At 38.7% G+C, this 140,950-nt stretch overlaps 2 protein-coding genes and 2 pseudogenes across 2 annotated transcripts; 3 read left to right on the forward strand and 1 right to left on the reverse strand.

Annotated features, from left to right (window-relative positions):
- Positions 1–22,037: 22,037 nt before the first annotated feature.
- Positions 22,038–113,090, reverse strand: CDC73 (cell division cycle 73). Its single transcript, XM_019976434.2, has 17 exons — positions 112,928–113,090; positions 110,277–110,382; positions 106,664–106,733; positions 104,623–104,685; positions 104,491–104,543; positions 101,271–101,359; positions 97,294–97,510; positions 93,593–93,691; positions 91,667–91,745; positions 89,762–89,826; positions 49,544–49,601; positions 43,538–43,573; positions 43,152–43,239; positions 34,979–35,140; positions 31,612–31,712; positions 25,594–25,735; positions 22,038–24,684 (listed from the first exon to the last, which is right to left on the reverse strand). Exons 1-17 carry the CDS (start codon positions 113,056–113,058, stop codon positions 24,648–24,650), a joined length of 1,596 nt encoding a protein of 531 aa, XP_019831993.1. The 5' UTR covers positions 113,059–113,090; the 3' UTR covers positions 22,038–24,647.
- LOC139176506 (calponin-2 pseudogene) lies at positions 37,453–38,473 on the forward strand (annotated as a pseudogene).
- LOC109570454 (nucleosome assembly protein 1-like 1) lies at positions 41,392–42,640 on the forward strand (annotated as a pseudogene).
- B3GALT2 (beta-1,3-galactosyltransferase 2) lies at positions 61,100–68,798 on the forward strand. Its single transcript, XM_019976436.2, has 2 exons — positions 61,100–61,709; positions 66,127–68,798. Exon 2 carries the CDS (start codon positions 66,251–66,253, stop codon positions 67,517–67,519), a length of 1,269 nt encoding a protein of 422 aa, XP_019831995.2. The 5' UTR covers positions 61,100–61,709; positions 66,127–66,250; the 3' UTR covers positions 67,520–68,798.
- Positions 113,091–140,950: the final 27,860 nt, after the last annotated feature.

Consider the following 140,950-nt stretch of genomic DNA (forward strand, 5'->3'; position numbering starts at 1 on the left):
TCCACTGTTTCCCCATCTATTTCCCATGAAGTGGCAGGACCAGATGCCATGATCTTCGTTTTCTGGATGTTGAGCTTTAAGCCAACTTTTTCACTCTCCACTTTCACTTTCATCACGAGGCTTTTGAGTTCCTCCTCACTTTCTGCCATAAGGGTGGTGTCATCTGCATATCTGAGGTTATTGATGTTTCTCCTGACAATCTTGATTCCAGCTGTGCTTCTTCCAGTCCAGCGTTTCTCATGTTGTACTCTGCATATAAGTTAAATAAGCAGGGTGACAATATACAGCCTTGACGTACTCCTTTTCCTATTTGGAACCAGTCTGTTGTTCCATGTCCAGTTCTAACTGTTGCTTCCTGACCTGCATACAAGTTTCTCAAGAGACAGGTCAGGTGGTCTGGTATTCCCATCTCTTTCAGAATTTTCCACAGTTTATTGTGATCCACACAGTCAAACGCTTTGGCATAGTCAATAAAGCAGAAATAGATGTTTTTCTGGAACTCTCTTGCTTTTTCCATGATCCAGCGAATGTTGGCAATTTGATCTCTGGTTCCTCTGCCTTTTCTAAAACCAACTTGAACATCTCAAAGTTCACGGTTCACATATTGCTGAAGCCTGGCTTGGAGAATTTTGAGCATTACTTTACTAGCGTGTGAGATGAGTGCAATTGTGTGGTAGTTTGAGCATTCTTTGGCATTGCCTTTCTTCGGGATTGGGATGAAAACTGACCTTTTCCAGTCCTGTGGCCACTGCTGAGTTTTCCAAATTTGCTGGCATACTGAGTGCAGCACTTTCACAGCATCATCTTTCAGGAATTGGAATAGCTCAACTGGAATACCATCACCTCCACTAGCTTTGTTCGTAGTGATGCTTTCTAAGGCCCGCTTGACTTCACATTCCAGAATGTTTGGCTCTAGGTCAGTGATCACACCATCGTGATTATCTGGGTCGTGAAGATCTTTTTTGTACAGTTCTTATGTGTATTCTTGCCACCTCTTCTTAATATCTTCTGCTTCTGTTAGGTCCATACCGTTTCTGTCCTTTATCGAGGCCATCTTTGCATGAAATTTTCCTTTGGTATCCCTGATTTTCTTGAAGAGATCCCTAGTCTTTCCCATTCTGTTGTTTTCCTCTGTTCTTTGCACTGATCGCTGAAGAAGGCTTTCTTATCCCTTCTTGCTATTCTTTGGAATTCTGCATTCAGATGTTTATATCTTTCCTTTTTTCCTTTGCTTTTCGCTTCTCTTCTTTTCACAGCTATTTGTAAGGCCTCCTCTGACAGCCATTTTGCTTTTTTGCATTTCTTTTCCATGGGGATGGTCTTGATCCCTGTCTCCTGTACAAGGTCACGAACCTCATTCCATAGTTCATCAGGCACTCTATCTATCAGATCTAGGCCCTTAAATCTATTTCTCACTTCCACTGTATAATCATAAGGGATTTGATTTAGGTCATACCTGAATGGTCTAGTGTTTTCCCCTACTTTCTTCAATTTAAGTCTGAATTTGGCAATAAGGAGTTAATGTTCTAAGCCACAGTCCACTCCTGGTCTTGTTTTTGCTGACTGTATAGAGCTTCTCCATCTTTGGCTGCAAAGAATATAATCAATCTGATTTCGGTGTTGACCATCTGGTGATGTCCATGTATAGAGTCTTCTCTTGTGTTTTTGGAAGAGGGTGTTTGCTATGACCAGTGCATTTTCTTGGCAAAACGCTATTAGTCTTTGCCCTGCTTCATTCCGTATTCCAAGGCCAAATTTGCCTGTTACTCCAGGTGTTTCTTGACTTCCTACTTTTGTATTCCAGTCCCCTATAATGAAAAGGACATCTTTTTTGGGTGTTAGTTCTAACCTGTCTTGTAGGTTTTCATAGAACTGTTCAACTTCAGCTTCTTCAGCATTACTGGTTGGGGCATAGACTTGGATTACTGTGATATTGAATGGTTTTCCTTGGAAACAAACAGAGATCATTCTGTCGTTTTTGAGATTGCATCCAAGTACTGCATTTTGGACTCTTTTGTTGACCATGATGGCCACTCCATTTCTTCTGAGGGATTCCTGCCCGCAGTAGTAGATATAATGGTCGTCTGAGTTAAATTCACCCATTCCAGTTCATTTCAGTTCGCTGATTCCTAGAATGTCAACATTCACACTTGCCATCTCTTGTTTGACCACTTCCAATTTGCCTTGATTCATGGACCTGACATTCCAGGTTCCTATGCAATATTGCTCTTTACAGCATCGGATCTTGCTTCTATCACCAGTCACATCCACAGCTGGGTATTCTTTTTGCTTTGGCTCCATCCCTTCATTCTTTCTGGAGTTATTTCTCCACTGATCTGATTTTTATTTGCATTTCACTCATTATCAGAGAAATGCAAATCAAAACCACAATGAGGTACCATTTCACGCCAGTCAGAATGGCTGTGATCCAAAAGCCTCCAAGCAATAAATACTGGAGAGGGTGTGGAGAAAAGGGAACCCTCCTACACTGTTGGTGGGAATACAAACTAGTAAGCCACTATGGAGAACAGTGTGTAGATTCCTTAAAAAACTGGAAATGGAACTGCCTTATGACCCAGCAATCCCACTGCTGGGCATACATACAGAGGAAACCAGAATTGAAAGAGACACGTGTACCCCAATGTTCTTCACAGCACTGTTTATAATAGCCAGGACATGGAAGCAATCTAGATGTCCATCAGCAGATGAATGGATAAGAAAGCTGTGGTACATTACACAATGGAGTATTACTCAGCCATTAAAACGAATTCATTTGAATCAGTTCTAATGAGGTGGATGAAACTGGAGCCTATTATACAGAGTGAAGTAAGCCAGAAAGAAAAACACCAATACAGTATACTAACGCATATATATGGAATTTAGAAAGATGGTAATGATAACCATGTATGCGAAACAGCAAAAGAGACACAGATGTATAGAACAGTCTTTTGGACTCTGTGGGAGAGGGCGAGGGTGGGATGTTTTGGGAGAATGGCATTGAAACATTTATAATATTATATATGAAAAGAGTTGCCAGTCCAGGTTCGATGCATGATACTGGATGCTTGGGACTGGTGCACTGGGATGACCCAGAGGGATGGTACGCGGGGGGAGGAGGGAGGGGGGTTCAGGATGGGGAACATGTGTATACCCGTAGCGGTTTCATGTTGATGTATGGCAAAACCAATACAATATTGTAAAGTAATTAACGTCTAATTAAAATAAATAAATTTATATTAAAAAATTAAAAACAAGCAAAAACAGTGTTTATATTATCTTGTTTTCTCTCTCTATGCTCTGGTGCTGACAGCAGCATGTTCTTCAGATCTCAAAATTTTTATTCTTAGGGTATCTCTAGACAACAGAATGGAAAAGACTAGAGATCTCTTCAAGAAAATTAGAGATACCAAGGGAACATTTCATGCAAAGACGGGCTCGATAAAGGAAAGAAATGGTATGGACCTAACAGAAGCAGAAGATATTAAGAAGAGGTGGCAAGAATACACATAAGAACTGTACAAAAAAGATCTTCACGACCCAGATAATCACGATGGTGTGATCACTCACCTAGAGCCAGACATTCTAGAATATGAAGTCAAGTGGGCCTTAGAAAGCATCACTACGAACAAAGCTAGTGGAGGTGATGGAATTCCAGTTGAGCTATTCCAGTTCCTGAAAGATGATGCTGTGAAAGTGCTGCACTCAATATGCCAGCAAATTTGGAAAACTCAGCAGTGGCCCCAGGACTGGAAAAGGTCAGTTTTCATCCCAATCCCAAAGAAAGGCAATGCCAAAGAATGCTCAAACTACTGCACAATTGCACTCATCTCACACACTAGTAAAGTAATGCTCGAAATTCTCCAAGCCAGGCTTCAGCAATACGTAAACCGTAAACTTCCAGATGTTCAAGCTAGTTTTAGAAAAGGCAGAGGAACCAGAGATCAAATTGCCAACATCCGCTGGATCATGGAAAAAGCAAGAGAGTTCCAGAAAAATATCTATTTCTGCTTTATTGACTATGCCAAAGCGTTTGACTGTGTGGGTCACAATAAACTGTGGAAAATTCTGAAAGAGATGGGAATACCAGACCACCTGACCTGTCTCTTGAGAAACTTGTATGCAGGTCAGGAAGCAACAGTTAGAACTGGACATGGAACAACAGACTGGTTTCAAATAGGAAAAGGAGTACGTCAAGGCTGTATATTATCACCCTGCTTATTTAACTTATATGCAGAGTACATCATGAGAAACGCTGGACTGGAAGAAGCACAAGCTGGAATCAAGATTGTCAGGAGAAACATCAATAACCTCAGATATGCAGATGACACCACCCTTATGGCAGAAAGTGAGGAGGAACTCAAAAGCCTCTTGATGAAGGTGAAAGTGGAGAGTGAAAAAGTTGGCTTAAAGCTCAACATCCAGAAAACTAAGATCATGGCATCTGGTCCTGCCACTTCATGGGAAATAGATGGGGAAACAGTGGAAACAGTGTCAGACTTTGTTTTTGGGGGCTCCAAAATCACTGCAGATGGTGACTGCAGCCATGAAATTAAAAGACCCTTACTCCTTGGAAGAAAAGTTATGACCAACCTAGATAGCATATTCAAAAGCAGAGACATTACTTTGCCAACAAATGTCCATCTAGTCAAGGCTATAGTTTTTCCAGTGGTCATGTTTGGATGTGAGAGTTGGACTGTGAAGAAAGCTGAGTGCTGAAGAATTGATGCTTTTGAACTGTGGTGTTGGAGAAGACTCTTGAGAGTCCCTTGGACTGCAAGGAGATCCAACCAGTCCATTCTGAAGGAGAGCAGCCCTGGGATTTCTTTGGAAGGAATGATGCTAAAGCTGAAACTCCAGTACTTTGGCCACCTCATGCGAAGAGTTGACTCACTGGAAAAGACTCTGATGCTGGGAGGGATTCGGGGCAGGAGGAGAAGGGGACGACAGAGGATGAGATGGCTGGATGGCATCACTGACTCGATGGGCGTGAATCTGAGTGAACTCCGGGAGCTGGTGATGGACAGGGAGGCCTGGCATGCTGCGATTCATGGGGTCGCAACGAGTCGGACTCAACTGAGGGACTGAAGTGAACTGAACTGAACTGACTCATCTCTAGACTCTTAAAAATTATTGTAAATGGAGTGTAATTATTTTTTAGACATATTCTTGGACTACAAGAAAATTATTGAGGCTCTGAAAAAGCTTTTCTCTATGAGTATATATATCTAGAGATACTTAGTGTATTCAAACTTAAAACTGAAAAATAATTAATATATGGATGATTTGTTTAGAAATAGCAATCCCCATTACATGTTAACATAAATAATGTCTTAATGAAAAATAATCTTGGGAATTCCCTGGTGGTCCAGCGGTTAAGACTTGTGCTCTTATTGCTGAGTTCCTGTTTTAGTTCCTGGTCGGGGAGCTAAAATCCCACAAGCTGCATGGCACAGCCAAAAAAAAAAAAGTCTTATTTTCTAAAACGTAAAAATTAACTTTAGTGAGAAGAGTAGTATTGTTTTTATTTTTTTGCAAGTGTCTTTAATGTCTGGCTTAATAGAAGACATGTGTATTCTTATATCTGCTTCTGCGTTCAATCTGTTGTGACATCACAGGTCAGGCAGCCTCTGGTGAACTTCACTGTGGGCTCATAGCGGAGTGAGAGTAAGAAGACAAATAATGTTTTCTCATTATTATGAACATAGTTTTGATCTCATGGTCTCCCTGAAAAGGTCTTGAACACCCCCAGGGATTCCCAGACCACGCTCGTGAAACGCTGGGCTAGATTATAAAAATATGGATATCCTTATACATATGTCTTTCTTTTGGAAGAAGGGCATTTATGGGGACGGTTCCTGCATGGCAGTCCTGGGGAGTCCAGGCTAGGGCTTGAAGAGCTGCTCTACCATTCAGGCGCTTTGTTGCCATGGGAGAGTCAGACATCCCAATCTTAGTTCCCTCATGTGAACAATGAACATAGCAATGTTTACTTCACGGGGTTGCTTTTAAGGACTGGCACTCTAAGTGACCTATGATCTCTCTCTTTTGTGCTGTTCCTGAGAAACTGCTGGGTTCATTGATCAAGACCCCTTTCTGGTTCTGCAGTGTGGAGAACCTGGCTCTATACTGGGGTCCATTCAGAGAACAATTGAATGACTGGACCTGTGACCCTGGGGCATCTGTGTACCATCTTGGGGCCCACAGGAGGACAGGCAGGTGTCATGAACCACGGACAGGGCCAGCGGCTGCACAGGTGAGACGGGAATCGGAGCCCACCTCCAGAGTCTGCCTCCCTAGCCTGTTCCTACGCAGCTTCTCTAGGTAGCATGTTGATGTGATACTTCACATCATGGAACTTGAACCTAGAGTTTGTTTCTTGTCATTTTCTGAACACATTTTACATTATGGAAAAGTTATTAAAATTTACATCAGTCCCACCTTTGTGTACTCATGGATACTGCGGTAAGAACTTTTACTATAATTGCCATTCTTTGCATCTGGTTTGATTTTGTCAGAATTTTATGTTACTGATGGTGTAGCTGTCTTCATTGTATAGAAAGTGGTTCTTTCTATACAGTGTCTCAGCCTGATTGTGTAAGGAATAATTTTAAGCATGGTTATTATCCAACCAAGATGTGCTTTTTAAATTTTTTTAAATTATTTTATTTTTTCTTCCATTTTTATTAAGATATAATGACATAGAGCACTGTATCAGTTTAAGATGCAAAGATTTAATGTGTATATATATCACAGAACAGTGACCATTGTTAAAATTTTTTTAAAAAGAGAACTGTATGACTCTTACTTTAAAGATAATTTTTTTTCATGTTTGATTTAATTGAATTCTTTTATTTAAATTAATTTTTATCTATACTGGACTACCCTATGGTGTAAGTGACATTCAGTTACCCCAAAGCAACTGAAATTAGGGTAATAGATTTAATTTGGTTGCCTCCAACACATATTTGGTACAAAAACTGTATTTTTACATATATGTAGCAGTTAGACTTCACTTTCACTTTTCACTTTCATGCATTGGAGAAGGAAATGGCAACCCATTCCAGTATTCTTGCCTGGAGAATCCCAGGGACAGAGGAGCCTAGTGGGCTGCTGTCTATGGGGTCGCACAGAGTCGGACACGACTGAAGTGACTTAGCAGCAGCAGCAGCAGCAGCAGTTAGACAGCTACATCAGATCTCAGTGTTAAGAGAGGGTCAGATTAATCTTTTCTGAGAAGTTTTATTTTATCAGGGAAGACACTTCTGTGTAATCCTGGACTGCTAACAGTCATTGATTTGCTTGGATAAACTACATGGCACAGTTTAGGTGATAGGCACAGTTCAGTTCAGTCGCTGTCATGTCCAACTCTTTGTGACCCCATGGACTGCAGCACGCCAGGCTTCCCTGTCCATCACCAACTCCCAGAGCTTACTCAAACTCACGTCCATTGTGTTGGTGATGCCATCCAACCATCTCATCCTCTGTTGTTCCCTTCTCCTCCAGCCTTCAATCTTTCTCAGCATCAGGATCTTTTCCAATGAGTCAGGTGCTCAAAGTATTGGAGCTTCAGCTTCAGCATCGTTCCTTCCAATGAATATTCAGGACTGATTTCCTTTAGGATGGACTGGTTGGATATCCTTGCAATCCAAGGGACTCTCAAGAGTCTTCTCCAACACCACAGTTCAAAAGTACCAACTCTTCGGTGCTCAGCTTTCTTTATAGTCCAACTTTCACATCCATACATGACTACTGGAAAAACCATAGCCTTGACTAGACAGACCTTTGTGGGTAAAGTAACGTCTCTGCTTTTCAATATGTCTAGGTTGGTCATAGTTTTCTTCCAAGGAGCAAGTGTCTTTTAATTTCATGGCTGCAGTCACCATCTGCAGTGATTTTGGAGCCCAAAAAAATAAAGTCTGTCATCGTTTCCATTGTTTCCCCATCTATTTGCCTTGAAGTGATGGGACCGGATGCCATGATCTTCGTTTTCTGAATGTTGAGCTTTAAGCCAACTTTTTACTCTCTTTTTTCACTTTCATCAAGAGGCTCTTTAGTTCTTCTTCACTTTCTGCCATAAGGGTGGTGTCATCTGAGTGAGGTTATTGATATTTCTCCCAGTAATCTTGATTCCAGCTTGTGTGTCTTCCACTCCAGTGTTTCTCATGATGTACTCTGCATATAAGTAAAATAAGCAGGGTGACAATATACAGCCTTGACGTACTCCTTTCGCTATTTGGAACCAGTCTGTTGTTCCATGTCCAGCTCTAACTGTTGCTTCCTGACCTGCATACAGATTTCTCAGGAGGCAGGTCAGATGGTCTGGTATTCCCATCTCTTAAAGAATTTTCCACAGTTTGTTGTGATCCACACAGTCAAAGACTTTGGCATAGTCAATAAAGCAAAAGTAAATGTTTTTCCAGAACTCTCTTGCTTTTTCAGTGATCCAGCACATGTTGGCAATTTGATCTCTGGTTCCTCTGCCTTTTCGAAATCCATCTTGAACATCAGGGAGTTCACAGTTCATGTACTGTTGAAGGCTGGCTTGAAGAATGTTGAGCATTACTTTGCTAGCATGTGAGATGAATGCAATTGTGCAGTAGTTTGAGTATTCTTTAGCATTGCCTTTCTTTGGGGTTAGAATGAAAAGTGACCTTTTCCAGTCCTATGGCCACTGCTGAGTTTTCCAAATTTGCTGGCATATTGAGTGCAGCACTTTCACAGCATCATCTTTCAGGATTTGAAATAGCTCAACTGGAATTCCATCACCTCCACTAGCTTTGTTCGTAGTGATCCTTCCTAAGGCCCACTTGACTTCACATTCCAGGATGTCTGGCTCTAGATGAGTGATCACACCATCATGGATATCTGGGTCATGAAGATCTTTTTTTGTATAGTTCCTCTGTGTATTCTTGCCACCTCTTCTTAATATCTTCTGCTTCCATTAGGTTCATACCATTTCTGGTTTTTATTGTGACTATCTTTGCATGAAATGTTCCCTTGGTATCTCTAATTTTCTTGAAGAGATCTCTAGTCTTTCCCATTCCATAGTTTTCCTCTCTCTCTTTGTATTGATTGCTAAGGAAGGCTTTCTTATCTCTCCTTGCTATTCTTTGGAACTCTGCATTCAAATGGGTATATCTTTCCTTTTCTCCTTTGCCTTTAGCTTCTCTTCTTTTCTCAGCTATTTGTAAGGCCTTGTCAGACAATCACTTAGCCTTGCTTTTTCTTGGGGACGGTCTTGATCACTGCCTCCTGTACAATTTGTGTTAATAAGGGTCAACATTGCCATCTGGACCCTAAAAGAAGGCCACCTCTTGAGGAAAGAAATGATCTCGTTTCTAAGCTTGTTATAAGAGCTTCCTTTTAACTACATTTATTTAATTATGATATTGAAGGGAAATTGCATCCTTTCAGGGACAGTTTTTTAAATATTTCGTAGTTAAAGCTGGCACAGATGCTGTGAAATAATATGGTATCAGTGGTTTGAACAAAGAGCTGAACAAAGTGTGAGAAATTAGAGATTGATTGTGGTCCTGTGCTCGCTGGCTCCCTTATGTAGAGAATTTCTGGCTCTCTCTGCCACCCCATCTCCTCTAAGCGTTTTGCTTTTAATCTCTTTTTAACCCTGAACTCTAAGTCTTGCCTCTCCAGGGTTTCTCATTGATCAAAGGCATCAACATCTTTCTTGCTCTTCCACTAATTCTCTCTAAAACAGACAGACCCCTACCAGGCTAAGTCTATAAGGTTTCCAGATCATTTTGTTGCACATTTTCATTTCTCAGGTCTGCACCATTTCCTTCCCTACTCCCAGTCCATCTCCATCTATATTTGCTATAAAGAAGGATCCTCTTTGTGTGTTAAAAATAAAACTCCACTTTATAGTTTTTTTCTTAAAAGAAATACAGTTTGATGTTGTTGTTGTTATAAATAGGAATCCTTGTTGTTGTTATAAATAGGAATCCTTCTGGTGGCCCCCCAATTAGGTGCCATAAAATCGTATACATCAGCCTCTGTAACTTGGTAGAATAATTATATATCATTTATATACTTCTGGGGATTAATAAATCAAATGAGATTTTAAACAATTTCAAATATAAGTGATTTTGAATAAGGCAGATCTAAACATTTGGCTTAGAGAAACACTGAAAAATCTCCTTCTGGTTTGGTTTACATTATTGGTGATTGATTTCCATTTTAATGAATTATTTCAACCCCAGACTAGAAAATAAGAAAGAGAACACAGATTTTGGGACACAGGAGACCGTACAGATGAACAGTATTTTTGATGTCCTGAAAGGATTGCTCACTTCATATCTTGGAAAATTATTAAAGATTTTACAGATCTGTTTCCCCAGGAATAGCAACAAGAATTGCTTTTTAAAAAGCTGTGCTGAAGGCAAGGATTCTAAGATTTCTCCATTGAAATCCCATGGGGGAGAAAGGACTCTAAGCATATCTCCTAAAAAGTTTAATGCAGGTTCAAAAATTATGTCTTAGATTAACACAGTCTCCCATGTGTGGGAGTCAATGTCTTTTCTTGTTGCCCAAGTTGCAGCTGACTCTTTTGTGACCCCATGGACTGCAGCATGCCAGGGTCCTCTGTCCTCTACTGTCTCCCAGAGTTTGCTCAAACTCATGTCCATTGAATCAGTCATGCTATCTAACTATCTCATCCTCTGTCGTTTTCTTCGCCTCCTGCCTTCCATCTCTCCTAGCACCAGGGTCTTTCCCAATGAGTCAACTCTTCACATCAGGTGGCCAAAATATTAGAGCTTCAGATTCAGCATCAGTTCTTCCAACAAATATTCAGGGTTAGCTTCCTTTAGGATTGACTGATTTGATCTCCTTGCAGTCCAAGGGACTCTCAAGAATTCTCTCCAGCACCACAGTTTGAAAGCACCAGTTCTTTGGTGCTCAGTCTTCTTTATGGTCCAACTCTCAAGTTGGTATATGATTCTTGGAGAAGCCATAGCTTTAGCTTTAACTATACGGACCTTATGGCTCTGCTTTTTAATATGCTGTCTAAGTTTGTCCATGTCTTTAGTGATTACAATTTGAAACAACTTTTTCTGTCAAATGAGTACATTTGCCAGAGTGAGATGGTACACTGCATTTTTCTTTCCGGTGGCTCCTTAACTTGTCCCGATAGGGCTAAAATAGGAAGCAAATGAGCACTGGCATGTACAGACTGAATGGTTAAGGAAGCAGATGTGATCAGTACATTTCTTCCTAAAATACTTTCAGATTCATAAACTCTTTTGAAGCACAAGAATATTCCAAAGGGTTCTTTCTTCATCTCTAATCCAGATTGGATTGAGAACATCCAAGAAGGAAATATTGATTCTTTTTCTGGGGCAAAAAAGACATCTGCTGTTGATTCATCAGTTAATCTATTCTTTCAGTCAACAGCTATATAGTGAATACTTACTATCGACTGTCTACGAGGTAGAAGGTATTGTAGTGAATAATAGACAAATACTTCTGCCTACTTTGGACTAGTTGAGATGAGTGGCTGCTTGAGGCGAGAAAGAAAATTGGGTTGTTGCCCGTTTCCAATTTTTATAGATTTTGTTGCTATAAATATTCTTGTATGCAGCTTTTGGTGAACATTATACATATATACATATACATCACTTTGGGGGTTCTAATTAGGAGGAAATACTTAGGATTGTGGAGAAGATATATATTTGGCTCCAGTCAAAGGTAAGATGTTCAGAAAGTTCCTCTTCAGTGATGTCACATTAGTAGCTTGAAATTGGCTCTCAGGGGAGCATTTGCGTCATAGGCAGTACTAGAATCCACACCCCCTTTCCCAGTCCCGTCCAGTGTTCTCCTGAAAGTCAGCTGCTCACCATTTTCTGGCATTCCACTAGCTTTAGCAGTTATTTTCTCATAGTTTTCCAAATGTGTATTTACCAGCTTACCAGTTTATACTCCTGTCAACAACATAAAAGAATTCATGTTGTTCTATATTCTCACCACCATTTATTATCTTGATTTTTAATTTTAGCCATCCTGGTGGGTATGTAATAGAATGCCACTTTGAGTTTAATGGCACTGGGGAAAGTTTTAGGTTATTTAAATTAGCCTGCTATGTGGATTTGTGAACATAGACAAGCACTGCACGAATAAAATTACCTAAAATTCATGCTACAGGAGAAATGCTTTTCTTCTACAGAAGACTAGAAATGCCCCCTATGTTAGATAATTTTCATCCTTTTAGAGAGATTTGAAACTTCATTTTAAACTTTCTCACTACTTCTTTCAGATTTTGATATCAAGTGAAATTTACCAATGCCTCTTTAAAAAAAAAAAAAAAAAAAAGACATGTGTGATGTCAATATAAAAGATGAATTTCCTCTTGACTCCTACTTGTGTGGTCCGGTGGGATGACAGATGATCTGAACAACAATGAGATATTGGCTCTAACACCGCATCAACTTCTTCATGGGTGTTTTGGGGGGGGGGTGGCGCTGCCTTTCTGTCTGTGTCACAACTGCGAGCAGCCTTCTCACTGGTGATTTGTGGTGATTGTTCCAGCCTCTTTAGCTTTATCTAAGTTACATGTTCTTCCACACGAAGCGACTGACTGATGGTGGCAGAGTTTAAAATAACTCAGTGCATTTGGATTTGAAAAGTTAAAAACTCTTTTAAACTAAAGCAGTGTTTGCTACCATATTTGAAAATGATCTATCTATCCAGTTGGACAAGCATAGCATATGCTTTTTGGTACATCTATTATTTCTTTCTTAATTTGGTAATGGGAAGTAAATGAGGGGATATAGGAATATATAAATACACACACTTTCAAAGAAGGGACACATTCTACAAAACACTGCAGATATTATATCCGAGAAAGAATTTGAATGCCATGCAGATATGAAAAGTGGAAGTGGCATGGATGGAAATGAGTCTGAAGATGCTGGTGATATAATAAAAAAGATACTGAGGAAGAACGTATGGAAAACTCTATATGGTGATTCTGGATCTTGCCACTTTGGGGGGCCACCTTTAATTTATCCTTTGTCCTAAAATGTTTTGCTTATCACATTATGTTGTATAAACAAAACTGTAGGACAACTGTGTTAACAAAACAAACCAAAAAATCCTGTATTGACTTGGCTGTGCATAGGAAAGTAAACGATTATTTACACGGAATTCTTAGAGATTTTAAAGCAGATGGGATGTGTCAATGGTTTGAAGCCAGAAAGAAATTTGAGAGTCAAAGTGTAAATGAGTGTGATGGTGTAGCTCGGAAATTCTGAGGTAGGGAGGAGGTGAGGGTGACAGGGAACAGTGTTCTTGAAGCTTCTACCAGTAATTCCACACCTTGACTTATGTCCGATTTTTTCCTATCTTTGTCTCTCTTCATATTCTTTCACTTGTCTCTTGGGCCCCATCCTTGCTTCTCAACCATAACTCTCTCTCCCTGGACCATTCACAAGCCTATCAGAACACAAAGATGCTCTGATGTTTCCTGCCTTTGGGACAGAAATCTCAAATATCCCCCTCACCAATATCCCCTTCTTAGCTGAATGTGAGAGAGACAGAGATGTGAGTGTCTGTTTCCCTGCTGGCTTTCTCTCCTACTCATCCTGGCAGGAGTCTTGATGCTGGCTCTCCCATACTATTCCCTGACCCTAGCTACAGTGAGGGACACCGATCACATTGAGGTTGCCAAGACACCAGACATCTTCTGCCCTCATTTTCCTCTTCCCCAGTTCATCCTTCCTTCTCTCCTCTTTGTTTGCCAGGCTCCAGTCACAGTTGTCTTCTCTTAGATCTTTGAACAAGTCTAGCTCTCTTCCTCCTCAGAGTGTATACACTGCTTCCATCTTGGCAGGAGAGGGCTTCTCTCCACTCTCTGCATGATAACTTCTCACTATTAGGTCTGAGCTTTAATGTCATCTTCTCAGAGTTGCCTCCCCTAATAATTTTATTTAAACTCATCCCCTCAGTGCTTCTCTCTCTTAGCTACTTGTTTCTAGTTCGCATTTATGATATACTTTACATATTTGTGTATTTATGGTCAGGGGCTTCTCATTTTCTCCATCTTCCTCATTAGAATATAAACTCCATAAAGACTCCATTATATTCTAGGGACCAGGAACCATATCTGTGCATTATTCACGGTAGTGTCTTTGTTACCTAGAACTGTGCTAGGTATTATCCATGAATGAGTAAAAATGGAACCAGATTACAGTTCATATTATTACTATGTTTTCATTTCAAAAAGTATGTGGTTTTGAATTCAAATAATTAAGTGAAAGAGGATAGTCTCAAGTATTTTGTGTGTGTGTTCAGTCGCTCAGTCGTGTCTGACTCTGCAACCCCATGAACTGTAGCGTGCCAGGTTTCCCTATCCTTCCCTATCTCCTAGAGTTTGCTCAAGTTCATGTCCATTGAGTCGGTGTGTTTTTTAAGTTTCATTTTTCATATATGTGATACTGCTATAAATAACTTTTCAAAGAATTTTCATCCAAAAAATTTAGGTAACATTTTAAAAGCTTTGGATTTCATCATAACACCCCACTTAACCGAATCTGAGTGCATTCAATTTAAGTAAAAGTGTGTGCCTTTGTGCGCTGTGAAAGCCACTAATGTTCCTCATCCTCAAATCCACTCCTCTTCACTGGGTGACTTTGAGTTCTGCCTTCCTTCCGAGCTCTAATGTCATATGATTTGGGTCACTCCCCTTAGTCTTGTTAGCTTCCACTTCCCAGTGTAATTGCAGCCAGAAGTGCAGGGTAATTTGAATGCTTTTGACAGGAATAGCTTTGGATAATCTTTTATTAATGTAATTAGCTTGGCTTAATTAAGGGTCAAACCTGAGGGGCTTCTCCAACCATTGCTATTCTATACCCTGCTTTAAATGCTTTTAGTCTTACCCAGGGAACTTCCATTCCTGGACAGATAAATCCCAGCAGGACGTTCTGACCTGGTTCTGTCCCCAGAACACACAAATAGATAAATTCAACTTCAGCTCCATGGTCCTTGTTTTTGACTTGTTAATCTTTTCCAAGGCTGCATTGCAGAGATACTACTTCTGTCCTGTTTTTATTCTCTAACTCCCAATTCTTTTTCAACACTAAAATCAAAGGATTATCTTCAAAAAGTTATTGATAACTACATATATGTCTGAGAAGAGTGGCAGACCCTGATAGGGACACAAGGGTTTTCCATTATTCCTTTTCTTCAGAAGACAAATTCTTACAAAATAACTTTTTTTTAAGGAAAAAAAAAGGTATTATTGCTTCATACTGCTGTATCAGTTTCTGCTGTACAGCAAAACGGATCATCCACACATATACATATATTCCCTTTTTTGGATTTCCTTCCCAATTAGGTCACCACAGAGTTCCCTGAGCTATAAGTAGGTCTTCATTAGTTATCGATTTTAAACACAGTAGTGTATACATGTCAATCCCAATCTCCCAGTTCATCCCTTTCCCCCTTGGCATCCATATGAATATTCTCTACATCTGTGTCTCTATTTCTGTTTTACAGATGGGCTCACCTGTACCATTTTTCTAGATTCCACATATATGCATTATTTTTTTTTTCTCTTTTGGCTTCCCCCTGTATGACGGTCTCTAGGTCATCCACATCTCTGCAAAGGACACAATTTGTTCTTTTTTATGGCCAAGTAATATTCCATTGTACCACATCTTATCTGCTCATGTTGGTGGGCATATAGATTGCTTCCATGTCCTGGCTATTGCATAGTGCTGCAATGAACATTAGGGAGCACATATCTTTTAGAATTATAGTTTTCTCTGGGAGTGCGGTTCCTTGGTCATATAACTCTATTTTCAATTTTTTAAGGAACCTCAATACTGTTCTCCATAGTGGCTTTATCAATTTACATTCCTACCAACAGTGTAAGAGGGTTCCCTTTTCTCCACATCCTCTCCAGAATTTATTGTTTGTAGATTTTTTGATGATGGCCTTTTAACTGGTGTGAGGTGATACCACATTGTAGTTTTGATTTGCATTTCTCAAATAACCAATGACATTTTTCACAGAATTAGAACAAAAAAATTTTAGTTTGTTATAAAAACACAAAAGACCCCCCTCCCCAAGCAACTTTGAAAATGTTCTATTTCATTCTTTCACATGTAGCTGTCCAGTTTTCCCAGTACTACTTGTTGAAGAGTCTGTGTTTGCTCCATTGCATGTTCTTGCCTTCATCATAGATTAATTGACCATAGGTGTCTGGGTCTATTTATGGGTCTTCTATCCTATTCCATTGATCTACGTCTTTGTTTTTCTGGTAGCCTTGTAGTCTAGTCGGAAGTCAGGGAGTCTGATTCCTCCTGCTTTATTTTTCCTTCTCAAGATTGCTTTGGCTATTTGGAGTCTTTTGTGTTTCCATACAAATTTTAACCTTTCTTGTTCTAGATCTTAAAAAAAAAAATGCCATTGGTATTTTGATAGGGATTACATTGCATAATACATGCACATCAATCAAAAACCTAGAATTACATTTCAAGAATCTTGTCCTAATTTTTATTACTCCTGATTGCCTCTTCTCATAGGAAATTTTTTTTTTCCTTTTTCCATAGGAAATCAAATTCCATTTTGTTCTTTTAGTTGTTTTTAAAAAAATATTACCCTTTTTATCAAACACCCCTAAGTGCAACTTCAGAGCCAGACAACCTGACTTGCCTCCAGAGTTTGACTACTAGCTTCCGTCATCTCTGCAGGAACCAGCTCTGGGGCCCTACGTCACCTCCCTGAGTCGTGTACAAACAGGCTCTCACGCCCAGTCTACCTCCTACACCTCTTACCTCACATGAAGACTTCCCTATTGGCACTGACGTATCAGCTGGCACACTTGGTGACTATGTTTGCTTAACTTAATGTGAAGTGAACCTTTGACCAGTGAGATATGGAAGCTGGTGATTGTCTTCTTCCCTCTGTTATTGTTTAGTTGCTAAGTTGTGTCTGACTCTTCTGCAACCCCATCGACTGTAGCCCACCAGGGTCCTCTGTCCATGGGATTCTCCAGGCAAGAATATTGGAGTACGTTGCCATTTCCTCCTCCAGGGGATCTTCCCGATCCAGGGATTGAACCCAAGTCTCCTGCATTGGCAGGAGGATTCTTTACCACTGAACCTCCAGGGAAACCTTCTTTCCTGGATTCCCACCAGAATGGGCTGTCTCCAGTCATGGCCATTTATATGGCCTCTCACTGATGTTCTCGTGAGAGTGAACCAGTGGTTGTGCTTGACGAGAGAGGCTGATCTGTTTTACACCTTAGCAACCACCTTTCATTAGTGCCCTCATTTCCCCATTTATCCTTCTCTGCCCCTAATAAAGGAGCAGCTTGTCTGCCTTTGCCTCAGGGTCTGCATTCTGAGGAACCCAGGTCAAAACTCTATTTCTAAACAACTTGTTCAAAGTCATAGCTCTTGATTTTTCAATTTAAGACATTATCAATTGACTTTCTTCGTGAAAGATGAGGACTTAGTGGTTTTATATTTTTATTCACCACCCAATACTTTTTTTCTCTCCCTATTCCCTCTAACCCTGGAGAACGAAATGGCAACCCACTCCAGTATTTGTGCCTGGGAAGTCGCATGGACAGAGGAGCCTGGCGGGGTACATTCTGGGGCCAGAGTTGTACACGACTGAGCAACTAAACCTATCCTCTCTATTGGCTTCCTCGGTGGCTCAGGGGTAAAAAAAATTGCCTAATACAGCCAAACACTAAATCTATAAATATCCTGTTTACACACATAATTTTCATAACCACTTTATAATGTTGCTATTACCATCACCATGTAGCAAAGATGTGTTGAGAGGTTGAGTGGCTTGGCAGAGGTTACACAGTGGGGTGATTTCTAATTGGTTGTCTTTCATATTCATGTGAGATTCTCTCACAGTGAATCCAGGGAAGTTTACATAATCTAAATGTCCTTGGTGAGAGCTGAAACACATTTATAATCACACTCTACCAAATGCCTAAGTCTTTTAGAAAGTTGCTTTTGGCTAAATGGTGACAGGATCATAAACCTTACAGTCTTACGAAAGCACTCAGGGGCTACACATTTTTTAAAAATTTCATTTCTTGTGGAAAAAAGAAAATGTTCTTAGTTGTACTCTGTTGCTGAATTTTAACCCGGGAGTGAGAGATGCCTTTCTCTGTGAAACAGAGCAGGACACTTTTCATTTGTTTTTCCCTGAGGGGTTGGCCTTTGGGGCTAATTTTTTGTGGTAAGCTGACTCAGGGTCAGGGAATGTCAGGAGTGCAAAAGCCAACAGAACCCTGGACAGGAAGAAGAAAGGATGGGATCAGGTGAGGACCATACATAGAATACCTGTCCGGGAAGGGTCAGACCCTGGTGACATGGAGATAACCCATCAGTTAGCACTGGATTCAGGTTCTATACACCAGGTTGGGCCAAAATTTGGTTAATGAAGCTTAAGTCCTAACTGGAGAAAAAAAGTTTAAGCTGGGGAAGCTGCAAAAGTCACCTTTTATAAAAGTGAACACATGCTGGGATTCCCTGGTGGCTCGGTGGTAAATTACCCGCCTGCCAATGCAGGAGACATGGGAGATGCAGGTTCGATTCCTGGGTCAGGAAGATCCGCTGGAGAAGGAAATGGCTCTCCACTCCAGTATTCTTGCCTGGAGAATTCCATGGACAGAGGAGCCTGGGGTGCTACAGTCCATGGGGTTGCAGGGTCAGACACGACTGACTGACCACCACCACCTGCAGCTAAATGCTGGGGGCAGGGGGGCAGGATCACACCACAGTTCTGCTTAGTCACTGTATCACCAAAACCCAAGCAGGATATGTTGCTGTCCAAATCCTACTGCACTTCTCCATGGGGTGGAGTTCCCTTATAATTTTTCTCCTCAAATTCCTACATCAACTTGCTTTAAACTACATTAATGCTCCTCAATTTATTTCATCATCAGTAACTCTCTTATACTTCCTTTCTGTGCTCAGCGGTGCATTATGGAATAAAAATGCATAACTAAGAATGCAAACTCTTTAAAATCAAAACCACCATAAACATTACTAATGCCCAGCTGGGCTAAAATAACTAATGAGCCACGAACAAGTTCCTCTGATCTCCCCCAACCATTACAAATACACTGACTTGATCACATTACTCCATTTTAAAGAGAAACATGTTCATGTTATTTAACAAGTTTAAAAAAGAAAAAAAAATCAATGCTATTACCACACTTACATCTTTAACACTGTAAACTCCATGACTGCAGTTCTGTGAATATACATTACCATATTTTTTCACAGTGAATGCTGTATGACCCAATGAACCTCCACTTAAGATTTTTTTGGCAAATGAAGCCCAATAAAATATCCAAATGTGATAAACAGAATCTCTCAGATGTCTTCTTATGGTCTCAGCCCTATTCAAATCAGTTTCATGATATAAATCAACATTCTCTAGATGAGGGTGAATTATAAACTGTAAGTAATTCTATGCCAAAGGATCTACAAATAATTATGAGACAGGCTCAACAGCACAGCCTTCTCCAGGGCTAATTTTTACTGTTTTTCTGTGGTCATTTAAGAAAACTGACAGGGAAAGTCTTCTAACCAACCATAAATGCTGATCATTATACAATTAAATATAAAAGGAAAGTGTTTTAGAAAATGAGAAAAAAAAAAAAGCTTATTTGGCAATGTGCTGTTACTTATATACTAGCACCTCTGAGCCCTAAAACAAATTCAACATTTACAACTCATGCTACATTTATTTTAGTTAGGTGAAAGCTCATCCAAGAGCAGAGGTTAAAGGAACAGGGAGCAGAATAAAATACATATTTAGTGGGCACTTATGAATTGGATGGAAATTAAGTTTGAATACGGCCCATTAAACTCTTCATTAAAGACATTCTGCTGCAGAAGATCCACACATTATTACTGGCCCCACCGATATGATGCTGCTGCTAATGATTTGATTATGTGGGAGTAGAGTTTTTTTGAAACTAAAAGTTGGGATGCTCAAACTGTAAAGATAATGTAATTTTATCAAGATACACTCTTAATTCTATTACAACAAGGATATAGAAAACTTGACCATAACCAAGCTGTAAGTTCAGCCAGGCACATAGTTTATTATCTTTATGAAGAACTATGAGTCGCTGTATTATGTAACTTATTAACAGAAAAGGTGACTATAAATGTACTTAGTTTTCAAAGTGGAAACTTATATTGCATTTATTTCCCAAGCAGAGGAATAGTATGCTTAAAAAAAAGTCTCATGAATCATTTTACATAAAGACTTTCATCATCTATATCCTACCCCAAACTACAGTGTCTTCTTGATTGAATGTAATTTTTCTGTCTTCTTGGTTGGGGTGGGGGGGCGGGGAAAGAAAGAGAGAGAGAGAGAGAGAGAGAGAGAGAGAGTGTGTGTGTGTGCACGTGCGTGCATGCATATTTGCGGGGGGGGGGTAATATTAAAGTACTACAAAATGTTTTATTCACAATTAAACCTGAGACTTAAAATCAAGTGAAATTAAATCAGAATGAGTAGAACACTTTATCAGGTTTCGACTTAAACTCTATTCAAGAACCATTTTGCTTAAGAAATAAAAAAATTGATAAATAATCACTGATACTGCCTATACCATGTACATCAACTGCATTACATATGAAGCACTATAATCAAACATGGAGGTTAAATAGCTTTTAGTAACTTTAAAGTGGATAGAAATGGAATTCAGTGGCAATATTCTGAGAGGTAGGTCATTTACTAAAATTTGACATAGTATCACCCCACTTTTTGAACTTCGGCAATAAAACTAGTTTTATTTCATTAACTTTACTCACTTAAATGGCACACATTTATAACTCCCAAGATATTCTTATAAACACTACCTAAAATAATACATAAAAAAAACAAACAGACCAATAACCTGGAAGTGTTATCACCTATTATCCATTTACTAAATGTAATTCTTTATACATCTATTATACATTGAAATTTCTTCTCTTACTTATTATTCCAACATGTTAATGTAGAAACCATGCTGGGGTCTTCAGTCGGCAATGAGCTGGCAAAGTGGCTTCGAGCTGGCCAGAACACACAGCACGTGGCATTTCAAAATTTCTAATCCAATTCTTAAGTCAAATTCAGTCATTTCTCCCCTTTTTATTTCTAAAGTTAATATACCATGGTTAGAGCAGTCCATTTCACATCAAATCCAACTGAATAATAAAAGCTCAGTCATATAATATTAAGGTTAATGTGATTATTTTTCATGGTTCTTTTAATTTTGACCAGCTTTTGTAAAGAATGCATTTGTAATATTATAAAATATACCACTGGTCTTAAAAAATTTCATAAACTAATTTATAAACTAGTAAGACTCATAGAACAGTTATCTGGAAGAGTGGTAATTTATTCCTGGCCATGTACATATGTATACCCTTATCATTACAGCTTCTATTATTAATACCAATAAAATAGAATTGCTATGTAATAAGAAATACGGCAACTAAATACCCCCCTCCCCACCTCCCAAAAAAAGAACAATGTCATCACTTTAATTTTATTAGGAGTCACAATATTTTTTATTTAGGAAAAATATTTCCTTCAATGTTCATTAGATAATGAATCTTATTTAAATGAATAATTTACTTTTACTTTTCTGTGTAGACCAATTAAAAAGTATGCCTCTTTCCTTTCATAAGCAAACTCTATTTGTCTAATTCTGCATGGCAGATAAGAAATTAATACTTTACTTCCTTCTACCTTAAAAATTATGAAATTTTCCTCTATGAATCAGTTATTTCTTTTGGACTGTTGTCACACTGCTGTTGAAAGAAAAAGTTAGTAAAGGATGGATACATGGGAAACAAATCATAAAGTATAAGACTAGTTTATAAGGAAATATATTAAACATTATTTAAATATTAAACAAAATATTCCTACATTAAATAAATAAGACTTGAATTTGTCATGTGGAACTCATAGGCCAATACCACCAATAATGGGGATGGTCTAGTGCAAAAGGTGGCCACAAAAGAAAAAAACAAAAACAAAAAAAGGAGGAGACGACACAATATTTAATTGTTTTCATATTTAACCAGTGATTTTCAATCCTTTTTGAACATAAAATTACCTGAAGGACTTTTTAAAAATACTGATGAACGGGTCTCATCCCAGACAAATAAAATCAGAAACAGGATTCAGGTAATGGAATGTTTTAAAGGCCCCCAAGTGATTCTAGTATACAGTCAGAGTTGAGAGCTGCTGATGGAAACCCACAAGCTTCTGATTGTTGCCCGACTCAGAAAGGTACCCTATGAATGAAGAAAAGGAGCTTTATTTTACTGGTGGGACAAGACACGGGTGTCTCCAGTTACTTGTGGATAAATCAAGCTTACTAATGTGTATTTCATTTCCATCAAAATATGTGCATAGGAGTCTTCATTCACTGTAATTCTATATTTTTAAGCTCCAAGATCAAGTAAAGTCAATGCTTTGTAATAAACCAGTTATACTGAAACTCCATCACTCATTCATGCACAGAACGTTTCCTGAATGCCTACTATGCGCAAGGCACTGTGACAGGCACTGCTACAGGACCTGGAGTCATGACAGAGGAAGAGTGATTGGCCAGAAGCTTGGTCTTTTTTTTTTTTCCCTTAGAACTAATGGCTATAAAATGAATTCCATGGACCTAGACAAAGGAATGAATTTTTAAAAAAGGAAAAGAAATTAAGTATGTATTAAGGGTCTACCCGAGTTTAAGATACATGAAATAGCATATTTGTACTTTTCCTAATGATTTCCAGAGCCTTTGAATACAAGTAAGGCAATTCAAGATAGAAAAATAAACCCTATTGAAAGTAGATGTTCTGAGTTATAACCACACTCTGTAAAAGTAAATTTCATACATAAGTATAAATACTAAAAATCTTTATAGAAAGGTAGTTCATGTCCACTTGTAGTAGTCTTAACAAGTAATCTTACATTAAAATATTACAGATTCTAGTCCTTGACTATTTCATCATGGAGAAAGTTCATACAATACATAATTTATTTTGAAAACAATTTATATACTGAGAAATTCTAATGTGAACAAATTTGAATTTTCAAGAAGAAAGGATGCAGAGAAGGTAAGAAGTGGGGGGCGGGGCACAATCTGTTCAAATCTTATACATATCCTAAATCCTAATAATTTAAAATGCTGACCGCTTTTTTCCTGAAGAACCTAGTAAATTTCATATGAATAAATACTTTTCCTATTCATTACTGACATGGACTTTTGTGGTTACTTAAAAAATAAATAATAAGTGCTTCTCATTTTTATGACAGCATTAAGTTTCAAAATGAGGCTAGGTAATGTCAGCTTAACCCAGAAAGGAGCTAAATGTCGGGGGAGGGGGAGGACGGGAATGGCATAAGATGAATGATCAGCAACAATTCTAGTGGTAAAAACTCTTTAGGGGAGTAAAGGGTCCAAGTTGCTTTTTAAGGAATAAAAGATGGATCAAGACTCAAGAAAAATGCTCATTCATTGTACCTTGGAGGCAACACTCTGTCTAAAGTACAGAAGTAGTAAAATATTTTACTAAGTTAAAATATAGGTTTTATATTTTATACGATATTGAATACACACATAAAAATACCAGTGTTTTCATCTTGTTTCTGTTCAGACACTTAATTAAGCAAATATGTTCTTTGGTGTCTGGGAGAGTTATCAATATTAAAGATAATGGAAGATAAGAACATGCCTAGAAATAGAAGACGCAAAATCCTATACCATATAAAGGAAGAATTGAAGGTGGACTTAAGAGAAAAGATAAAGTTACACTGCAGAAGGACTTACACATTTCTTTCCCCCGAATCATATTCTGGCTCCCAAAATAAAAAGTATTATAGCCTATTAGGTTTTTAATCTTGTGTTTTGAGATTTTTCAAGTGGAAAGATATCACAGATAGAAATATATCACTCTAAGTTTTAAAATTACCAAAGTCAGTGAGAAGAATGTACATTCATTAAACGTATTCATTATAAGTAAAGAAGTCTTGAAAAACTGAACAGTTCAACCAAAGCTGAAGAACTGTTCTTGATTTTTCATTATTCCTTTTTAAATAAAGAGAAAGTATAGTACACATACAGGCTGACATTTTGATTCATTCAAAAGTCACATCCCTTTGCTTGGTTTTTGAAGTTTCAGAGACTAAAATTTAATACCATTCATAACATAGTATTTTCAATAAAAGGAATTAAAGAGCAATGAAAAATCAGAAGCAAGATGGCTTAGAGAGCCTTATAACCTCTACATATACACACATTTGTAACCTGTATTTATTTTCTAGAGAAACAAATTTTAAGTGATGCTAATGTAACCAATGGAGAAAAAACTTCTATCAAAATATACAATTTCCATTACAGACTAGAAGACTAATATTAAAAAAATAGTTGTAAGCCAAAAAGTTTGCTTATATGGATGACAGGCATCATCCCTTTGAAGCATAAATCATCAAATAAGGTTTTATAAAAGATCGATCCGTGACCTTCTTCATTTTTAAGTTCTTGATAAATTCATAAAGCTTCAGTCCCAGTCTTTTGAGCATGGTGTATCATGGTATATCCGCGGTGTTATCATCTTAATTCAGATTTCCAGAAAAGCAAGAAAACAAGTAACTCAGAATCTCAAGTGGGATTTGTGCTTTACCATGTACCTGAAAAATATTATAATAGGTCATAATGATTATAGGAATTTTAGAACTTTTAGAATACTACATGTAAAAATAAGTATTGGTATTTTTAAAGCTTAAAATCAACAGTGGAACAGGATGTTTTGCTTTCTAAAAAGTAGATACTGTAACCTTTGGGAATATGAAGATTTCTGAAGTAAGCCAGAAAAACCATTCATCTTATTAATTTCTACAATGTAAGGGCTTCTGGCTAGGATAATAAATGATTCTCTTTAATATATTATCAATTACAACCACTGGGTTATCTCAATCATCTCTGACTCTGAGGAAACACATAATATTTGGAGAGAGACCAAGAAAGTTACAGGCTTTAGAAAGTACCTCAAATGAGAACAGGTTCAGTGGTACTGTGATCATATGCTGTCCTTACTTTCCAATTATAAAACTGATATTATTGTAAAGGGCTTTAGAAAAAACCAATTTATACTAGTAATCAGGATAAATTCAAAAACCAAATTCCTTTCACAAGCTACCAGGTACCCATACCTCGAGTCAGAAACCTTTCGAAAGGTCCTGTCAAAAAATGAAGGGACTGCTTAAAGCCAGTTCCTTGGATAGACAGAAAACAAGGTTCAGAAAAGTCACAGGGTTCATTAGAGCCAAATCACAAAAACAAGACCAAATCTGAGTCTTTGAACTCAGCTTTAGTATTCTCTCTACTAAGCTTTAAGCCCTTTCTCCCTTTGTTTCCAAAGTCAATACAACAAAGATACTTTGCTAATTACCTATTTTAGATCAACATCAAATTAAGCAATGTTTGAAAGGGGAGCTGCGGGATATGGTTCACAACTTTAAGGAACCTAAAATACAACTGAGAGACAGGAAAACTACTGCAGTAAAGCAGAAGTAAGTGCATTTTAGGATCATGATTACCTATCCAATGTTTCCCAGAATCGTAAGAAAACTGGTCTGTCCAGATGACGTTTGTGATAGCTGAGTTCTAATACTGTTACGTCCCATTTTTGAACATTTGGGTCCAGACGAACTTCATCATATTTGAGATGGAAGGCTTTAACTAGAAGTAGGAGAAATAATGTTCTTTATTCAAACTGTAATCAACATTATAAAAATATTTTATAAAGGAATAAAAAACCAACCACAGACAGTAACCAAAAAAACTTAGAAAAAAAAAAAAAGTTCAACCTTTCTTCTACTGAAAAAGCTTCATTACAACCTAAGTGATCTCTAAAATAGAGGCTAAGCACTATAGTATCTCCCAAAGCATTTAATTCAACAAAAATTTACTGAGGCTTATACACGTCAGCCACTGGGGACTGCAATGAAGAATGAAATAAAATAAAATGTGTATGATCCAGTGAAGGATAATAAGAAAATGCCTACTCACATAAAGCATGATAAAGGTAGTAGAATATCACAGAAACACCAGAGAGTAGTTTACCCAGATTACGGGATTCAGAAAAGGCTTGGATAGGTAGGGTGGCATAAGAATTAGGCAAACACAGAACAAAAGTGACCCAGTTAACAGAAGAGCACGTTCAAACAGAAACTGGTTTAGTTTAGAAACTAAAGAAATTTAACAAAGTTGTATCATGCAAAGTAACACAGGAAATGGATGAAGACCACAGAGGTTCAGAGCAATGTTCGTCCTAAAGGTCACATTAAGGAGCTTGCATGGTTGCCTAAGAGACATGACGACCCACTCTGCAAAGTGTTTCAGTTCAGTTCAGTCGCTCAGTCATGTCCTACTCTTTGCGACCCCATGAATCGCAGCAGAGACCACTGACACAGTATAAAACCTAGAGAAGAGAGAGCGAGCTCTGCTCTACTGGGGAGAAGAAGATACACATATGACAGGAAAGATTCAAGAGCATGTTCAAAGAGAAACTGGTTTAGTTTAGAAACTAAAGAAATTTAACAAAGTTGCATCATGCAAAGTAACACAGGAAATGGATGAAGACCACAGAGGTTCAGAGCAATGTTGGTCCTAAAAGTCACATTAAGGAGCTTGCATGGTTGCCTAAGACATGACGACCCACTCTGCAAAGTGTTTAGCAGAGACCAATGATACGGTGACTGCAGCCAAGAGATTAAAAGACACTTACTCCTTGGAAGGAAAGTTATGATCAACCTAGATAGCACATTGAGAAACAGAGACATTACTCTGCCAACAAAGGTCCGTCTAGTCAAGGCTATGGTTTTTCCTGTGGTCATGTTGGATGTGAGAGTTGGACTGTGAAGAAGGCTCAGCGCCGAAGAATTGATGCTTTTGAACTGTGGTGTTGGAGAAGACTCTTGAGAGTTCCTTGGACTGCAAGGAGATCCAACCAGTCCATTCTGAAGGAGATCAGCCCTGGGATTTCTTTGGAAGGAATGATGCTAAAGCTGAAACTCCAGTACTTTGGCCACCTCGTGTGAAGAGCTGACTCATTGGAAAAGACTCTAATGCTGGGAGGGATTGGGGGCAGGAGGAAAAGGGGACGACAGAGGATGAGATGGCTGGATGGCATCACTGACTTGATGAACGTGAGTCTGGGTGAACTCCGGGAGTTGGTGATGGACAGGGAGGCCTGACGTGCTGCGATTCATGGGGTCGCAAAGAGTCGGACACAACTCAGCGACTGAACTGAATGATACGGTATAAAACGTAGAGGAGAGAGAGACAGATCTGCTCTACTGGGGAGAAGATACACATATGACAGGAAAGATTCAAGAGGTAATTAGCAAGTGGGACACAGTAAGAAATGATGGGACATGGTAAGAAATGATGAAAAAGAAGAAGAACTGGAAGCTCTCTAGAGAAGGTGACCTAGAAATAGATATTTACTTGATATAAAAAGAGTCTAGCAAAGATCCTGAAAAACAGGATTTCGGGCAGAAGCAAGCTCAGAATGCCCTACCCAAGAACAACTCTCTGTAGGCAATGTCCTACGTGTAGATCCTACTCAGCCCTGGTAAAAAAAAAAAAAAAAAAATTCTGAAATTTATTTCAAATGTGATAATAAACCACTGGGTAGTTTGAACCAAAAAGGTGAAATTATTTTCACTTTCAAAAGCTATCTCTAGGGAGATAAGAGACTCCAGGACAAAACTTCCCAACAAATGTATGCTGCCAAGGTTGACAGGTGACCACAAAACACTGACTCTGAATCTTCCTCTTTGATCATCTATCTGGCTGGACCATCCTCGGCAGTTTATCACTGTATCTGCAATCAGTTTATCATCAGTGGAGTGTTAGTTTTACTTGTGCACATGGAGGACGTTTTGCTTTTCTTTCCATTTTTTGCTTTCTCTTCCAACATTCAAGATATAAACATTACTATCACCATTATGATCTCTAGTATTAGGAGTTTCTAAAGAGAAAAATGATTGACTGTTAATTGTTTTTAATAGCTCTTTATAGACTGCTTGTTCCATATCATTTGCAGGCTTACTGGCTTTTGATGTTAACAAGTAATCAAGGTCTAATTCTTGATTAAAATACAAAATAAACCATTTGTGACCCTCCAGTGGCCCAAAAAACACATAAACATTATTGCTAAAGTATTTGCTTTTATACATAAAGGTCTCCTCACTGAGTATATTATTTATTTTGAATTTAATTCAAATTAATCAAGTTAAACCAATTCATTAAAGGGACTGTATGTTATGGATTCAGAAAAGCCATTTTCAAAATACTTATTATATATGGAAAAAATATTTGTTTCTTTAAATTTTTAAATCAAATGAAGTCACTATTCAGTATTCTCTGCTTATTACACGTTTCTCTTTTCTGATCTTCTCATTATTTGTTTCAAATCATTCTTAAAAATACATGAGTTATAATTTTTTAAATGACTTATTTAAAGTCACAAGGGCCAATAATCCCCTTTACTAATTTCAGTAGATTTAGTTTACATAGCATTTATTTTTTACATTTTGTGTATTATTTACAGAATACACAATTTTTAAATTAAAACTGAATATCAGAGTTCAAAAAGTTTATGTCACAAAATGAGGAAACAGTTTCTTTCATCACACAAAGTATCTTATTAGCATGAAGCAATGGTGGCAAGCAAACTTATCTTTCTTATTCAGAAAAAGACATAGTTTTTAAGCCTCACCCAAAATAGAAGAAATAAGATTCTTTTATATATAGACAGTTATCTGGGAGTACTAAAGCAAAACTTTACAAAATTTGTTGTTGTTCATTTTCTGCAAACTGCATGACTGTTGTCAATACATTTTTTGCAGAAACAAAAAAACAGAAAAGGTGCTCTCATATAGCATTTTGGTAGATGATGGCACGGAAAATGACAAAGGGACAGAATAGAGAAGATTATTAAATCAGAAAATTTTCTCAATGATAACCAAAAAATTTGAAGAAATTGTCACTTAAAAATCTTGGACTTGAAGCCTAAAAAACAGTATTTTTAAAAATCAGTATCAAGCTCAAATTTCTCATAATTTTGAAAAGATTTTATTTGGCAATTTTATAGAGTTTAATATTTAAGATCTTCTCTAAACCTCTGTATTTTATTATGCAGCACAAAGAAAATACATTTTTTCACCAAGTACCCTCAGTTTATCCCTATGCTATACAGATATTATCATTTTCCATGTAGACTGGGGGAAAGGTGAGAAGCTATAACAGTCAAGAGTTAATTTACAGCAAGCAGACCAGCTAAAAGCTGGAGATGACATATTTCTAAATTTCTGGCTTATGCAAATTATTAAAAAAACTGAGGAAAAGAACAGTCTGGGGAGGATGGAGAACGTAAGACAACAGATTCCTCTCGGAAGAGGCAGAGTCCAATGCACCAATGGGACTTCACAGGGAGCCACCTGGTCATCGGTGAGACAGAGAGGCCCATACATCAGCCAGAGACATAACTTAAAACTAAGGACAGAGATGGTGACGGGAAGCCACCAGATCTCCTCGAGTGTCTATAATTAAAGCAGGAGAGAAGCAGGAACACAAAAATGTCACTGATGTCACTGAAAGCCAGAGGAAAAATAGCTAGAGTCTGAATAAATTTAACAAGCCCTCAGAAAAGAACATTTTAAGAAGAGGAAATGGATCAAGAGTAATATTATAAGGAGACCAAAAGTAGCCACTATCTGGATCCCTGTGGGAGCGGTTCAGCAGGTGAGCAGAGTACCACCACAGCTGCTTGTGATCAAACAGAAAGCGAGACAACTGTTTCAAAGGCTTGGCTGTGGAGGGAAAGAGGAAGCCAGAAGAAAAGGTGAGGGAAGAGGAAAGGGTTTTTTCCCATGTGTTTAGATGGAAGGGCAAGAGTACTTTCATTTTAAATGCTGGTTAAGTAAAGAAGGAAGGTTTAAGAGAAAGAGTAATTCATGGAAGAAAATCATAATTGTTAACTTAAAAAAAAATTCTCTAAGTCCTTATCTAAGTTTTTGAAGACTAATGATCTGAACAAAACCACAATTAAAAGTTATGTTCTTAATGAAATTTGGAGAGTATTTTTATCTTCAAGACATTCTAATCACTGTTTATTACAGTACCAGTCAACAAGGCAAGCAAGTAGGTAAAACACAACAAAATTAGTGTTCAGTGACATTTTGCTTTCATTAAAATTCCCACTCTCTCTGTATCTTTGACTTCTATTTATCAAATCTGTGCATTACTCAGGTTTTGGAAATAACAAAAAAAAAAACTATCGTCATATTAGCATTCATTTTAAAAACTGAATGAAGGTAGGAGAATGATGATTAAAAGCTTTCAAGCTTGGGCAGTTTTCGGCCTAAAAGAATGGTGGCACCACTGACAAAAACTAAACTGCTTTATTTAAAACAACAAACAGCTGGATTTCACAGTAGCACAATCTACATTCAAAATAACTAAAGATGTTATTTCTAACAAACAAACTTGTTTCATGAGGACACTTTTTAAAACATGATTTTATTACTGATACTAACTTCACTGGGTACTCAAATTTAATAATAATTTGAATATCCCTACGAATAAAAGGGCTTCCCTGGTGGCTCAAATGGTAAAGAATCTGCCTACAACGCAGGAGACTCAGGTTCAATCCCTGTGTCAGGAAGACCCCCTGGAGAAGAAATTGGCAACCTACTCCAGTACTCTTGCCTCAAGAATTCCATAGACAGACAGAGCAGCCTGACAGGCTACAGTTCATGGAATTGCTATTCAGTCAGACTTTAATTCTTCTACTTTTGGTGTATTAATAATGCCAAAATATGACCCACAAAAGATATGATACATGAAATTTACATATTTAATAATAGGTGTCTACAAAATGCTTCCCAGTGCCATGCTCTTTTCTGTGCTGATGACACGAGACTCAATGAGTCAGACCACGCTGCTCACATCCTGGAACTAGCATTACAGCCACGGAGGACTTACAATACAGATATAAACATGAGGTCAAGTCAAGCAACGAATGTTACCATGAGATCACCAGTAGAAAGTAAAGGCTACTTCCAGGACGGTCAGAGGAGGGGGTTCCCTAAAGGAGAGAGTAATTGGCTGAGATCTGAACAAACAGAAAAGGGCCACTTCTGCTGCAACCATTTCAGACAGCGGGAACAGCAGCCAACAGTCAAGTGGCATTGTTAGTTCAGCAAAAGTCAGCCTATTTAAAGACTGGCTGTATGTACATGCAACAAGATTAATGATTTCTAAGCAACCTACAAAGTAATTATTGATGTTGAAACATAGGCAATACTTCACTTTTAGATATAAATACACAGAAAATATTAATATTTCAAAGAAGACTTTTAAAATATTTCACAGGTGTTTAAAAGTAAAAATATATGGTACTTAATAAGAATCCTTTGATATACACACCACATGTACAGAGCCATAGATGGCTCTTTCTCTTAAATAATAAAGCATTTGTTAAATTTATTTTTAAATAATAAAACATTTCTACATTAGATAGGCAGTAAAAACAAAGAGAATCTTACTTTTAGCAAATATGTCAACTGGTGATCCATCAGGCAAAAGCCACGGCCAACCTTTGAACTGCCAAGCAGGACCCTGCACAAAAACTGCTACGACCCGGTCCCTGTTAGCAGAGAAGAGGAAAGGGAAGAGTGGAAACTGAGTAGCTCAGGCATTCTCAGTTACTACAACCCTTAGGGAAAGAGTCTCACCATCACTCCTGCAGTGGAGTCTCCTGTCCACATGTCTGTGAGGGAAACCACAGTGCTGCATGTCCACCATTCTCTTTATGTTACAGCAGTAGAGAACGTTAACGACTGCTATACTCCCCATGCGTTGTTTTTAACACCTAAGTCATTTAAACATAATTACGTGCACAGTCCTTACATGAGATCCTTTCAGAATTTTATCTCTGCCTGATCTATATTAGTGGGCCTATTTTTCTAAATGTAATAGGGAACAATAGTGTATCTGTTAATTGAAAAAGTTGGTTTTAAAATAAAATCATTTAAAATTCAAACACATCTTAAATGTTTCACTTTAATTAAAAATAGCATAAATTACAATAGTTCAGTATTTTGAATTCACTATTCACTAAAGCTCCAACACCTTATTTTGAGTTCTTCTGATTATCTGGAAAATAATCTGAGTACAGAAATCACCTAAACTTTTAAACTTTTTCGATTGTTTTACAACTATTTCACTCACTCTGAATTCTCTACTTTGTGTGTGTGTCTGTGTGTGCGTGCACACGTGCATGCTAAAGCAACTTGTTTTTCCCAGACATTTAACTTCCTGTTCCTAAAAAAGCACAAATCTCTTTCTGGGCCCTACATTTCATTAGTTTACAAAGTATTAATTAACTTGAGAAATTACAATAAAAACAACTACCATAAACAGTTTAAGCCTACAACTAAAGAAGTGGAAGCAAAATCATAACATTAACAGTAATAACCAACATTGTAAGATTTACTACAAGCATTCACAATGTTCCAGTGCTGGTCTACACAACCTATTCATGTCTATACATTTAAACTTCAAAATAATCCTGTGAGGTAATCTATTACCCCTATTTTACAGAACAGCAGAGTATGCTGGAGAGCAGGAGGCAGGACGTGGGGTGGGAGGAAGAGCGTGGAGAAGAGGAGGGTGTGGAGAGAGAGAGGGAGGAACCAATGACTGACCTTGTGCACCAGTCATGCTACCGTCCTATACGGGGACTGATAAATCATGACAACAGCCAACTCACTGTTATACTGGAAAACAGTTTTGACCTCATGACTCCCTTAAAGGGCCCTGGGAATGCCCAGAGGACCACAGACCATACTGTGATAATCACTGCGTTAGATGGAGACTTTACGCATCCAAGGGAATATTAAGCCAAGGTTACCTTCAAGTTAAAGACCTACAACAACATAGTTACTGTGAAAAACCACAGCTTAAAATTCTTAACAGCTCAAAATTTCTTACGGTTAAAATTAAATCTTAAATTAAAAATTTCATAGGATGTATGCTCCACACTGCCTAAACCATCTTTGGGAATGGAGCACACTATTAAATGGCCTCTCAATTTTATGACGTAACTTGCTGCACACACTAGTTGAAGGACAAAGGTGCCTGCTAAACAAAAGGGAATTTGTCAGACAGAGGTCACCCAGATCCTTCTGTGTCTCACAGGGTCAGCAGGGAAGCAGGATAATAAAAATACTACTCCCAGTGAATTCCCAAAAGGACAATTAACAGAGAAGAGAAGAAGAAAGATAAGGAAAATACTTTCCCTAGGTTATGACACTGATGGCCAGGGCCCAAGCTAATATACAATAGCAGTACAATGCACAATGACGGCATTTGCACACACTGCATGACCGTTTCCTGCAAATATGTGCAAACATACAAATGACATAACTTTCTACTTATTACAAGTTTTAAACACACCTGAAATTCTCATCTTACACTTCATTTGTAACTCAAAGTATCTCTGTTAGGTACTAGGGCAGAATTCTAATATGAGAGCCCTTAATTCTTCACTAAAATCTTTAACATACTAGTATTCTCACTGGCTTGATTTTCTAATATCTGAAGACTAATGAGTATGTCAAAGGTAAATTTCAGCTAATGAGTCAATGTGTTACACTCTTAGTATCAGAGAAATGCACACTCAGACTGTGTATTTTTATTCTGGCTTAGATTAATGAAATAATTTAAGGTAATTCATGTATCTGAATATATAGGCACTTTATATTATAAATAGCTCAATATTTTATTAAAGGATATTTTAATTCAATAAAAGAGCTGAACTGGGATGATGATGCTATTATTTTCATTAAATTATCCCCTCACTATAAAAGTAACAATGCTTTCACTTACCATTTCTTTACCAAGGAAAATTTGAATTCTCCAAATCAAAAAGCTAAAATATAGGCCCTCTAAAACATCAGTCTACTTGTTTTGTTCCAAAAGCTGATCCAGAATAAGTGGACAAGTGGAAAGACTTTTTACTGTTTTCCACAAGTTTATGCTTCTTCTTCAGTTCAGTCACTCAGTCGTGTTTGACTCTTTGCGACCCCATGAATCGCAGCACGCCAGGCCTCCCTGTCCATCACCAACTCCCGGAGTTCACTCAGAGTCACGTCCATTGAGTCAGTGATGCCATCCAGCCATCTCATCCTTTGTCAGTGATGCCATCCAGCCATCTCACCCTCTGTTGTCCCTTCTCCTCCTGCCCCCAATCCCTCTCAGCATCAGAGTCTTTTCCAATGAGTCAACTCTTCGCATGAGGTGGCCAAAGTACTGGAGTTTCAGCTTTAGCACATTCCTTCCAAAGAACACCCATGACCAATCTCCTTTAGAATGGAGTGGTTGGATCTCCTTGCAGTCCAAGGGACTCTCAAGAGTCTTCTCCAACACCACAGTTCAAAAGCATCAATGCTTCTTCTTATAGACATCCAAATTATATTTACTTAATACTAGAATGTTAACCGGAGAAGGCGATGGCACCCCATTCCAGTACTCTTGCCTGGAAAATCCCATGGACGGAGGAGCCTGGTAGGCTGCAGTCCATGGGGTCGCAAAGAGTTGGACACAACTGAGAGACTTCACTTTCACTTTTCACTTTCATGCATTGGAGAAAGAAATGGCAACCCACTCCAGTGTTCTTGCCTGGAGAATCCCAGGGACAGGGGAGCCTGGTGGGCTGCCGTCTATGGGGTCACACGGAGTCGGACATGACTGAAGCGACTTAGCAGCAGAATGTTAACATTATTGATGACTAAATTAGATACTAACACAGGTTTCAAGGATAGAATTCATTATCTCGAATTCATGATAAAATTTGGTATTTGTTAATTACACAAAAAATGAAGGACTACATAAAAGCATCAATTAACTTACCAGTCCTGAGGCATTAGTTTAAGGGGCTGGTCGACTACTCTGTAAGGAACTGTGACACTAATGGCAGTGCCCCCCGGTTGCATCTGGTCTTTTCTTCTCTGAATTAGAGTTTCATTTTCTCGTTGGCAGCCTTGTTTCTTCTTTTCATCTGATGGAACAAATCTTTTAAAAAATAGGGAGACAAAATGATTCTACAACAATCTTAAATGAGAAAGAAACTGTACTGTGAAATTACTTTTAAAATGATAGTTTTAAACCAAAAACATTATTTTAAAAATAAACTCACTCTGCATGTACAGAATATGGGTCTTTCCTTTACACGCCAAACAGAAGTCAAGCTCGCCAAACAGAAGTCAAGCTCACTTACGTGAGAGGTCGGTGTGTGTGAATCTCACATTCAGACGCAATTTGTTTGTGTTGCTGTGACACTTAGCATCCCCATGGTTCCATACACAACCACACTAATCCTTGATTTCTCAAATGCTAATAAAAGGGAAATTTTACTATAAATCAAAGATCACTTGAAATGGAGCTGATGTGGCTAGATAGAGATAGGTGATTCAATCCATCAAGGAGTGTCACCAAATACCCCTTTCCACAAGGTAACCACCATGCCCACCAAGATACAGAACATGTGCAACAGACCAGAGAAATTTCCTCCTGCACACTTCAGTAATCCCTACACTTCTTCCCTGACAGGCAACCACACAACTCTGCTTTCCATCATCACAGGTGACTTCTAGGAATTCTATATATGGAATCACACAAGAATGTACTCTTCCATGCCTGGCTTCTTTCATTCAATTTAACATTTCTGACATTCATCCATGCTGAGGGGCAGACTGGTAGTTCATTCTTTTTTACTGTTGAGCAAAATTCTATTGTATGACTCTGACACAATCTGTTTATACATTCTCCTGTGGTATATTTGGGTGGTTCCAAAATTGGGGTTATTACAAATAAAGCTACTATAAACACTCTGGTATAAGCCTTTTTACAGACATATGTTTTCACTTCATTCTCTTACATAAATACCTATGAGTGGAACTGTTGGATCGCAGGATATGTTTAACTTTAAAAGAAACTGTCAGAAAGTTTTTCAATGTGGAATAAATTATAAAGAACATTCTAAAGGCATCTCTGAGCTCGCTGCTGCTGCTGCTAAGTCGCTTCAGTCGTGTCCGACTCTGTGGGACCCCACAGACAGCAGCCCACCAGGTTCTCCCGTCCCTGGGATTCTCCAGGCAAGAATACTGGAGTGGGTTGCCATTTCCTTCTCTTGCTAGCTAGCAAGAAGTAAAGAATCCTTGGGCCAGAGAACTGAGTAAAGAATGGAACTCAAAAAGGTCAGGATAACACTGCAGACTTCAACCCATGGAAGGCAGTGGCAAACTAATTAAACTTAAGTTTTGTCTCTTATTTCACTAGACTCTTGGAAGAAGAAACAAATCACATATTCTGCTCAAGGTAGAGAATCTAACAGAAATTCCTTCCTTCATAAAGTTAGGACTCTGGGAGTTCAGTATAATGTAAACCAGAAATAAACCTACTGCCCACCCGTTTTCCTAACCTCATCTCAGCCCTAACCAACACCCTGACAACTGAAAGAAAAATCAAATCTCAGAATTGTAAACTGGACCTCATTTGGATTTAAAGCAAAAATTAACAACCCTGACCACAGTGGTTGGTTCAGAAATACACCTGTTACACTGTACAAGCCAGGCAAACAGGATTTAATCCCAGGATTTTTGCTGGAATTACTGGGAAATGAGCACTGTCTCTTTGTGGTGACTGGTAACTTGGAGTTTCTGATACGTCATCTTTGCCCCTGAAGGAGGAGAACCTGCCTAAGAGATAGAGGCACCAACTCCTGCTTATTTCATTTACTGAATTCAACTGTGTCAGAAGCCAGGACTTTTCAGTTATGTTGAGCCAATTATTTTTTACAATAAAGCTACTTTGAGTTGATTTTTAATACTTAACACAAAAAATTATCTAACAAAAACAACCAGAACTGCACAATTGCCTGGATGGATATCTGCAATCTGGAGAAATATTCTGACATCCACCGACTCTACCATTATTTATTTATTCCACTTAACATTCTATGACTATGAAGGAGTATGGATAATATGATTAAAGTCACCAGTGTTTAAACAAGTAACAAATCTCTAAAATAATTTCCTTAGTATAATATAAAATGCAAATGAGATATCATTAGACAAGTTCCAGATTTTAAGTCTATGTATCATTTTGAAAAATGAACAATTTTATCAGTATTTCCCAGATTAAAAATACAGTTTTCCTTTCTTCTAAATAAAAGAAGTTGAAATTTGTGTGGGAAAAAAACAAGCAATAATATCTGGTGTTAAAAAAAACCTCAAACTGAGAATTTAACGTGAAGCTATCGATGTTGGATTGCGTATGCCACCAGGTGCTTATCAAACGCAAAAGCAAATCTTCGCCCGCCAGCCATGAGCTCCACGCACTTCAACAAGGGGCCCTCCCACAGGCTCTCGGCCAAGGTCAAGAACCAGCTCCAGTCCAAAAACGACCCTGGAGGAGGTGGAGCTCTAAAGCCAGATTGAGGACTGACCGGCCTCTCCATCAACCCGGACTTCCAGAAGGGTCTGAAGGACGGGACCATCCTGTGCACATGCATGAATAAACTGCAGCTGGGCTCAACCCCTAAGACCAACCGCTCCATGCAGAAGTGGCACCAGCTAGAAAACCTCTCCAACTTCATCAAGGCCATGGTCAGCTACAGCATGAACCCCGCTGACCTGTTGGAGGCTAACGACTTGTTTGAAAGTGGGAACTTGATGCAGGTGCAGGTGTCTCTTTCTTGCCCTGGCCAGGAAGGCCAAGACAAAGGGGATGCAGAGCGGCGTGGACACTGGCATCAAATACTTGGAGAAGTAGGGGCGAGACTCTGATGATGCCACCGTGAAGATGGGCCAGTGCGTCATTGGGTTCCTGTTGGGCACTAACAAATGTGCCAGCCAGTCGGACATGACCGCTTCTGGCACCAGATGGCATCTGTATGACCCCAAAAACCATATCCTGCCCCCCATGGACCACTTGACCATCAGCCTCCAGTTGGGCACAAATAAGTGTGACAGCCAGGTGGGCACGACGGCTCCAGGGACCCGGTGGCACATTTACAACACAAAGCTGGGGACAGACAAATGTGACAATTCCTCCATGTCCCTACAGATGGGCTACACGCAGGGTGCCAACCAGAGTGGTTAGGTCTTTGGCCTGGGCTGGCAGATATACGACCCCAAGTACTGCCCTCAGGGCCCAGTGGCACCCTCAGAGTGCCCCCTCTACTACAGGAGGAGGAGGGCTCCTGAGACACCCGTGTGGGTTGTCTTCCCACATCATTGCCCTATCTGGGTTTTCCTGTTTTTTGTCTTATTTTATGTCAGAGTGCTACCAGTTAAGAGTCTGGGGGAAAGGGAGAAAGGCCATAGCCAGATGCATGTGGAGTAGGGGTCCCCACCAGGGCAGCTCCAGGCATCAGGTTTCCCAGCAGACTTTGGGCCAAGCTGTTAGGTCAGGGAGAAAAAGAAACCCAGGCAGGGAGGGGAACTGGCCCTGAGTAGCTTCCAGTTATACCTACCCCACTTCTCTTTTTCCTGCCAATCAGTCTGTGGTTTCTGGACCCACATAAGTTTCAGGCAGTTTTAGTCAAACGAAAATACTTTGTTCAGGGGAGTGTGTGTGTGTGTTGGGGTTGGGGAGGAGGGCGGCAGGGGTGGCAGTGATGCTGACAGAAGGTCAGACCATAGTCCCAAAATATTTTAGGTCTCATCGATTTCCCGAGGACCCTCAGACCACCAATCCTGGCCCCTCCCAGGGGCCTAGTGGGGACACTGAGGCCCAGGCAGGACAGTGGAGTTCTGAGTGCTTGAGACAAAGCCAGCCCCCGCTCCCCTCACTGCCCGACAAAGTACTGCACAGGGACCCCCACCCAGAGGCCCCCACAGGGATCAGCCCCTTCCCAGGAGCCCTGGGACCAAGAAATAATGTGAAATACCAACTGTGGACCAAAGGAAATAAAACCTCTTTTGGGGGCGAGGTGGGGAAGCAAATCTTCGTTCTGGAACTCAAAGAATTTCTACAAGAAAAAATTCCAAGGAGAACAAACAGAAATCACAAAATGAAAACAAAGAAAACCACTAAATGAACAGTTAAAAGACAAAAGAAAAACCCCTAAATCACAAGGAAACAAGGTATCATGAATGAAACAACAGATAAAAGAAAGCGATTAGTAAGGACTTCCAATGATGCAGCCATCAAAGACCAAACTTGTGAAACAAGCCTGCAAGTATGTAGAGGGAAAAAGAAATTATTGAAAAAAAGGCAATGGGGAGCGAAGGAGCACCAAAGATTTGAAAAAGAACTAAACAGAACCCCTAAAATAGAAACAATAAGACATCTGAATTTTAAAATGAAATGAACAGACAACATCACACTAGGAGATAGCCAAAGGAACAGACAACTAGAAGTTAAATCTTCAGAAATGATCAAGAATGCAGGTGACAGAGAAACAGAAGGAAAGCAGAGCTGTATAACAGACATATATGATGAAATGAGAAAGTCTATAGTACGTCTCATTTAAGTCCCAGAAAGAAGAGAGAAACAAAAAGGGAAGAAGGGGAAACAAAGAGATAATGTCAAAGTATTAAGAAACAAGACTTTGTGAACGGATGAAAAACAAATCCACAGATTCAATTCTGATGAATCCCAAGGAGGGATATGTAAGAAATCTACACCTAGGTATAGCAGATAAACAAATTTACAATGACCTTTAACAAGATTAAGCAGATATCCTTCCAAGTACTGATTATCACAGCTGACCTCTGATCATAAAAAAAGTAAGCTATTATAAAGATGGTGCAATGACATCTTCAATGTAATAAATCAATTCCTATACAGTTTTCCAAAGTGGTTGAAGCATTCTGCACTGCTGTGGCAGCTGGGTACATGAAGCATTCATGGTCCAGTGTGAGCTTCAGACTGCTCTCCTGCCTGCTCTTTCCCAGGCCTTAAGTAGTCCCCCATATGCATGTGCTGAACAGTGTTCTACTGATGCAAGGGGAACTCTCGGTCTATCTCTGGAGCACGCCCTCTATGTAATCTTTCCCTGCTGGAACTCTACCCTATGCGAGGACCGTCATAGCCAGAATCACAAGCACCATTCAACCAGTTTATTTTAAATAAGCTCACGGGCCCAGTGAAACTTCTCTCAAGATCATGTTTATAAATGTCAAAGCACTTAATACTTCCATAATAGAACCTTGATTTTGTTACTCAGAATGTTAAAGGTGAGGGCAGGATTTATTTTGCCTCATTTCATTTCCTTACTGAAGGGCTAGAAAACTGAAGAATCCTCAGTTTACATGAAACCAAACAGAATCTATGCCAACATGAGCTATGGGATACAGCCAGTACTATAATTGTGTGGAGGAGGTTTCAATTATGCATTAATTACATAGCAAAGCCTCAAGCTGACTCAAGCTGTAGGGGAGATGTCAGTTGCAATGAGGTGTTAAACAATGAAGGGAGTGTTTTAAACTCAGAAGAAAAATTAGGCATGATCTATCCAAAGAAGGTAGTCTGTTAAAATTCTTTGCTTTCTTGGTAGGAAGGCTAAGGAAAAAGATACTAAAATTTACTTTGTGACTTCTATGTACTAATTACTACTTTTATTATAATATTTTAACTATTATCAAATCTATTTCAAGAGATGGGCAAAAACAATTATGTTTCATATTTGCCCAGCTGCAGAGTACTTGAGGAACTGTAGATTATTTAGTAATCCACAGCACTGTCTCAATATTAAACTCCACAAAAAAAAAGCCTAACAAAATATGAGGAAATAAAACCTAAAAATTCCTTCTTTCCATATTGTTACTGGAAAAAAGGTCATTGAAAATTTCACTCGTAAGTATTAAAGAAAAAATACCAAAGATACACTTGCATGTGCCAGTTACATAGGATTTTATACAGCTATTTAAGTCATTGGCACTTAAAATTCAATTGTGCATCTATTAAAACCTAGAGTCAGTAAGTATTACAACTTATTTTGCTACTCATTTTTAAGTTGTAAGTTATCTAGAAGCAGCATGATTTTCTTTTTGAAGGTTGTTTTTGTTTCTTTAAGAACTGTCATCTTTATTTTACTGAGAAAGTTAAGCATCTGGAAATTTTAATACAGGATATAGGTTTCCTCTTTGCTTCTTCAACCAATTTTTACTAATTAACGTCTAGGTTAACAAACTATGGTCCCCTTTCTAGCACCATCTGCTCACGGCACCACCTCTTGCTCCTCCCGCCACCCTGAGTCACTGCCTGCACAGCTCGGGCTGCCTGGCTCCCGGTGCTAGCCACCGATATTTGGCATTTGTACAACACGGCAGATATCAACAACAAAGAACAGTCTGAACTTGATCAAGATTTGGATGATGTTGAAGAAGTAGAAGAAGAAACTGGTGAAGAAAGAAAAATCAAAGCGTGTGAGCTGACTGTTCAGATGATGCAAAATCCTCAGATTCTTGCAGCCCTTCAAGAAAGACTTGATGGTCTGGTAGAAACACCAACAGGATATATTGAAAGCTTGCCGAGGGTAGTTAAAAGACGAGTGAATGCTCTCAAAAAACTTCAAGTTAAATGTGCACAGATAGAAGCCAAATTCTATGAGGAAGTTCATAATCTTGAAAGAAAGTATGCTGTTCTTTATCAGCCTCTGTTTGATAAGCAATTTGAGACCATTAATGCCATTTATGAACCTACAGAAGAAGAATGTGAATGGAAACCAGATGAGGAAGATGAAATTTCAGAGGAGCTAAAAGAAAAGGCCAAGATTGAAGATGAGAAAAAGGATGAAGAAAAAGAAGATCCCAAGGGAATTCCTGTTTTGGTTGACCCTTTTTAAGAATGTTGACTTGCTCAGTGATATGGTTCAGGAACATGAAGAACCTATTCTGAAGCACTTGAAAGACATTAAAGTGAAGTTCTCAGATGCTGGTCAACCTATGAGTTTTGTCTTAGAATTTCACTTTGAACCCAATGAATATTTCACAAATGAAGTGTTGACAAAGACATATAGGATGAGGTCAGAACCAAATGATTCTGATCCCTTTTCTTTTGATGGACCGGAAATTGTGGGTTGTATAAGGTCCCAGATAGATTGGAAAAAAGGGAAGAATGTCACTCTGAAAATGATTAAGAGGAAGCAGAAACACAAGGGACGTGGGACAGTTCATACTGTGACCAAAACAGTTTCTAATGACTCTTTCTTTAGCCCCTCCTGAAGTTCCTGAGAGTGGAGATCTGGATGATGATTCTGAAACTATCCTCGCTGCAGACTTTGAAATTGGTCACTTTTTACGTGAGCATATAATCCCAAAATCAGTGTTATACTTTACTGGAGAAGCTATTGAAAATGATGACGATGATAACAATGAAGAAGGTGAAGAAGCGGATGAGGAAGGGGAAGAAGGAGGAGATGAGGAAAATGATCCAGACTATAACCCAAAAAGGATCAAAATCCAGCAGAGTGCAAGCAGCAGTGAAGCAGGATGTCTGTGGCCTTGAGGATAACCTGTACTGATCGACCTTCTGCTTCCCTGGAAAGGATGAATTTACATCATCTGACAAGCCTATTTCAAGTTTTTGGTTGTTTGTTTGTTTGCTCATTTTTGTTTTTGCAGCCTAAAATAAAAATGTCATATAATTAAAAAAAAAAAAACAAACACCAACTATGGTCCCCCCTCCTCCCTCTAGGGTATATACATCAATTAATCTAAAGTACGTTTTACTTTTCTGGTTCTTTCCTGGAACTTGGAAATGAGGAGAAGACAACCTGAATTTGTTTTACAACCCCTTCAAGCTCTCTAGCCAAAGCAAAACAATTCATGTTAAAAATTAAATGATAACCTTTTCATTAAGACTTTAGTCAGAGTTTCTATAGTTTTCCCTAAAGGATTCAGATATAAAAGAATATATTCTGTTTTTGAAAATTATATTTTAGACTATCTGCAAAGACAATAGCACTGAAATTGAATGTTTGTTTTCTCAAAATAAGAAATACTGAATCAGTAACTAGTAATTCTCAACAAAAGCTCCATGTCCTACAAAAAGAACAGTTTAGCAAATTACTTACTTCAGGTCCTGGAGAAGGTCCTTTGCATTAAGCATGGTTATTAAAGAGGTGGTAGCTGCAGGAATTATGATAATGGGTGTTCGAGATCCTATAAAGACAGAATTTTCAAGGTATCAAATAGGTTATTTAAAGGAATTATAGTTACTTTCATAATTAAAAAGTAAAAGCCTGCAAATTTATATTTTTCACTCTTTTGAGCTAAAAGCTACTTTAAGCAGCAGTGATATTCAGACTAGTTAATGATCAGGACAGCTTGAGCACTAACCACTCAGAATGGACACCAAACACAAACATCTGCTACAACTGCATGAGAAGGCCATCAGCCCTGGTTGTGTAAGCAAGAGCTTACTTTTTAAGCAAGTTTAGAGTCACATGCACAACTTTACCTTTCTTCTGATTTGGGGGAGGTCTGGCTTGAGAAACTGTAAGAAAAAAAAAAAATCCAAATATTTGAGTGTTATAAAAATCACATTCTTCTTTTCAAACTTACAAAACAAATAAGGCCAAAAATATTTGTATTTACACGACTCATTAAAATTTTTTTTAATGTACTGCAAGTTTCTTAAATAATATGAAGCTATTTCTCTGCTTCAGAAAATCACTATAGTGCCTCAGCAGTTCAACAATCAGTAGTTATAAACAAAGTGGATATATAGCATTGCTAGGCACTGAGAATCTACATTCATAGACGTTAGGGTCCAGAAAAGGAGGCAAATAAATAATTTCTGAATTAACTGATTACTCTGTGATAAATATAAAAACACAGAGTACTACAAGAGGATATAAGACTGGGAGAAGGGCTGGGAAAGGGAAATGTAATTAACCTCTGTGGAGGAAAAACAAAGATGCTACCCCAGTAACTAAGACCTAAAATATTTATCTTTATCTCTCTTTTCAAAATTTTTTGTTTTTATTTTATTAGCAATGAGTCATGTGAAGGTCTTTTTTCTGGAACTGCCCATATTATCAATAATTTTGTATATTATAAAAACATGAATATTCATTTCTCTTTATTATTTATATATACAATGGACTTTATAATAAATAAAAACATTTGTTGGCATAATAATGGTAACATCAGTCTAGTTCAAGATGAACATATTTTAGGATAGAAAGTGCTGCATGTTCAATTTTCAGTATTTATTCATACAATAAATTTTTACTGACTGCCTTCTATGTGCCATGTGCTGTGCTAGAATTAATTTTTTAAATCACAAAAAATAAAAAGTCAACAGTTTAAAATTCTAATTCAACATCAGTTCTTCGACATACCACTTTTAGAGCAAAGTACACACATCTTTGGAATATGTTCTATTTCAAAAGCAGTAAAATGCTACATTTTAACTAGTACTTTGTTCTCCTTTGTATAGCTATTTGATTATGATAAAACATTATGGAGTCCAGAAGTATGATCTTGTAGCCACAGAAAGCAAAGAAAGATAAAATACAAACACAAGTTCACATGTATATTTATCAAAGTGTTGTCATCTTTCTTTTTGCTGAGAAACAGATACTAAAACTTTCTTAAATTATTTTTAGAAACAGGACTCATGGATACATCAACATGTAGAGCAAGACATTATCATCTGCAATATAATACAATCTCAATAAACACGTGGAATTTGACAGAGAGATAAAGGAAAGGTGTGATGGACAGACAGATGTACAAACTGGAGACAGGAGTAGCTAGGAGAACGAGTAAGGGGAACAAAGCAATCTTTGACTGAAATATCAGATATACTAAGGAAGCCCATAATGGACTCAGGAATATAAAGAAAGATTCATTAAAATCAAAGCTGAGAAGACAGAGTTAGAAAAAGATGAAATATAAAAGCTCACATGTTAAAAATAAACTTCAGATGTTTAGCAAAAAATAAATAAATAAATAACTACAATTAAGGACCAAGGCAGGGACACAGTGATGAACATGCTAAGGATGAGCTTGATCTAAAGGCAGGAGGAGCAAAGAGTGGAATAATGCTGAGTCCATGAGGAGCATGAAGGAAAAGCAATAGCCTGGAGTCGGAGCTTGATTCTGTCTCCATTCTGCCACTTTCTAGACAATGACCCCCCCAGCACACTGAGATGAATGCCACTCAGCGTCAGCTGTCCTCAGTCATAAAACAGAGACAATAATTTCTACATCTTGATTCTGTTGTAAGACTCATAAGAACAACAAAGCAAGTTAAGTTCTTCTCCAGATCCTGGGCATATTTACTATTTACCGAACCTCACAGCCATGGCCGATGCTAAATGTACTGCAGCAGAACCGCCACAACCAATGCCTTCAGCAAACACCATAACTGACCACTGACAAGCTGAGAACAGGCAATTACTGTTGCTGTACTTGCTTCCAAATAGAATTATATTCTCTCCTTAAGTATTCAGAGCCTACGTACAGGGCACTCTGCTAGGTTTTTATTTTTATAATGATAAATAAAACAAAAATAATCCCTGCCCTCAAAGACCGTTCAAGTAAAGGAGGGGAACCAGACGATAACAAAACAGACAAATAAACACATAAAAACAAATTTGAATACACAATATTAAGGAACAAAATGAATGTACACTGATATTAAAGTGTCCTTTAGACAGAATGCTTAGAAAAAGCCTCTCAAAGGAAATGGCATTTCAGCTGAGATTTGAAGGATAAAAAGGAGCAAACTTGCAAAGAACAAGTGAAAGAACAGTCTAGATAAGAGGTAGGAATGTGGGCCAATGCCAAAGGCAGGAAGAAACTGTCGTGCTTATGGAACTGCAAATGTGTAGACAGGCAAAAGGAAGGGTGCAGGACAGGAGGTTAAAAATATATGTAGGAGCCAATTCATGAAGGGCCTGCTAGGTCATGTTAAGCTTGTATTTAAATTCTGTTAGAAAACCCTGTAACTTTTAAGCCAGAAAGTGACATAATTTGATTTTCATATTACACTTTCTATAAGGGAAAAATAGTAATTTTAGTTAAGAGGTAAAAGGGAGACAACCAAAACAAAAAAAAAGGAGGGCGCGGGGACAACTGTGTAAGCAGCAAGCTCAGGATGATCACCAATATTCTACAGTGGTGCCGCCCAAATTAAATGTGGTTAATTAAGGCAAGGGTTCTCGGTAAACTTTCCAAGGTCGACTGAATAACATGCAATAAAAATGAACAGCTAGAACCCTGGCCATGCACCTGGATGCTGTTAACAGTATTGGACTCTCAACTCCTATCTGTATCTTGTTAACGACCAGAAATAAACAGGTCAGGGACTAATACTTCAAGATGCACTAGTCTAGAGAAATGATGGTAGCTCAGACTTGAATTGTGGCAGTGGAGATAAAGAGAAAATAGATAAATATGGAATACAGAAAAGGTAAATTTAACAAAACTCACTGGCACATTAGATGAGAAGAATAAACAAATATGAGGAATAAAGACTAACTTGTTTTGGACTTAAGAAACAGAGTTGATAGTGGTGTCATTTACTTGTGAAGAAGCAGAAGAATGTGAAGACCTTGTGGGGAAAATATCAAAGAAAAAAGGTTTTAAGCCAGTTTTAAGATACCTATGGCACATCCAAATGTTAAACAGTTAATAAAAGACACCAGAGGTAAGAAGAACTGGAGACACAAATTTGAAAACCATCAGCACATTGATTTAAAACTATGGAATGAGGCAATCCACCTACATTCTGAAGTGGATGACTGAAGAGCATAAGAAATGTGTTTAAAATATACAAAGGGCTAATCCCCTCTCAATCTCACGTGCAGATCTTAAGACAGCAGATAAACTAGAGCTACAGGGTTATGGGTAGTCACCTGCCCACATCAGCATATCTGCAAGACAGAAGTAACGAATGAAAGCCAGAGAAGTGACTTATGTGTTGTCACTTATGCAAGAGGCAGCAAGAGCAGGGATGTGTGCAGGAGATTTAATCTGGCTAAAAAAGGAAATGACATTAAATTCCACTACGGAGCTTATCAAACGCTTGTGCTTCTTAATTCACTGGAAAACATGTGTCTCTTGTTAGTTACATTCCCTAAATGAATGTTTAGAAATTAGGAATGATTGTAAACACTTTAAAATACTACATTTACCCAGGGACTTGCCTGGTAAAACTAGTGCAAAGTATTTGGTGAAAAAATAAAGAAGAAAGAAACAGTGAACAAAAATGGAACATCATCCCTGAGTCCCTTCACTGAAGGCAAAAAGGATAGATGGTTCAGTCCCTATTTCCTAATAATTCAAACTCTACCTAACAAACAACAGTATATAGATCTATGCTGTCTCATGTATAATATGTGACACGACCAGAAATATTGTGGGTTTTTTTTCCATTTTAAAAAGATAATCCAGATGAACCTACCCTATATTACAAAATATCCCTTCAAAACTGGGTAGCACCCAAAAAGCAAATACATTTTTAACAATCTGCAAAACAAAAATACACGAATCAAGACAAAGATGACAAACTGCTAACACCCACTCAAGTCAGTCTTATTGACTAGTGAGTATTAAAACTTATAATCTTTGCTTCTGGAATGATAGGTAGGGACTGTGGATCTATGGGGGTCAATCAGCGAGTGAAATGAGACCTCACATTGATGGACATCAGAATATCTGTTATATTATGAGATATTCTCGAAGATTTATTTCAGTCATTTTAATCACCAGTGCACCTTGGCAGATCTGAGAAAGAACGACAGATTAGGAGGTGAAAGGACCCACAGCTCCCTGCTTCACACGTGACCGTCTCCAAGATCACACACTGGCTGGGAGGACCCAGCCCCCTCCCTGTCCCTCTATTCCATGGCACACGCACACAAGCTGGTTTATGCGGGTGTTAGTGCCACCCCGACCCCTTTCCTTTGTTTGCCATGTGATTTTGAGCAAATGTGAAATGGAGACAATTATTCATACACAGCACAGTACAGAGCTAGAATCCTCGGGTGGTGACTTGTTCCTTTTTATACCATTTCTGAATTTCTCATGTGATCTTCCTTAGACTAACCACCCTTCCCCGTCCAAGGGAAAACGAAGAATTCTACATCAATCATTCCACTGTCTCTATAATATTCCAGGCTGCATTCCTGGGGTCCATGTCAGCCTGCCCATTCCTATTTCCCTGACTTTTTCTTCCTTCCTCTAAGGAGCTCCTTTAGCTCCTTCTTGTTTCTGGCACTGAGCACATGGAAGGCATTCAAATAATATTTAACTGATTTAATTGTTCTTCCTTGTACTCGCATAACAGCTTTTGGCATGGTCTTGTCTACTGAAAAACAGTCCCATAGTTCTGTCATCTGATATAAATTACATCCAGTGTGCTCCAAATTTAACAAAGATTTCAAACCAACCCAATGTCATTAAAAGAAAGAAAAAAAATACTGGTCATGTCAAGATCCAGGTGGATCCAAGACACAGTCAAAGAGCCTACAACACTATCCCAATATAACCCCTCTTAACATCATGCTTTTAATGTGCTTCCAAAAATCTGAACACTTATAATCATATAATTTTAGAATTAGCCTATGTGTGAACATACTATGAATAAAAATATGCAAATCTGTACTACTGACACTAACGAATTGAAAAGGAAGATCAACCAGTTAAATTCCTGACTGGGCCTTTTCAATTAATACCATTTTCTTAATAGCCACTTTTAACAGCACTGATACTAGACTATGCTAAACACTAAAATAAAATGAACAAATGAAAATAAAATGAACAAATGAACAGTAAATCAAACCTAAAACACTGAAAATGAATATAGTGTCTGTATCTATATGCATTTATAAAGATCAATCCTTTTAGGTACCAGGAAAAGGAAAGAAAACATTTTTAAAATAACTTCTGGGAATTCCCTGGTGGTCCAGTGGTTAGGACTCTGTGCTCTTACTGCTAAGGGGCTAGGTTCAATCCCTGGTCAGGGAACTAACATCCCACAGGCTGTGAAGTGTAACCAAAAAAATTTAAGGATTAAATTAAAAAAATAATATTAATATTAGCCTTGTTTATTAATATATATATTTTTTAAGTTATAGAACCTAATATGCTCAATAATACAGATATCTGAAATCCTAAACATCAAACTGCTTATCAATCTATTAAAATTATGGTTCTATGTTTCCATAGGAAAAGACAAAAATCACATCCACCATACTATCACGGAACTCAAACAAAACTGATGAGAGAATGGGTATGTAATAAAAAGCTTTTTAAAACATTTTCCTAAAATGTTAAAAATATTTTCTTAAAAATTTTCTGTAACTCAACTATACCTATTTACTCAAGTAAATATTCTTATGATACTAGTTTTGAAGTATTTTAAGTAAAATTTAATTCTTTTGAAGCAGTACATAGTATCAAAAATTTCAGTTGTGATAATAGAAAAAAACTAAAATTTTTCTATTTTTACCTGGCCTTGGTACAGGTTGTGCTGCAGGAGTCTGCGTCTTCCGGGCTGATGCACCTTCCTTTAAAAGAATAAAAATGGATGTGTTAAAATTCCTTTGCACAATAAACACTTTTGTTTAATTACTGCAAAAAAAAATTAATGTCTGTCTCTCCCTCAGTCATGGAACATGCTATGAGTTAAAACAAACAAGCACCTTACCTTTTATGTTACTGGTTGTGAGTTGGTAAGAGAAATCTTTAGTCGAAAATATACTTAAATTGTTACTATTCATTAGTTACTGTAAGTATGTAAGATTTTTCGAATATTCAATGATTTACTTAATTGCTGACAATTTTAATATTCTCAGAAATGTCATTACCAGTTTTAAAATCAAGTCAATCTTTTTCCCCTTAAAGAATCTCAAAATTAATAAGTGATATATAATCTCACATTAGAAAGATGTAAACAGTGTTACTTTGAGTGAATCTTTAAAAAACACAAATATTTCAAGTTAAACATCTTTAAATATTCAGGGAAAATAATCCATTTACAAACATGAGATTTGTTACATTTAAGAGTGGTTGAAAATTTCTTAAAAGCTGAATAACAAATCTCAAGTAATTACAAAGCACATAATCTATATAAGGAAATATGCTAAGGATTGAAGTACATCAATTATATACTCAAGAACAGACACCTCTGAAGTGCTTAACAGACTTCAAAGTTGTCTAGCTTTACTGCAATAGTTTCAATCATACTCACACTAAATTTTCATTAAAATATTTTTCTTTATAGAAAGCTACAAGTATAAATTTCAAAACAGCTAGTAACTCATGAAGATTTTATTCTAGCTGTACTTAAGTGAAGAAAATTCGATAAGTATCAGGAAAATTACACATATCCATAATAAGAAAAATCACTACTACAACCACAGAAACATTTCTAAAGAAGTCCTGCTAAACAATGTTCACTTTAATCATATTACATTTTCTTCAGAATCTGAGATTTTACGATGGTAAAATGTACAGAGAATGCATTTCACTTGGAATACAATAGGATTCCTGGCATTCAGTTTAAAGGCTTTTTTAAAAAAGGGTTAAAAAAGAGGACTCCCCTGGCAGTCCTGTGGTTAAGACTCTGCTTCCAATGCAAGGCACACAGGTTCCATCCCTGGGCGGTGAACTAAGATACCAAACGCCTCATGCATACCTTCCCCCTCAAAAAACCGAAAAAGCTAAATTAAAAAAAAAAAAGCAGCAGCAGCAGAGGCAACTAGCAAAAACTCTTTGGGGGAAAAAAGCACTTGAGGACAGCAGTACATCCTTTTCCAATATTTTCACTATTATGCATTTAGTTATATACACTGGTGTCGTTGAGACTGAGTCACTTTGGATGCTGGTTCCATGAATGTGTTAACTTTGTAAAAATTTGTCAAGCTTACTAATGATATGGTCATTATACTACAAGCAAATTATATTCAAGTAAAATTTTAAATGTAAAGGAAGTGAGTCACTATTAAGGTGGAGACCATTTTCAACATTTAACTTCCTTTAATGCACTGAAATTGTCTGACCTATATTTTTCTCTAAGTTCATGTTAGAGGACACAACTGCTTTTACTCATCTTTGTAAATCTAGTACCCAGGACACAACAGATGCTCTACAAATGTTGGTCATACTGAACTCAGTTTTAGACTTCTAAAAACCAGAAGCCAAAGGATAATCACTAAATAGAAATTAACCAAAGAGATTTTAGCTTTCTCTCCCATCTTCTTTTATAAGGAGGAATCAACTAGATATTATATAATAACAAGATTAAGTCTTAACCGTATTCCTTTTGAATTCTTACATGTGAATACTGGGACTTCCCTGGTGCTCAGATGGTAAAGAATCTGCCTGGAGTGTGGGAGACCTGGGTTCGATCCCTGGGTTGGGAAGATCCCCTGGAAGAGGGCATGACAACCCACTCTAGTATTCTTGCCTGGAGAACCCCCAGGGACAGAGGAGCCTGGCAGGCTACAGTCCATGGGGTCACAAAGAGTTTGGACACAACTGAGCGACAAAGCACAGCACACACATGTAAAATGGGTCAGTTTAAGTACACAGAAAAGGAAGAAAAATGAAGAAAATGAGACAGGAAGAACAATGAGCACGCACATAGGCAGACCTCCTTCTGTCTACATATGACTAGAAGGCTGGCTAGTCCTGGGCTCAGTCTACAGAGAGTTCTCTGTGTTTAATAAATGGGAGTCAGCTAGTCATAAGCCTATAAGGAGTTAAGTCTAAAATTACAGATAATCGTGTCTCATGACTCATGGAGAAAACCCATCTGCAGAATGATGTAAAGAAGTTACCAGCATGCAAGAAGAGACATGGAATATAATATCCCTCTTAATACCTATCTAGTTCCAGTGGCCTGTAAGACCTCTTCTCCCACTAATCCTTGGAATCTTCTTGATTCCAAGAGTCACCAAAATCCCTCATCTCATTCTATGCAACCCACACACTTTTTTGTCTTACTTACTAGAGCAGAATCTGTTAACTACAACCAGGAGAGTTTTATCTAATTTTGTCTTCTCAAATTCACTGAAAATTTTGAGTTGTCAGTCACTATAGTACAACTTTGCTTAATTTTGGGTAAGTAAACACAAATAAGTTCAAACGCACACACATATATAGCCATGCCACTTCAGTAGGCTGTGAGCTCCTTGAAATGAAAACAGCAAAGACCTCTGCTAATCATATGGTTAGTTCACAGCCATTTCTAGGTCTCCATAACCAATACAAGAGCAGCTAAAAGCTCATATTACTCTGATCTGCATTATTTTGTATAAGTCACTACATAAAGGACCTCAGAAACCATATAACCTAACTCTAGCACCCTTTAAAGATGAAGAAAAGAGAGGTAAAATAGCTTTTCAAAGGCTACACAGAGGTCTATCTGGCATATGTTAAGAAACTGAAATAGAAGGAAAACAAAGAATAAAAGAAACAAAATGAAGAAATAATAATTGGCAGTAATATGGAGCAGACTGACAACTCTGTCTTCTTAAAGATATTTGGACTAGGGGAAAAATGCTCCTCAGCTGAGAGAAGAAAAGTATCAGCACAAAACAACTGCAAGAGCTGACGAGTTGTGCTAACTGGAGAGGAAAACCTGCTTTCTTTTAAAAAGTCAGAATCATTATAATTTCACCAAGACTTTAGGCATTCTGGAAAAGAAGTAACTGGCAAAAAGGGATGGGGGAAAGTGACAGAATCCTTATCTGCAAAACATAACACAACCAAACAAGGTAACTGTTTACAATCCCTCCTTGCTTTCTTTTAGCAAGTGAAGAGAGTCTAGGTATTGGGAGAAAGAACACTGGTATCTGCCACTGTTTAAGTAGAAAATAACACCATAATATAAAATATTGTAAGAAAAGATATTTGTAACAAGTATCAGTGTGAAAAATATACTGTATTTAATTCTGAAAAATGCTGTTTATATAAAAATTAATAAGACACTGAAATTTCTTAATGAAAAAACATATGGACTATATATATGTACACACACACACACAGAGATTCTAGGAGTTGATAATCTACCTCTTTGCTGTATTTATGAGACAAAAAGTAACATTTTTAAAAAGTAAATCAATATTAATTGTACAGCTGCATGTTTTGTTTTTTTAAAAAGTAACTTATTCCCATGAAATCTGTATTTGATATTCAGAACTCACAAATATTAGGATTTTTTTCTTAAGCAGCTGAATTTTTTAAGTTCCAGAATGAGTCTTTAAGAAAATCATTTCAGAAAAACTAGGTACAAAAAGGGAACTGCAACTCTGAGCAAATCACAAAGAAGCTGAAAAGCATTAAAGGTTTCAGGAGCAAAAAACTTGACACAAATTTTAAGTACAACTTATTTTTTGTTTTTTTAGACTAGTCATAACCTGGAGTATACATATACAATGTTTGCTAACACAGAAAACAGTTGACACATTTCTAAAACCCAGTACGGTGTGTCTATATAGGCACACCTCACAGATACTGCCAGTTTGGCTCCATACAACTGCAATAAAGCTAGTATCTCAATCAAGTGCGCCACACAAACTTTTTTGGTTTCCCAGTGCATATAAAAGTTATCTTCATACTATACTGTAGTCTACACAACTATCTCTGCAAAATTGCAGGATACAAAATCAACACACAAACATCCACAGCATCTCTAGATACTACCAATCAGTAATTTAAAAAAGAAATTAAGAAAACAATTCCATTTGGAATAGCATTTAAAAATCAAATACTCAAGAATAAATTTAATCAAGAAATTAAAAAAAAAAACTGTCCACTGAAAACTTCAGACTGATGCTGAAAGAAATTAAAGCCATAAACAAATGGAAAGACATCTATGTTCGTGGACTGCTAAGATTAATAGCATTAAGATTTCAAAATTACCCAATGCAATCTATAGATGCAATGTAATCCCTTTCAAAATCCCAAAGGTGTTTTTGCAGAAAGAAAAACTTATCCTAGAACTGATGTGGAATTTCAAGCAGCCCCAAAGAGCCAAACTAATTCTGAAAAAGAACAAAGTTGGAGGACTAAAACTTTCAGATTTTAAAACTTGTAGATAGAGTAATCAAAATACTGTAGCAGGGAATGAAGGCAGATCCACAGACTAACAGAATAAGATAGCCCAGAAATAAACTTTCACGTACATGGCAAACTGATTTTTGACACAGGAGCTAAGACCATGCAATGGGAAAGGATAGTCTTCAACAAACAGTGCTAGGAAAACTGGATATGCACATGCAAAAGAATGAAGCTGGACCACTACCTTACATCATCTACAAAAATTATTAATAACTCAAAATGGGTCAGAAACCTAAATTTAGGAGATAGAACTTTAAAACAAATTTAAAAACCTACAGATAAAAAATCAGAGTAAAAGCTTCATGACATTAGATTTGACATTAGTTTCACGAATATGTGAATGTGAAAGTAGTACTAAAAGGTACAGGAAAACAAAAGAAAAGCAGATAAACCTGACTTGATCAAAATTAAAAGCTTTCATGCATCAAAGGACACTAACAACAGAGAAGTCAATCCAAAGAATGGGAGAAAAGATTTGATAAGGAATTAATATCCCTGGCATTTGGCTAAAACATTATTCTGGACATGTCTATGAGGATGCGTCCGGGTGAGATGAATGTTTGAATCTGTAGACTGAGTAAGGCAGATTGCCCTCCCACTGCAGACGGGCCTCGTCCAATCCACTGAAGAACTGAAGACAACACAGAGGCAGAACAGAGGAGCGTTCCCCTCTGCCTGGCTGCGTCGAGGGGGCACACCAGGGGTTCTCCTGCCCTGGACGCAGACTGGAGCGCTTACACCATGCATCCTCCAGTTCTCAGTCCTTCAGGCTCAGACAAGAGCTGCACTAGCCCATCAGCTTCCCTGGGTCACCAGCTTGCCGAGAGCAAATCCTGGAACTTTTCAGTCTTCCTAACCACATGTGCCAATTCCTCACAATCAATCTATCTACCCTATTGATTCTTTCTCTGGAGAACCCAAATACAGCAATAAAAATTTTCAAAAGAGAGTGAGATATAATGCAAAACTCTTTTAAAGAGGCATTCTATCATACTGGGAAAACGTCAGGTTTTTAAAAATTATTTATCTGGAGATTAAAAAATTACATCCACATGAATGTAGTTCCTTAATCTACAAATAAATAATTTAGATAAAATGCCAATTAGAGCATCGCAACTGGAAACAAACCAAAGTGTGTGTTCCGATCTTTAACATCGAAGTCCATAATGAACAATTCTTTCTCACTGAGATTTAATAAAAGTTTTCTTTCTCACTTAAAGTCAGCAGAATTGTTTTTATAGTGGAAGAGGGACACAGGTAATGTAGAAGGTCCACAGGATCATTTGTGAATCTCATGGGTCCATGGACTAAAAACAAATACACTAATGTAACTCAAGACAGAGTAAATCAATGCAAAAAAAACACTTGACTTGCAAGTCTCAAGCTCTAGGTTCTACCTTAATGTGGCTTTGCTACATTAAGAGCAAACCTTTGAGAAAAATCTCAACCTCTCAGGGTCTTAGTTACCTTGCCTGTAAAATGAGGAAACTAGATTTTTAGATGACCTCAAAGGTCCAATTCTACTCTGAAATTCCATTATTCTAATGTAAGTAATACTTTTTCACTAGGAACAATGCCATTACAGTACAACCTGAAGGGTCCAATTAAATGATTACATTTGAAGACAATTCAACGTGGGTTTCTTCAAACCTATACAGCTTATAATTTTGCTCTATAGCTTGTAAATTGGCTCTTCTTTTGTTTCATGTGGATAAACAATACTCTGTTGCCCAGCTCTCTCTATCAAAGGTTACATGTTTGGAATTATATTAATTTGATTATTTTGGGAATCAAAGAATTACAGCTACGGGCCAGTAAGATGCCTGAAACAATTTAAAGGTGAGGACCTAGTAGGCTTCGCAACTCTATCAAACTCAACACATCCCCTTTAAGAATATTTTACACTGACCCCTCTAACCATTTAAAATGAAATGCACAGGCAACATGCTGCTGCTGCTAAGTCACATCAGTCGTGTCCAACTGTGTGTGACCCCATACACGGCAGCCCACCAGGCTCCCCTGTCCCTGGGATTCTCCAGGCAAGAACACTGGAGTGGGTTGCCATTTCCTTCTCCAACGCATGAAAGTGAAAAGTGAAAGTGAAGTCACTGAGTCTTGTCTGACTCTTAGCGACCCCATGGACTGTGGCCCACCAGGCTCCTCCATCCATGGGATTTTCCAGGCAAGAGTGCTGGAGTGGGGTGCCACTGCCTTCTCCGAGTGTATTCCAATTATGTTTTAGGTTCGTTTAATAATAAAAATGGTCTAACACAGTGGCCCCAACCTTTTGGCAGCAGGGACTGGTTTCACGGAAGACAATTTTTCCATAGACCCAAGGAGATGGGGTGTGAAGGATGATTCAAGCACATTACCTTTGTTGCGGACTTTCTGTCATTAATTACGTCAGCTCCACCCCCGACCATCAAGCATTAGATCCCAGAGACTGGGGACTGACTCTCTCTCTCTCTCTCTCTCTCTCTCACACACACACACACACACACACACACACGGACATTTGGAAGTCCTGCAGCACACAGGACTAGTCTTTGTTGTTTTCAAAAACTGTCCCAACACACTACATTCCCTGGCCACATATACTAAATGCTCTTCATTTTTTTTGTCAGCCCAGAACACCTTCCCTCGTAAACTTCTAGAACATGTCCTAGGAAAGCAGTATCAAGCTCAATACCAACCTCACTGATAACCCCAGCTCTAACCTCTAAGATTATTCTGTGTGTGCCAAAAAAACAATTGAAAGATTCTAGTTGATTTATGCTGAAAAGAAAGAGCTGTGCTACTGAGAAACCAAAGCATATACAAGCAAAAAGGCATACTTTGTTTAACTGCACTGCATATACTGCACTTTAAAAAAAAAAAAAAAAAAGTTCGAAGGTTTATGGCAACCTTATGTTGTCAGATCACGGTTAGCATTTTTTAATTAAAATATGTACATTGTTTTTTAGACATAATGCTATTATTGCACAAAATGTACTGAGAACATAACTTTTCTATGCACTGGTAAACAAAAAATTCCTGTAACACTTACTACAGTAGCCTGGAATTGAACCCCAAATATCTCTGAGATATGCCTTTATTATTACAGTACTTTCCACATTACTGCTGATTTTAGATGCTTTACTTTTTCTCTTAGGATCATTTAATATTTTGTGTGAATTAAAATAGACAAATGTCAAAGAGACATTTAAATTTAGTTCCGCTTTCAAGTCAAAAGAAATTCTTAAACATTATGAGTAACTGGAGCATAAGCTTATGAAAACTGAAGGCAAAATAGTAAGGCAGGCAAACACTGACACTTGTGGTCATTCTGAGATTGCTAATTTGCAACCAGCTAATTCCTGCTCTGTGAGTTCAAAGAAAAGTAAAACTGCTTTGTAAAACATCAATAAAAGTCAAAGGAAAATACCAAATTCTTAATAAACACAACCATTTTTTTTTCAAAAAGGAAAACTACTACTATTAAATAGTCAAAAATATGCCATCTGTCCAAATCTTTTTATGTAATGAAAAAGATGTCATTTGATTTTAAGTCAAAGCAGTCTCTAGATAAACTCCAAGTAAACACTGCCATGCAAAACTGCTGATTATCTCAATAAAACTGAAGGTGTTACCTAACTAACTGGTTCAAATGGAATTTTTCAGTGTATTACGTTGGAAATTACATCTGCTCCACAACATTAAGATTTTTCTCCAGGAGTGGAAAAAGATAGCTAGTTTTTCAGGTGAAATAAATGGCTTGCATTCAGGGGCCTACTAGCCAGACTAAAGCATAAACAGGAATGGAGACCAATGAAGGGAAAACTGATTCATGTCTCCCAAGGCTGTTTGCTCATCACCCGCCCTGGTTGAAGTGCTATCTCCACATTCCTTTCTCCAGCATTCTTTTTACTAAGTTGAATTTATATAGACACGTAGTATAATTCCATGAAATCACTTACCTTTCCTTTTACATACTGAACCAATCTATACCTGACTGATCATGTGATAATCACTCAAAAACTATTAACAATATGAATAAAAAAATTATTATTATTTCTGTACCGATTTAAGACTTAAAGAGTTAGGAGGCACAGCAAATTCTGTCTTTAAATTCTGGCTCCTTAAGGGATATTCTAGACATGCACGGGGAAACCCTAATATGAACCTGGATAATTCTGGCCATGATGCATATAGTAATATTCACCTATTTTCCCACCAGGGATGTGCTATAAAATTAAAAAGCAGACCTATGCAAGTAAAAATTACAAGACATTTATAACTATAAAACTTAACAAAATAGCTGCCAGTCTGCTGAGTCTGATAAAGAAATCTGTCACATTTAGTGAGAAAGTTTAACCACAGAATTCAGATTTTAAAAGAAACCAGACTGAAGGAAGAGATTCTACAAGCTTGCTTGTCATAAGATTTTTACAGCTTCTCTTGGCTGGAAACATGCAGGTTGCTAGAAAAAGTCACTGAAGGAACTTTTATCTCATGACTGCTGTTTTTCTGTAAAGTTCCTAAGCTAGCTTAACTTAAACATAAGAAACAGAATGCAGTTGTACCTGAAAGTTCAAAGTAAATTCTGATTCGGCACACAGGTATCCTTTCATGAGCTTTCAGGAGTCTCCTTTGCTATATGAACACTTGCTCCTCTGCAAGCACAGTTGAGACAATAGTCTACTGGGAATTCAAGGGCTCCACCTAACACTACAGGGACCACTAAGCAGCAGCTTATCTACGGAGTTCTCTTAATAGTCAAGATCCATAAGAAATTCAGTGGGGCAATCAAAAAAACAGCCAAAAATAACTGCTTTATCCTTCCTGGAGAAAGGGCAAGGATGCATCTAAACCATTTTTGTATCATTTATTAAGGTGTGCCAAATTGCAAACGCTGGCACACAGCAGTTGATCAGATACCTATCTATTGATCAAGTAAATAAAACAAAAATACAAACATCCATTTAAAATCCTATGAATGATCTCTGGGTATGCTGTGCTGGTGTGCTCAGTCACATCTGACTCCTTGAGACCCCATGGACTGTAGTCCATCAGGCTCCTCTGTCCATGGGATTTCCCAGGCAAGAATACTGGAGTGAGTTGCGATTTCCTTCTCCAGGGGATTTTTCCAGCCCAGAGACTGAACCCACACCTCCTGAATTAGTAGGCAGATTATTTACCACTGAGCCACCAGGGAAGCCCCATGCTGTACTAGTAACAGGAAAAAAATTCCCACAGTTCTCCAGCAGGGCCATGCAGCATAATGGTTGAGAACAACTTACTTTTGCTTTAATTCCCAGCTGGACTCTTTCTTATCACGAATCATCTGATATTTGGGATAATTGTTTTATAACTCTAAACACTGGTTCTTCATCTTTAAAATGGGTATTACAATAATAAAACCTTATCGGAAAAAAAGTCATTTATATAACAGCTCAAGCAGGCTTGGCATGCAACATGAATTGAGTCACTGCTGCTACTAGCACAGTCAAATCCTATGTCAGGAATTATTGATCAATAGTGACCTCGTAAGATCTACTTATACTTCTATAAAATAAGTCATTTTAAGCTTATTTAAAGCTTATATTTATATTTATATTTAAGCTTAACCATCACTCTGCCACCTAAGTTTAATTAAAAACAGAGTGGTGAACATGTAATATGTGTGGACTCAGGGACTAAATGCCAAGAAACCTGGGTTTTAGTTCTATCCTTCACACTTTACCAGGAAAAGCCAAAGCTCCAGGCCTTAGGTTTCCCATCTATAAAACTCTTAATGTTCCAACTAACATTTCCAGGAAAATCACATACACCCCTTAAAAAAAGAAGTCTTAGGATTCCTAAAACTACAAAACACAATTCATCATTTGTACTAAAAAATATAACAAAAACAAAAAATTAAAAATATTGGAAGCAACATAAATCTGTATTTGAAACAACATACATTAGTAGGGAAAATAGGTGGGACCAAAAATATATGACCACAAACATATAGCTTAAGTTTCAAAATGGTAAATTTCTATGAGTTAATGTCCCTAAAATCTGAGGAAAACTGATAACTCAAGTTATTTTAATAAAGGACAATGCCCCAGTACTTGTAGAAAAAAAGCAGCAAGGTGCCCAACAGACTAAACATACAAAGAAATATTTCAGAGTGAGTATCTAGTGTTTACGGAAAACTTTGCTTGATGGCAAGTTACTAAACCATCCTGAAATATTAGGACAAATAAATATGATTACTATGATCTCACTACCCAAGAAGATCCTGTTTAACTATGTTTTATCTATTACATTATTTTGTTGAATTCCACCATACAAGTAATTTTAAAGAAAAATAAAAAATAAATGATGACATTAAAAATAAAGTTTTGCTGCCTTCAAGAACACTAGAAACTGCATGTAAAAAAAGAAGTGGCTGTATCAAATCATGTGTCAGTACAATAATTCATGGCAGCTGATTTATATAAACTCCAGAAAATAATGGAGAGGTGTCTAAGTTACTCATTAAAAATGGTCTATGGGTTGTAACTAGATATTAGTAAAACTAAAGTTAGAACAATTTGAGGGGAAAAAAAAATTCAAGGGAAGGAGTGCAATGAAAGGGTTAAATTACACCAAGTTACACACTAACGCTATATAGCTTGTGCCCGGTAAAATCATGCAGGTAACATGAAAACCAACATCTAACACCGAAAACATTTAGAAAATTTGTGCTTGAACGTAAAGTTAAAAAAAAGGGGAGGGGGGATAAGCTGAAAAAAATAAAATAACCATTCATTTCATAATCCTTCCATTGTTGTATTATTCACTTATCACTACACTTACATTGACTACGTATAATTTAACACAAAGAAGCAAAATCTCTAAGCTTCTCCCTACCTTGGGTTTTTAAGCAAAATGAATGCAAACAATCACGTGGGATTCAGCCAAGCAGTGACGTTAAATTCTGCTCTGTCAGAGAGAGCATCTGTCAAGCCCACATTTAAACTGCTGCCTGCCTGTGCAGCAGCTGAGGAACCGTGGATTTCATATTACAGACTAAAACCCCAGTGAAACGGCTCAGTCCTTCCTGCAGCTGCCAGGCAACGACGAGAGAGTTAAATCCTGCTCCTTTCCAATACCATCGAAGCACTCCATTCTAGCTCTGGCTGCTTTACATTGCAGCTCAGGGTTCTTACTAGAAATATGGATACTGAAAAGAGAATAGAGCACTGCATTGTCCGGCCAGGAAGACAGCAGATGTAAAAAGCTTCAATGCATCAACTGTCAGAAGAGTCAACAGTGCTCCAAACAGAACGAAACCACCACAGCTCTTTTGTTAAAGAGAAAATGAAAGGAAAGACCTCAGAAGATTAGCACCCATATGAACAAGGAAGGGTACTCGAAGACAAGCAGACAGATGGACACTTTGGACATGTGATAAGCAATCGCAGGAGGCAGACTGTTGGGGGAGGTGTGTGTGTTCGATAGCGTCTTTTTGCTGGAGCGATGGCGTGCCAAAAGTATCTTCAGTGGGCATAATCCTCGCCACATAAATGGCCTGACCAAGGAAGGTATGTCGATATCTTGTGTGTGATACTCATTTAAATGTCTGTTACCTTTTGATAGCCCAGGAGGCACTAATCTCTAATAAACAAGTTCATACATTTCACTGTCCTTGAAACTGTGAGAGGGTTTCTAAATATATGATTTTAAAATTTGTCACTGTTTAGAAGACAAGCTGTCACTGCTTTATTCAAGTAAATATGTAGCTCGCAGTAATTATGGATTACAGAAAAGGCAAATAGTAACAAGCTGTGCTTAAAGGCTTCTCTGAAAAATGAAACTTAAAAAAAAAAAATCTGAAACCCGCTAAAGAAAACACAGTAATCCTCTATCAAATTAGGTCAAGTTGAATCCTTATCCAGTAAATTAAAGGGCTCTCCTTAAAATGGCTATCAAAGGAGTCAATGCAGTAAAATTACACTAAATGGTATAAAAAAATGATCCTAATATTAAGAGCTTTTTCAGTCCTTTTAAAGCAAAATCTTAATATAGAGCAGGTTTTAGTAACAAAATCTTCCCTCCTACGTCCATCTCCCTAAATAAAAGTAACGAACACAACCTCTGAAGACCATCAACAAATTTTAAGTACCACTGAACTGTAAGATACTAAAAGGAAAGCATTTGTACAGGATCACAGAAGGCAGTGTGTGTTTATGCACAGCACACTACCACAGGAGATTTACATGTCCACGAATACAACTTCAAACAAAGAAATATAAATATTTGCTACTATTACCCCTATTGCTAAAAGCAAGACTTGACTTTAGGCAACAGACTGATTCTAAATGATCAAAATATAAGATTGGTTTGGGTGATCATTTTTAAAGTGAAACTCAAAAACACAATATGAAAATACTCTGATATAAAAATATCCATGTAACAGCAATACAAGGTCAAAAAATTCAACTTAAATGTAGCCACTATGCCAGGCTATATAAATATGTAATAGTGAACTATTGGCACAGTATGTGTGTGCAGGGCAAAAATGAAATCTACTATTTTAGTAACAATCCCAGAATAGCAGCTCATGGCTCAGGAACTCATGTATTTCTAAAATTTTTTACAGGTCCTCTAAGATTCTGATTTTTGCTCAACTTCACAGCACAACTCATTATTTAATAATCACAAAAGGCAAACATTTTAAAGACATATGTAAGCATTCTATTCTAAAATTAAGATTAAACAAGTCTATCAGGCCTATTATTATTACAGTTCAACATCAACTCTCACTCACAGCATTTAGTCCATTAAAGAATGAAATCAGACAGTATTAAATAAACAAAAAAACCTCAAGTCTCTTTTAGAGCCTTTATCTCTCAATGTTAAAGTCACCCATTAAACATTTTTATTAGCTAGCTATTTCAAAATAGGAGTGCAGAGTTTTTATTCAAGCACCCCTAAACTCTAGAACTGTTCCAACAGACTAAAAACATCAACACTTTTAAAAGCCAGATAATAAAATCAGTGCATGCCTGTGTGTGAGAGAGAGAGAGAAAGGGAACAACATTTTACAGTAACATCCTCTCCGTGAGCGTCAACCCATAAGATGTAAATACACATGAACAACTTAACAATATTATCATAAAAACCCATATAATATAAATCAAAGCTACTGCTACTCTGAAAATGTAAAAGTGCAAAGACTATTTAGAATATCAAAATATTTCAACTTTCTAGTTTTATTACCACTTCTTAAGAATTAATGTACAACAGGCAGTAACTGGAAAAGGATTTTATCATTTAATAGCAGGAAGAATCGTTACTTTAATTGTACTTTCTTTTTAACAAAACAATTATGATAAATACCTGAAAAACTTTTAATAAAGAATTTTTAAAGGTTAGACATATGTACTACATTTACCAACGAGAGAGTTTTCAAACGGGTATATATATATATTTCAAGTTTGAGCAGCTTAATATTTACAAACATACAAATATCATGAATTTAAATTAAGATGCATCTCCATCACATATTGCTACAAAATCACACAGGACCATAAACTACGGGTACTATGCCAGATTACAATATATAATAATTGGCTCTTTTCTGTAACACTGAAATACTTTAGAAACATCACTTCAGGCATATTTTCATAAAAATACAATTTACTAATATATTTACCTGCATTCATTTTTCAGTCCTTTATTCATTCAAATATCTGAACTTCTATTTATTGCTTCTTAAACCATCAAATTTACACTCTTGAAAGATCTAAATGATTAGACTTCAACCAGATTTCAAGCATTCTCTATCAACAGAAAGCTGATACATTTAATTTAGTTTTGGAATGTTTAAAATAGATTATCAAATAAACATTAAAAGCAAGTTTTGTTTCTTTTAAATTTACATTCATAACCCTCGAAGCTATTGGCCTCTTTATGGGGTAGAGGAAGAGTTATTATTATTTATCTAATATTTCATTTGAAAATAAAAGCTTAGTTTTCTCATCTCAGCAGAATGGCCAACTATAAGAAAAAAAGTGAGTTTCTAAATTAGAACACTCAGCTCTATTATTTTCACAACAGAGTTCACAACAGAACTGTTTTACTGGTACAGTGAAGTCTTGGTCTTCATCAGAGTAATGTGAAATTAAAATTCAAGTGAATAAATTCTAATAAATAAATAACTAGATTCTATGTTTCTAAAACCTGAAAACTTAAAAAAAAAAAAAAACATTGCTCCTATCTCACAAGATGATTAAATAATTTCTTATTTCTGAGAAAAACGATAACTTGTAAAAGTCCATTTCATATACTAGAAATTATCAAAAGATGGTGCCTATACTATTATACTTCAGAAGTCCGTTCAAATTCCCACCTACTTGCTCCTCCTAGTGGCTGTTACTAGAATAGTAGTACTTTCATTCATACATGTGTCTAATACTTTCAACCAATATTTTCTAAATACTTCATATTATATAAGTGAATATTCTAGTTATTCAATTTTATGAGGACTTCCATGTAAATGTCATTATTTCCCCCAAATAATTAAATTTCATATCAAAGTATATTTGGTATTAACCATAAACTTCTCAGTATCACAAGCTAGATAAACATTTTCACACACATATTTATATAAAATTTCTAATAAACAAATGCTTACAATAAATTTTTAATTGACCAGTTTTCCTTAAATAATTTTCACGATAAAAAGTTGAAAAAGTTAAAATTAAACATCAGTCCCCATTTCAAAAAGTTTTTATTCTCTTGTAATAGAATTCAAGCTATAGCTCACCTATCCTCTACCCCCACACCTTGATCCAGAAAAACTAAGAACTGAAAAAACATGAACAAATTTGTGCTATGCACTGAGAAACTTCGAAGACCGGTTCTTAATATGTAGCATCATGAATCTCCTATATTGACAGCCCATAATTTTTGTCTTCTAAATGTAGGGCTCTAAGTGTCAAGCAAGTCTAAGTGTCATGCAAGTCCTACAAATGTAATAAATTCTCCACATGCAAATTTAGAACACAGCATAACTCAAAAATCTTTTAAAATGCATTCTGTGAAATTTAAAATTTTAAACTGAGGATATAACAGTACCTAATGTCTGTATTTTGAAAAACTCGGAACACTGTTCAAAGCAGTTCTTTGCTAATTCTAATATGGAGATTCAACTGAAGTACATGATAGTACTCTGTGAAGGCCACAGATAATTAGTTGCTGTATTTTAAAAATCAATCTTAAATCTAAGTAAAGACAATGATCTGAATGCCTCACATTTAAAGTGGAAGGTTAAAATAAGAAAAGGGTATTTGCAAATGTTCATCATTTATTACTGTCTTAAAATCTTGCACTGAAGTTACTGAACCCTGAAAATTAATTTTGACAGGTGCATCTTCTCATTGACTTTCTCCACACAGTAGGGGCCAATGGAAACATGCCAGGCAGTGTACTGTGACTAACAGAACTCTGCCATAATCAACCTTGCACCGTCTGTCCCACAACTGACACATGACCATTTTACAAAAAAGGCCGCTGACTGTGCACCATACCACCAATGGTATGTCAAATCAATTTTAATTAATGCCAATACATTTTCCATCTGCTCTTAGGCCTTTTTACACGGCCTCTCTCAGGAATCCAGCAGCGTTTCTCTCTCCTCCATGCACACAACTTTCAGTCTTTAACTTTAGTCAAAAGAATAAATGACCAGAGCTACGGAGATGATGAAATAAGTGGAAGAAAAATCCATCACCTATCTTAAAAGTGCTCACTGCACTCCAAAGGTATATTTTTAAAGAAATTAATCCTGTTCTCAGGACATTAGGTTGCCAAGAGAAGACAAATTATAAACTTTGTTCCTGGGCGATCATATTTTCACAGCTTAAAAATTCCCATCTGCCCTAATTTTATTAGTCTCTTTAAAGCAGTTCTGTGGTATTTAGCATTTTTGTAAACTTTTATGATTCATCTTTATAGAATGACTGCGAGGGAGACGACGTGACCGAATTAGAAAATGACTACCAAAGAACAGTACTGATTCAGGAGAAGGACACGTTCCCCAGCCACCAGGATCTCTCATCCATTACTGGGTATTTACAACATGCTTCAGTGGAGAAGGAGACACTGCTGCTTCGCAAAGATGAGCTGGAATGCCAAGAGGTCTCTGTTTCGGACCCATCTTATTGGTGTACTTTCTCTCGTGTTTCTTTTTGCTATGTTTTTGTTTTTCAATCATCATGACTGGCTGCCAGGCAGAGCTGGATTCAAAGAAAACCCTGTGACATACACTTTCCGTGGATTTCGTTCTACAAAAAGTGAGACAAACCACAGCTCTCTTCGGAACATTTGGAAAGAAACTGTCCCTCAGACCCTGAGGCCTCTAACAGCAACTGACCCCAACAACACGGATCTGTCACTGCAAGGAGTCACAGGGCTGGAGAACACGCTCGGTGCCAACGGAAGCATTTACAACGAGAAAGGTACTGGACACCCAAATGCTTACCATTTCAAATACATTATCAACGAACCCGAAAAGTGCCAGGAGAAAAGCCCCTTTTTAATACTACTAATCGCTGCGGAACCTGGACAAATAGAAGCTAGACGAGCTATTCGGCAAACTTGGGGCAATGAGAGTCTAGCACCTGGTATTCAAATCACACGGATTTTTCTTTTAGGCGTAAGTATTAAGTCAAGTGGCTACCTTCAACGTGCAATATTGGAAGAAAGCAGACAGTACCATGATATTATCCAACAGGAATACTTAGATACATACTATAATCTGACCATTAAAACACTCATGGGCATGAACTGGGTTGCAACATACTGTCCGCGTATTCCTTATGTAATGAAAACTGACAGTGACATGTTTGTCAATACAGAGTATTTAATACATAAGTTATTGAAGCCAGACCTGCCTCCTAGACATAACTATTTTACTGGTTACCTAATGAGGGGATATGCACCCAATCGAAACAAAGACAGCAAGTGGTACATGCCACCAGACCTCTACCCTAGTGAACGCTATCCTGTCTTCTGCTCTGGGACTGGTTATGTTTTTTCTGGAGATCTGGCAGAGAAGATATTTAAAGTTTCTTTAAGTATCCGTCGTTTGCACTTGGAAGATGTATATGTGGGGATCTGTCTTGCCAAGTTGAGAATTGATCCTGTGCCCCCTCCCAATGAGTTTGTGTTCAATCACTGGCGAGTTTCTTACTCAAGCTGTAAATACAGCCACCTAATTACCTCTCATCAGTTCCAGCCTAGTGAACTGATAAAATACTGGAACCATTTACAACAAAATAAGCACAATGCTTGTGCCAATGCAGCAAAAGAAAAGGCAGGCAGATATCGCCACCGTAAACTACATTAGAAAAGACAACATTTTTTTCCCCCCAAAACATGCAACCTGTAAAATATTGCTAAAAGCATGTGTAGTTAAAATGATTATGATTACATCCATAGGACAAGTTTTAGTTAAAACTCATCATATAAAGGAATCCAAAAATATATTTTTTAATTTCTGAAGAAGGTAATTCTTAAAAATACATTATATATAACAAAAAAGTATCCCAAAACAACCTATTAAAAAATCTACCTAAAAAATCCACATGGGGGATTCTGTGTATTAACACGCAATAACAGGCATGCATACATCAGTGGTTCGAATCTTATGTTAGGGGCCAAGAGGATGTATCTGCATGTTTTCCAAGTAAATTTTAATTTAAGAAATGGAGATGGTCAAAAGACTCTTCATTTTAGATTTAGTTTTCCATTTCAATATATGTAAATAAAACATTACTGTCAATTTTAAGTAAACTTTATAATTGTGCAAAGGACAAATTTTCTGACCTATTCTAGGGTTCTAAAAACCATATTCCATGCAATAAGATTTAATTGAGATATTCCATAAACATAAAGTTCAGAGGTTTCAGCAATGAAGCTCTCATCTAAGTATTCACTTTTTAAAAACAACTGAGATGTTAATTTTCTTTTATCAGTACTCACATTTATTGGGGGAAATTATTTTGACATGATGTGATAAAATGTGAAAAATCAATGTGTCTCAGGCTCAAGTTTTTATAAAAAAAAAAAAAATTAAATGTTCAAAACAGAAAATTTGTTTTCTCATTGGTGTTCAGGGCCAAGCTAGTATTTCACTGATGTCCTCAATCAGCTAGTTACTCCACTCTCAAGGAGCATCACCACTTAACTTCAAGCATATCTGAAAAAAATCTATCATTCTCCTCTAACTGAAGCAACTGCTGGTTACTTACAGGCACAAACAGGATGCACTGCTGAAAACAGATAAAGGATAAAGAGTGCAGCAGCAGTTTCATTTAATACATTTTAAGATGCATGTCTGCCAAACCACAACATATAGGAAGTTTATTTCCTGACAGCAAGTGTACACGTGCCGATACTTCATCACTTTATGGCACCTACTTCGTTCTCTGAGTGCCAAGTTTACAAACTGCCTGCAGTTTTTAATTTGGTGGGTGACAAATATCCTGTTCCACCGATTAAACACTTTCGGGGAGGGATGGGGGAAAAACTACAAATGTTTGATGAACACTTGATTCTAGGATGAACAATGTATACAATGCACTTTTACCAAGTTTTTAATAAAAAGGGTAAACAAAAAACCTTCACTGAGTGTTATGGTCCGAATATTTCACAGAAATTTTGTTGGTTCCATTACAAATTTTAAAATCAAGAAATACTAACCCATTAATTTTAAAACAGTGCTTTTATTGCATACCAGTATATAAATCTATCCATCTTGATTCAGTAAGGATGTTACTTATGCTAATTCTAACATCAATCATTTTTATCCTTGATTCTATTCTGAAGAGTTATCCACTGAAACATCTATTAAAGTTCAGAATCACAGAGAATGTTTCAGTACTTAAAATTTAATGTGCTGAATTCTACTGACACTCAGCTTATCTCCCATTTTTAATTCAGTCATCTAAATGTTCTGTTCTACACAGAATAATTCTGAATGCTGAGCTGTATTACCCCACCTCTTGGTAAGGTCTGTTTTTCACTTACTTTATTCTGTTTGGTCATAAAAAGACTAAAATTACTAAGTACCAAAATTACTAGACAAAGTTCACACATAGGAGGATAATACCAAATTAGTGTGATGAAAAGTAAAAGGAACCCTTCCCTCAGTATAGAGAATTCTATTAATTCTTTTTTAAAAGTGTATGTGCACATGTGTGCATGCACAGGTATACACACTCAAACAGAATCCAAACACTATTCATACAAATTATTACTACAGTGCAGTATCTTTAAAAGCTAGTGTTTTCCTTCCAGAAAAATTCAAGTTTAAAAAGATAACTAATGAAAAACAGAATTCTTAACAGATGATAAATTCCTATCTCAGGTGTTAACTTAAAATCATTTCTATATCCCTGATAACACTATCTTGAAAACTTATGGGAATCTGATGACACTCCAAGTTCTCAAAGAGCACTGAATCCAATAATAAGGTGCTTTAGTACTGCTGAAAATCCTTATTTTAAAATAAATATTCTATCATTAATTTATTTTTGATCTTCCATTCTGAATATACAAGCAGATTTCTTCAGCAAGATGACTTTCATGTTCATATTATGATTTTAAAAATACAATACTTATTTAAACATCTCACCAAATATTCATTAGGCCAAGTACCATGTAATTTTTATTATACATGAAAATATAATTTTAATGACTGCACTTATGTCTGGTCAAAGAAAAAATTATAGGAACAACTATGTAATCTTTATGCTCAAAGTGTCAAGAGATATTATGTAAGATAAAAATACCAAAAGTTTCACTATCCACACTAGTTTGATTAAAATTATAGGTGGTGAAATTCTAATTCAACTAAATAATTTAAAGTTCTCACCTCTGAATATACAGTATTATCACATAAAGTCAATTGGAATCTTATTAAAATCTATTCCCAAACCCCTATAAAAATAGTGCCAGCAAAGCAGCAGGAACTATTTCCTGACTGAGCACACACTGTGTGCCTGGTAGTGTGTTAAAGGACTGTACACACACGATTGTATATAATCCTTCAAAGTAACACTAAAGGACAGGAAAGACTGCAAGAGGTTAAATATCTGAGATCACACACACAGTAAAGCAGCAGGGTTCCAGCTCAGATTCTTCACCATTATGCTCTTCTGCTACACTCTGCATGTATGATTCCTGCTAGAGTCTAAGAGCTAAGCAAAACGACCTGTCCTCTCTCGTAGTCTGCGCTCCTCCGTCACCTTCTGTGAGGCGCTCAGGCTGCACAACCATTTTCCCACACTGGCGGGACACCTGATGTCAAGTAAAGCGCAAATACAGAAAGGGGAGTAAAGCACAAATACAGAGACGGGGAAGGAGAGAAAGCTGGTCCCTCAGTCATTTTTTCTTCTTTTCAGTTATTGATGTCTGGGGGTCAGAAACTTAGACAAGCTACAAATTACTGCTTATCTCTTATTCCTTTGGGCACTGAGACCCATCTGTAAACAAACAGGCAGGTGACACAGAAATTATACAAAAGGTGCTTCTTTTGAAGTATAATTTGATTACTGTTGGTAGACAAAAGCAGCACCGTATTTTCTCACTCTACTGGTTAGTCACCTACAGTTTTGTCATGAGCTGGTAACACTCATTTTATCCAACTGATTCAGGTTAGATTCAGTTTTTAATGGTTTGACAACATTTGACTATTAACACAGATTTAAGGAGCCAAAAAGTCTCTACCTTACATACATCCTAACATACCTCACAAAGTATCAGTGTATCACTTAACATGACTCTCATAAGACGGATAATGTATTAATACACCAAATACTAACAAGGGACGTCACAAGTTTTGGCAAGAAACCTGCTGCTGCCTACTCCGTCAGCGCACACACACACACCCTCCCCCAAGTGCAAGGTAACTATAAGCCTTACTACTTTCAAGATCTGATTTGCCAGAGAAGGAAGAAAACCATTTCTGTATTTGCAGGAAGTGTTTCTCCTCCCTCTAACTAGCAAATATCCAAACTGAAGAATGACCAGAGAGAAAGCAACTGCCTCCATCCTGTCACTAATCTAATTTAATTCAACTTCCAAATGAACCCTCCAGACTCTCAACATGAATTTCACCTGAGACAGTGTCCTGAACACTGAAAAAGGAAAACAAACCAGTACACTTCAGTTCAGTCGCTCAGTCGTGTCCGACTCTTTGCGACCCCACGGACCACAGCACACCAGACCTCCCTGTCCATCACCAACTCCCAGAGTTCACCCAAACCCATGTCCATTGAGTTGGTGATGCCATCCAACCATCTCATCCTCTATTGTCCTCTTCTCCTTTTGCCCTCAATCCTTCCCAACATTAGGGTCTTTTCAAATGAGTCAGCTCTTCACATCAGGTGGCAAAGTACTAGAGTCTCAGCTTTAGCATCAGTCCTTCCAATGAACACCCAGGAATGATCTCCTTTAGGAGGTAGCAAAGTACTGGAGTCTCAGATTTAGCATCAGTCCTTCCAATGAACATCCAGGAATGATCTCCTTTAGGATGGACTGGTTGGATCTCCTTGTAGTCCAAGAGACTCTCAAGAGTCTTCTCCAACACCACAGTTCAAAAGCATCAATTCTTCAGTGCTCAGCTTTCATTATAGTCCAACTCTCACATCCATACATGACCACTGGAAAAACCATAGTCTTGACTAGATGGATCTTTATTGGCAAAGTAATGTCTCTGCTTTTCAATATGCTGTCTATGTTGGTTATAACTTTCCTTCCAAGGAGTAAGTGTCTTTTAATTTCATGGCTGTAATCACCATCTACAGTGATTTTGGAGCCCAGAAAAATAAAGTCAGCCACTGTTTCCACTGTTTCCCCATCTATTTGCCATGAAGTGATGGGACCAGATGCCATGATCTTCGTTTTCTAAATGCTGAGCTTTAAGCCAACTTTTTCACTCTCCTCTTTCACTTTCATCAAGAGGCTCTTTAATTCTTCATCACTTTCTGCCATAAGGGTGGTGTCATCTGCATATCTGAGGTTATTGATATTTCTCCTGGCAATCTTGATTCCAGCTTGTGCTTCTTCTAGCCCAGCGTTTCTCATTATGTACTCTGTATATAAGTTAAATAAGCAGGGTGACAATATACAGCCTTGGCGTACTCTTTTTCCTATTTGGAACCAGTCTGTTATTCCATGTCCAGTTCTGACTGTTGCTTCCTGATCTGTATACAGGTTTCTCAAGAGGCAGGTCAGGTGGTCTGGTAGTCCCATCTCTTTCAGAATTTTCCACAGTTTATTGTGATCCACACAGTCAAAGGCTTTGGCATAGTTAATAAAGCAGAGAAGATGTTTTTCTGGAACTCTCTTGCTTTTTCGATGATCCAGCGGATGTTGGCAACTTGATCTCTGGTTCCTCTGCCTTTTCTAAAACCAGCTTGAACATCTCAAAGTTCACGGTTCACATATTGCTGAAGCCTGGCTTGGAGAATTTTGAGCATTATTTTACTAGCATGTGAGATGAGTGCAAGTGTGCAGTAGTATGAGTATTCTTTGGAGTTGTCTTTCTTTGGGATAAGAATGAATACTGACCTTTTCCAGTCCTGTGGCCACTGCTGTTTTCCAGATTTGCTGACATATTGAGTGCAGCACTTTCACAGCATCATCTTTTAGGATTTGAAATAGCTCAACTGGAATTCCATCACCTCCACTAGCTTTGTTCATAGTGATGCTTCCTAAGGCCCACCTGACTTCACATTCCAGGATGTCCAGCTCTAGGCGAGTGTGAGTGATCACACCTTCATGATTATCTGGGTTGTGAAGATCTTTTTGTATAGTTCTGTGTATTCTTGCCACCTCTTCTTAATATCTTCTGCTTCTGTTAGGTCCATACCATTTCTGTCCTTTATTGAGCTCATCTTTGCATGAAATGTTCCCTTGGTATCCCTCATTTTCTTGAAGAGATCTCTAGTCTTTCCCATTCTATTGTTTTCCTCTATTTCTTTGCATTGATCACTGAGGAAGGCTTTCTTCTCTCTCCTTGCTATTCTTTGGAACTCTCCATTCAAATCAGTGTATCTTTCCTTTTCTCCTTTGTTTTTTGCAGACAACTAGCCAATCTGATCACATGGACCACAACCTTGTCTAACTCAATGAAGCTAAGCCATGCCTTGTGGGGCCACCCAAGACGAACGGGTCATTGTAGAGAGGTCTGACAGAATGTGGTCCACTGGAGAAGGGAATGGCAAACCACTTCAGATTCTTGCCTTGAGAACCCCATGAACAGTATGAAAAGGCAGAAAGATAGGATACTGAAAGAGGAACTTCCCAGGTCGGTAGGTGCCCAACATGCTACTGGAGATCAGTGGAGAAGTAACTCCAGAAAAAATGAAGGGATAGAGCCAAAGCAAAAACAACACACAGTTGTGGATGTGACTGGTGATAGAAGCAAGGTTTGACGCTGTAAAGAGCAATATTGCACAGGAACCTGGAATGTTAGGTCAATGAATCAAGGCAAATTGGAAGTGGTCAAACAGGAGATGGCAAGACTGAACATCAAAATTCTAGGAATCAGCCAACTAAGATGGAGTGGAATGGGAGAATTTAAGTCAGATGACTACTATATCTACTATTGTGGGCAGCAATCCCTTAGAAGAAATGGAGTGGCCATCATGGTCAACAAGAGAGTCCAAAATGCAGTACTTGGATGCAATCTCAAAAACAACAGAATGATCTCTGTTCGTTTCCAAGGAAAACCATTCAATATCACAGTAATCCAAGTCTGTGCCCTGACCAGTAACTCTGAAGAAGCTGAAGTTGAACAGTTCTTTGAAGATCTACAAAACCTTCTAGAACTAACACCCAAAAAAGATGTCCTTTTCATTATAGGGGACTGGAATGCAAAAGTAGGAAGTCAAGAAACACCTAGGGTAACAGGCAAATTTGACCTTGGAGTACAGAATGAAGAAGGGCAAAGGCTCACAGAGTTCTGCCAAGAGAATGCACTGGTCATAGCAAATACCCTTCTCCAACAACACAAGAGAAGACTCTATACATGGACATCACCAGATGGCCAACACCGAAATCAGACTGATTATATTCTTTGCAGCCAAAGATGGAGAAGCTCTATATAGTCAGCAAAAACAAGACCAGGAGCAGACTGTGGCTCAGATCATGAGCTCCTTATTGCCAAATTCAGACTTAAATTGAAGAAAGTGGGGAAAACCACTAGACCATTCAGGTATGACCTAAACCAAATCCCTTATGACTACACAGTGGAAGTGAGAAATAGATTTAAGGGACTAGATCTGATAGAGTGCCTGATGAATGATGGACGGAGGTTCATGACATTGTACAGGAGACAGGGAGCAAGACCACCCTCAAGAAAAAGAAATGCAAAAAAGCAAAATGGCTGTCTGCGGAGGCCTTACAAATAGCTGTGAAAATAAGAGAAGCGAAAAACAAAAAAAGCAAAGGAGAAAACAAACCAGAAGCATCATAAAAAATAAATGTTAAACAACAGAAAGCTATAACATTATATGCCAAATCTTAAATTCATATCTGTGTAAGTCTTAATTAAATGTTTAAAAGACACTAATTTACACAATATAATAAAATTAATAAGGGTTGTCTGTATCACTATCATATCTAAAAGGCTACTCAAAACATATCTTTGAATATAACAAGAACCAGAATCAGTATTAGTCTCTACCGGCAACGAGAACTTTTCAAACATACCTGCAGATGTCCTTTGGGAAGCTACTCCGTCCTCCAATAAGAAAGTTCCAGGAAAACTTTCAATCCAGACACCCTGCCTGGCACTGGCTAAGACAACCAGAGACCCTCTCTCACGGCCATGTGAATTCTGAAGGAAATACACACATACACGCATACTGAGGTGCAGCCACATACACAAAACGGCTGGGGCTGGTTCATTTGGGCTCAGTACCTGCAGAGATTACCCACTGATTCTTGCTCTCTACATCCCCAGAGCTGCTATGGTTTCCGTCCCTTCTACCACTTGGTTCTATCATTTTATGAACTCACTCATAGTATTCTGATACTTTTTGTTTTTCTGGCTTCAGTTAGCTAAAGTCGATTTTTGCTCATAACCAAAGAATCCTATGTGAGAGAAAACCCACAGGTAGCAAATGCTGCAGTAATCAAATTGTTCCTCGGTTCTGTGATGACCCTAGAATGCTCCATAAGACCATACCCTCTGTGCGCTTCACCATCTGAACAAGTCAGGAGCGCAAAGGGGTCCAAGAACAACTTCTCTGTTAAAGAAAATAGGGTGAAAATTTTAAGAGTTCTTCAGAGTCCACATTCATGGCCAAGCCCCACAAGAGCAACAAAGTAGTTTTTGTGCATATGACATGAAACTCCCAAGAGCAGGGTGCTGTCGATATCTTATTATTGAAGAGCGATGAGGGAAACTAGCTTGGGAGCTGTGTTTCTAGTCATACCAGTGGGGGGCGAGCCCACTGTCTCCCACGTAACCACCAGCAGGGGAGTGACCACCAGCATAGCTGCCTGAGCCCCCCAGCACTGTAAAATGCTGTGAGCTTAGAAATGAATGCAGGGAGAAGCCTGCAATGCATTTTGCACTTCCTGTTTAAAACTATTCCTTTATCAGAGATCTTCTCATCTCTGGGTAAGGTTTAAAAGAAAAAAGTTACAATGTTCTTCCTGGCAGATTTAGAAAAGAAAAAGCTAATAACTGGGCCAAAAAAGACAACTAAAGTTAATTCTTACAAAAATAAAATGCAATTTCTTAACCAAAGTTCATAAGTATAACTCCAAATTAAAGTATTTGTATGTTTTGGGCATCTTTAAGTACAAACATTTAACAGTAATATTTAAATCCAGTTATCTTCTCTCATCTCCAAATTTAAGAACTTTTAAAATCAAAGATCCTATCGCAATGAATGGTTATATCCAGTCAGTGGTCACATAAAAATATGAAGAGTCACCCTCGCCTCCATAGTCATCTTTGCCACTGCCTCCTCTTATTATCACCCGTATCAATCTATCCCCAAGACCTGGATTCCTGGTGAAATCCACCCACTTCTCTTCACCTCACACCTCCAGTAGTTCAAGTGAGCAATACCTTAACAACTGGTTTCTTCACAGTCACCCAAACTGCTTCTCGTACTGCAGTCAAAACAGTACTTTCAAAACCACAAAGCTATTCATTAAAGCAATGGGGATGCTGTTTATTGCCACAATGAAAAAGTGAAAGTGAAAGTCACTGAGTTGTGTCTGACTCTTTCCAAGCCCATGGACTACACAGTCCATGGAATTCTCTAGGCCAGAATACTAGAGTAGGTAGCCGTTCCCTTCTCCACGGGATCTTCCCAACCCAGGGATCGAACCCAGGGTTCCCGCACTGCTCGCAGATTCTTTACCAACTGAGCCACCAGGGAAGCCCACTGCTGCAATAAACAAACCTAAAAATCCTAGATTATAAACACTGAACTGCAACCTGACTCCATAAAACATCCTCACCTTTTTGGTTTGCAGCATTCTCATCTTACTTGAAAGGAAACTTATTTTTAAGATGTCAAAATCAATTTTTCTCTACAGTGATGAGTCAACCACTGGTTTGGATACGGGCTCATCCACATTGCAAGTAAAGCAACATAAAGATAAATATATGTTGACAAAAAGAAAGCACAAGTATTCTTAAAATAATTACTATAATCATTTCTACAAAAATGAAGGTCCCTCATATCACAGTGCATTTCTAAGCAGCAACCATGATGCTGAAGAAGATCAAGAAGTGTTAACTTTCCTCAACAGAAACTCAATGCCGATGAAACATCATTTCCCAAACAGACCAGTTTACCATGCTAAATTCCAGAACTCTAACACTAGCTCAATAGAAATTTCCTGAGTCAACTCCTCCTTAGTGTTGAAGAAACTTCCAAAGGTCCACTCGATAAATATTTACTGAGAGCCTAGGCATTAATACATGAGCTGTAGATACAATGATAAGCAAAAACAATCATTAAGTTGTTGCAGTAATACTCCTTTGATAGAGAAAGTCATGAATCAGATCTTCACAGAAACAACTGGAAAAGATAACTATGTTATCTGTCACAAAGGTCAGAAACACAGTGCTTTGCAAGCATAACAGAAGGACCCAATCTGTGTTGCCTAGAGTCAGAACAGCCTTCTCTGAGGAAATGTTTATGTTAACATATAAGAGATAACTAATCAGGCAAAGAGCGAACAATTCCAATAAGAGGAATCCGCAGGCTGGAGTAAACCAAGGCACAAAAATAAAGAGGAAGATTGGTATGAGCCGTTGACAAAAAGGTAAAAACAGGTAAAATCACATGAAGACTTGTAGCACAGAGTATTATTATGGCTTTTATCCGTAAGAGAAATGCAAAGCAACTGGAGATACAGCAGTATTTGGAAAACAGAAAAAATTGAGTCTAGCACATGCCTAACAGCTCCTCTCTTAGTGTGAGGCATCCTGAAGAGATGTTTGAGTGACACGAGAAGACCAATTCAGAGACCACTGCACAATCCAGGGAAGAAACAAAAGTAGCTGGACCAGGAAGGACGGTGGTGGTGTGCAAGTAAGAACTGCAGAGATGTTAGCAAGCAAAGTCCACAGACCTTCAAGACATGCGGCTATTGGAGATGAGGGAACGGAAATGAGTGGCAAGGCCTAAGATGCTGGCCAGGGCACTGAGGGCAAGGAGGGAAGACGCTGTATGACAACCTGATTCATCAAGGATAACACAGTGAAAAGCCACTGGAAATTGTACAGAGGACCGTCAAGCGGCCTGATGGCCTATACAGCACAAAATACTGACAATAATGATAATAAATTTAACTACCAGTCTACAGGCATATGAAAGGATGGGAAGTAACTAGAAATATATGGATAATAAGAGCTTAAGATTCATTCATTCAATAAATACTTTTCAAGCAACACCCATGTGACCACTACTCTGTGCTCAGCACTGGGGATGTGGTAGAGAGCAAAAAAGATGTGTTTCCTGACTTCAGACCCTCATAGGCAAAGAAAATCATCCATGTACACAAATACGTAAAATTACTAGCAGAAAAAAACTGGGAGGGTTTCCTGGTAAAGTGACCATTAAACTGAGATCTGAATTCTGAGGAGGCAGTCTTATGAAGAGCAACAGGAAAAATGAGCCAGGCAAACAGAACTAAAAAGACAAAGGCCATGAAGGTTGAGATAAGCCTGTAGAAAAACCAGAAACGAGCCAGTGAGGCAGACCTACAGCCAGGCTCTTTCTTAATATGTTTAGAATAGGGCGTTGTGGATAGAATTCAGAGTCCCTAATTTAGATGGGAAAAAAATCCATAATTTAATTTTCACCAATATCTGACAGAAATTGACACTGCCTTCTCTCATGATGTAGCCAACAAACCACAGTACTATTAACAATGGTTGTGGCTTTGTCACCAACAGAACTGAATATTTTCATATCACAACTGTTACAGATATATTCAAACACTGTATATAGTAGTACTTTAAAATTCTGGCATTTATTAGTTTTGTCCCTACATCTTGTTATATAATGCATTAGTAAAAGCAGCACAAAGTACCATGTGCATAAATTTGTATTTTTTTTAATTTTGATAACTTATTTTAATACAATTGGCTTTCTGTGTTATCTTATGTATTTTATGCATTAAAAACATGATAGAGAGAGGACTCAAAAGATTCATTAGTCTACTAAATGGGTCCACAGCACCAAAAAAAAAAAATCATGAATTTCTAACCCTGAATGAAAGAAATGTAGGATTCCTATCAACTAAATGCAACTCCTGTAACTACCAGTGGTTCTTTGGATCCTACTTCCAATAAACAAACTACAAAAAGATTTTTCAGGAAAATCAAATAAGCTGGAAAATGAACTGGATATTAGAGAATATCAACCATTACTATTTATTTTGTTGTATGTAATAATGCGAGGTTAAAAAAGAGCATTTTTCTAAGAAGTGCAAAGTACATAGGAACAAAATGTCTGTCTGGGTTTTGGGGAAGGCGACGGCACCCCACTCCAGTACTCTTGCTTGGAAAATCCCATGGACGGAGGCGCCTGGTGGGCTGCAGTCCACGGGGTTGCTCAGAGTCGGACACGACTGAGCAACTTCACTTTCACTTTTCACTTTCATGCACTGGAGAAGGAAATGGCACCCCACTCCAGTACTCTTGCCTGGAGAATCCCAGGGACAGGGAAGCCTGGTGGGCTGCCATCTATGGGGTCGCACAGAGTCGGACACAACTGAAGCGACTTAGCAGCAGAAGTTCATGAGAAGGGGGAGAGGTGAACAGTTGAAGTAAAAGTGATTAAAAAACAATCATAGAATCTGTGTGATGGACAGATTAAAAAATCATATATTACTTTCCTTAATTATATGTACATCTGAAATTTTTCATAATGAAGAAAAAAGGAGGTTTGGGGGGGGGGGGTCAGTGGGGAGGGATTCAGTCACTACTAAAGGTCTCCTGGCCTTTGCACTTGGTCTGACTTTACTGGGAAACACAAATACTATTTCTGATTTCCAAGAAGTTTCTCTGAGGGAGAGAAGAACTGAGTGCCTGCTGTCCTTGGCCATTACCTTTCTCACTGGAAACTGATAACTCAGCATTTGAAATGTTAGTTTCACAAGCTTGACAATGAAACATTAACATTACCCAGTTTCTCAGCCTTGCTCTGGGCCACGGCAAACTGCTAAGGAAAGGCCACCTTTTAAGGCAACCTGGGATCCACACGCGTGAACTCTGCCAGGGAGAATAACCTTCTGCACTGCGGCTCATCCCCAGCAGTTATTTATGCTTTGATCTGTTACTACAAAGACAGTGGTGGAAATTCTTCAGGTACTCACAACCAGATTGTATGACCAGGGACTGGTCTTCAGTAATCTACAAAGAGGGTTCCAATGTAAATTTTAAGTGTAACACTACCATGTGTTACATGGGGAAGTTACATGGGGAAGCACATTTTTGTAAAATCTACTATCCTATGACCTTTGTGCTGATGATGAGTGCTTCTAAAAAAAATTATATGAACTTTTCAAAACTACTGAGGACTCAGGAAGTTTAGAAATAAGTCAAATGTGTGCCACAAAGTCACTCAATCGTGTCCAAGTAATTACGACCCTATGGAATGTGGCCCATCAGGCTACACTGTACATGGAATTCTCTAGACAAGAATACTGGAGAGGGTAGCCATTTCCTTCTCCAAAGGATCTTCCCAACCCAGGGATCAAACCTGGGTCTCCCACACTGCAGGCAGACTCTTTACCATCTGAGCCACCAGGGAAGCCCCCAAATGCATGTCATAGATCTCCCCAAAACTGGTATCTATCAATTTATTACAAGGTATTAAATCAATTATATCTATTACATTTAATCCAGATAAAGAAAAAATGTTCCCTAAATCAATGTATTTAAATAGTTAAACTTTTAACATTTACTTTTCCTGTTAAAGGAACTTGGAGAAAGGGGCAGATGTGATAACATAAACTAAAGTTATTGATGAATTATAATGTATCCACAAATTTACCATCAGAATGACTGTTATTAAAATGTAGCTCTCTCTGTTAAAAGCCAACAATTCCTAAGGATACAACGAACCATTCTGTATTGCCTTTTAGGGTAAATTATAATAGTCTAATCATATTAGAAACTGAATTTGCGGCTGTGGGGATTTATAAGGAAAACTAAAATTTTTTTGCATAATTAAAGTTAAAATTCTTCTGAAAAGTCAAAGACTTGCATAATTTAAATTCTCAGTTCAGTTCAGGCGTTCAGTCATGTCCAACTCTTTGCAACCCCATGAATCACAGCATGCCAGGCCTCCTTGTCCATCACAAACTCCCGGAGTTCACTCAGACTCATATCCATCGAGTCAGTGATGCCAACCAGCCATCTCATCCTCTGTCATCTCCTTCTCCTCCTGCCCCCAATCCCTCCCAGCATCAGAGTCTTTTCCAATGAGTCAATTCTTCACATGAGGTGGCCAAAGTACTAGAGTTTCAGCTTCAGCATCATTCCCTTCAAAGAAATCCCAGGGCTGATCTCCTTCAGAATGGACTGGTTGGATCTCCTTGCAGTCTAAGGGACTCTCAAGAGTCTTCTCCAACACCACAGTTCAAAAGCATCAATTCTTCAGTGCTCAGCCTTCTTCACAGTCCAACTCTCACATCCGTACATGATCACAGGAAAAACCATAGCCTTGACTAGACCAATCTTTGTTGGCAAAGTAATGTCTCTGCTTTTGAATATACTATCTAGGTTGGTCATAACTTTCCTTCCAAGGAGTAAGCGTCTTTTAATTTCATGGCTGCAGTCACCATCTGCAGTGATTTTAGAGCCCAGAAAAATAAAGTCTGACACCGTTTCCACTGTTTCCCCATCTATTTCCCATGAAGTGATAGGACCAGATGCCATGATCTTAGTTTTCTAAATGCTGAGCTTTAAGCCAACTTTTTCACTCTCCACTTTCACTTTCATCAAGAGGCTTTTGAGTTCCTCTTCACTTTCTGCCATAAGGGTGGTGTCATCTGCATATCTGAGGCTATTGATACTCTGGGAATACCAGACCACCTGACCTGCCTCTTGAGAAATTTGTATGCAGGTCAGGAAGCAGCAGTTAGAACTGAACATGGGACAACAGACTGGTTCCAAATAGGAAAAGGAGTACGTCAAGGCTGTATATTATCACCCTGCTTATTTAACTTCTATGCAGAGTACATCATGAGAAACGCTGGACTGGAAGAAACAGAAGCTGGAATCAAGATTGCCGGGAGAAATATCAATAGCCTCAGATATGCAGATGACACCACCCTTATGGCAGAAAGTGAAGAGGAACTCAAAAGCCTCTTGATGAAAGTGAAAGTGGAGAGTGAAAAAGTTGGCTTAAAGCTCAACATCCAGAAAACAAAGATCATGGCATCCGGTCCCATCACTTCATGGGGAAACAGTGGAAACAGTGTCAGACTTTATTTTTCTGGGCTCCAAAATCACCACAGATGGTGACTGCAGCCATGAAATTAGAAGACGCTTACTCCTTGGAAGGAAAGTTATGACCAACCTAGATAGTATATTCAAAAGCAGAGACATTACTTTGCTAACAAAGGTTCATCTAGTCAAGGCTATGGTTTTTCCTGTGGTCATGTATGGATGTGAGAGTTGGACTGTGAAGAAGGCTGAGCGCCGAAGAATTGATGCTTTTGAACTGTGGTGTTGGAGAAGACTCTTGAGAGTCCCTTGGATTGCAAGGAAATCAAACCAGTCCATTCTGAAGGAGATCAGCCCTGGGATTTCTTTGGAAGGACTGATGCTAAAGCTGAAGGAATGATGCTAAAGCTCAAACTCCAGTACTTTGGCCACCTCATGCGAAGAGTTGACTCATTGGAAAAGACTCTGATGCTGGGAGGGATTGGGGCAAGAGGAGAAGGGGATGACAGAGGATGAGATGGCTGGATGGCATCCCTGACTCGATGGACGTGAGTCTCAGTGAACTGCGGGAGTTGGTGATGGACAGGGAGGCCTGGCGTGCTGCGATTCATGGGGTCGCAAAGAGTCGGACACGACTGAGTGACTGATCTGATCTGATTTAAAATAAACATGGGAACAGTCACTCACAGAGGAAGATGAGAAGCAGGAAAGACCAGAAGAACAACACTAAAAGAAAAATCCATCAAGAAAATGACCTGGAAACGAAACCAAAACTTAGAATTAAAGACCCAATGAGTTTGTCAGAGTGTGGGACAGAGGGGACAGTGAGGGATGAATTAACAATCCAATGAGTTTTAAGAGAAAACATACTAAGACGCTTGGAAAATAAAACTTGAATGTAAGATTTATATAAAAGATTGGAAATTCACTGAAGATTTAAATCAATTTATGAAGACCTAGAAATTGATACAGCAAACAAAAACTCAGCCAACAACAACCTAACAGAAAAGTACCCATCAAGAGAATATCTAAATGCCCGATTACTAGTTATTAGTGAAAGTGAAAGTGAAGTCACTCAGTCGTGTCTGACTCTTTGCAACCCCATCGACTGTAGCCTACCAGGATTCTCCGTCCATGGGATTCTGCAGGCAAGAATACTGGAGTGGGTTACCATTTCCTTCTCCAGGGGATATTCCCAACCCAGGGATTGAACCGAAGTCTCCTGTATTGGAGGCAGACGCTTTAACCTCTGAGCCACCAGGGAAGCCACTTCCCTGGTGGCTCAGACGGAAAAGTGTCTCCCTACAATGCAGGAGACCCGGGTTCGAATGAAATGAAAAGCTACATTAATGGCATTTAACCATCTCAGCTTACACCAAAAGTACTATCCTCTGTGTAATGGATTTTCAGTAATCTTAACAAGATACATAAACTGAAAGCAACAGTATAGAAGAGCAATATCATGAAAATACCTTTTACTTTATAAGCATTAAAATTCCCTGACACTTATTAACATGATCTGTACTATTATTTGTTTTTTCTAAGTATATCAGCATCAAAATGCTGATTCTGTTAACAAAGTATTAAGGTAAAATGAGATTTTAATACCTATAAGAAGGTATCAGTGTTAGGACATGAATACCCACCCAAAGAAGTGTTCACTCTACATAGTGCCCAACTAATTTAAAAAAGGGAGTTGGTATACCAGGTTCGATGCACGATACTGGATGCTTAGGGCTGGTGCACTGGGACGACCCAGAGGGATGGTACGGGGAGGAAGAAGGGAGGAGGGTTCAGGATGGGGAACACGTGTACGCCCGTGGTGGATTCATGTTGATGTATAGTAAAACCAATACAATATTGTAAAGTTAAAAAATAAAATAAAATAAAACTTAAAAAAAAGGGAGTTGGGGGCACTGCATTATTCAGTGTAGAAAGTTTATAAAATACCTATAATATAAATATTCCTGCAATAACTACAATTAATTCAGTGCTACAAACAGCACTGAAAGAACAATGCTAAACTAGGTACATTTGTGCACATTTAAAACCCTCAAGACCTCAAAGGAGGTTATCATAATCCCATTTTTCAGATGAAAAAATCAATACCTAATCTGTTGCAACAAAGAGGCAAAGAAATCAAAACAAGGTGCTCTCCTCAGTCTCCCTTATATTAACAGTATGTCCCAAATCTACAATAAGCACATTATAAAAGAATTTTTAAAAACCAGTATGGAAAAATCACTTGGGGAAAACTACTATAAGAGGGATACAAGTGAAGCTAAGAGTACAAAGAAAACATTCAACTTAGTGGTGAAATCTTAGAAAAGTCTATGAAAATGCAGGTATAATAAAAAATAAACTATGTACAAAATATTAATATGTTAAAAGTTAAGTATTTACTTCATGTAACAGGTAAATCAAAGATATACAATTGACTTTCAAAAGCTTAAGACATATAACGAGTGACTGACAGAAAACATACAATGCTCTGTTTTGTTTAGGGGTACACCTTTATGTTGCTCAGGCTGACAAAGGAGAGAGTGCCCCTCCCATCTCCCAAAACATCAACAGAGTCAACAAGTTCTGAAAATTATTTCAAGGGTAATGTTCTCAAGCAAAAACATGCCAATCTAAATACAGAATACAGAAAATTATAAAAGTAATATTCTTACTTACAATTATGTGACCATATATTAAAATCTCAACACTTTATATACTTTTTGGATCAAAATAAATAGTTTAAATCTAAGTAAATTAAGCCTCTTTCTATATATGAGCCCTAGCAGGTAAATGGAAAAGCCTAACGAGCTAAGCTGTCACACACTCAATATGATAACATCTTTGTAGTGATTTTATCTCAAAGAATAAAGAGCTCATAAAAACACACGGCTACAGTAAAAAACATTCCAGTTACTGGAGAAGAAAAGGGTTCTCATAATATTTAAATAAACTAGTCTTCATAGCTTTGAATGAAAATTGTATCATTAAACATGTAATATTAAGTTCATCACTGAAAGTAGAGTTGCCTACATTTACACATACAACAAACTGAGATTATACATAAAATTATAAGTTCATAATAAAAGTAGCCATCATTTATCTATTGAGTCCTTTCTGTGCTAGGCACTTTACTCACTCATTAATAATACTATGATGTAAATTCTACTATCCTTATTATAAAAACAAAACCTCTGGCAAAAAGGTTACATAACCTTCTCAACTTAGTGGCGGAATGAATGGACGAGCTGAGAATCAAAGCCAGGACTGACTTCAAAGCTTTAAATTTGTGTTTCCAACTGACTGACTTCTCTTTAGCAAGCCAGTACTGCCTTTATTTAGAGCAGGGATTTCAAACTCAAAGGCCAATAGAACCTAAGTGGTGTACAGAAGTGAAGAAGGTGGCATAAAAGACCAGAGTAGTGAAGCTTGGAGCAACCCGGAGAACACACAGCAGGTAGAGAAAGTAAACTGCTCAGGTGGACATGGGGCTGTCACGGTGGACTGTGGGCCCAGAGGCTTCTCAAGGGGCTGGAAATGCAAACTGTTTATGTGACAGACTCTGATCTTTTAAGTGTTGATGAATAAAAATAAAATTCATGTGGGGCCACAGTGAAGGACCCCAGAAATGCACTAAGAGGCCCTGGCAAGCACAGACAGGCAAGCTGCACCTAGCTCTGGAAAGTTCCTTTCCCAGAGGCACCCTTCAAACCCACACAGTAACCCTTCTTCTTTCCAGTCTTTCAAAGTGACACATCCTTCCCCCCGGGCATTGCTCCTTCCTGCCTTCTGATCCCTCGCTGTAAAAATGTGTTCTTCTGCAATCTTTATGTCAGCTCCTACTCAAACTCTGGACCTTACTTCAAGAGCTACCCACTCAGTGAAGTGTTCTAACTCCCATAGAAATCCTCCAATTTTAGGTTTTATGGCACAATGGGTTTGCACACACCTGGCACAGTCATAACTGCACAAGAGCCATGTGCCTCTCCAACAGTCCATTTAAAAATAGTCCACATGCATGTCTGGTTGTGCTCACCAGTGATGTGCCAGCACCTAGCCTAGCACACAACAGGCACCCAGCAAACATCTGCTGAAGGGAGAGTAGAGGGAGGCGGGTCCCACATGACAAGTCTTGATCAGCTATCCCCATCTCCCACTGGCCTGGGCTCTGAACCCACCTCCACAGCAGTCCTGGTACTAGCACTCCCGTGACAATTCAATCCCAGATGAGCAAGCTAACTGACAGTGTAACTTTGTGAAAACTGAGATTCTGGATCCTTCTGAAAAGTGAAAATTGATGGTGCTAGTATTAAACCTCTCGCACAGATATGGGAAACCCACCCCAGTTTACTATCGGGAAAATGGTTTCCCAAAAAAAGAGATCATAAGAACTATGATGAGTGTTGGAGTGGCTTCAAATAACAACCTGAAATGAAAGCTTTTGATCTGTATGATTTCAGACTGCAAAAGGTTTCCTCAAAAATAAAAACAGCAAAAGGAGTCAATGATATTCAGTAAGAACAGGGGCTAGAACATGTAGCCCTTTCACATAAACAAGCTAGATTGGGAGGTTAAAATAAAGTGGTTCGTGATGAAGGATTTCCACATCTTCTTATTCCCTCTCCAGTGGAACCACAGGTTTGCTACTACCCAACAAAAAAAGGTCTTCATCACCAGCTCTTATTTACTATACAAAGAAAAGCATGTTCTAATGGCATTTTTTCAGTCTAAAAACGCCCCTTTCATTAAAGAAATACATGAAAATATACTCTGATGTCCTCCATAGTGAACTGTTCCTACTCCCAAACCATGACTCCTAAGATCACGTCAATTAAATTGATGCCATGCAACTCTGGTTCTCTGCAGCATTCTCAACAGGAGGGAGAAAGGGGCCAACCTGGGGGGTAAACAGCCCAGGAAAGAGTTCACACTCTGTCTTTCAGTTAAGATATTTATAATTTTAAAATGACAACATTCCTGTACCACAAAATATGTTTAATCCAGTATTTCTTAAACATTAGAGAACCCAAGTGACACATGTGGAAGGAAGTCTCCCAACCAGGAAAGCCCCCAGCTATTCTTCAACATAAAGGTCCTGTGACCCTGCATTTCTTGGCACGATTCAAAATCTAACCAGAGGCCCAGCTACACAAACTTGTGACTTTAGAGATGCCTGGGCTTCTGTTTCTATAATAAACTTCAATAAATCATCATCTTCATGAAACATTACAAAATACACTGCCTAGGCCTTTATTTCTATAGATTTCAATTATGATTCTTACGAAGTATTATCAAAACACATATCCTTGGAAATTCCCCAGTGGTCCAGTGATTAGGGCTCCGTGCTTCTACTTCCGGGGGCATGAATTCAATCCCTAGTCAGGGAATTAAGATCCTTCAAGCACCACAGGGCAGCCAAAAAAGATGCAGAAAAAAAAACCCACATATTCCTTCTGTATAATACATGTAGAGAACTCATTTGTACAAAAATTTTCTAGTCTGCATAAGTCAACTTACTAGTTTAGTCTAAAATCTAAGAGAACTCGAGCGTCTTCAACTTAAAAGATATGCAGATCAATCCTAATGTAGACTGAAACTAACCTTAATAACTATGTATATCAACGAGGCATTTCAAAACCCTGAAGAACAAGGGTAGCAAAAATAAACTGCACATAAATTAGTAAGGAAGTCATATCTGTACAACAAAGCCTTTAACATACTCTTAATAGCTTTGTATGTTTGTGTGGATCTCACAAGAGAAACTTTCTTAATTGGAGAATAAGGCAGAGAAAGCTGGTGAAACTCACAAGCTCACAAACAGGTAATAATTGAAAAAAAAAAAGGGAGAAAAAAATTACATTGAAAGGATGAGTCAGAGGTTCATTTAAAATTTCAAAGCTTTTAGATTCAAAGTTCTCAGTGTATTATTCTCTAACAACGCTAAAATGACTCAGGTCACGAGCAGGACAGAGATTCAAACCGGGCATTAAAACATTAAAAGTACTAACAATTTAACCATGTTTAGTCTTTCTGCTGTATTCCTACACAATGTGTTTCTGTGATTGGTCCTGTAAAATCACACACCACAGAACTGTTTAAATTTGCCTCTTACAAGTATATTTAGGAACAAAGACTCTGATAAGGAAGCACAGCCTCATCATTCTCACCCTGTTTAATTAAGAAGCTGTCCCTGGATTTTAGAAAAACGGTTCTGTAAAAAGCATCTATTAAAAACTATCACACATTTCACTACTCGCATAGAAGTTCAATTATGAAATCTATTTCACAGCATTTCAGATGAGACAAAAGTAAAACCAACAGTGACAAAAATAACCACAAAAACCTTACTTTGATGGCTACATAATAGCATCAGTTCTATAGTTCACTATAGAACTGGCCAATAGGCAAGTTCTGCCCCCAAATAAACATCAATAAATAAATCTTTAAGAATTTAAGTTAAATCTTACAGCTGTGAGTTACCTTTTAAAGTCAGGAAGAACTAAGCAGATCTCATAAAACGGTTTACCTAGTCTTTTATCACATTCCCCTCACCCACTCTACTCCAGTGACCTGGCCCGGACACCGTGGCGTGTGGGGCCTTAGTCCTGACGCCTGCATGTCTTTTACACAACGCTCTTCACCAAGCCTCTCCTCAGCTGTCACCTTCTCAGAGAGGCCTCTCTGACTCCTCTGTCTAAAGAGTCCTATCTGGTTTAGTCACAGCAACAACCCTAGCAACCAGAACAATGTCTGACACAAGTACTCAATAAGCACTTGTTGAATGAATAAGGAGTCCTCATACAGTTTTAATAATATAAAATCAAATCTGATGACAATTTAAAAATCAGTGTATTACCAAAACAGAGATAAAAGACAAATACCATGTGATTTCATTCATATGCAGAAACCGAAAAAAAAAATAAACCCCACAACAAATGGAAACACTCAAGAAAAACTCACTGATACAAAGATTACTGCATTAACCATAAGTAGTGACCAGAAATATAGGTAGTTGGGAGCTAAGAGACATGGGTGAGGGGGTCAGCTGTATGGCAGACTTGTGGTGATCGCTCAGTAGCGTACACAGATGTTAAATTACAACACTGTACAACTGAAACTTATTTTTTCTAAAAAAAAATAGGGCTTGGTCAGATCATCTAGAAATAATCATCTTTAGGAGGTTAAAAAATAAAAAAGACAAATTTGCTAAAAGTGAGCCAAAGGCTTACAATCACAGACATTAAGTATTCGGTTGTGTCAAGTATGCAATTCGTAGCATGACATGAACTACTACAATCTGTCTTTTCAGAACGTAAAACATTACATTTTAAGGACATGAGATACTATGGCAAAGAACTCTCCCAAATGTAACCTCTTATCTCATCACTAACTTTAAAATCTCCAACCAGGTAGCATCCAATCTACTTGCAAGTTAATCAAAACAACTTTCATTTAAACATACTCAGCTTAAAAAAAAAAAAAAAAAGACACCCATGAATCAAATAATACCCCTCAGCTCTGTCAGCACAACTGGCCATTAAAGATAAATGCCTGAAATAGAAACTACTAGAGAACACAGATTTCCTTCAACATCTGCTACTCACATAAAATGACTGGAACATAACAACCTCTGGAGTCAGAGTGACTTACCGTCACAGACTTGAGAGTCATCCCATGGTAGGTGCCCATCGTGTCAATTTTGAAACCTTCCGTTTCTATAAAGAAAGTGAGGTTACCATTAGATTTTATATATTTTATGATAAATAGCAAATCTAAAGTAATAATCTACATTATATCTGATAGCTCACTAGAATAACAAAGCCTTGAATCTACTAGACATACAGTTAACTTACATACTTGTGAAGATGAAAACTTTCAAAGGAATACCAGGCTCAAAGATGCAAACAACACACACCAATGGGCCCAAAGTACAGAAGCTGGTTAGGACTGTCTCTACAACTGTGTTCAAGTCATATAGCTGGTTGGAAATACAAAAAGTGAAACTGAATAAAATATTTTATAATCCCCAAGTTATTTAGTCCTAATATGAACTCTTTAACATAAAAATCTGTGTTCCAAAGTAACAATCACCAGTACCTGCTATGTAATTCGTAGAAAAGCAACACTAAATATCGACAGGCACTCCAGGACAGAGTCTCAGTATACCTTTCTGTAACAGGTCAGAGAGGTAAATATTTTACACACTGCAAACCATACAGTCTCTGTCACAACTCCTGAATTCTGCATTTGGAGTGCAAAGGCAGGATGAACAACATAAGTATTCAAATGAGTATAGCCTGATTCTACCCCAGGAGGTTCAGATTTGGTCTATGGGCTGTAAGCTGCCAACCCCTACTTGACAAAAATCATTCCAAGAGAAAAACTGGATAAAAGGACAAACTACCATCTTTCTCGGAGAAGGCAATGGCACCCCACTCCAGTACTTTTGCCTGGAGAATCCCATGGACGGAGGAGCCTGGTAGGCTGCAGTCCATGGGGTCGCTAGAGTCGGATATGACTGAGCGACTTCACTTCACTTTTCACTTTCATGCATTGGAGAAGGAAATGGCAACCCACTCCAGTGTTCTTGCCTGGAGAATCCCAAGGACGGGGAAGCCTGGTGGGCTGCCCTCTATTGGGCTGCACAGAGTCGGACACAACTGAAGTGACGCAGCAGCAGCAACCGTCTTTCTATGCCATTCAGTACCTACCTTTATCCAGCCAATGGAACAAGCACACAAAATTCACTGCATCAAGGCAACAAGTTCTTTAATAAACTTATGGGGATTTCAGATTATGCAAGAAAGAAATCATAAATGCTACCCTTTTACAGTTGCTTCTGTCTCATTTTTTCATGAATGAGATAAATGAAGAGCCCAAGAAAAGTTACACTGACATTAGTCCCACCCTCACTAAGCACCTTGCTGATGTGGAAACGGCTCACTGCTGAATGAGCCTTGGAGCCATCACAAAGCCAGTCCTCACGTGGCTACTCCAGTCTGTGTGCCCAAGTCCTCAACGCACACATTTATAACTGGGGAAATATGATTTGATATGTAGAGTTTCTACCCTAAAATAAACTTCTGAGAAATAGAATTAAGGCTAACAATAGCAATTATTTATAGGTAGCTTATTATATACACCAGTCACTATTCTGGGGACTTTATTAACTAGTTTAATCCCCACAATAACCCAAAGGGATTACTATTAATACTATTAGTATCGTAATGACACACAGAAGGAAACTGAGACAGACTACTGTTAAAGGAACATCAAAACTTTTCTGTAAAATGCCAGACAGTATTTTTAGACTTTGTAGGCCACATGATCTCTGTCAAAATTCAACACTGCTGTCACAGTGCTAGAGGAGACAGGGGTAATACAAAAATGAATGAGCGCGGCTGTTTTCCAACAAAACATAATTCAGAAAAACATGTGGTGGCACAGACTTGGCCTGCAGAAGTTAGCCAACTCCTGCTCCCACACATGAGGTCGCACTGCCTCTCAGGTTCAGCACAACCACAGCAAGGGGAAGAGAAAGATCAAGTAACTCACCTTCTTTTCCTTTGAATCGTTCCTGGTCATATCTGTTGTAAGCAGCCGGGATAGGCTGTTTGGTACGCAATGTGGGATCCTGCAGAAGAACATCATAAGTTATATGTCAATATTGTCTAAACTGTTACTTAATACTTATAATAAAAACCACAATAAAGCTATTGTTTTCTAAGCTTTCCTCTTAATACCTTGGCCAATAAAACCAAAACAAGGAGTAGACAAAACTGGGGAATCGTCTGAAGCTGATTTTCAAGATACTGTTTACTGCTAGAAAACCATCTCAACTAGGGAGGAGGTAAAGAACACCAAGTAAATGTGCACCGAGGCGAAAAACAAAATTCTCAGAAACTGCAGAAATAAAATGGGTGCACTTAATAATTTCATTACGATTCAATTTCTTTAAAAATAAACTCACTCCAATCATAAACTATTTTTCTTTAACCCAAAAAATAAACTTTTAATTCAAACCTTATATTCAACTGGCATGTTGGAGTCTATTAACTGAATTATTCCCCAAATTATTAATCCTTATATTAAATAAATAAAATAATGACAATAAACCCATTTATCAATGTACAGTGCAAAGCTGAAGTTAACAAAGCTGTCTTTTTAAAACACTCAGAAAAACGTGCCAATCTAACATCTAATTAACTCACAAATACTTTCTATAAAAGTCTGTGATAAACTAAAAAAGTGTATTTAAAGAATATTCCCAAAATTGCTTGGGAAATTCATGGTATTTATAAAGACTGAAATATTTTTCATTTTGTTACAATAGGATGCTACCACAATTATTACTCCAAATAAAACATATTCATTCAAGACTGTCACTAGGTATATACTTCCACAGTCAAATGCCAAACATTAAAATTTTCAAGTAGTTTAATGATTATGAGAATACAGAGAATATTTAGTCACAAAGTTAACAGTTGAACTGTTTTAGGAGTTGATGTAAGTTTCCTACCAGTTGCTATTCAACAAGTCCACCAATTCATAATTATAAACACTCTGTTTTGCAATAACAGCACCTATCCCTGCCTTTTTTATTTATCTGTATGTCCCACTAGACCATAAGTGCAAAGGAAGCTTTTCACTCTTATACGTCTTGTATCTCTGTCGGCACACTGCCTGACAAGTAAGAGGCACTTAAAAATGCGCACCTGTGGTTGACTCATGCCGATATATGGCAAAAACCACAACACTGCAAAGCAATTATCCTCCAATTAAAAAAAAAAAAAAACCTGGCCAGCAAGTCACCTGAAGTGTTTATCTAAATACCAGCAAAAATTCACTACCTTGAAAAGGTTAAACACCAAGAATTTCATGAACAAATAAACCTACTTACTCTTGCAAAGACTGTATTAGTACTCTACCAAATTTTGACATACTTTTAGAAATTATAAAATGAAAAAGGTTTTATTTGCATGTTATTTTTCCTTTGCTGAATCTTATGAAACTGGCTTCATAGATTTCATTTATATGTGGAATCTAAAAAAAGAAAACAAATCAACAAACCAAACAGAACAGAAACACACTCACAGAAAGATGTAGAACAAACGTGTGGTCATTACAGGGGTTGGGAGGAGTTGGAACAAAACAAATAAAAGGGATTAAGAGGTACAAACTTCCAATTATAAAATAATTAAGTCACAAGGATACAAAATACAGCATGGGGAATACAGTCAATAAATAATAATATTGCAATAACTCTGTATGGTAACAGATGGATACTAGACTTCTGGTTCTGATCAATTTGCAATACATATAAATGTCAAATCACTGCGCTGTATACTTGAAAAAATATAATTTTGTATGTCTCAATTCTAAAATAAATAAGCAAATAAATACTTAAAGATGTTTTCAATATGACAACACTGAATAATCACTTTTAATAAAACTACTATAGAAGCAACAAAATGTTCTTACAACAGGCGCTGCATTTGGGGCCGGTCGCTGTTCGGGTGCACGCCCTTCTTCTCTGGCCTTTACTGACTGAAGAATTGCAAAAATATTCTTGGAAAAATTCTGAAACAGAAATGGATTTCGATTATTGAGTCCACTTAAAATTAAATACTCAATAAACAATTTCAGATTCAGTTTTCTCTATTAATTCTTCCCTTACTACATCATAATGAGGCATGATTACTATACGCACAAAAGTAAAAATCAACTACTACTAGGAAATTCATCCAAAGACCACTTATTATAAACCCAATGTTATTCACTTATTTTCATTTTACTTAAAGTACATAACTAGCTATAAATTCATTGATATTCTCCATTTATTCAAAAAATGTAAGCAGAAAACAAGGTAACATTTAAAAACAAAACTATAGCAGATCTACTGTCAAGGGAGCTTCTTAGTTGTAGAAGAAATTATTTCTTCTGAAAGAAATCAACTATTAAAGCTTCTTCTTGATAAACTCCAATGCTAATTTCAGACTACTATACTTTATAGATGTTGAAAGTTTGAGATACTGTTAGGAGTCAACATGCACTTTTCAAAGCTGTGTAAGTTGGAAAGATTTTTAAAAACATAACAACTTTTACATGAACAACCTTAGCAACATTGAACAAAGCTGGCAAATCTGACCACTCCTTCATGAAATACTCTTCTTTCACCTGAGACTCTCCCTCAGTTCCCTTGGGGCTCTTCTAATTCTGCCTGTTCATCACTCATCATTTTAAGCAACATTCTGTCTCCTGTTGAAGAATATAACCTTTGTGAAGGCCAGGACCAAGGCACCCCAAGTCAGTGCCCCCACGTGCCTGCTGGAGGATGTCACATAAATGTCACACAAATAAACATGGATAGGAGAGGAGAGACAGCCTGAAACATAATGTTAACCACTGCCACAGTAACAGCACTTACTAGTTCCTATAATTCTTTAGGACAACAAACACACATCTCACAACCACTTACTCTTAAAAATCATGGCACACCCCAAAGAGACTTGGTTTATACAGGTTATAATATTTATCAAATTAGAGATTTGCGCTATTTTTAAAATATTAATTCCTTCAAAAATGAGGGGAAAAGGTATTCCAAGTAAAAATAACTTGTTTTTATGAAAAACTATTTTCCAAAATGTTAATGACAAGCAAGTGTGACACTATGTTAAATTTAGGAAACTCTATGGTCTCAGTAGCAAAAAGGAACCTCCCAAATTCTAACTTTCTTTTAATTGACCAAAAAATACTGTCAATTTTATTTCTTGAACCCACAGCCTTTCCTCCCTCATTTTCCAAAAAATGCCAAATGCACATGTGCTTTTCATGGAGACAATCATCATATTTTGGTGTTCTGATTTCATCACAGAAAATACTGGTAAGAATATACTTAAAGGTTAAGATTTAATAAAATTAGTGAATTTTTTAATTTCATCAAGGCCATTATTAGTGGACAAAATTGCCACTAGCAAAGATTGGTGCCAATGCTTTAATTCACACCAAGATACTAGCAGTTAACTAACCACTGCTTTTGCACCAGAAGTGCAAATGTCAACACAGTGACAAATGCAAATCAAAGTCTTAATCCTATTAAGAAAATAGCTAAAAACATGAAAAGCAAATTTCACTATTTTAAAAATAAAGCATTTCATGAGAGACTCAAACTCCAGAAAAAACTTAATTAAAATGTTGCTATTTTTATGTGATAAAATTACAAGTGATTATTATACCTTCCTTTTAGTGATCTCTTTTATCAATTTTTCAACAATGACTATATATTAGTGTGTGTAAATTTAAAAGTATATCTTAAACAGTATCATAAAATTAGACTGCTTTTTTGTAAGGTGCTTGCAATGGAATTTTGAAAAAATAGCTTTTGCTCAAGAAACTCAGCCAATAAGAAAACCCTGCTATGTGGTAATAATGAAGATCTGTTTAAAATCGTAGGGCCATTCAGGGCAATAAGCACCTAAAAGTTTTTTGTTTGTTTTTTTTAAGAGTTTGTCAGATGAAAACAGTATACAGAGGGACTACCAGTCAAAATCGTCATTTTGATTTTTAAAATGTTAATACTCACAGAAGCAAACCTAGCTACAAAACAGTTCTTCTAATGCTAACTTATTTTTAAATTACACATTGGTGCCAACAATGCTAAATTCTAGTTGTGAAATGGTGGTACAATCCTGCCACCTAGAGCTCAAAGAAGTTATTCATTTCAAAAATTACAATGAACACTGGAAGAACAATATAAGTAGTAATACTTAACTATTAGCCACCCTAGGCATTAAAAATGAGTATCAACAGATCTACGACAGCTCCCTCATAGCTCAGTTGCTAAAGAATCCGCCTGCAGTGCAGGAGACCATGGGTTTGATTCCTGGGTCAGGAAGATCCGCTGGAGAAGGGAAAAAGCTACCCACTCTAGTATTCTGGCCTGGAGAATTCCACGGACTATTCAGTCCACGGGGTCGAAAAGAGTTGGACACGACTGAGCGACTTTCACTATCTTTCATCAACAGATAAATTAAATACAAACTTAAGGTTTACTCATGTTTTCAGATTTCTTCATAATTCTAAGCTCTGGAGAATGATTCTTAATCTTGACATCAACTACTCTACAAAACAAGTCAAAGTACAAGAGAAAAAACTCTTCCCTTCATATATTATTCCTTGTAGTAGCTATTCTACTAAAATGGCACAGTGAACTTAGGGCCAGAATCCAAAAACAATGTGCAAACAAAATGAGTCTGCCTAGACCAATGATGAAGTTCACTTTCAACAGTAATCTCACCATTTCTAAAAAATCTTCTCACCAAATCATCACTGTGAACTGTGTCTCAGTGAACAATTAACATTTAAGAGAAAATTCAGATGTGTGGGAGGAAAAGAGAGGTGAAAATAGGTAAGTGAAACAGAACTGACTCAACCTTTTTGGAGATATATTAAGACACTAAATATCCAGTATCTTTGAACTTATCTTTCAAAATTTAAAGTACATGTCTCCTTTAACCAGCATTTGGCTTCTAGGCATTAATCCCTCTGCTATGTAGTAATAAATGCATGAAGGTGTATGTACAAGGATGTTTTTTAATGCAGTTATTTATAATCATGAATAGGAAACGAGAGAAGAAGACAGGAGAGAGGAGGCAGGAAAAAGGGGGAAAGGAAATGAAGAAAACCCACCATTCTGCAGCCAAAAACAAAACAACTCCATTAATGAGGAACCAGCAGACACTGCCACAACCACCCAACAGAAGAGAATGTATCAAATAAACAAATAAATGTTTGTTGGGCCATTTTCATTAAGTCCTCTACTTTGTGAAGAAAAAAATTAATATTGGTATTAATGACCAGAGAGCTCACCATCAATATTCCCTGTTCACTGGGTTTAAGCAAAAAATCTCACCAAAATTGTAAATCTCTTTGGATTTATAAATAAGGTGGAAAGAAAGGGACTCGCACTTTGACTCAGACTTTTTCATCAGCTTATCTGATGACCAACCACCAATCATACACTAGCATGGAATGGTAAACAGGTCAGTTAGAAAGCTAAATGATTACTGCTCTCTTAGATACAAAAAATTCCTCCTCACAGGAAATTTTAACCAACTTTAAAATCAACCGTAGTTGAAATACACACAGACACTAACAAACAAGAAGTGGAATATTTTAATTACCTTTCCTGTGCTCTGTAAAATAGTTGTTCGCGTCCGCCACACTCTTTCTCTGCTGACAATATCTCGGGTCACATCTACTTCAGCGTCCACAAAACTCCTCTGTTTTAAGGCAGTTATATCATCATCTAAGTCAGTCTTAATGGTAGATCTTTTCTTAGCCATAATTTTGGCTTTGATTGCGGCAATTTTTTCCACTGACATAGCTTCAGACAAAGACCTGAAAGCAACGTCTTTTTTAATATTCACAGCAAGGATCTCTTGAGCACACTATAAAATATTTTGTTACATTTATAACTTCCTGGTAATAATACTTTAAGTGGCAATTTCCTCCATATACATATACATTAACATTTCCTTCATATACATAAAACTGACACACTTGATAACTTATAACCATCTAAGAGTCCACATAAAAATACTACCCTATAAGCAAATTAGTAATTTTTAGGAGGAACGATGCACAATTATTTTTCACATTTTTAAAAATATCTTCCCCTACCCAAATAATTCATTAATATAGCCTTTTAGATTGATCACCATCAACCAATCAGAGAATTCTGCACAAGCCAATCACATACCCTGGGACACCGCTCCCTCACTGTCTTTAAAAATACTTTGCTGAAACCCATCAGTTTGGGTTTTCTGAGCACAAGCCACCTGTCCTTCTTATGTGGCCCTGTAATAAAACTTTCTCTGCTCTCCCTCCACAAAAAAGCCTTTTATATGAGACTTTTGTTTGCTAACCCTCCCCATCCTGTATGCAAATACACACACATACATACATACACACAAACACACACACACCACCCCCCCCCCCATAAGCATGTGCACACAACACCTTGAAAGGCGGGGTCGGGGGGGGAGGAATTTCATTCTGTAAAGAATCCAAAGTTTTCCTTGAAATTTATTTCAAGGTTTCAAATCTATGTTATAATACACAACATATCAATTTTACAGCTGACAGAGACATTTATGTGCCACATAAACATACACCCCTTTTAAAGTCTGGAACATAAAACGATACTTTGAAGTTCTCATTTTCTTTCTTTTACTTCATTTTCAAAAAGCACTGAAATAGCAAACAGAAACTATGCTTTCAGAAGTAATAAAAAAACAGACTTAACAATGAAAGTATAGATTTCATTAAAATGATAAGCTTAGTGTCATTTCTTACAACATAAAAACAAGAAAAAGAGTTTGGATACCTTAACAGCAGTTGATAAAATTATTACTCTAATCACAAGATGACAATCTTGAAATACGTTTAAACAACATGTGGGGAAAAGACAGGAATTCCTGCAGGTTTAAACATGGTAGTATTATGTAGTATGCTATTTTATTTCCATTAGGTATGAAAGTACTTTATAGCAGATGCTCAATATGTATCAGCATTTGATTCATTTTATATAATACTATGCAACTTTCCCTTAAAATCGAAAGCATACCAGCATACCTTGAGCCAAATTCAAACACTTTTCTAAACTATAATCAAAACGTGCACTGGACAAGCTCTGGAGTTTTACTTCTAGCCAGGATGAAGTAACAGGGATTGGTTAATCATCCTACCTTGAAACAGTCAAAATATATGAAACAACAGTTTACTCAATATCTTCTATCAAGTAATGAAAGACAGTGATCTCTCACACATGAAAACTGAGTAAGTAAGCCCTATGGAGGTTGCAATTTACACCCTTGTAAGTTCCCAACACAGCACAGGGGGGAGAACTCAGGCAAAACTTACCGTATATCCTGATTTGGGAAAATAGAGCTGGGATTCCAGCAAGATCAAAGAGTACACGAACTCACAGGCCAGAGTGCCTGAGAAGAGAGAGTTGCACAGGACCCCTCGAGTACTCTGGCAGATTACTGATTAGTCCATAAGTAGTTGGAAACTAAAGCGAGGAACAGAACCACCTAGAGGGAACGGAGTCCAGCACCCACACAGGAGGAAGAGCAGAACCTAGTCCGACCAGCCAGACTGAAAACCTCATATTTATGGGGCGTTAGATGGCGTAATGGTCAAAATGGTCCTGTCTCAACAATGGTGGGCAGTAACTACACACTGTTCAAACAACAATTCTTACACCCTAACTAAACACTGTTCAAACAACAATTCTTTAAATTAAAAAATCAAGACTCAAAAGGAACAAACTGTTTCAAAGGAGTAACTATGTCCCAAAACAAAACAAAAAAGAAAATTTAGAAAAACACAAAAACATCCAGCACTCAACAATGTAAGATGCACAATGTCTGGTATCCAAACAGTACAGGCATATAAAGGAGCAGGAACATGTGAGCCAGAACGAGGAGAAATCTAAACTGGAAAAAACTGCAGGACTGGCAAAGGCACCAAAATAATATAACTATTCCACACATTCAACAGAGAGACATGGGCTGTATATTTAACTTGTAAAGGTAAAAAATACAATGTTCGAGACTACCAATATAATACGAATATAATTATATAAGAAAAAATGAGAGAACTACATACAAAACTACAGAAACTATCCAAAATGAACAGAAAAAAGAATCAATCCAAAAAAAGAAAAGAACATAAGCGAGCTGTTGAACAATTATGAGTACGAGTAATTAGGTCAGAAAGAGGGGAGAAAGGGGGAAAAAAAAATTGAGGAAGCGGTATAAAAGCTTTTCTAAATTCACTGAAAATTATGAACCCAAAAATCCCCTCAAAAACTCAAGCACAAGAAACATGAACAACACTCTCCAAAGTTATGTGATAATTAAATAGTTCCAAACCTGCAATACAGAAAACTTTTTAAGTAGTCAAAGGAAAAAAGCCACATTAAAAGACACAAAAGAGAATTCCCTGGTGGTTCAGTGGTCAGGACTCCATGCTTTCACTGCCAAGGACCCCAGGTTCAATCTCTGATCAGGGAACAAAGATCCCACAAGCCACAAGCTGCCACCAAAAAAAGAAAAAGGGGTAACAGCAGATTTTTAACCAGAAACAATGCAATCAAGGAGACAGTGGTATATCACACTTTAAAAAGAGGTAGTCTGGAATTCCACATCCAATGAAAATTTTTTAAAAAGCGGGGGGGAGGGGGATTTTTTCCAAAATAAAAACGTTGAAAGAAACACCAGCGTCCTAAACAGAAAGAAATGTTAAAAGAACGTTAAGTTAAAAAAAAAAAAAGTAAGTCAGCCAGGCCAAAGAGGAAAAAAACGGGTACATAAGTCTACAACAGGGAAGAGGAGGCATGGAAATAGTACACACAATTTTCCCTAGATGCTTAAACAAGAGTAAGAACAATGCACTGTGGTGTTTGGAACACGTTTATGAGTAAAACGTATGACAACAGCAGCACAAACGCCAAGAGAGAACAGGAAGCGCCTCGTGCTGAGGTTCCTGCCCTGCACACAAGGTGGCAGACCCTGCAGGCAGACTGTGATGCCACACGCCACACACAACGACCCCCAGCAGCCACTCGGAGAGAACAGCAGCACACACTACTCAGCCAACAGAGGACAGAACAGAATCATAGCATATATTCATTTAATCCAAAATCAAGTTAACTTGCGCTTTAGGGAACAAAATTTTGAAAAGAACAAAGAGACAAACAGAAAACAGCAGCGAATTATTGACCTAGAATTAAGCATGTTAATAATCTCAATAAATGTAAATATTTAACATATGGTACTTTACCAGAAAAGTCTGCTGATCACTGCTATAAACCAATAAGAGATTTCATGACAAATGAGTGGCTTGGATATGGAATAATTTTTTAAAAGAGCAATATGGTATCAGAATCAAGAAACTTCCAGAAAGCCTAAGCAGCACAATGGCTTCCAATCCTCCATCATAAAAAATGCTCGAGCATCTTCTTTCGAACTGAGGGCAGGGAGACACACACTGAAGAATGTCATATATGTAGACAGCATGTTAATACCCCTGTTTCCACATACACTTATATATACTGCCTAAATTGCCTATTTTCTATCAAAGAAATTCTTACCTGATCTGTTCAGTCTGTACAATCCCTTCTTTGTGACCCTCCAAACGAGCAGCCAATCTCTCTTTATCAAGGCGTACACACTCTTCATCCTGAAAATAAGTCAGTAAATATTTTAAAATTTTACTTAACTTTTAAAACAACAAAAAAACCATAAACACTGCACGTAACTTTTGCCAAAGGTCCCACCTATAAAGTCCCAGGCATCACTGGCCTTGGGTCAATTTTATAATACTTTTAGTTACATAAAGAACTGACTCATTGGATAAGACCTTGATATGCGGAAAGATTGAAGGCAGGAGGAGAAGGGGACGACAGAAGATGAGATGGTTGGATGGCATCACCAACTCGATGGACACGAGTCTCAGTAAACTCCGGGAGTTGGTGATGGACAGGGAGGCCTGGCGTGTTGCAATCCAGGGGGTCGCAGTCAGACACGACTTAAGCAACTGAACTGAACTTTACATAAAAACAGTAACAAATGTATGCTGGAGCACCTAAGATTAGAACTGAAAGCTTACAAATAAACTTTAGTAAGTTTTTCCTATGATTAAGGCTTTTTTATAATATAGCATAGCTACTCTTACTCAGAAAGACAATATACAACAAAAAATTCCTTCTCCTCAGAAAAGTAACATTTTATTAGTCCTAAATGTTCACTGGAAGGACTGATGCTGAAGCTGAAACCCCAATACTTTGGCCACCTGATGCGAAGAACTGACTCCTTGGAAAAGACCCTGATGCTGGGAAAGACTGAAGGTAGAAGGAGGGGATGATAGTGGGGATGATAGTGGATGAGATGGTTGGATGGCATCACCCACTCAACGGATATGAGTTTGAGCAAGCTCTGGGAGATGGTGAAGGACAGGGAGGCCTAGTGTGCTGCAGTCCATGGGGTCGCCAAGAGTCAGACACGACTGAGCGACTGAACTGAACTGATGAGGAGCCTTAACCACAGTCAAAACTTTCATCTTGGATCCAGATGGTTTTCGTATATTGCCCCAGGTCCTGAACCTTTTAGCACAGAACAACACCAGAAGTGAAAGCTGAATGTTTTTCAAAGGATCTTCTTCAGAACGCCATGCGCTTCCTACAAAGTGCCCATGAGCCATTTCATACCTGACTTCAACCTTTGCAACTCAGCTTCTACCTTATTTAGGTATTAGAATCTCAGGTAAAAGTTAAGTCTGAAAAGTGGTTACTTAAAAAACAAAACTTAGTAACTCTGATCTAGTTCAATGCCTACATTCAACAAATGAGAAAACTGAGAACCAGAGTCAGTGTCTATGGCTAACAAATATGAAATTGTATAAAATCCATCAGTAGATTCTACAAACCCAGAGAAACGTCGTGCTCTAACTGCGTTCTAACCATGTTAAACTTAAAACTGCCATGTTGCCGGGGTGAATGCAAAGACTAATATCTCAACAAATGTGTTAAATTACATCTAAAATAAAAGTTTAACACATATTACTCAAGTTCCTTAAGAGACTGATTTTAAAGACAACTGCAGCCTAGGTTTCAACCAGATCCCAAGGTTTCTCTCTGCTGGCAAAGTGCCTAGCAGGCCCTCAACAGATATTTGAACTGAAAACTCTCGGTGTGTAATATGGCTATTTATGTAATTCAATTTAACTCTACAAATACTCTGGAAAGAATTTTATTATGCTATTTCTTGTTGATTTTTAAAGTTATCAGAATCCTAGCAAATCTGCAATTCTGAGATATTCAACTCTTTCAAATAATTAAACCATGAATTTCAGTTTTTCCCCAATAAATGAAGAATTTAAATTCACTTATTTTGTACACAATGTGTTACAACCTCCTTTTACACACACAGAGTTGTGGAAAATTTCAGTTTTGCTGCCACAAAATCTGTACCCTGCAGAGGGGAGCAGCCAGGAGCCAGACTGCCTGGGCTCTAATCCTGGTTATGTGCTCCCCAGCAAGTCACTGCTCTCTGAGCCTGTGAGCTCACAGATGACATATGTGGTACTGCCGACTTCAGGAGGTGATGGTGAGGATTACAGGAGTTAACAAAGTACATCAAGTACATAGAGTATCACCTGGCGCAGAATAACAACAATGAGCTAATTATCTCTATCATTATCTGAAAAAACAAGTCTCAGAGTACACTGAAGCAAAATTACATAATCTTGGCATGAAATTTTGTCAGTGATTCTACTGTATGTATTTACCAACCAACCTTGCCCCTAAGAGTTACTTTCCTTATCCTTTTCTAACTGTGGATGCTTTGCTATTCATGAAGCAGGCAAAAGGTACAACTATTGGATTGTTACACAAGTATCAAATGAAAAGACTTACAGTTTCTAGTAATGTTAACCCTACCAGTGATTACAAGTGTTATTCCTATACTGGTCATTTATTTATAGCCGATTTAGTCATTTCTCAGATTTTAAGCAAGCCTCTAATGCATTATCTTCCATTTTCAGAATGTTTATATGTAACTGATCTGAGGCTTGTTATAAACTTAAATAAACAGTACTGTAATTATACAATTTAAATTCCTAACATTTTAAAACTTTGTAAAGTTTTAAGACAACTGACCTAGTTAATAAATCATCTTTTCAACATTAGCTGCATTTCCTAAAGGGTTCTACTCAACATAAACTGTCCTTGTTTACCAACAGTAATATTCCACTTGCTGACTATAAAATACTACCAAATCATCTAACCTGACAAGTTAACATAGGAAAAAGTAACTGTTCACAGCTCTTCAGAGGGGAGCAAACTCCCACACCACCTTATTCCAAGGGAAAGTGAACCACAACACAAAGGCCAAATCTGCCCCATTGCCCGTTTTATGAAGTTTTTTTGGAGTACAGCCTCGCCTCGTCATTCATGCACCGCTCTGCCTACAGTGCAGAGGGGAGGAACTGGATGAAGACAAGGCCCCAAAAGCCTGAAGGAGGGCTTGTCTGGCCCTTTATAGAAAAGGCTCTGACTACTCATCTAGTCCAACACTTCCATCAACAAGGATATAAAGGCAAAGAAAATAAAGTAATTTGTCCATCATGCAGCCAGTATGTGAGAGATCTTATAGAATATAAGAGCTCAAGCTACTTATTAATCAATTGCAAATATAACCACTTTTCAAGAAAAAAAGCTCTTAGGACTACAATGAGCAAAGAATTCTTACTACTACACAATTTCAATCTCCATTTAAAAAAAAAGAATCACTTTAAAAATAAAGTTCCATTACCTCAATTCGTGGTTTTTTTGCTTCTGCCAAAACTTCATCTGCAGCTCGTTTGACTGTAAGAAAAAAAGAAATAAATGTACAGTTTGGGGACAGGTGTTTGAGAGTTCAGTATAAACATGAAACAAGACATACCTTGAGTAGATCTCTGCAGACCTATTTCTAGAGGGGCACTTCTGTCTATACTGGCTGATGTTGCTGAAGATTTAAAAAGATATGTGAAAAGACAAATATTTGAATATGTAAGATCAGAAATTTATGCAAGGGAAATACTCAATATCTGTTACATTTCTTACTTAATATAGGATTACGTCTCTTAAAAAACTAAGTTTTAAAGCAAGTTTGTAAAAGCATTTTATTATAAAAGATTGATCTGTAATAAAAAGTATGTAAGAGGACAAACTATTTTTGACCATTTAACTTACAATGTGACTGAAATCAACTATAAAGAACATATTCCCAACATATTACAAGGTAGGTATGTAGAAGTGTATGACAACATAAATAAAAATATAAACGTACGTATTAATTCACGAGGGATCAACATTAGAGCACAGCTCTGAATCGGGTGGCGAGTAGTGAGCCATGTGACAATGTGAAACAAAATTAACACAGAGGGAATAGCAAGTGCATAGGATCTAAAGTCAGAAAAGCTACAAGAACCAGGGAGACTGAGAGCTGATGAGGTCACAGAGATGAGCAGAGCATGACTGTGCAGGTCAGGGAAGGAGGATGAGCTGTATTCCAAGTGTGATGGGAAGGTACAGGATGGCCTTGAGCAGGTGAGTGACACAATCAAGTTCAGATGCTCTTCAAAAACAGGTCCCTCTAAGTGGTGAGCAGAGACTACACGGTAGGAAACGAACAGCAAGGACCTTCAAGAGGGCTGTGCAATGGTCTAAGGAAGAAGGTGGATCAGGGTGGTTATACAATGCTAAGAAGCCGTCATACTTTCAAAGATAAAGAAAGGATTTGCTGGTGGAAAGGATGTGAGCTATGAGAGAAGAGGAATCAAAGATTTCTCCAGGGTTTGCAGCCTAAGCCACTACATGAATGGGGGACCATTTGCTGAGATGGAAACACTGGGAGACCAGACCTGCTCTTTCATTGTCTGTGGCGAGAAGGGAAAGAGGGAGTCGGCACTCTATTTAGGATATGTTACATTTCAGACACCTGTTCAATACCCAAGAGAAGATGCTGACAGTGAATTTATAAATGTGAAGCTCAGTAAAACGTCAATGTTGGAGATAAGGAATCAAGAAAAAAAGTGAGGTGGACAATGAGTAGAAAGAGAACCTCAAGAGTCTGTGGCCCCAGATGCCAAGTCAAGAAAAGCTTTCCAAAGGGGAGTAAGCAGTCAACAGTATCAAATGCTACTGAGGTCAGGTTAGCTGTGAAAAGCAGAGACCAAAGGATCTGCCAATCATGCGTCAGCATTGACCTTATAAGAGTGATGTGAGTGAGACAGTGAGGAAGAAAGTTAGACTAGAGCAGACTCAAGAGAGAATCAGAGGTAAAGAGGAAGCAGTGATACCACACAACTCTCACTAAGAATTTTGTAATAAAAAGGAGAAGAAAAATGGAGCAGTAGAGAACAGGAAGCATGTGCATTCTAAGTCTGTTAAGTTGTGTCCCACTTTTTGCGACCCCATGGACTGTATTGCCAGGCTCCTCTGTCCATGGGATTCTCCAGGCAAGAATACTGGAGTGGGTTTCCATTTCCTCCTCAAGGGATCTTTCCTACCCAGAGATAGAACCTGCATCTTATGTCTCCTGAATTGGCAGGCAGGTTATTTACCACTAGCGCCACCTGGGAAGCCCAGCAAATAGGAAGGAGGGAGTTTAAAAAAAGTTGTTAATGAGAGATATTACTGTGTACATCCTAAATGGAATGATTCAGAAGAGAACTGATGATGCAAGAGAGAAGCAACCATTTACAAAGGAAAAGTCTCTGAGAGTGCAAAAGGCAATGGACTTCACATGCAGGGAAGGGCTAGCTGGTCCTAGGAGTAAAGTGCATACACGGTAACAGGAAAGAGAAAGCAGCACGTGGACAGAGTTGCAGGTAGGGGAAGTTTATAATGAGAATTCATAATCTCTTCCCACTGATTCTTATTTTACAGGGAGTGGAAACCAACTCCTGTTTAAGAATGAGACCAACTTAAAAATTACTCACATGCTTCACCATTGAGATATCCAAGTAGATCTTTTCGGTCAGGTCTTCTAACCACTGGAATATTTTCGGTCTAGAGCCAAAATTTTAAAATAGATTATCAAATCAATAACAATTATAAGAAGCTTTAGTAAAGTTAAACAACTTTTAACATCTGAATTTTATTCCAACTTATCTTGGCAACATATATTAGAATCATATTTCCAGAAAATAACCAGACTGAACAAATCTAATAAAATCTTGAAAATTTTTAAGCATATTGATTTTTGGTAACTTTATTCTCAGTTCCAGTAACATATACAAAAGATAACCATTAGAAATGAAACAATAATCCTAACCCTCTTCAAAATACCAATTATATTATTATTTTTTCCCTTGGATTATTCTAAGTATTTATTAATTCTACTCATGATGTTTTGGATTTAGTCCCATAGACTGCTCATTTTATTTAGGGTTTCCAAAGTGCTTTTGTTTCTCACACCCTAACCATACCTCCTCAAAATATGGTACCTGAACTCTTTCAAATAAACTAAATTAGCACTTAAACTAAATTTTCATAATTAACAATAAGTACATGTCCCAACAATATACACTAGGGAAAAGACAGGCTTTTCAAGAAATGGTGTTTGGAAAACTGGACTATTACAGGAACAAGAATCAAACTGGGCCACTTTCTTATAACATATACAAAAATAAACTCAAAATGGATTAAATACAACAATAAAACTCCAGGAGAAAAAAACAGGCAGTGTGTTCTTTGATATGAATCTAAGCAGTATTTTTCTGGATCTGCCTCCTCAGGCAAGGGCAACAAAATAAAAAAATAAACAAATGGACTACATCAAACAAAAAAGCTTTTGCATCATGAAGGAAACCATCAACAAAATGAAAAGGCAACCTACTGAATGGGAGAAGATATTTGCAAACAATATATTCAGTAAGGGATTAGCCTCCAAAATAGAATAACTCACACAACTCAACATCAAAAAAACAATCAATCCAATTATGAAGTCAGTCATGGGAATGTAATGTATAGCATGAGGACTATCATCAATAATACTGTAAAGATGTTGTATGATGACAGTCGGTTACTACTTAGACTTAATGTGGTGATCAAGTCACAATGTATATAAATGCAGAGTCACTATGCTGTACACCTGAAACTACTATTGAATGCTGACTATACTTCAATAAAGAAAAAAAGAAAATGACTAAAAAACAGGTATGTGTTGTTTAGGAATGGGAAAAAATTTAGGAGACTATACAGTAAAATGTTAATGACAGCTGTTTACTTTCTACATTACATCTCTCTTTTCTCTACTGTTGAGTGTGCATAAATTTGTAAGCAGGAGACAAAGAGTAAAAAATTAAATTTGGAAAATGTGTCTATTGTGATAAATGAGTAGTTTTCCTTTGTTCTCTTATATTAGCAATTTGTAAAGAGGTGAGCAAAACAAATAAAACTGTATACTTTAGGCACCAAGTCATCCTTGGTGATAAATCCAATGAATTCTGTCATTACCACAGTTTTCTCCACAGTTTTCATAATGTAAGCAAGCAATAGCAGAGTACAGGGAAAAGCTGGTTACAGAATTATACAGTTAGAAACTCTGTTACTTTATTTAGGCAACAATGAGTAAGCACCCTTAATATTTTGGCTAATTACCTTATACTAAATACTGACCATATTTTACTGCACCAAATATTCTGCACATACACCCTAATGACACGAGATAAACAATATTTAATCACTTGAAATTAATTTGTTTTTTAAAAGTTAGGTTAAATTTAAATTTCTGCTTATGAGTATAAACAAGTAAGAGCGCACAGGTTTTTTGGGGCTTGTTTTTAAAAACTAGTCTACATGGACTACCATTAAGTTAAAAGATTTGAATTAATTTTCTTTAAATTACTGTATCTAAGTTTGATAATACACTTGACCATTTAGTCACTAATGGATTATGTATGTTATCACCAACAGAAAACAGGGGCTATGAGTCAGAAAAAGTTGTTTCAGAAGGTCTGCTCAAAGGAAAGAGCAACAAAGGAGTTAAAAATTTTGTAGAACCCTAGACTTTCCAAATTCTACCCTTTCAATCTAGCAAATATTCAAGAGAAATGATAGTTAAACCTTATGGGACCAAAGATCCTAAGGACCACAGTAACAGTTATGGCATCAGTTATGTGCTACAGTCATTCCCCAGAGACATAATGTAAACCTAAACAAAGAGTCTGGACTATCTTTATTACCTCAAAATGAATGGACCTATTCAACAAAACTTTCTAATCAGTGCCTGATTTCATTTTTAAAGACCTGAGTTAACAGAGCTTTATAGAGCAAGACGCTGCTATTTTATACCACAATTTCCCAAGTCACAAATACTTTCACCCCACATAGTGCATTTTTCAATACACACTTGACACTAAACATATATTTCTTGTTCAAAGAAGCTGTGTTCAAGCACTCTGAGGCAGAAAGCAGGCACCTTTCAATCATCTGAAAACAAATAAATTTATCAACAATGAAAAAAGATTGTTGATTAAAAAATTCATTTTAAAAAGCTGTCTACTGGAACTTCCCAGCAGTCCAGTGGTAGAGACTCTACACTTCCACTACAGGGGGTATGGGTCTGATCCCAGGTCAGGGAACTACAATCCCTGAAAAAAGGGGGGAAAAAAAAAAAGGAAAGGGAAAAAAGCTGTCTACTAAACCTGACTCTTTTTGATGCCAAAAAAATCCTTTTTTCTTTGAGATTAAACTAGAGCTCCAAAATCACTGCAGATGGTGACTGCAGCCATGAAATAAAAAGACGCTTGCTCCCTGGAAGAACCTAGACAGCATATTAAAAAGCAGAGACATTACTTTGCCAACAAAGGTCCATCTACTCAAAGCTATGGTTTTTCCAGTAGTCATGTACAGATGTGAGAGTTGGACTATAAAGAAAGCTGAGCGCCAAAGAATTGATGCTTTTGCACTGTGGTGCTGGAGAAGACTCTTGAGAGTCCCTTGGACTATAAGGAAATCCAACCAGTCCACCCTAAAGGAGATCAGTCCTGAATATTCATTGGAAGGACTGATGCTGAAGCTAAAACTTCAGTACTTTGGTCACCTGATGTGAAGAACCGACTCATTGGAAAAGACCCTGATGCTGGGCAAGATTGAAGGTGGGAGGAGAAGGGGATGATGGTTGGATAGCATCACTGATACAATGGACATGAGTTTGAGTAGGCTCCAGGAGTTGGTGATGGACAGGGAAGCCTGGCGTGCTGCAATCCATGGGATCGCAAAGTCAGACAAGACTGAGCAACTGAACTGAACTGAAACTAGAGTTCTGAATATCTGAGTCTTCCCACAGGCTTACACAATTTTTAAAACATCCCTAAAAAACAGCTCTGAAACTCCTACTAATATAAACATTACTCACAACTCACAAATTAAAAAAAAAAAATCACAAATTAAAAAAAATCCACATAAATTGATCTAACTTTGACCCTCCAGGAGACTTTATTACAGATAAACCTTTCATTCTTTTGATCTGAAACTCATGAGGGAAGTTATCGCCAAATAGGATCAACTATCAAATTCAAAACAAGTCTCTAAATGAATTCTACTTACAGCTGCACGTCGGACATAGACAGGATGCGATAGGTGCACATTATTAAGTAGAAATAAGATCGAATCCAATGTGTAGTACTCTCTAGGTTGGCCTTCCTTCCCAGTCCTGAAATGATTAAGACAAGATTGTTACTCACAATTCTAATACAACTCCTTGGGCTTAATCATACAATATTATCTACACACACGGTGCTATCCAAAGAAAAATATTCTTAAGAGTATGAAATCTAATAAGTGAAAATGGCATTTGGGCAAAAGAAATACAAATGCAAACAATGACAAAAAGCAAGAGGTAAGGAAAGTACTATTCAAACTTTATTACTACAGACTTTTTAGAATTTGGTCCAAATTAGCTTCTGGGCTTTGTTAATAGAGAAACCTAATCAGTTAGGAAGGATCCTTAAGAGAAACAAACTGATTAAAAGAAGCACACTAGTCACTTAGGCTAAACTTGCAAGAAACTTACCATGTTTTCTAAGTAAGATTCTGCTGAGAAAACACCCTTACCAACATTCTTTAACACTACAATTAAATTCAGAGATTCTTATGATTCTTATGACTTCTCTCAAATTAAATCAGTGATGTAAAACCAAAACTAATTCTACCTGTGATAAAACAGTCGTCCAGGAGTGCAAGCCCTTTCATGCAAATACATAATACTGCTTGCTCAACAAATGTTACTGTCCAATCCCACTGTCCTATTACATTCTCCCCATCTAGAAATATCAACGTATTGTTTAAATCCATCTGAATATGGCTCAATATAATCAGTCTCAAACTTATTTTTCTAGCCTCTATTTCCACTTTTTCTCCAAATCAATATACTTCAAACCACATATCACTTATCACTGTACTATGAAGTAGATAATACATGATTAACAAGTTGTATCTCTTCATGATACATTAAAAAAAAACAATGCACTGCATTCAGTAAGGGTAAATATTAAGGTCATGCATATGTGTGCATTTCCCTATACACAGAGAATAACACTCAATGAAAATACATGTATTGGTGTGATTCACTGCTGCAAAGGTTTGCAATCTACTGTTCTAAGCACACTTTTCTTACTACTGGCTTCACTCAGCTATCAAAACATTTCCTTTCCAGCTCTCAGGTCTTTAAGCACGCAGTTCCCTCAGCTGCGAAGACCCAGCCCACTACTTCGTCCTCAGAATTCCTATCCATTCCTTAACATTTGTTCATTCATTTATTCAAGAAAAACCTAGCATGTCCATAGGTCAAACACACTTCTATGAAAACTTTCCCAGTTAGAAGTGATTGCTCTCTTTAGGAACTGGAATTCGATTCGTATCAACTTATGTGTCATCTCTTCCACTCTGACTGAGGTAACCTCCTTTGAGGCACCGACCCAGGTTTTCAAAATATTTTCCAGTTCTCGGACTGAACACCCTCACACTGTGAATACTCAACCATTTTTTCAAGAAAAACCAATCAGTCAAAAATCCAATCAGCGCTGAGCTCCTACACAATGTGTGGGGCAGAGAACTCCTAACCTTTTCCAGCTTGTTCCTCCTCAAATCAAATAAACTTTTCTTCACATAAGCTGTTAATTTGTTTTTAAAATGTAAATCTGCCTGTGCAAGTTCCTTTTGAAAGGAAAAAAAAAACAGAAAACTCAGAATGATTTTAGCCATCTGCACAAAGCTAATTAAACCATAAGCAGCCCAAGATGCCAAAAAAGTAAATAAAAACCAAGGAACTAAACTTCCCCTAGCTTTTCATCAACTCTTCCTAAAGTCCACTGCTCCCATTCAATCAAGCAAAGCAAGTATGGAAGTTTCCGTCTAGGGTTCTAGCTATCCAAATGAAACGCCACTGAGAGACGGTTCACTCAAAAAGCCCCTCACGATGATCAGACCTTTTTTTCTTTTGAAGTACATATGCATATATCTATTTTTTTCAGATACTTTTCCCATGTAGGTTACCCACAGACCTCCCTTCAGGTGTCTTCCTTAAGGACTTAAACTCGGGCAACCCCCACCGGAATCAACATTCCCAGAAACACTCTCTTCACACACATTTCCCCCAGTCGCACACTCTACCCGTTTCCCATTTAGAACGGCAAAGTTGACTTCATTTCAATGCAGGAACTTTCTCCCTGAGGAAGACCCCTGCCTTCAACTCCAACAGACTCCGAAGACTTGTCCCAGGTCGCCGAAATCTCTTTCCCGTCCTAACCTGATGGAGTGGGTTCCCTTCTCTTTCTGCTTGACGGAATCGCGAAAGGAGACGGAACCGACCAGGAGCTGCCAAGGGCCAGCAGAGACCAACGCAGAACAGCCTCAGAGAGGAATTTAAAAAACAACAACAACTAAAGGACAAAAAGAGCAGCCCTAGGACCCGGCGGGGCGCTCCTTTATATGCACCTATGCACCCGGCCGGCTCTCCAACACACAGGGGCAGAGACCTCCACACAGAGGCAGAAACCTCCATACGGAGCCGCGGAGGAGGGACCCCTCCGGACGCCGCTCCTCCTCACAGACGAGCTGCAACTTCTGCTCCCGGGAAAACTTTTCCCCGGAGCACCCGTTTTCCTCCACCCCCAAGGGGAGCGGGGGGGAGGGGTTCGGAGAGAGAGAGAGGGGGACCCGGCGGCGCCCAGCCCTGCCCCCCGCCGCAGCAGACTCACCCCCAAACCACATAGTTGGTCTTCACGTTCTTGGGCCAGGAGAACTCGCCGAAGATCACTTCGTCCCCTTTCACCACAATCTCCTTCTTCTGGATGTTGTACTGTCGCAGGACGCTGAGCACGTCCGCCATCTTCGCCCCCCTCGCCGCCGCCGGCCCCGGGCCCCGCCGCCGCCGCCGCGCCCGCCGCCCCCTTCGCCTGTCGCCTCAACCCCCCCACCCCCCGCCCCTCTGCCTCGGCCGCCGCCGCCGCCGCCGCCGCCGCCGCCGCCGCGAGCCAACTGCAGCCGCACTGGCAGCCGTCCGCGCCTACGACAGCAGCGGGGGAAGGAGCCACCCAGGCCGCCGAGGACCCCGCGCTAGGAGGCAAGGCCCCGCCGCGGGCTGCCCGCGGAGAACGCCTGACCGCGCGCGCCGCCGCCGCCCGCCGCCAGGGGGCGCCGCGCCCGCCCGGGAAACGCCCCGCCCAGACTCCCACTTGGTGCGCGGGGCCGACTCCCGGCCCGCAACTCACAGGACGCGGGGACGCAGCGCCCACGTACGGCGCACGTACGGGGTAGCTTTGACCGACGCACGCGCGGGAGCACGTACCTCCTCCTCCTCCCCGCCCCCGACCCCGCCCCCACGCGCAGCGCGCACGCGGCAGGCGACAGGTGCGCGCGCACCTGCGCCCGGGGTCTGGGAGTCAGTCCTCAGGGAGCGCACTGAGTGCTCCCGGACGGCCCCGCAGTGTTGGCCCCTGGCCAGTGCAGTGTGGTCTCTGCTTTAACCAGGCTGCAGCCTGGTGAGAGGTTTGCCGAGCCAAGGTTGCCGTCCCGACGAGGTCGTACCCACCTATCAAATGGCCTCTTGATAAACCCCTATAGAAGGGAAAGCTGTTTGGGGGAAGGTGTTGCTTTGGGGGTTATTTTTTATTTTGTGTTTTTAGTGGACTCGCCTAGATCAATGCCGGGGCACTGGTGTTTGTTAGCTGCCTTTTGACCTCAGTCAAGTTACACACCTTCTCACAGAATCAATTGGTTAATGGAGAACATGGAAGGTAAAAACATCACGCAAATCAAAAAATCATAAATATTGGATCTTCCCCCTCTCCGTTCCTTAGATGGTGGCTTTTTCCATCTTGCCCCCTTCTCCTGGCCAGCCTCAAGGGGCTACAGTTTAATAGCTGTCTAACGAGATGCTAATAGGAGAGTTGAGAACACAAGCTCAATTTATTGATATAAACTCAGTTTACTGTGGCATGTCTACTTTAAACATACCCCATGGGCCATTTAAAAAAAGTATCTTACTATAGAAGAAAAGGGGAAAAGTCAACTTTGTGATTGACATAACCGAATTCTTTTACCTGATTTGAAAGAAAGCAATTTTCCTTATGTGCACTGCAGAGAGATCTGTAGAAGAATGTGGTTCACTTTTCTGTATTCACTCTTCAGCCATTTTGCAGCTGAATTTGAGAAATTTTGACTGTTCTGTAGATTTTCCTGTTACAATAGTATTTTCCTAAACTTCACCACAAACACGTTAAAAAGAACCTTTTTATTTATCCCCAGTACTATCTACTCTATTTATACTTGTATCAGAACATCCAGTACTACTTGACTATCTCACCACAGAGGAATTCGAGGAAGTCAGGGTTTTATGATACGACTCTTTGCGACCCCATGGACTGTAGCCTACCAGGCTCTTCTGTGCATTGGATTTTCAAGGCAATAGTCCTGGAGTGGATTGCCATTTCCTTCTCCAGGGGATTTTCCCAACCCAGGGATAGAACCCGGGTCTCCCGCATTGTAAACAGACACTTTACCGTCTGAGCCACCAGGGAAGTCCTATGATACATTAGGAGAGTCAATTAGAGTCTCCTCAGAAGATACTGAAATTTACTTCCCACACAAACAGTGACTTGGTCCATTAAGGCTGCTACAAGAGAATGACCTATACTAGGTGAATCCCAGGGACAGGGGAGCCTGGTGGGCTGCCGTCTATGGAGTCGCACAGAGTCAGACACGACTGAAGCAACGCAGCAGCAGCAGCAGCAGGTGTCCTATAGACAGATTTATTCCTGATAATTCGAAGGCTAGGAAGTCCAGGATGAAGGCACCCGTAGACTCAGTGTCTGGTGAGAGCCTACACTCTCTCCACTCTCAGAGAAACACCTGAGTCTTCACATTGCATCCTCATCTGGTGGGAAGAAGAGTGGTCTCTGAGGTCTTTTTTGAGTAAGGTCTTAGTCACCCCCACAAAGGTCTCACTCTTAGTACTATCACTCTGGAATTAGAATTTCAACTTATAGAAGAAAAAAAAAAAGAATTTCAACTTATGAATTTGAGGAGGACACAAACATTCAGTTTTATAGCAATAAGCAAAAGCAGTTTCTCTTTGGGGGTAAATTATGTGTGTTTTTTTTTTTTTTTTTTTTGAAGGGTAATGATTCTTTTTTTTCCTATTCCATTAAAGTTTCTTACAAGATATTGAATGTAGTTTCCTAGGCTATACAGTAAGCCCTTGTTATTTATCTGTTTCATGTACAGTAGTTTGTATCTGCTGATCCCAAACTCTTAATTTATCCCTCCTTCTTTCCCCTTTGATAACCATGTTTGTTCTCTGTCTGTGAGCCTGTTTCTGTTTTGTAAATAAGTCCATTCGTATCATAATTTAGATTCCACATATAAGTGATGTCATACTATTTGTCTTTGACTTCACTTAGTGTGATCATGTCTAGCTCCATCTATATTGCTGCAAATGACATTATTTCATTATTTCTTTGGCTGAGTAGTATTCCATTGCATACTACGTCTTCTTTATCCATTCATTCATTCAGGTTGCTTCCATGTCTTTACTATTGTAAATAGTGCCACTATGAATATTGAGGTGCATGTATCTTTTCCAATTGGAGTTTTATCCATACATATGTCCAGGGGTAGGATTGCTGGATCATGTGGTAGTTCTAGTTTTACCTTTTTTAAGGAACCTCCAAACTGTTCTCCATAGTGGCTGCACCAATTTATATTACCACCAACAGTATAGGAGGGGGTACCATTTCTCTACACCTTGAGAGTAATGATATTTAATGTAGTAAGATATAGCATTAATAATCTATTGCCTTTAACAGTCAAGGGGCTGAAAATTGTAGATCATTTAGTTTTTAAATCCCTTAAAACTGCCCCACTAATGTTGGTTCAGTAATGTTGCTGTCAAAATACAATAAAAGGCAAGATCAGTTGTAGAGCTGAAAAATTAGAAAATTAATTTTTCCAGTAGTCATGTACAGATGTGAGAGTTGGACCATAAAGAAGGCTGAGCACCAAAGAACTAATGCTTTCAAATTGTGGTGCTGGAGAAGCCTTTTTTGAGAGTCCTTTTGGACTGCAAGGAGATCAAAGAAGACAATCCTAAAGGAAGTCAACTCTGAATATTCGTTGGAAGGACTGATGTTGAACTGAACCTGCAGTACTTTGGCCACCTGATTCGAAGAGCTGACATATCAGAAAAGATCCTGATGCTGGGAAAGATTGAAGGCAAAAGGAGAAAGGAATGGCAGAGGATGAGATGGTTAGATAGCATCTCTGACTCAATAGACATGAATTTGAGAAAACTCCGGGAGATAGTAAAGGAGGGGGAAGCGTGACATGCTGCAGTCCATGGGGTGACAAAGTCAGACCTGAGTTAGCAACTGAACAACAACAAATAGAAAAATATTGAGAAATTAGCCTTGTTTCTTGGTCTTAGAATGAAAGCTGCTCATTTTCTCCAGTCATTATCATCTTCTAAAGAATTCCTAACAATCCTCAATTTGAAGTCTACTAACGGAGAAGGCAATGGCAACCCACTCCAGTACTCTTGCCTGGAAAATCCCATGGATGGAGGAGCCTGGTAGGCTGTAGTCCATGGGGTCGCTAAGAGTCGGACCGGACTGAGCGACTTCACTTTCACTTTTCACTTTCATGCATTGGAGAAGGAAATGGCAACCCACTCCAGTGTTCTTGCCTGGAGAATCCCAGGGACGGTGGAGCCAGGTGGGCTGCCGTCTATGGGGTTGCACAGAGTCAGACACGACTGAAGCGACTTAGCAGCAGCAGTAGAATAAAGCCCAGCAGGACTTCCCTGGTTGCCCAGTGGTTAAGAATCTGCCTTGCAATACAGAGGACTTGGGTTTGATCCCTAGTGAGAGAACTAAGATCTGACATGCCATGGGGCAACTAAGCCAATGCACAGCAACTAAAGTCCCTGTAAGCTGCAACTAGAGAAATAAGCCCATGCACCGAAACAAAGACTTAGCACAGCCAAAATTTAAACAATAATTTTTAAAAAGAGTATATTGGAGGACAGGAAACCAGTAATTCTCTCACTAATTTTTTTCTCCGTGAATGTGCATTTTTATATCATTTTAATAATTTGGAGGTAGTAAAAATAAGCATACATACCACCCAGAGACATATGTGTATTTTGTTAATCCATTTCCTTTCCTAAATATAGGAGTAAACAAAAATTATGTTTAGTATTCCAGCAAATTTGGAAAACTCAGCAGTGGCCACAGGACTGGAAAAGGTCAGTTTTCATTCCAATCCCAAAGAAAGGCAATGCCAAAGAATGCTCAAACTACCGCACTCATCTCACACGCTAGTAAAGTAATGCTCAAAATTCTCCAAGCCAGGCTTCAGCAATACGTGAACCATGAACTTCCAGATGTTCAAGCTGGTTTTAGAAAAGGCAGAGGAACCAGAGATCAAATTGCCAACATCCACTGGATCATCTAAAAAGCAAGAGAGTTCCAGAAAAACATTTATTTCTGCTTTATTGACTATGCCAAAGCCTTTGACTGTGTGGATCACAATAAACTGTGCAAAATTCTGAAAGAGATGGGAATACCATACCACCTGACCTGCCTCTTGAAAAACCTGTATGCAAGTTAGGAAGCAGCAGTTAGAACTGAACATGGAACAACAGACTGGTTCCAAATAGGAAAAGGAGTACATCAAGTCTGTATATTGTCACCCTGCTTATTTAACTTCTATGCAGAGTACATCATGAGAAACGCTGGGCTAGAAGAAGCACAAGCTGGAATCAAGATTGCTGGGAGAAATATCAATAACCTCAGATATGCAGATGACACCACCCTTATGGCAGAAAGTGATGAAGAATTAAAGAGCCTCTTGATGAAAGAGGAGAGTGAAAAAGTTGGCTTAAAGCTCAACATTCAGAAAACGAAGATCATGGCATCTGGTCCCATCACTTCATGGCAAATAGATGGGGAAACAGTGGAAACAGTGTCAGACTTTATTTTGGGGGGCTCCAAAATCACTACAGATGGTGACTGCAGCCATGAAATTAAAAGACACTTACTCCTTGGAAGGAAAGTTATGTCCAACCTAGATAGCATATTCAAAAGCAGAGACATTACTTTGCCAACAAAGGTCTGTCTAGTCAAGGCTATGGTTTTTCCTGTGGTCATGTATGGATGTGAGAGTTGGACTGTGAAGAAAGCTGAGCACCGAAGAATGGATGTTTTTGAACTGTGGTGTTGGAGAAGACTCTTGAGAGTCCCTTGGACTGCAAGGAGATCCAACCAGTCCATTCTAAAGGAGATTAGCCCTGGGTGTTCTTTGAAAGGAATGATGCTAAAGCTGAAACTCCAGTACTTTGGCCACCTCATGTGAAGAGTTGACTCATTGGAAAAGACTCTGATGCTGGGAGGGATTGGGGGCAGGAGGAGAAGGGGACGACAGAGGATGAGATGGCTAGATGGCATTACCGACTGGATGGACATGAGTTTGAGTGAACTCCAAGAGATGGTGATGGACAGAGAGGCCTGGTGGGCTGCAGTTCATGGGGTCGCAAAGAGTCGGACATGACTGAGTGACTGAACTGAACTAAACTGAACGGAACCAGTGGTTTTTCATCCTGCTTTTTACTTAGAAATTGTCCAGGCATCAAAACATTAGTTATTAGTTAATTTAATTCTGTGTCTCACATGTTAAAGTTAGTTAAGGATCTGGAATTTATGATTTTTAGCTAACACATTAATTCCTCATTATTTGTAGCATTCTAAGAATTTAACTATTGAAAAAGATATCTGTTATTACCATTTCTTTTAGTTAAATATAATAACATATATTTTATTTTTATATATGTATTTATATATGCACACATGTATGAATATAATTTTAACCATGTTGTAGAAACAATGATAATTCATTTAACTCATAAAACCAACTTTGCAAATTTAAGAAATTTAAATTATGAGAAGTTTAACCCTAGTCCTGTATAAAACAAAACACTGTGTTGACATTATTTTTATATAGTAAATTAAAATGTAAAATACATACCATAACGTCTTCTTTTCTTTTGGAATTAAGTTAAGCTTTGTATTCTTATAAGTATATAACTAGGGCTATTCAGTATATAACTAGGGCTATTCAGTATAAACACTTCTCAGGGTTCACAAAATAAACGCTAAGAGTGTGACAACTTTTTTTTTAATATTTTGACTGTTTATCTGGACTAGATATTCCTAACTATGCCAGTTAGAAAGCTAAGCGTACAAGTTAATGTTGTGGTGTGAAACATGAAGGAAGAAGGTTTGGGACATGGAAGTGGCAGTTTTTGATTGCAAGGAACCCACGAGAACTGCAGTGTTCCCCAAAGATATGCTTGTGTAATGCTGCATCTCTGGAAGTTGGCCAAAGGCTCAGCATCACCAAACACAAGTTGGACAAACCTCTTGCTTTGAAGTAGGTGGAATTAAAGGAATCAGGGACACAAAGACAATACTCAGGAGAAAGTCTTCATATAATTTTAAAACAGAGACTTGAGGCAAAGTTGGTTCAGAGACACTGGTCCGAGGAGACTGCGCTCATCAGCCCAGGACCAGCTCAAGCATAGACTTATGAGATCTCTGCCTATCCTCTTCCCATAGACTTTCCTTCTAATAGACAACAAAAGAAGCAGACAGGCCTCAGGGAAAAAAATGTTAGAAAGCTAGAAAACAATTTCACTAAGGAGCAGTTCAGATAACAGATATCTGATAACAGATACTCTTCTGATCAAATAACAGAAGGATCCCTGACACTTTATTCCAAGGAAAAGAAAGTAAAACCCAACACGAAGGCCCTCAACAAAATATTGCTGCTGCTGCTGCTGCTGCTGCTAAGTCGCTTCAGTCATGTCCAACTCTATGCGACCCCATAGACGGCAGCCCACTAGGCTCCTCTGTCCCTAGTATTCTCCAGCAAGAGTACTGGAGTGGGGTGCCATTGCCTTCTCCACCCCATTCCAGGAATGAGGGCTTTAATCAGGAGACTATGGAAAAGATTTCAGCTGTCCAGCCTAGCAAGTTGTGGGTCCTGTTTGTAGCCATGAAGATCTGAACTCAGTCTTGGTGGAAATTTCACTTCTGTCAATGACCTTCAAAGAGTGACCACCAGGAGCCCACTGTAGGGGAGAGGCAGTCCATCAAGGGACCTGGGTGCCCCTGTGTGTTCTTTCTGAGACTGCCAGACTGCAAGGCTCACCCATCTTCTGATTGTAAATAGTTTCTGTGTAAAGTAATAGAGGCAACTAAATGTCATGGTAACTGCAACCTCACTTCTGTTCAGGCGGCAAGCGAGAGACTGGTTTAACTGTTATAACCTTTGCTGTTGCTTGAAAAGTGCTGGACGCTGCTTAGCCCTGGATTCTTTTTCTGTAAAGCAACACCCTGAATATACTGGTGTCATCTGGCCCTCCACATCTCCCTGTTAGAACTGGGGCTCAGGAAACCAGTGTAAACATGCTGACAATCTAGCTACTGCTTCCAGTAATAAAGTCCTTCTTCTCTGATCCAGGAATCTTGTGTCTTTTGTCATCATCTATGAAACTGATGCAAATTAGCTTGGCAGCTTGTAAGTACAGTAAAATCTCAGACCCTTCACAGTTCTTGACCAGGAGTTGGCAAATTTTTCTTGAAGGGTCGAATAAGAGATATTTTAGCATTTGTGAGACATATATAGTCTCTGTTACATATTCTCCTCATTTTGTTTGATTTGAAACAATCCTTTGATTTACAAAAAATCACTCATAGCTTTCAAGTCATAGGAAAAAAAAGGCCACAGAGAGGATTTGGCTTGAGTTTGCTGGCTGTTGTTCTTGACACATTTATTAGTCAAAGGAAGTTGGGCATACTGACTGCTCTAAGAAAGACTACACATTATGTGTATCTGTACAGTATCTCCGTAACAGGATGTTAGGATTACTGTAGGCTTTGGGGCCTGACTTAGGTAATTTGGGGAAGTATTTATGGATGTGGAGCTTTTCTCAGCTTATGACTGGATATCTTAATTTTCTCCAACGCTATGGTTGATAAACTTTTTCTGTAAATGGCCAGATGGAAAAAACATTTTAGGCTTTGTAGGTTACCTATGGTCTCTTTCACATATTATTCTCTGTTTTTATTTTTATTTTTTTACCTTTAAAAAATGTTAAAAACCATTCTTCACTCAAAGGCTATACGGGAACAGTCAAGGTCCAGATCTGGTCTTATCTCGAAGGCGAGAGGAATGAAGTGAGACCTAAGCTGTAACTGGCAAAGGAGCCCCAATAGTGCTCATTTTTGATGTGTGCTCAGATCTGATTCCTGAGTGATCTTGTTTTGTCTTGATCCATCGTGGTCACAGAGTGATCTCATTTGAAGTTAGTGCTCTGTAAAATTCTCTGTATTTAGCAGGAGAGCATCAAGGCCTCGCTGTTGGTGTGGACCCAGACCCTAGACGGCAAGGACAACTTTTCTCTTTGTGAACAGACAGAGGGCCGGACTGACTTCTCTCACTACTGTTGGCCTAGCTGGGCCCGCCTCAGGTGCCCAGTAAGATTTACACTTTACAGCAAACAGTTTAGTGGGCCTTTTTTTCTGTGCTTGATCCTCATAGCATACTGGAACATTGGTGAGATTTGAATTAGAGAAACCTGAGATCAAATTTCAATTCCGTCAGCAGTAAGTATAGCCTTGGTCCTGTTACTTGCCCTTCCTGTTTTCATTACTGATTAGAGATAGAAATATTTCATCCTGGGGTTTGGTTTCGGACTACTTGGATTAAAAACCCAATCTATCAGCTGCGTAACTCTAGACAAGTTACTTAACCTTGTGGTGCTTTGGGTTTTTTATATGTAAAATGGAGGTAAGAACAAACCTGTTTCATAGAGTGGCTAAGAATAGTCAATGAAAAAACATGTCAAGTACACTTGATCCTTGAACAACAGATTTGGAATTAATGTGTCCACTCGTACATGGATTTTTTTTTTCTACAGTAGATACTATAGTCCTGCACAATCTGAGGTAGGTTTGACTCCCAGATCCAGAACCTTAAATATAGAGAAATCGAGGATACAGAAGACCAACTAGGAATTACACGTGGGGATTTCTGACTGTCCAGTGCCCTTAACCCCAGCATTGTTCAAGGGTCAACTGGATTTTCCAAGTAAGCTGTTGTTTGCCAAGTGAGTTTCTATATTGGGATCACTCAAATGCAGCATCTGACATTATCATTAAGTGTGAGTTATTTTCCCTCTTCATCGCGCTGAAAACCTCCTTTTCACCTGGGAGAGGGTCCGGCATTTTGATCTTTGTTACCTAGTAGGAGGATGGAGTGAAGACAGCAGTGGTCTTCTCTAGGCTCCAGGTCCTTTCCTTCTAGCTCAGACCTGGAGCATCGCTGAGAGGTTCTCTGTGTGCCTTGGACCTGCCCCTTTACCTTTTTTTCTCCTTCCTTCACTTCAGCTGTCCAGACCACCTGGGCCTGCTTCATACACAGCTTCACAATCAATCCCTTTGCCAGTCACTTCTAATCTGACTTCTGCTACCTCCATGACCATTCAATGAGAATTTGGTCCCTTGAAAGATAACAATATCTTCCTCTTACAAATCTAAGAATCTGTATAAGTTCTCAGTCCCTCACTCCCATTAATGTCCTTTTTTTTTTTTTTTTTGCTACTATAGCCTCACCTCTCTTTTCAGAAAACTTTTTCCCTTCATAATTCTGCCTACATTGTCTTGTGTGGATTTTCGGAAAGGATAAAAGATAAAATTCAAGGAAAATGAAATGGGTTACTGAAGTCCCTCTATGTCCCTTGCCACTTTTTTTTTATTATTATTACTATCATTTTAATATTTCCTTGGCTGTGCCATGCAGGATATTAGATCTTAGTTCTCCAACCAGAGACAGATCTCACACCCCTTGCAATGGAAATGGAGTCTTAACCAGTGGATCACGGGGAATTCCTATCCACACCTCCCCACCCAGAACTGTGCCATCTCTTGCTTGTAGAAAAGCTGAAGCTTCCCAGGCTTCCCAAAATCACAGAGTAGCATTCTCAAGCAGTAGATGATTAGGACAATACAGTCAGAGACTCAGTGTCTGATGCACATCGCTGAGTTGTTTTACAGATACTGTAACTGCCACCAGAGGACATGACATAGCTATTCCAACCTGAACAGTACTGAATCTATGGTTGTTGAGACTCTAAGAACTGGCCTCAAGAGCATGGGTTTAACATGATTGCTCATAGTAATCTATATCTTTGTGGGCATCAAAATAATTGTAACCTGCTCTGCCCATATACGTAAGGGGGCAGATAAAATTGTCAGCAAAGAGATGCTACAGACCTGTGTTGACATCTTCCCCTCAAAGGAGATGGCGCCCTATGTCAGCATGAGAAAGTTACAAAAGATAAACCTTGGCCCCCAGTCCCACAGAAACGAAATGATGTCTGACAATGGGGCATTGAAAGCAGCTCTTCTGACCAACCAAAGACAGCATATTGAAAAGTAGAGACATTACTTTGTCAACAAAGGTCTGTCTAGTCAAGGCTATGGTTTTTCCAGTGGTCATGTATAGCTGTGAGAGTTGGATTATAAAGAAAGCTTAGTGCTGAAGAATTGATGCTTTTGAACCATGGTGTTGGAGAAGACTCTTGAGAGTCTCTTGGACTGCAAGGAGATCCAACCAGTCCATCCTAAAGGAGATCAGTCCTGGGTGTTCATTGGTAGGACTGATGTTGAAGATGAAACTCCAATACATTGGCCACCTGATGCAAAGAGCTGACTCATTTGAAAAGATCCTGATGCTGGGAAATATTGAGGGCAGGAGGAGAAGGGGACGACAGAGGATGAGATGGTTGGATGGCATCACCGAGTTAATGGACATGGATTTGGGTGGACTCTGGGAGATGGTGATGGATAGGGAGGCCTGGCGTGCTGTGGTTCACGGGGTCGCAAAGAGTCAGACACGACTGAGTGACTGAACTGAACTGAACTTCTGCCCCTTTCCTGTTTACCCATTTCTGTCCCCTCTGACCTTGAAAGAACCAATATAGCCTAACTCCAGACTTATGCTCTCCTAAATGCACACCATGCCTTGTCTAATCTGTCAGTTTTTTTCCTAGATAAAAAGAAGTAAGAAGTAAGAATTAAATAATTGGAGAATGAACTCTTTCTCCCCAAAGACCTCCTAAGGACCTGCAGGCAGATCCTTCAGGTAAGATAACATCTGAAGAAAGAACCAGCCAGTCTGCTGTCTGCTTACAAGGGACAATGATGCAGAACCCAACCACCTGCCTCCATGATTCACCGAGATTCTTCCCTTCACCCCAATTTTCCCTTTAAAAATCATCATGGTTGAGCAGGATCTTTGGGATTGGTCTCTGGATTTGAGTCCAGATTGTCAACTTTTCTGGTTAAATCACCTTTCTTTTCTATTGGCACTTGCCCTCGGATTATTGGCTTTTGAGCAGCAAACAGCTGAACCTGAGTTCTGTAACAAGTCCAGCCTCCTCTTAAAAAAACAGATAGGACAGCACAAAGCAATATGGACCTCCATGGAGACAGAGAGAAGAGATAAAACTTTGGCACGCAAAGGTTGCTGCTGCTGCTGCTAAGTCGCTTCAGTCGTGTCCAACTCTGTTCGACCCCATAGATGGCAGCCCACCAGGCTCCTCTGTCCCTGGGATTCTCCAGGCAAGAATACTGGAGTGGGTTGCCATCTCCTTCTCCAATGCACGCAATCCATGCTAAGTCACTTCAGTCATGTCTGACTCTGTGTGACCCTACTGACGGCAGCCCATCAGGCTCCTATGTCCACAGGATTCTCTAGGCAAGAATACTGGAGTGGGTTTACATTTCCTTCTCCAGTGCAAAGGTTAGGAAACATTTATCACAAATGCTGTTTGTTCAACACCAGATGGCACTCTGAGTTATTAATTTGTCTAGTGCAAGGCTTAAAGACTACTCAAGATCTTTTTTTAATGTGAGGTATGGCTGATTTATAATATTATAGAAGTTTCAGGTATGCAATATAGTGATTCACAACTTTTAAAGGTTGTACTCCATGTATAGTTATTATAAAATATTGGTCCTATTCTCTGTGCTGTACAACATATCCTTAAAGTGAAAGTGAAGTTGCTCAGTCATGTCTGACTCTGCAACCCCATGGACTGTAGCCTACCATGGTCCTACCATGAGACTTTCCAGGCAAGAATACTGGAGTTGGTTGCCATTTCCTTCTCTCTGTAGCTTATCTATGCATAATGGTTTGTACCTCTTAATCCCTAACACCTGTCTTGCTCCTCCTCTCTTCCCTCTCCCCCCTGGTAAGCAATAGTTTGTTCTCTGTATCTGTGTGTTCACCCAAGATTTAAAAAAACAATTTGCTCACACTTCAAAACATAATATTTTCTGGTCTTGTCCTTCCAAGTCTGTTGACCAGAGACTTAAGAACACACATATTAGGAATGTAGAAATGACACAGAAGTTAAGAAGTGCTTGACAAAAAATAAAAGCTAAATAAATATTTTCATTAGAGCGTGTGTGTGTGTGTGTGTGTGTGTTGCTCAGTTGTGTCCGACTCTTTATGACCCCATGGACTGTAGCCTGCCAGGCTCCTTTGTCCATGGAATTCTCCAGGCAAGAATCCTGGAATGGGTTCCCATGGCCTCTTCCAGGCGATCTTCCTGAACCAGGAATCAAACCTGTGTCTCATGCCTCCTACATTGATAGATGGGTTCTTTACCACTAGCACCACCTAGGAAATTCTTCATTAGAGCCTACTGGATGCTAAATCTTCAGTGAATTAAAGTAGTAGAGCTACTTTTTAAAAAGTTCCCTTAATTCACGATTTATCTTTCATTTCCTTCTTAAGTATGTCCAGGTCATACTTGGTTGAGGAATTCCAAGTCTTCCATATGGGTATAAAATACTCCCTATCTTTTTTTCTGTCCCCTGTTCTCCAGGCTAAAGCATTTAGATATCTCTCAGTTTGACACTTACAGATTCTGAGTAACTTTTGACATAATCCTTCCCTTCTTGCTATGCTGGCTGATATTCTAATCTACCTATCAAAAGATATTTTCTTATTCATTTCATTCTTGAATTAGGAACCTTAGCTATATGCCTTTTGAGTATAAGAACTGAAATAACATTTGACATGCCCATTCATTATGGCTTACCCTGGGTTTCTACAAAAAGATCAGATAGGTCCTTGTGGTGTAATAAAAAAATATATATTTGAGTTTTGCTTCTGGTTTGGTTCCCAGCACAGAGCTCCTAAAACTCTTCAATTTCCTGAGTGATTGAAGTGTCTTGTTATCCATAACAAGTCTCTTTCTCTCATAACTGAGTTTATGTTAATGAAGTTGTTTTTTTTTTTTTATTCATTTATTTTTGGCCGTGCTGGGTCTTCAATGCTACTCGGGCTTTCCCTCGTTGCAGTGAGCAGGGGCTACTCTTCGTTGCGATGCGCAGGCCGTGGCTTTTCCTGTTGCCGAGCACGGGCTCTAAGACACATGGGCTTCAGGAGTTGCAGCTCATGGGCTCAGTAGTTGTGGCACACGGACTTAGTTGCCTTGCAGCAAGTGGGATCTTCCCAGCCCTGAGATCTTCCCAGATTGAACCCGTGTCCCTTGCAGTGATAGGAGAATTCTTAAACCCTGAACCACCAGGGAAGACCCTGTGAAGTTATTCTTGATGGCTCCATATTTAGTTTCAAGGGAAGCACTGCTGCTGCTGCTGCTGCTAAGTCGCTTCAGTCGTGTCCGACTCTGTGTGACCCCATAGACAGAAGCCCACCAGGCTCCCCCGTCCCTGGGATTCTCCAGGCAAGAACACTGGAGTGGGTTGCATTTTTTTCTCCAATGTATGAAAGTGAAAAGTGAAAGTGAAGTCGCTCAGTCGTGTCCGACTCTTAGCGACCCCATGGACTGCAGCCCACCAGGCTCCTCCATTCATGGGATTTTTCAGGCAAGAGTACTGGAGTGGGGTGCCATTGCTTTCTCCGAAGGGAAGCACTAGCTCTGCCTAAAAGATGGACTTTCAATGCCTCCTGCCTTTCCCCAAACACACATTTCAAAGGAAGGGACTGTTTCAAGTACCACCAAGTCAGTGGTCCAATCATCGTCACCCACCCAATGGGATTTTAATACAACTCTGGAGTAACAAGGTTTCAGGGACCTTCCAGGTTGGTGAACAGGGTGATTTGCTGGGAGGGTGCTGCTCCTGGAGAAGTTGCTGGACTTTGGAACCCAACCTCCTCCCAGTTGCACCCCAAGCATTGCTTCCATTTCCCTGTTCTTGGATTTTATCCTACATAATAAAACTGTAATTGTAAATACAGTGCTCTCCTGAGTTTTGTTTGTTTTGTCAATTATTGAACCTGAGGTGAGGTCATAGTAACTTGTAAGTTACTGGCTAGGCAAAAGTGTGGGCAGCCTGGACACCCCATTAGTGGCTCGTGTTTGAAGTGGAGGCAGTGTTGTAGGACTGAGCCCTTGATCTTTGGGGTCTGTGTCAATTCTGGGTAGTTAGTGTCAGAATTAAATAGAATTGCAGAACACCCAGTTGATGTCAGAGCATTGGAAAACTGGCTGCTGTTTGAAAAACCGGAGTCCTTATCAAGCTTTCCTGTGAAATAATGTGTTGTGATTTTTGTACTTGTTGAATGAGAAACTCTGTAATGCCAAAAAGCTTGTAATGAATTTCAGGCATAGTTTTAAACTGCTGCTGCTGCTAAGTCGCTTCAGTGGTGTCCGACTCTGTGCGACCCCATAGACAGAAGCCCACCAGGTTCCCCTGTCCCTGGGATTCTCCAGGCAAGAACACTGGAGTGGGTTGCCATTTCCTTCTCCAATGCATGAAAGTGAAAAGTGAAAGTGAAGTCACTCAGTCATGTCTGACTCTTAGCGACCCCATGGACTGCAGCCCACCAGGCTCCTCCGTCCATGGGATTTTCCAGGCAAGAGTACTGGAGTGGGTTGCCATTGTCTTCTCCAAGTTTTAAACTAATGTGCTTTTAATTTAGAGTTGGAGTCTATTTGGGAGGAAAACACAAGGGGGAGACATTGTTCAGAATGAGACAGTGGATGGGCACATATAAGTTTGTTTTTGCCTTTTCAGATGGGGGTGTTTTTAACAGCGATGTCAAAGTAAAAATACGACACATCTTTGTAAACGATGAAGTTTACACTGAACTTTACAATGTTCAAAAATTTATTGAATGAAAATAAAAACAACAAAAAACAAATGGGATCTAATTAAACTTAAAAGTTTTTGTACAGCAAAGGAAAAGAAACCATGAATAAAACAAGCAGACAACCCTCAGAATGGGAGGAAACATTTGCAGATGAAGCAACCAACAAGGCATTAATTTCCAAAGTATACAAGTAGCTCGTGCAGCTCAATATAAAAAAAGAAACAAACAACCCATCAAAACTAGGCAGACGGCCTACATAGACATTACTCCAAAGAAGATGTACAAGTGACCAAAGAGTACATGAAAACATCAACAGCACTAATTATTGGAGAAATGCTAATCAAAACTACAATGAGGTATTGTCTCACACTGGTCAGTACAACCAGCATCAAAAACCTACAAACAATATATGCTTGGGAGAGTATGAAGAAAAGGGAACGATACTACACTATTAGTGGGAATTTAAATTGGTACAACCACTATGGAGAACAGTATGCTGGTTCTATAAAAAAAACTAAAAATAGAGCTACTATGTGACTTAGCAACCCCACTCCTGGGCATATAACAGAATTCAAAAAGATACATGCACCCCAGTGTTCTCTGCAGCACTTTACAATTGCCAGGACACGGAACCAACCTAAATGTCCATCAGCAGAGGAATGGATAAAGAAGATATAGTACATGTATACAATGGAATGTTACTCAACCATAAAAAAGAACAAAATAATGCCATCCATAGCAACATGGATGAACATAGAGATTGTCATATTGAGTGAAATAAGTCAGATACAGAAAGACAAATATCATATCAATTATATGTGGAATCTAAAAATAAAAGGTACAAATGAGCTTATTTACCAACAGAAGTAGAGTTACAGATGTAGAAAACAAAATTATGGTTACCAGGAGATAAAGGAGGGGAAGGACAAACTGGGAGATTGGGGTTAACATATACACACTACTATACATGAAATATAATAGTGTATATATGTCAATTCCCTGGTGGCTCTGATAGTGAAGAATCAGCCTGCAATGCAGGGGACCTGGGTTCAATCCCTGGGTTGGGAAGATCCCCTAGAGAAGGGCATGGCAACCCACTCCAGTTGACTTGCCTGGAGAATCCCATGGACAGAAGAGCCTGGCGGGCTACACTCCATGGGGTGGCAAAGAGTAGTCGGACATGACTGAGCAGCTAACACTTTCACAGTAATCTGTAATGGCCTATATCAGAAAAGAATCTAAAAAAAAAAAAAAAGAATATATATATGCATGTGTGTGTGTGTGTGCACACTTAGTTGCTCACTTATGTGCAACTCTTTGCAACCCTTTGAACTGTAGCCTTTCCTCCGTCCATGGAATTTTTTGGCTAAGAATACTGAAATGGGTTGTCATTTCCTCCTCCATGGGATCTTCCCAACCCAGGGATTGAACCCTGTGTCTCCTGCATTGCTAGCAGATTCTTTACCCGCTGAGTCATGGGGAAGCACATATATATAAATACACACACAATTCAGTTCAGTTCAGTCGCTCAGTCGTGTCCGACTCTTTTCGACCCCATGAATCGCAGCACGCCAGGCCTCCCTGTCCATCACCAACTCCTGGAGTTCACTCAGACTCACGTCCATCGAGCCCGTGATGCCATCCAGCCATCTCATCCTCTGTCGTCCCCTTCTCCTCTTGCCCCCAATCCCTCCCAGCATCAGAGTCTTTTCCAATGAGTCAACTCTTCGCATGAGGTGGCCAAAGTACTGGAGTTTCAGCTTCAGCATCATTCCTTCCACAGAAATCCCAGGGCTGATCTCCTTGCAGTCCAAGGGACTCTCAAGAGTCTTCTCCAACACCACAGTTCAAAAGCATCAATTCTTCAGCGCTCAGCCTTCTTCACAGTCCAACTCTCACATCCATACATGACCACGGGAAAAACTATAGCCTTGACTAGACGAACCTTTGTTGGCAAAGTAATGTCTCTGCTTTTGAATATGCTGTCTAGGTTGGTCATAACTTTCCTTCCAAGGAGTAAGCGTCTTTTAATTTCATGGCTGCAGTCACCATCTGCAGTGATTTTGGAGCCCAGAAAAATAAAGTCTGACACTGTTTTTACTGTTTCCCCATCTATTTCCCATGAAGTGGTGGGACCGGATGCCATGATCTTCGTTTTCTGAATGTTGAGCTTTAAGCCAACTTTTTCACTCTCCTCTTTCACTTTCATCAAGAGGCTTTTGAGTTCCTATTCACTTTCTGCCATAAGGGTGGTGTCATCTGCATATCTGAGGTTATTGATATTTCTCCCGGCAATCTTGATTCCAGCTTGTGCTTCTTCCAGTCCAGCATTTCTCATGATGTACTCTGCATATAAGTTAAATAAGCAGGGCGACAATATACAGCCTTGAGGTACTCCTTTTCCTATTTGGAACCAGTCTGTTGTTCCATGTCCAGTTCTAACTGTTGCTTCCTGACCTGCATACAAATTTCTCAAGAGGCAGGTCAGGTGGTCTGGTATTCCCATCTCTTGAAGAATTTTCCACAGTTTATTGTGATCCACACAGTCAAAGGCTTTGGCATAGTCAATAAAGCAGAAATAGATGTTTTTTTGGAACTCTCTTGCTTTTTCCATGATCCAGCAGATGTTGGCAATTTGATCTCTGGTTCCTCTGCCTTTTCTAAAATCAGCTTGAACATCAGGAAGTTCACGGTTCACGTATTGCTGAAGCCTGGCTTGGAGAATTTTGAGCATTACTTTACTAGCGTGTGAGATGAGTGCAATCGTGTGGTAGTTTGAGCATTCTTTGGCATTGCCTTTCTTTGGGATTGGAATGAAAACTGACCTTTTCCAGTCCCGTGGCCACTGCTGAGTTTTCCAAATTTGCTGGCATATTGAGTGCAGCACCCTCACAGCATCATCTTTCAGGACTTGAAATAGCTCAACTGTAATTCCATCACCTCCACTAGCTTTGTTCATAGCGATGCTTTCTAAGGCCCACTTGACTTCACATTCCAGGATGTCTGGCTCTAGGTGAGTGATCACATCATCGTGATTATCTGGGTCATGAAGATCTTTTTCATACAGTTCTTCTGTGTATTCTTGCCACCTCTTCTTGATATCTTCTGCTTCTGTTAGGTCCATACCATTTCTGCCCTTTATCGAGCCCATCTTTGCATGAAATGTTCCCTTGGTATCTCTAATTTTCTTGAAGAGATCTCTAGTCTTTCCCATTCTGTTGTTTTCCTCTATTTCTTTGCATTGATTGCTAAGGAAGGCTTTCTTATCTCTTCTTGCTATTCTTTGGAACTCTGCATTCAGATGCTTATGTCTTTCCTTTTCTCCTTTGCTTTTTGCTTCTCTTCTTTTCACAGCTAATTTGTAAGGCCTCCCCAGACAGCTATTTTGCTTGTTTGCATTTCTTTCCCATGGGGATGGTCTTGATCCCTGTCTCCTGTACAAGGTCATGAACCTCAGTCCATAGTTCATCAGGCACTGTCAGATCCAGGCCCTTAAATCTATTTCTCACTTCCACTGTATAATCATAAGGGATTTGATTTAGGTCATACCTGAATGGTCTAGTGGTTTTCCCTACTTTCTTCAATTTAAATCTGAATTGGCAATAACGAGTTCATGATCTGAGCCACAGTCAGCTCCTGGTCTTGGTTTTGTTGACTGTATAGAGCTTCTCCATCTTTGGCTGCAAGAATATAATCAACCTGATTTGGGTATTGACTATCTGGTGATGTCCATGTGTAAAGCCTTCTCTTGTGTTGTTGGAAGAGGGTGTTTGTTATGACCAGTGCATTTTCTTGGCAAAACTCTATTAGTCTTTGACCTGCTTCATTCCGTATTCCAAGGCCAAATTTGCCTGTTACTCCAGGTGTTTCTTGACTTCCTACTTTTCCATTCCATTCCCCTATAATGAAAAGGACATCTTTTTTGGGTGTTAGTTCTAAAAGGTCTTGTAGGTCTTCATAGAACCGTTCAACTTCAGCTTCTTCAGCATTACTGGTTGGGGCGTAGACTTGGATTACTGTGATATTGAATGGTTTTCCTTGGAAACAAACAGAGATCATTCTGTCGTTTTTGAGAGTGCATCCAAATACTGCATTTCGGACTCTTTTGTTGACCATGATGGCTACTCCATTTCTTCTGAAGGATTTCTGCCCGCAGTAGTAGATATAATGTTCATCTGAGTTAAATTCACCCATTCCCGTCCATTTCAGTTCGCTGATTCCTATAATGTTGATGTTCACTCTTGCCATCTCTTGTTTGACCACTTCCAATTTGCCTTGATTCATGGACCTGACATTCCAGGTTCCTATGCAATATTGCTCTTTACAGCATCAGACCTTGCTTCTATTACCAGTCACATCCACAACTGGGTATTGTTTTTGCTTTGGCTCCATCCCTTCATTCTTTCTGGAGTTATTTCTCCACTGATCTCCAGTAGCATACTGGGCACCTACTGACCTGGAGAGTTCCTTTTTCAGTATCCTATCATTTTGCCTTTTCATATATACACAGACATACATACTACATACATACATAAAAGTGATTCACTTTGCTACACCTGAAAATAACACAACATTGTAAATCAACTGTACTCTAATAAAAATTATATAAAAATTGTGGAAAAGATAGTGTTATTTCTTATTAGTTCCTAATTATGACGGATACCTTTTTGTATCCTATGTCTAGAACAGAGGCTGACATAATAAAAGATGAAGTAATACAGTAAAACAAACCTAGAAAATGAATATAATGTGAAATCCACAGGATTTTAACAAAACACACAGGACTTTCACAAAATATCAGGATTTCTGTAGGCTGTGTTATGTGCAGTAGACTGCAAAATGGTCCTTCACTCACTATGTGGAGGTCAAACCCCTGAAACCTGGGAATGCTACCTTATGTAGAAAACTGAGTCTGCAGAGGTAATTAGTGAAGGGCCTAGAGGTGAAATCATCCAGGATTATCCCACTGGACCCCATCTGTAAGAGGCTAACAGATGAAAAGGGGATATGAAAACAGAGCAGAGATTGAAGGGATGTGGCTACAAGTCAAGGAACACTTGGAGCCACCAGACGTGGAAAAGGAAGGAAATGGATTCTCCTCTATAGTTGCCTCTAGAAGGAACACAGCCCTGCCACATTTTGGACTTTGGATTCCAGAACTGTGAAAGAATAGATTTCTGTTGTTTTAAGTTTGTGGTCATTTTTTTTACAACAGCCCTAAAGAAACAACAACAATACAATAGCTAATCCTTAAGGACTCATGATCACATTCTATTTAAAGGAAGAGTTTTGGAGGAAGAATTTTCAAAGGTTCCTAGATGGCTAAGGTCCACAAGCTGGACCCACTCTAGAGAAACTCCCTTAAGGTTCTTTCAACGAGATCTCATTTACTGATCTTAGTGATTTTCAATGCTGGAAAGGGAAAACGCTGCTTTTAATGTAAACACAATGTGTGAGCTTTAATTGACAATTAAAATATAAAAAACAAGTTTGAAAAAACATTGAAAGTTATGTTAATTCTTTTAATGAATAACACGTTGAATCATGAAAAAAATTATAGAATGCCTAAAACTGTGTTTGGAGCTTCCCAGTTGGCTCAAGTGGTAAAGATCCCACCTGCCAATGCAGGAAATGTAAGAGATGTGGGTTCAATCCCTGGGTTGGGAAGATCCTCTGAAGGAAGGCATGGGAACTCACTCCAGGATTCTTGCCTGGACAATCTCATGGGCAGAGGAATCTGACAGAGCTATGATCCACATGGCTGCAAAGAGTCAGACACGACTGAAGCTACTTAGCAGGCATACTCACAGGTTGTATTTAACAATGTATCCTTGCTCTACCTATACTGGCCATCCCCTCTTATAGCCACAGCTTTCAAGTAAATAAACAGCTTGCATGTTTCTTCTTGTGCCATTGTAGACACCACAATTTTGCCTCTAAAACACCACTTCTGCAGCTACTCAGAGTTCAACTCAGTTCAGTCACTCAGATCAGATCAGATCAGTCACTCAGTCGTGTCCGACTCTTTGCGACCCCATGAATCGCAGCACACCAGGCCTCCCTGTCCATCACCAACTCCTGGAGTTCACTGAGACTCACGTCCATCGAGCCAGTGATACCATCCAGCCATCTCATCCTCTGTCGTCCCCTTCTCCTCTTGCCCCCAATCCCTCCCAGCATCAGAGTCTTTTCCAATGAGTCAACTCTTCGCATGAGGTGGCCAAAGTACTGGAGTTTCAGCTTCAGCATCATTCCTTCCACAGAAATCCCAGGGCTGATCTCCTTGCAGTCCAAGGGACTCTCAAGAGTCTTCTCCAACACCAGTTCAAAAGCATCAATTCTTCAGCGCTCAGCCTTCTTCACAGTCCAACTCTCACGTCCATACATGACCACAGAAAAAACCATAGCCTTGACTAGATGAACCTTTGTTGGCAAAGTAATGTCTCTGCTTTTGAATATGCTATCTAGGTTGGTCATAACTTTCCTTCCAAGGAGTAAGCGTCTTTTAATTTCATGGCTGCAGTCACCATCTGCAGTGATTTTGGAGCCCAGAAAAATAAAGTCTGACACTGTTTCCACTGTTTCCCCATCTATTTGCCATGAAGTGATGGGACCGGATGCCATGATCTTCGTTTTCTGAATGTTGAGCTTTAAGCCAACTTTTTCACTCTCCTCTTTCACTTTCATCAAAAGGCTTTTTAGTTCCTCTTCACTTTCTGCCATAAGGGTGGTGTCATCTGCATATCTGAGGTTATTGAGATTTCTCCCAGCAATCTTGATTCCAGCTTGTGTTTCTTTCAGTCCAGTGTTTCTCATGATATTCTCTGCATATAAGTTAAATAAACAGGGTGACAGTCACTCAGTCGTGTCCAACTCTTGTGACGCCTTGGATTGGAGCATGACAGGCCTCCCTGTCCATCACCAACTCCCGGAGCTTACTCAAACTCATATCCATTGCATCAGTGATGCCATTTAACCATCTTATCCTCTGTCATCCCCATCTCCTGCCGTCAACCTTTCCCAGCATCAGGGTCTTTTCAAATGAGTCAATTCTTCGCATCAGGTGGCCAACGTATTGGACCTTCAGTTTCAGCATCAGTCCTTCCAATGAATATTCAGGACTGATTTCCTTTAGGATGGACTGGTTTTATCTCCTTGAAATCCAAGGGACTCTCAAGAGTCTTCTCCAACTCCACAGTTCAAAAGCATCAGTTCTTTGGCACTCAGCTTGCTTTATAGTCCAACTCTCACATCCATATATGACTACTGGTAAAACCATAGCTTTGAGTACATGCACCTTTGTTGGCAAAGTAATGTCTCTGCTTTTTAATATGACATCTAGTTTGGTCATAGCTTTTCTTCCCAGAAGCAAGCATCTTTTAATTTTATAGCTGCAGTCACCATCTGCTGTGATTTTGGAGCTCCAAAAAATAAGGTATCATATTGTTTCCATTGTTTCCCCATTTATTTGCCATGAAATGATGGGACTGGATGCCATGATCTTAGTTTTCTGAATGTTGAGTTTTAAGCCAACTTTTTCACTCTCCTCTTCACATTCATTAAGATGCTCTTTGGTCCTTCTTCACTTTCTGCCATAACTGTGGTGTCATCTGCATATCTGAGGCTATTGATATTTCTCCCGGCAATCTTGATTCCAGCTTGTGCTTCCTCCAGCCCAGCATTTCTCACGATGTACTCTGCATATAAGTTAAATAAACAGGGTGACAATATACAGCCTTGATGTACTCCTTTCCCAATTTGGAGCCAGTCTGTTGTTCCATGTTCAGTTCTAATTATTGCTTCTTGACCTGCATACAGATTTCTCAGGGAGCAGGTCAGGTGGTCTGGTATTCCCACCTCTTTCAGAATTTTTTACAGTTTGTGGTGATCCACACAATCAAAGCTTTGGCATAGTCAACAAAGCAGAAGTTGATGTTTTTCTGGAACTCTCTTGCTTTTTCGATCATCCAACCAATGTTGACAATTTGATCTCTGGTTCATCTGCCTTTTCTAAATCCATTTGAACATCTGGAAGTTCACAGTTCACGTACTGTTAAAGCCTGGCTTGGAGAATTTTGAGCATTACTTTGCTAGCATGTGAGATGAGTGCAGTTGTTTGGTAGTTTGAGCATTCTTTGGCATTGCCTTTCTTTGGGATTGGAATGAAAAGTGACCTTTTCCAGTCCTGTGGCCATTGCTGAGTTTTCCAAACTTGCTGGCATATTGAGTATAGCACTTTCACAGCATCTTATAGGATTTGAAATAACTCACCTGCAATTCCATCACTTCCACTAGCTTTGTTCATACTGATGTTTCCTAAGGCCCACTTGACCTCGCATTCCAAGATGTCTGGCTCTAGGTGATCATACTATCATGATCATCTGGGTTGTGAAGATCTTTTTTGAATAGATCTTCTGTGTATTCTTGCTACCTCTTCTTAATATCTTCTGTTTCTGTTAGGTCCATACTGTTTCTGTCCTTTATTGTACCCATCTTTGCATGAAATGTTCTCTTGGTATCTCTAATTTTCTTGAAGAGATCTCTGATCTTTCCCATTCTATTGTCTTCCTCTATTTTTTTGCATTGATCACTGAAGAAGGCTTTCTTAACTCTCCTTGCTATTTTTTGGAACTCTGCATTCAAATAGGTATACCTTTCCTTTTTCTTTTGCCTTTTACTTCTCTTCTTTTCACAGCTATTTGTAAGGCCTCCTCAGACAACCATTTTGCCATTTTGCATTTCTTTTTCTTGGGGATGTTCTTGATTACTGCCTCCTGCAAAATTTCATGAACCTCCATCCATAGTTCTTCAGGCACTCTGTCTATGAGATCTAATCCCTTGAATCTATTTGTCACTTCCACTGCATAATTGTAAGGGATTTGATTTAGGTCATACCTGAATGGTCTAGTGGTTTTCCCTACTTTCTTCAATTTAAGTCTGAATTTGGCAATAAGGAGTTCATGATCTGAGCCACAGTCCGCTCCCAGTCTTGATTTTGCTGAATGTATAGAGCTTCTCCATCTTTGGCTGCAAGAATATAATCAACCTGATTTGGGTATTGACTATCTGGTGATGTCCATGTGTAAAGCCTTCTCTTGTGTTGTTGGAAGAAGGTGTTTGCTATGACCAGTGTGTTCTCTTGGCAAAACTCTATTAGTCTTTGCCCTGCTTCATTCCGTATTCCAAGGCCAAATTTGCCTGTTATTCCAGGTGTCTCTTGACTTCCGACTTTTCCATTCCAGTCCCCTATAATGAAAAGGACATCTTTTTTGGGTGTTAGTTCTGAAAGGTCTTAGAACCATTCAACTTCAGCTTCTTCAGAGTTACTCATTGGGGCATAGACTCGGATTACTGTGATTTGAATGGTTTTCCTTGGAAACGAACAGAGATCATTCTGCCATTTTCTAGATTGCACCCAAGTACTGCATTTTGGACTCTTTTATTGACTATGATGGCTAAAGCATTTCTTCTAAGGGATTCTTGCCCACAGTAGTAGATATAATGGTCATCTGAGTTAAATTCACCCATTCCACTCCATTTTAGCTTGCTGATTCCTAAAATGTCAGTGTTCACACTTGCCATCTGTTTGACCACTTCAAATTTATCTTGATTAATGGACCTAATATTCCAAGTTCCTATGCAAGATTGCTCCTTACAGCATCAGACTTTACTTCCATCACCAGTCACATTCACAGCTGTGTGTTGTTTTTCTTTGGCTCCGTCTCTTCATTCTTTCTGGAGTTATTTCCCCAGTGATCTCCAGTAGCATATTGGGCACCTACTGACCCGGGGAGTTCATCTTTCAGTGTCCTATCTTTTTGCCTTTTCATACTGTTCATGGGGTTCTCAAGGCAAGAATGCTGAAGTTTTTTGCCATTCCCTTCTCCAGTGGACCACATTTTGTCAGAACTCTCCAGCAACACCCATCCGTCTTGGGTCGCCCTACATGGCATGGCTCATAGTTTCATTGAGTTAGACAAGGCTGTAGTCCATGTGATTAATTTGATTAGTTTTCTGTGATTATGGTTTTCAGTCGGTCTGCCCTCTCTTGGAGAAGGATAAGAGGCTTATCCCCTTCAGGATCCCCTTCTCCTGATGGGAGAGACTGACTGAGGGGGAAACTGGGTCTTGTTCTGATGGGCGGGGCCATGCTCAGTAAATCTTTAATCCATTTTCTCTTTTCTAACACCATACACAAAAATAAACTCAAAATGGATTAAAGATCTAAATGTAAGACCAGAAACTATAAAACTCCTAGAGGAAAACATAGGCAAAACACATGTAAATCACAGTAAAATCCTCTATGATTCACCTCCCAGAGTAATTGAAATAAAAGGAAAAAATAAACAAATGGGACCTAATTAAACTTAAAAGCTTTAGCACAGTGAAGGAAACTATAAGTAAGATGAAAAGACAGCCTTCAGAATGGGAGAAAATAATAGCAAATGAAGCAACTGGCAAAGAATTAATCTCCACAATATGCAGGCAGCTCATGTAACTCAATACCAGAGAAATAAATGACCCAATAAAAAAATGGGCCAGAGAACTAAACAGACATTTCTCCAAAGAAGACATACAGATGGCTAACAAACACATGAAAGATGGTAAACATCACTCATTATCAGAGAAATGCAAATTGAAACCACAACGAGGACCCATCTCATGCCGGTCAGAATGGCTGCCATCAAAAAGTCTACAAACAATAAATGCTGGAGAGGGTGTGGAGAAAAGGGAACCCTCTTACACTGTTGGTGGGAGTGCAAACTAGTAGACCCACTATGGAGAACAGTATGGAGATTGCTTAAAAAACTGGAAATGGAACTGCCACATGACCCAGCAATCCCACTGCTGGGCATAAACACTGAGGAAACCAGAATTGAAAGAGACACATGTACCCAAATGTTCATCACAGCACTGTTTACAATAGTCAGGACATGGAAGCAATTGAGATGTCCATCAGCTTATGAATGGATAAGAAAGTTGTGATACATATACACAATGGAATATTACTCAGCTATTAAAAGGAATGCATTTGAATCAGTTCTAATGAAGTGGATGAAACTAGAGCCTATTATACAGAGTGAAGTAAGTCAGAAAGAAAAATGCCAATACAGTATATAAACACACATATATATGGAATTTAGAAAGATGGTAATGATGACCCTATACAAGAGACAGCAAAAGAGACACAGATATAACGAATAGCCTTTTGGACTCTGTGGGAGAAGCCAAGGGTGGGATGATTTGAGAGAATAGCATTGAAACATGTATATTACCATATGTGAAATAGATGACCAGTCTAAGCTCGATGCATGAAACAGGGCATTCAAAGCCAGTGCACTGGGAAAACCCAGAGGGATGGGATGGGAAGAGAGGTGGGAGGGGTTTTCAGAATAGGGTACACATGTACACCTGTGGCTGATTCATGTCAGTGTATGGCAAAAACCACTACAATACTGTAAAGTAATTAGCCTCCAATTAAAATTAATTAATTAATTAAAAAAACTAAGATCATGGCATCCAGTCTCTTCATGGGAAATAGATGGAGAAACAATGGAAACAGTGACAGACTTTATTTCTTGGGCTCCAAAATCACTGCAGATGGTCACCACAGCCATGAAATTAAAAGACACTTGCTCCTTCGAAGAAAAGCTATGACAAACCTAGAAAGCATATTAAAAAGCAGAGGCATTACTTTGCCAAGAAAGGTCTGTCTAGTCAAAGCTATGGTTTTACCAGTAGTCATGTATGGATGTGAGATTTGGACTATAAGGAATGCTGAGGGCCAAAGAATTGATGCTTTTGAACTGTGGTATTGGAGAAGACTCTTGAGAGTCCCTTGGACTGCAAAGAGATCCAACCAGTCCATCCTAAAGGAAATCAGTCCTGAATATTCATTGGAAGGACTGATGCTGAAGCTGAAGCTCCAATACTTTGGCCTCCTGATGTGAAGAGCTGACTCATTAGAAAAGACCATGATGCTGGGAAAGATTGAAGGCAGGAGGAGAAGGGGATGACAGAGGATGAGATGGTTGGATGGCATTATGAACTCAACGGACTTGAATTTTGGCAAACTCCGGGAGATAGTGAAGGCCAGGGAAGTGGTGTGCTGCAGTCCATGGGGTTGCAAAGAGTAGACAGGAGTGACTGAACAACAACTCTCATTTGGGGCTCCCTTAAAAAAAAAATCTGTGCAGATAGTTGTGCCCTTAATCTAGGCCATCTATACTATATTAAAATAAAAATGTGACATAATTGTTTCACCTCACAATACAAATTTGAGACCATAACATAAAATTCTACGTCAAAACAAAAAACAGTCATAGTAAATTTCCTGAATAGCTGTCGTTTGATTAAACACACACACACACACACACATACAGACACAGACAATATGCCGTTACATTGTAGATAACATATCTTTATTTTTAAAGTTAATTTTGGATTTATAAAGAAAGCTTTACACCTTTTGGGATATTTGATTTTGCAATAAATCTTCATCCTTTTATGAAGTAATGACACGTGGTTCACTTGAA

This window comes from Bos indicus, chromosome 16 (genome assembly GCF_029378745.1).
Source record: "Bos indicus isolate NIAB-ARS_2022 breed Sahiwal x Tharparkar chromosome 16, NIAB-ARS_B.indTharparkar_mat_pri_1.0, whole genome shotgun sequence".
Lineage (NCBI taxonomy): Eukaryota > Metazoa > Chordata > Mammalia > Artiodactyla > Bovidae > Bos > Bos indicus.

Bases quoted from the DNA above. Each gene is read 5' to 3' on its own strand.
- B3GALT2 (XM_019976436.2), top strand. From the start codon at position 66,251: ATGCTTCAGTGGAGAAGGAGACACTGCTGCTTCGCAAAGATGAGCTGG.
- CDC73 (XM_019976434.2), bottom strand. From the start codon at position 113,058: ATGGCGGACGTGCTCAGCGTCCTGCGACAGTACAACATCCAGAAGAAG. The intron at 43,240-43,537 runs GTAAAGTTGTGC...CTGTCTTTATAG, and splicing joins TCCCCCAAATCAGAAGAAAG to GATCTCGAACACCCATTATC. The intron at 24,685-25,593 runs GTAATCATGATC...AATATTTTTCAG, and splicing joins TTCTGGGAAACATTGGATAG to GTACATGGTAAAGCACAAAT.